The following is a 144,179-nucleotide window of genomic DNA, read 5'->3' as shown; positions in this document are numbered from 1 at the left end:
GAGAATAATTCTTCATCAGCATATATAGCTGTGTTGTGTAAAGGAGGATGAAAGCCTTCCTAAGGTTCTTCATCTTTCTCATTTTCATCTAGACTGCCAATGCTTGAGATATCAGAATTATCAGGAAAATTGAACATATCAATAGACATGTACTTTTGAGCAGCTTTACTTTTCATGGAATGTGTTCTTTCTAAAGTGTTCTTTGAATATCTTGTACCCACAGGCCCGGGAGGCTGCACCCACCCACCAGTGGTTATTTTTCTTTTCACCTTCCTGGGTGAGGGCCAAATCACTTTCAGAGGGCTATTATCATGCATAAAGAAACAAGAGAGACTAATTGCTGTTGGGACTGACCCATGCAGTGCTCTGTGGCCTCCCCAGATCCCTTGGATGCAAGGCAAGGCAAGGAATCAACAGAATAGCCTTTTTATCTGTCTATCCATCCATCCATGTATCCATCCATGCATCCATCCATCCATCCATCCATCCATCCATCCATCCATCCATCCAACATCTGCAAGGTGCAGACACTGCTCCAGGTAGCAACAACAACAAAAGTATGAGAATAGTTCCAGTCCTCAAAGTTTGCGGTGCAGTTGTGGAAAGACTGAAAATAACAAACTCAATGTCCCCAGTCCTCATCAGCCTATGAATATAAACAGGAGTCCATTAATTCAAATAACCCCCTCAGAACCATTTAATTCCCAGCAATGTGTCTCTCAAATACTTCTTTTTTAAAACATTTTTTATTTCCATAGGTTATTGGGGAGCAGGTGGTGTTTGGTTACATGAGTAAGTTCTTTAGTGGTGATTTGTGAGATTTTGGTGCACCCATCACCCAAGCAGTATACACTGCCTCCTATTTGTAGTCTTTTATCCCTCACCCCCTTCCTACCCTTTCCCCCTGAGTCCCCAAAGTCTATTGTGTCATTTTTATGCCTTTGCATCCTCATAGCTTAGCTCCCACTTATGAGTGAGAACATACAATGTTTGGTTTTCCATTCCTGATTTACTTCACTTAGAATAATAGTCTCCAATCTGATCCAGGTCTCTGCAAATGCCATTAATTCATTCCTTTTTATGGCTAAGTAGTATTCCATGGTGTATATATATATACCACAGTTTCTTTATCTGCTTGTTGATTGATGGGCTGGTTCCACGTTTTTTCAGTTGTGAATTGTGTTGCTATAAACATGCATGTGCAAGTATCTTTTTCGTAAAATGACTTCTTTTCCTCTGAGTAAATAACCAGTAGTGGGATTGCTGGACAAATGGTAGTTCTACTTCTAGTTCTTTAAGGAATCTCCACACTGTTTTCCATAGTGGCTGTACTAGTTTACATTCCCACCAGCAGTGTAGAAGTGTTTCCTGTTCACTGCATCCATGCCAATATCTACCGTTTTTTTAAATTTTTTTTTTATTATGGCCATTCTTGCAGGAGTAAGGTGGTATCACATTGTGGTTTTGATTTGCATTCCCCTGATCATTAGTGATGTTGAGCACTTCTTCATGTTTGTTGGCCATTTGTATATCTTCTTTTGAGAATTGTCTATTCATGTCCTTAGCCCACTTTTTGATGGAATTGTTTTTTTCTTACTGATTTGAGTTCGTTGTAGATTCTGGATATTAGTCCTTTGTCGGATGTATAGATTGTGAAGATTTTCTCCCACTCTTTGGGTCATCTGTTTACTCTGCTGACTGTTCCTTTTGCTGTGAAAAAGCTCTTTAGTTTAATTAAGTCCCAGCAATTTATCTTTGTTTTTATTACATTTGCTTTTGGGTTCTTGGTCATGAAATCCTTGCCTAAGTCAATGTCTAGAAGGGCTTTTCCAATGTTATTTTCTAGAATTTTTACAGTTTCAGGTCTTAGATTTAAGTCTTTAATCCATCTTGAATTGATTTTTGTATAAGGTGAGAGATGAGGATCCCGTTTCATTCTCCTACATGTGGCTAACCAATTATCCCAGCGCCGTTTGTTGAAAAGGGTGTTCTTCCCCAACTTTATGTTTTTGTTTGCTTTGTCTAAGATCAGTTGGCTGTAAGTATTTGGGTTTATTTCTGGGTTTCTCTATTCTGTTCCATTGGTCTATGTGCTTATTTTTATACCAGTACCATGTTGTTTTGGTGACTATGGCCTTATAGTATAGTTTGAAATCAGTAATGTGATGCCTCCGGATTTGTGCTTTTTGCTTAGTCTTGCTTTGGCTATGCAGGCTTTTCTTTGGTTCCATATGAATTTTAGGATTTTTTTTTCTAATTCTGTGAAGAATGATGGTGGTATTTTGATGGGAATTATGTTGAATTTGTAGATTGCTTTTGACAGTCTGGTCATTTTCACAATATTGATTCTACCCATTCATGAGCATGGGATGTGTTTCTATTTGTTTGTGTCATCTATGATTTCTTTCAGCAGTGTTTTGTAGTTTTCCTTGTAGAGGTCTTTCACCTCATTGGTTAGGTATATTCCTAAGTATTTTATTTTTTTGCAGCGATTGTAAAGGGGTTGAGTTCTTGATTTGATTCTCAGCTTGGTCACTGTTGGTCTATAGAAGAGCTACTGGTTTGCGTACATTAGTTTGTACACCATTTGTATTATTAATTTGTATTTTTCCAGATAATATATTATTGGGAAACTTTGCTGAATTATTTTATCAGTTCTAGGAACTTTCTGGAGGAGTCTTTAGGGTTTTCTCGGTAAACGACCATATCATCAGCAAACAGCAACAGTTTGACTTCCTCTTTACCGATTTGGATGCCCTGTATTTCTTTCTTTTATCTGATTGCTCTGGCTAGAATTTCCAGTACTATGTTGAGGAGTGGTGACAGTGGGCATCCTTGTCTTGGTCCAAGTCTCAGAGGGAATGCTTTCAACTTTTCCCCATTCAGTATTATGTTGGCCGTGGGTTTGTCATAGATGGCTTTTATTATATTGAGATATGTCCCTTGTATGCCAATTTTGCTGATAGTTTTAATCACAAAGTGATGCTGTATTTTGTGGAATGCTTTTTCTGTATCTATTGAGATGTCATGTGATTTTTGTTTTTAATTCTGTTTATGTGGTATATCACATTTATTGCCTTATGTATGTTAAACCATCCCACCATCCCTGGTATGAAACCTACTTGATCATGGTGAATTATCTTTTTGGTATGTTGTTGGATTCAGTTAGCTAGTATTTTATTAAGGATTTTAGCATCTATGTTCACCAAGGATATTGGTCTGTAGTTTTCTTTTGTGGTTATGTCCTTTCCTGGTTTTGGTATTAGGGTGATATTGGCTTCATAGAATGATTTAGGGAGGGTTCATTCTTTCTCTATCTTGTGAAATAGTGTCAATAGGATTGGTACCAATTCTTCTTTGAATGTCTGGTAGAATTCTGCTGTGAATCTGTATGGTCCTGGGCTTTTTTTGTTGATAATTTTTTAATTACCATTTCAATATCACTGCTTGTTGTTGGTCAGTTCAGAGTATCTAATTCTTCCTGGTTTAAGCTAGGAGGAGGAGAGTCCTGGAAATATCTTTCCAAGAATTTATCCATGTCTTCTAGGTTTTCTGGTTTATGAGTGTAAAGGTGTTCATGGTAGCCTTGAATAATCTTTTGTATTTCGGTGGTATCAGTTGTAATATCACCTTTTACTTTTCTTATTGAGCTTATTTGGATTTTCTCTCTTCTTTTCTTGGTTAATCTTGCTAATGGTTTATCAATTTTACTTATCTTTTCAAAGAACCAGCTTTTTGTCTCATTTATCTTTTGTATGTGTTTTGTTTCAATTTCATTTAGTTCTGCTCTGATCTTGGTTATTTCCTTTCTTCTGCTGGGTTTGGGTTTGGTTTGTTCTTGTTTCTCTAGTTCTTTGAGGTGTGATCTTAGATTGTCTATTTGTGCTCTTTCAGACTTTTTTTTTTTTTTTTTTTTTTGATACAGGGTCTCACTCAATTGCCCAGGCTGGAGTGCAGTGGCTCGATCTCCACTCACTACAAGCTCTGCCTCCTGGGTCCACACCATTCTCCTGCCTCAGCCTCCCAAGTAGCTGGGACTACAGGCACCCGCTACCACACCCAGCTAATTTTTTTGTTATTTTTTAGTAGAGATGGGGTTTCAGCATGTTAGCCAGGATGGTTGTGATCTCCTGACCTTGTGATCCACCCGCCTTGGCCTCCCAAAGTGCTGGGATTACAGACGTGAGCCACGGTGGTGCCTGGCCTCTTTCAGACTTTTTGATGTAGGTGTTTAGGGCTATGAACTTTTCTCTTAGCGCTGCCTTTGCTGTGTCTTGGAGGTTTTGATAGGTTGTGTCACTATTGTTGTTCAGTTCAAAGAATTGTTAAATTTTCATCTTGATTTTGTTTGTGACCCAATACTCATTCAGGAGCAGGTTATTTAATTTCCATTTATTTGCATGCTTTTGGAGGTTGCTTTTGGAGTTGACTTCCAGGTTTATTCCACTGTGGTCTGAGAGAGTGCTTGATATAATTTCGATTTTCATAAATTTATTGAGGCTCATTTTGTGGCCTACCATATGGTCTATCTTGGAGAATTTCCATGTGCTGTTAAATAGAATGTATATTCTGCAGTTGTTGGATGGGATATTCTGTATATACCTGTTAAGTTCATTTGTTCCAGCATATAGTTTAAATCCATTGTTTCTTTGTTGATATTCTGTCTTGATGACCTATCTAGTGCTGTCAGTAGAGTATTGAAGCCCCCTACTATTATTGTATTGCTGTCTATCTCATTTCTTAGGTCTATTAGTAATTGTTTGATAAATTTGGGAGCTCCAGTGTTAGGTGCATATATGTTTAGGATTGTGATATTTTCCTGTTGGACAAGGCCTTTTATCATTATATAATGTCCCTCTTTGCCTTTTAACTGCTGCTGCTTTAAAGTTTGTTTTGTCTGATATAAGAATAGCCACTCCTGCTTGCTTTTGGTGTCTATTTGCATGAAATGTCTTTTTATACCCTTTACCTTGGGTTTGCATGAGTCCTTATATGTTAGGTGAGTCTCTTGAAGGCAGCAGATAGTTGGTTGGTGAATTTTTATCCATTCCACAATTCTGTATCTTATAAGTGGAGCATTTAGGCCATTTACATTCGATGTTAGTATTGAGATGTGAGGTACCACTCCATTCATCATGCTATTTGTTGCCTATATACTTGTTTTTTTGTTTCTGTTTTTTAAATTGTATTTTTGTTTTATAGGTCCTGTGAGATTTATGCTTTAAAGAGGTTCTGTTTTGATATATTTTCCGGATTTATTTCAAGATTTAGAGCTCCTTTTACCAGTTGTAGTAGTGGCTTGATAGGGGCAAATTCTCTCAGTGTTTGTCTGAAAAAGACTGTCTCTTTCCTTCATATATGAAGCTTAGTTTCACTGGATACAAAATTCTTGGCTGATAGTTGTTTTGTTTGAGGAGGCTTAAGATAGGGCCCCAATTCCTTCTAGCCTGTAGGGTTTGTGCTGAGAAATCTGCTGTTAATCTGATAGGTTTTCCTTTATAGGTTACCTGTTGCTTTTGTCTCACAGCTCTTAAGATTTTTTCTTTCAGGCCAGGTGCGGTGGCTCATGCCTGTAATCCCAGCACTTTGGGAGGCCGAGGTAGGTGGATCAAGAGGTCAGGAGTTCGAGACCAGCCTGGCCAACATGGTGAAACCCCATCTCTACTAAAAATATAAAAATTAGCTGGGCATGGTGGTACATGCCTTTAGTCCCAGCTACTCAGGCAGGAGAATCACTTGAACCTGGGAGGCAGAGGTTGTAGTGAGCTGAGATCATGCCATTGCACTCTAGCTTAGGTGAAAGAGTGAGACTTTGTCTCAAAAAAAAAAAAAAAAGAAAAAAGATTCTTAACTTCAGATAACCTGATGACAATGTGCCTAGGCGATGCTCTTTTTGCTATGAATTTTCCAGGTGTTCTTTGTGCTTCTTGTGTTTGGATGTCTAGGTCTCTAGCAAGGCCAGGGAAGTTTTCCTCAATTATTCTCCAAAATGTTTTCCAAACTTTTAGATTTCTCTTAGGTTTGGTTGTTTAACATAATCTGATTATTCCTAGGTTTGGTTGTTTAACATAATCCCAGACTTCTTATAGGCTTTGTTCATATTTTCTTATTCCTTTTCCTTTGTCTTTGTTGGATTGGGTTAATTTGAAGACCTTGAATTCCAGCTCTGAATTTCTTTCTTCTACTTTTTCAATTATGTTGTTGCAACTTTCCAGAGGGTTTTACATTTCTTAAGTGTGTCCATTCTTTCCTGAAGTTTTGATTAATTATTTATGTTATCTATTTCCTTGAATATTTCTACCTTCACTTCTTGTATGATTTTTTGGATTTCCTTACATTGAGCTTCACCTTTCTCTGGTGCCTCCCTGATTAGCTTAATAACTAACCTCCTGAATTCTTTTTCAGGTAAATCTGGGGTTTCTTCTTGGTTTGGGTCCATTGCTGGTGAGCTAGTGTGATTTTGAGGATGTGTTAAAGAACATGGTTTTGTCATATTACCAGGGTTGGTTTTCTGGTTCCTTCTCATTTGGGTAGGCCAGATGGGAAGATCTAGGGCTGAAGGCTGTTGTTCAGATTCTTTTGTCCCATGGGATGTTCCCTTGATGTAGTATTCTCCCCCCTTTTTTTATGGATGTGGCTTCCTGGGAGCTGAGCTGTAATGATTGTTATCTCTCTTCTGGGTCTAACCCTTGATGTTATTGGGGGTTGTCTGCATGGAGTCCTGTGACATGAACCATCTGTGGGTCTCTCAGCTGTAGATACCAGTACAGTATTTGAGGTGTCTCCCAGGTCCTGCAGGAGCAACCCGCTTCCTTTAGGGGGTCTGTGGGACCTCTCAGATTTCCTGATTTATTCCTGCAGTCATTCTGGAGCAAAAATTCATGATGCAAGCCTCCTCACACTGCTCCGTCCATCCAAGTTAGAGCTGCAATCTAGTCCTGACTCCAGTTCGCCATCTCTCAAATACTTCTTGAAGTTCCCAAGGAATATTTGGCATAGAATTATGAACCAATCCATCAGTTTTAACCAACACTTGGCCCCACCCTCCAGCTTGCCCTGGTTCTCCCTTGTCAATGTCCTCTGTTGTCACATCTGCATAAGGGAGCATCCACACACCCAGAAATGGCTGTTCCCTTTCTGCTTGAGCCCAGAGTCTCACAACATCTTTAACTCACCTCTCCATCAGGACTCACAAACATTTCAAGGGGCTTGGCAGAAAATATACACCCCCCAAAAATATCCTATCTCCCTCTTCTCTCAGTCTTCCATCCCAATTAAATTATAATTGCTTATAATTTAAGCAATTATAGTACTATATATTATCCATGACAGTACATACTGTCATGCATATCAGGTCATATAAATAGAGTCCAAGAGGGTGACTGTTCCACCAGTTCTGACTCCCAGTTTGGGCTCAACTAGGACACTCTTGTGCATATGTAACTACAATGTAGCAGTGACAAAAGGTAACTAGTTGCAAGACAGGAAAAGGGCATGTAAACCAGACAAGTATATCTTGGAGGAGGGGCATCTAAATTAGCCTTAAGCAATTAATAGGAAAAGTTGAAGGGATGACATACAGATAGGGCATTCCAGACAGGAGGAACAGCATAAGCAAAGTTGTAGAGGCATCAGCTTGGTGTTGCTGGTGTGTAAAATGCAGGGCAGGGAAGGAGAGGCGAAGTTGGAGGAGTCAACAGAAGCCAAATGAAAGATGGTTTTATAGATGACATTGAGGAGATTGTACTTTCAGGCAGCAGGGAGGCCATTGAAGGTGTTTAGCAGAGGAGAGGATGATTAACTGTGCACTTTAGAAAGATTCTTCTGGTCACCTAGAATAAATTTGAACAATGTCAAAGAGGAGGAGTGGACCTACCAGGCAGGCTGTTGGAAAGATTGGGGTAAGAGGTTATAAGGAACAGGGCTGAGCAGTGGTTAAGGAGAGCAGGAGGAGGAAAAGGAAGAAGAGGAAGAGGAGAAGCAGGAGGAGGAGAAGGATGAGGATTGGGGCAGGTTGATAAGCAGAGAGGAGAAGGACAGCTCTCAGGATTATGGCTTAAATAACCACATGTATTGAAGCCAGTGACTAAGGGAGATAACATAGTAGAAGGGAGAATTAGAAGATGGGAAGTTCCTTTCTGAAGATGTCTATGATACCTTTTGGGAGTTGACAGGTAGACCTGTGGAAGTATGCATCTGAAGCTCAGGAGAGGTGTCTGAGCTGAGGATATAGATTTGGGATCATCAGAGGGGAAATTTTGTTTGTGGATGGGTTATTGCCGGAGAGCATCTAAAGGACAGAAGAGTGCTGAGGGCAGAGCTTTGTGGGACATTGATATGTAAAGAGAGGTCAAAAAATAAAAATAAAAAGTCAACAAAGTAGATTGGGATATCATTGTGATAGGTACAGTCAAAGGAAGGGAGAAATTCAAGGAAATGAATTGGTCAAAAGTACCAAATGGTGCCGAGAGGTCAGATACAATCAGGACTTAATTTTTAGCAAGTCCTGATTGCATCTGACTGCATCAGATGTGCCTAGCCAGATTGCAATGTGCTGAAGTGTGGGTGGCAAGGGAGGGAGTTGAGAGAGAAAGGATAGACAACTCTTTGAAGTTTAGAGGTGGAAGGAGAGAACAACGAGGCATTCGTGTGAGGAGGAGCCAGTACAGGGAGTGCCTGTCTCTCCACGGAGTATATCTGAGTAGGCTGCCAGGGTAAAGGGAAGGAAGTGGACAGCAAAAGGCTAGAAGGAATAATTGATAGGTAGATGTCCTGGAATGGTCAGGGGGAAAAGGGCACATTAGCACAGGTGGGAGCCTGGCTTTGAAGGAGAAGGGATGTGGCTGAGACCCAGGAGGGTGTAGGTCAGAGTCTATAAGTTAGAGGGGTTTCATGACCGATGTTCTCTGTTATTTGAGAGAAAGAATCTGGACTGATTATGAACTTGTGGAGAGTGGAGAAGGCACAAAATGGCCACCATGGGGAGTGGGCAAAGCAGCCCCACCAGGGCTGTTCAGACAAGTTGTGCTTTGGTTTTAGTTTTCTTTCCCTACTGCCTGTGTGCAAGAGAATTTGCCCCAGCAGAAAACAACCTGAGAGTTCATGCTGATCCCCTTTTTCCTTTCACTTTTCTCCAAAAGAAAAGTGTCTTGTGAAAGCGTAAGCTTTCTGAGTCTGTGGCCCTCCCACCTGTCACAGACACCCACTGCTGGTGCCCCTGACCTCATTCCACTCCTACATCTTCCCTACATCATTGTCACCCCTCATTTCTGGATTTACTGCAGCTTCCCCAGTTCCTCAAAGCTCAGCTGCATCCTGTGCCCAGACACCTCAGGCTTTGGGACCAGCAAGATTCCCATGGAGCCCAAGGCCTAGCTCTTCTGTGCCCACCCATGCCTCCTGAGACCAGGCCTAGACTCTTACTTTGGCAGTTACTGCCTGCCCAGCCCTGCCTGTGGCTTCATGACTAGTACTTTCTCCCATGGAGTGACTTCTCAATGCCTGACACTGGCTTCTGGGCTCAGAGGCTATGTGAATATCTGACTAGCTGAAGCCCTCTTGCTGAGGGTGCAGTCACCTGTCTGAGGGTTGCTGTGCTCCGGGCGATGTCACCGTCACTATGAGTTCCTTGAAGATAGAGAAGGTGTTGGAGCCACAGTTATCTCATCAGCCCCTGACCAAGAACCTGACACAGGGTCCATTTGTGGACAGACACATGGAAAGATGGACAGATGGGTAGATGTGCGGATGCATACACTGACCACTGCTGGAGCCTGCCATGTGACCCCTGCTCTGACTGCCTCTCAGTGAGGCTCCGTGATAAGTCTAGTCCTCACTGCCTCCTGGTGTTTCAAAAGATGAGTCCAGTTGGCTCCAGACTTTCTAAATAGGAGGCTCTTAGGAGTGGTAAGCAGGTTGGAAAGGTCAGCGAGAAGATCTGTCTTAAATTTGCATTTCCATTGCAACCGTTTCTTGTGTGGTAGGAATAGAGATGTACCACTGCACTCCTCTTTGAAGAAGGGCTTGCTGCCTAACTGCAGGAGATGTAGCCAGCAGACAGCCTTCAATGTCAGCTCCTTCCAGGTCTACCTCACCTGCAGATTTGCCAAGCTCAAAGTCATCAGTCTTTATCTGGCGCCTGAGAGAGGTAGGGTATCAAGGCTTAGCCATTGCAGCTTGATGCACCACACTTTAACAGGCAATACCACCACCGTGGGACTGAGAATTTATCAGGCCTGCAACACAGCTTGATTTCTTTCTTTGCCCAATCCAGCTTTCACTCCCTTCTTTTCACAGGTATTGAAGGACTGAGAATTTATCAGGCCTGCAACACAGCTTGATTTCTTTCTTTGCCCAATCCAGCTTTCACTCCCTTCTTTTCACAGGTATTGATCGCTCATACAGATCTTGAGCCCAAATTTAAACCCAACCCAGAGTCTATTCTGAAGAACCCAAACTCCACATTATTTAACTTACAGATCAATATAAGTAGCAATATTTTCTAAAATGCTTATATGCAAGCTTTTTATGATAGAAAAATTATCCCTATCAAAGAATAACAAGGGAAGGCTAGGGGATGTTAGTGGAGATTATGAAGAGGCTAAAACTCCCTCCAGTCTCCCCTTTTCTCTAATACTGACTTCTGGTGGGGCTCTCTGGTTTGAAAGTCCTAAGGGTGCAGGTGAACTTAGCAAAGGGTACATCGACAACAGGGAGCTTGTTGCCCTTGCCTAGTGAGTCAAAGAAAGCTTCAGGTTTCTTTCTAGACATTAGGCACTTCCTTATTCAGACAGCCAGAAACACTACCAAGATTAGATTGAGGGTCAAAAGATGAGGAAGGAAAAGTGTTCTCTACCTAGTGACACACTGTCAGCTTGGACCAGGCTGCTTAGAATCCAGGGGAAGTGTGAGTCAGGCTAGCCAGGAAGATGTTGGCAGGGTACAAACAGCAAAGCAGAGCCTCACACGGCAGGGTGGTTTCCTAGTTGCCTTTGGACCATTCTCTGTCCAGCAGGGAGCCAACAGTAAGTTCTCTGGGCCCAGCCAGTGAGGCCAAGCTGGGAGCTGAGTGACTCCCCAGATCCCTTAAAATGAAAGCTAAATGGATCTGACTATATACGTAGGCAGAAAAGTGGAGACTAACGGAGAGCAATGGTCCACCTGCATGGAGGAAACAGATCAGAGGCTGGAGCTGCTGAAATGGCTGGAAATTGAGGGTTAGGATACCAGACGGAGGGAGTTACACAGGGAAGGAGCTCCTGAAATCTGCATATGGGCCCCCTTGAGTCTTTGCCCAAGTGCTAAGCAGAAGATGCACAGAGCAATAGACCACAGGCCTGTCAAGAAACAGCAAATGGGGTCCCTATCAGCTAAATTATAATTCTGAAGCTTGCACACTGCTGGAGATACTGGTCTTCCATCTAGCCAGAATAAAGAGACTTCACTGAGTACCCCAGGCATTCAGTTGAAAGCTTGGAATGACCATACCTTTGGAGTAGGTCTGCTCTAGTCTTAGAATAAGGGGAGGCCAAGGCAGAAGGATCACTTGAGGCCGGGAGTTCAAGAACCACAATATTCATCAAGCAATAATAATTACTAGATATGAGAAGGAGCAGGAAAACGGGACCTATAATTAGGAACAGCAATAGCAACAGCAGCAACAACAACAAACAAAAAAGTCCAAAGAAACAGACCCAGACAGGATATTTATGTTTTGTTTTGTTTTGAAAACAGGGTCTCACTCTGTCACCCAGGCAAAATTATAGTTCACTGCGACCTCAAACTCCTAGGCTCAAGCGATCCTCCCACTTCAGTCTCTTGGATAGCTAGGACTACAGGTGCATACCATCACACTTGGCAAATTTTTAAAAATTTTTTGTAGAGTTGGGGTCTCACTATGTTGCCCAGGGTGATCTTGAACTCCTGGCCTAAAGTGATCTTCCTGCCTTGGCCTCCCAAAGTGCTAGGATTATAGATAGGTATGAGCTACCAAACCCAGCCCCAACATATATGTTAAAATCAGCAGTCAAGGACTTTAAAACAGCTATTATAAATATATTCAAGATTCAAAGGAATAGATGGGCATAGGGACTCTCAATAGAAAAATTGAAAGTAAAAAAAGATAATTACATGAAAATTCTAGAACTAAAATTTATAATATTTGAAATGAGATTTTACTGGATGGACTTAATAGTAAATAGGACACTACAAAAAAAAATCAGTAAACTTGAAGACAGGTCATTAAAAACTATCCAAACCAAAGCACAAAGAGAAAAAGAAATGAAAAATTAAACATAGACTGAGTAACCCATGAGGTAACACTAAAGGGTCTAATATATGTATACACGAAGTCTCAGCATACAAGGGGGTGAGATTGGTACAGAAAAAAAATTTTTTTATGGCCAAATTTTTCTAAATGAAATAAAAACTATAAACCCCTAGACCCCAGAAGAAGCTCAATAAAACCTAAGCAGCATAAACATTAAAAAAAAAAAACAAAAAAAAAAACCTTAACACATCCATTATAGTTAAATTGCTGGAAGTAAAATAAAGCAGCCAGAGAAAAAGGGTGTAGTACATATAGGAGACCAATCCTAAGAATAATCACTGATTTTTTATGGGAAGCAACAGAGATAAAAAGAAAATAGAATGATGCATTAATATTTAAAGTAATAAGGAAAAAATTGTCAACCTAGAATTTTTTCCAGAGATAAATAAAAATATAGAAAAATAAAGACATTTCCAAATAAAGAAAAAAAGCTGATGAAATTCATCACCAGCAAAGCTATATACTACAAGAAATGTTAATGTTTTCAGGCTGAAGGGAAATGTCAGCAGTTGGAAATATGAATTGACCATGGAGTTTTGGAACAAAAAACTTCAGAAATGTTTTTATTATTGTTTAAGTTCATTACAAGAAAAACAGTTGATTATTTAAACAAAATATTAACTATGTATTGCACCTCTGTGTACCATTTGGAAAAGTAAAAAAAAAAAAAAAAAAAAAAAAAAAGGTTGACCACAGTGGAGCACAAAATAGGGAGGAGATAAATGGAAATATACTATTGTAAGGCTCTTATATGTTAGGTGGTGTAACATTAATTGAAAGTATACTATGATAAGTCAAAATATTAGCCAAATAAATTTAGTGGTCTATATGAAAGCTAGTATAACATGACTAATTGAGTTTAATCCTAGAAATGTGAGGTTTTATCATTTAAAGTGGAATAATTCACCAGCTCCACAGATTAAAGGCAAATAATCACAATGTTTTTCCTGTTCTAGAACTGTCCTTTTCCATCCTGACAAGGTAAATGGAAAACTGTATTAACACCAGGCCACTTACAGATACATAAGTTTGACAAAAAATGGCAGATACATAGCACACATTGTCATGTTTTTGTTTTCTGCACCCGTGACAGACATGACTAAACGATCATGCATGGCATTCTCTTTTGCTGAGCCCCTCTTGGGCCTTAACAGTTTTCTTAACACAGATATCAGCTATTAACTAGCTGATTTGCAAAAACGTCAGATAAAACCTGGTTCTTTGTGATCCCTGGTTTGGACCAGGAGAATGAGAATGTGGAATAGAGTTTTATCAGAACCATAGGAGCAATAATTTAAAAGACTAATCTTACTGTTATAAATAAATAATAATTTCTATTAAAAGTAATAGTGATAAAAATAAAAATACAGTGAGTCAATGCTAGCCACTGCCACTTTCCAGACTTCTCACATAAAAAACAATTAACTGCAGCCTGGGCTTCTAGATATTTGCAGTTGAAAGCATTCCTGATACAGGCATGATGCCCACATTGAAACTTGAAAGACAGGTGAAAGTAGACAGAACTTTGCAGGCAGAAGAACATAATGATGAAGGCAAGAAAGAGACTAGAATTTTGGTGGAATGAAAAGTGCTTGGGGCGTGAGAAGTAAGAAAAATGTGAGACATGAGAAGCTATTGTCCAGACCATAATGAGCTTAGAAATTGTTTATGAAGTATGGACTTGATCCTGGGGCTGGTATACAAAAGGGATGATCAGATTTGTGATTCAGAAAGATTATTCTGGCTGCTGAAAACAGCATGCTTTGGAAAGGAACCCCGCTAGAGGCACAAAGACCAGTTACAAAGATGTTATACTCCATGTAAGAGAAGTGTTGGTTTTCTGAATCACAGTAGTAGTGGTGAAGATGTAAGAAAGTTAAGGGACTAGGGTGGAAAACATGTGGTGACTTATGCACTATTTAGTATAAGGAGAGAGAAGATTTAAGAATGATTCCCGGCTGGGCACGGTGGCTCACGCCTGTAATCCCAGCACTTTGGGAGGCCGAGGCAGGCAGATTATTTGAGGTCAGTAGTTCGAGACCAGACTGACCAACATGGTGAAACCCCGTCTCTACTAAAAATACAAAAATTAGCCATGTGTGGTGGCGGGTGCCCGTAGTCCCAGCTACTTGGGAGGCTGAGGCAGCAGAATCGCTTGAACCCGGGAGGCAGAGGTTTCAGTGAGCCGAGATCGTGCCACTGCACTCCAGCCTGGGCGACAGAGTGAGACTCCTTCTCAAAAAAAAAAAAAGCTAATTCCACCTTGGGGAACTTGAGCAGTCTCTTCCTCTTCCAGAGCAGAGTGGATCTCAGGGAATGGATGAAGGGCACTCTACTGAAGTGCTATGACTTTCAGACTGGGTAGAAAAGAAGTTTGTGAAGGCAAAGAATTTGGTTTCTGGATGTTGGTGGACTGACCAAATCTGTGGTCTCGGCACTCTTCCATACAGTGACACGTGAAACAGCATACATGATTCCCATGTAATGATGGTGTCCTCATGGTACATCAGGTATTGACAGGGAAAGTACTTGCCAATTTGAAAAACAGAAAAAGGCAGTGACAATTTTTGTCAAGACTGGTCAACAGGCTTTATTCCGTCATATTTGGTGTCTTGAACCAGCACTACCAAGATGTATATGAGGAGCTGTACCCGAGTCCAGCAGGAAGCAGCATCCTCAGAAAAGTAACAGAGTTTAAGGAAACGACTGTTTACAAACGTGTGAGTAGGGTCATGGCACCCAACAAGAGATGGTGAAACACAATGAGGAGAATGTCAGGGCAAAGGGAGGTGGCAGTTATTGAAACTCTGAGAAATGTGTAGCCTTAAGAGTAGGGCCACCTTATGGAAGCACTGGCATTTGGTAGAGGAAGGCAACCACTGCTAAGCCAGAGCCCATAGGGAGTGACAGGAATAACCCTTCAGTCCTCTCTCCGGTCCTCTGCTCCTGCCAATACCCCTCATTGGCTGAACCTCACCGGAAGCCAGAAGGCAAGGGAACCCAAATGTGTCATCCACAAAGGTCAGCTTGCCGTGGCAAAGAGCAGTGTGGAAAAGAGAGAAGAGGGTTCTGCAGGGGTGAAGGGGGAACACTGAGCATAGGAACCCTCCTTTTAGGGGAAGGAGGTTAGGGTGGGGATTGAATCAGAATTAGAAACTCACCTCAGTTGAAATAACTAGGAAGTTCTAGCCAAGGAAAAAAGATAAAAGATAACCAAGTTTATTTTGTGAATGTATTCATTTGAACTGTAATGGAAAAAAAGAGTAAATTAGCCTAGGAAAAAACCCTGGCAACTGACTGTGGAAACATCATACACACTCCTTTGAAAATGAGAATGGCTGAGAAAGCTGATGGAATGCCTGGAGCAACAAGACCCAGATCGTAACTATGCCAGGCATGGTGGCTCACGCCTGTAATCCCAGCACTTTGGGAGGCCAAGGCAGGCGGATCACTTCAGGTCAGGAGTTAAAGACCAGCCTGGGCAACATGGCGAAACCCCATCTCTACTAAAAATACAAAAATTAGCTGGGCATGGTGGCAGGCACCTATAGTCCCAGCTACTCAGGAGACTGAGGCACGAGAATTGCTTGAACCCGGGAGGCCGAGGTTGCAGTGAGCCAAGATCATGCCATTGCACTCTAGCCTGGGCAACAAAGCGAGACTCTGTTTTTCAAAGAAAAAAAAGACCCAAAACTAGAGCTAAGAACCTGTGATTTAACAATTTCTAAACACATGTTTTGCAATTTCTAGTTGTAAGTGAAATTATTCTGGCATAGATTTTTGTCCTGAGGAAGGAACCTAGATCAATTTCAAGATTTTAGATGCATACGCAGCTAAGTGGATGATTTCCTTCCTGTTTCAGTTAGCTGGGAGCTTGTTTCCCGGACAGCTTAAAGTTTTTATGAATTATAAGCCACTGCTCCTCCTGTGCCTATAATTTTTCAGCCTGGAGGACTATAAGGCTAGTGGAATGTGAAATGTTCTTGGGAGCCAAGTTACACAATTAGAAAAATCAAATTATTTTGTGTTTCAGGTTTATCTCTTTTAAATACATGCAAAAGGAGGGAAACTCCCAAAATGTTCTTGGGAAACAAATAGGGCCCAAGTTACATTCTGTAAATTTCTCAACCCCAGAAGGGAAGACAAACCCTTGTTTGCTTGAAAACTGGCTGCCTACAGACCACTGGAGGTGGGAAAGAGGGTGAGTTGTCTCGAGGTCTGGCTAACAAAAAAAAAACCATGGGATGGATAATTTGGAAGCTGCAAACTGAGGAATTCTTCTGCCTGTGGGAGAAGTAAGTAGGAATTGTGTCGTTGGGTGGGAAAGATTGGAAGGATCTTCTCTATCTGTGAGGCCAAGAACTGCTGGCTGCAGAAAAGCCACAGTAGGGGAGGTGCTCAAGGAAAGAGATATTATTATTAACACCACAAACAGAAAAGGGAACTAATGTTTTCTATTTTTTCTCAAAATTTCAGAATCCGTAATCCTTAAAAATAGTTTTAAAAAAGAAAATGTGATAGAAATAAAATGTTAGAAATTGGAAAACCATAGTGTAAAAGTGGAAAATATAAATTAGGTTGCATTTGTATAATTCTAATATAATTCCTTTTATAGTTTGGGACTTTTTTTGGTGATTCTGAGGGAAGAGTTACTGAATACTTACTATGTACCACACACTTTCTATTCATTGTACCATTTAAATGCTTACAACCACCTTCCCAGGTAGGTATTTTACAGATGTGGAAACTGAAGCTGAGAGGCTAAATGACTTATCCATGACCACACAGCTGGTAACTGGCAGTGAATTTATACCTAGTCAGTCTCTCTCTTTCCACAATACAGTTCTGCTTCTCTATCCTTATGGAAGAGTTTTGTTATCACAGTTTTTTGTTCTTTTAGACAGGGTTTCTCTCTGTCGCCCAGGCCAGAGTGCAGTGGTGTGATCATGCCTTGATTTCCTGTGTTCAGCTCCCCAGCCCTACCCACCCCCACCTCTAGTAACTGGGACAACAGGCACATACCACCATGCCAGGCTAATTCTTTATTTTTTTGTAGAGACAGAGTCTCACTATATTTCCCAGGCTGGTATTATATTATTATATTATTTTTTAAATTTTAGAAGTGACCAGGTACTTCTGCTCTGGAGTTACTATGGAATAGTATGTTAGAGATGCAGATAAGGTATATTTATTTACAAAAACAGCAGAATGTTTATACTAAAATGGCAGTGGAATTTGCTGAAAAAATGCTAAAGAACTGAAATTGTGTATACTGTTGTCATCTACTTTTGTCTTATTTGGAAAAAATGCTGAAATTTTTTTCCCAAGAGTGGCAAAACATTTCTTGAAAAGGTTTGGGTGGCTCTTAAATACCCTAAGTATGTCAAATCACCCACAAGGATTATTATAAATGTCTAGTCTGCGTCCCAGTTGTCTGGGATACATGGCTCCTAGACACCTCTATGTATATGGAGCTCTTCAGATGATCCTGCTGCATACCACTGGCTTAGGGCAGAGACAATCAAATCTGGATCATCAGAGTCACTGGGAGAGAATTTTAAAATTCAGATCCCTGGGCTTTTCTCTAATCACAAACTCTAGGGGTCAGGCCGGGCATGGTGGCTCACACCTGTAATCCCAGCACTTTGGGAGGCCAAGGTGGGTGGATCACTTGAGGTCAGGCATTGGAGACCATCATGGTCAAAGTGGTGAAACCCCATCTCTAGAAAAAATACAATTAGCTAGGTGCAGGGGTGCTAGCCTGCAGTCTCAGCTACTTGGGAGGCGGAGGCAGGAGAATTGCTTGAACCCAGGAGGCAGAGGTTGCAGTGAGCTGAGATCGTGCCACTGCCCTCCAGTCTGGGCGATAGAGTGAGACTCTGTTTCAAAAAAAAGAAAAAGAAAGAAAGAAAGGAAAGAAAGGAAAGAAAGAAAGAAAGAAGAAAGAAAGAAAGAAACTAACTCCAGGGGTCAGTCCAGGGAAACTCTATGTTTAAAAAGTTAGCCAGTAATTTTGACCTGGCCAGATCCTGGTTTGGGGGTTAGCTAGAATGAACTCTGAGCTTGTGGATTGCAAAGTGATTGGTATCATCCAATGAGATGGCATTTTCAGTTTGGGGCTTTATAAACTTACGATCTGATTCTTCAAGAACCCTAGCAATAATGTGAAGAGTGTGAGCTCAGAGAAATCATCTGAATTAAAGAAGAATTAAATAAGCATAATGTTTGACAAACCTTTTCTGCTTTTTAAAAACTATTAGGTTTCAGAAAAGGTCTCCCCCCACAAACCAATATTCTCTGACAGCACTTTTTTTTGCTGAGTTATGTGACATAAAAGGAATAGGATATATATATTAACATTATATATAATATATATATACTGACTCCAATTTTACCACTGACTCTTCAAGGGTAAAGCAAGTTAGCAATATTCAATGCTTTTTAAGAATCCCTTTCAACACTAATCTTTAACTGCTTGGTTATTTCCAAAAGTGTCATTCTTCTTGTATGTGGACCTTATAGGAGCCCAGTCCCCTGGAAGAAGAATGCCAGCTGATCCTGGGAGGCTCATTACAGCTGGCAAGGGAGCTTTCAAATGGGAGATGGGGAAGGCACGAGCAGACAGGATCAGTCAAGGAACTATGTGACAAAAAGAAGAATAGCAAATGAGACCAGGGTAGGCAAACAAGTATAAGTGGTTTTCAAAGAGATGAAGCTAGGTTTATACAATATACTCAGGCTTTGTAAAAAAGCCTGTGAACTGGAGTTTTAGAATGCCTAAAAGTCAACATTTTCCCCTTGCATTTTTCTCCACTAAGTGAAAAAAAGATTTCCTTTCTGCTCTAACGGGCTCTTCCATTTTCCTCCTACAGGATGGTTTTTGTGTGTTTTTGATACTACTGTCTACCTAGTGCCAAGGAGGATTTCTGAGTAGTCGAGGACCCAAGTACTGACATTTACTTAAGAACTATCCATTTACTCTGTGATAACCCAGAATCTAGTGGTCTAGTAAAACTAACAGAGTATGGATATATACAATGTACTTGCAGGTGAAGTATATCTGACAATTCATGAGAGGCAGAAGGGTGTTTATAATGCGGTATGAGTTAGAACAATATTGAATACTGAGGGAACTAAGGCTTGAAGTCTGGTGAATCTCAGAGCAAGGTAGGCAGTTCTTACAGTGCACTGCATACTGTCTCTTGTACCAGATGGGGGAAAAATAAAAAAATCAATGCAGGTCTATAAGATGCATTCTGGCATATTGCAGAAGGCAGATGATATAGGCAGGGCAGTGTTCCATCTACTGTGTTCTGTCAGGTGTCACATGCACAGCCCACCCTCCTAACCACTTCAGCACTACTGAGCTCAGCGGAGTCATCAAACCTACCCATAAACCAGAAATTAAGTTGCCCCTCAATCTAGACAACTAGATCTCTTTGGAAAAATGTCTTCAAAGAAAAATCCTGGAGGTATAAAGGCATCTGTTAGTACTTTGATTATGATGTTAACAATTTAGAAAAGAGCACTTAGCATGATTTTACATTAATGGACCACAAACAGCTAATCAATGCTTATTGAATAAAAGACAGTAAAGTTTGTCAACTGTGGAGTTTCTAACATGGGGTATTTGCATTACATGTTGCGTTAACATCTCTAGGTGACCAACAACAAAAGAGTTAGTGGTGTTAACTTTTATACCCTTCTTGGCAAAGTGTTGATTGCAAAATCTTATATATAAGCAGGAAGCTTAAGAATCCTGTGACTGATGGAAGGAAGGACAAACTTCATTCTACAGTTAAGACGAAATATTCATTGAGTAACTTCTGTGTGCCAGGTACCTTAAAAAATAGGCCCTGCCCTGTAAGAATGCTCATACATCAAATAGAGGAAAAAAATGTAAATTGGTGTTTTTAATGTAATGGGGTAGGTTAGGCCGTTTTCATAGAGGTTAAGGCAAAAGAATCTTGATTATTTCAGATTTCTTCTAATAAGACATTTGAAAATTAGCAATACTTTCAACTGTTGGTACCATGCTATGGTAGTTAGACGTTCCCATAGCACAGGCTCTAGAACTCAGCTTTAAGGGCCAGAAATACCTTCTCAGTCTACTATGAGTTGAGCAGTCTCTGTGAGAGCTGATTCTCTATAAACTCAGTTACTTGATTTATAAATGAGAATGCCAACATAGCATTATAATGGGAATCACAAAGGAAAACTAAGCTAGCTGGAGGAGTGATTACTTATTATATGGACAGGATGTATATTCGGGGGTTGGCAAGGTCATCAGAGAAAGACCAAGTTAGAAACTGGTAAGGGTGGAAGTATTTACCAAGTCCACCAAACACACAACAAAAAAAACCTGGACAATTTCAAGGGACATAGCAGCCTAGTAAATTGTTGTTCCCGACTCACAAGAAAAATTGTCTCAAGCTAAAAATTCAGAATGAATGAACCCTCACCTTTTATTGGAGATAAGACATTTTTTACACTTTTGTTATTTTTCTAGATCCAAGCATACTCATCCTTACATTACTTTAAAATAAAAACTTTGCTTTGGTTAAAAAATCATTCAGGGTCACTGCAGAAAACTAAAAGAACAAGGGGCTCATAACCACCATATAGCGCTAACTTCTTTAATATTTTGGCCTTATTCTTGCCAGTTGACCTTTTTCTATGTACACACGTTTTGTATTTTTTTTTTTTTTTTTGAGATGGAGTCTCGCTCTGTCACCCAGGCTAAAGTGCAGTTGTGCTGTCTCAGCTCACTGCAACCTCTGCCTCCTGGATTCAAGCAATTCTCCTGCCTCAGCCTCCTAAGTAGCTGGGATTACAGGTGTGCGCCGCTATACCTGGTTATTTTTGTATTTTTAGTAGAGATGGGGTTTCAACATGTTGGCCAGGCTGGTCTCAAACTCCTGACCTCATGATCCGCCCACCTCGGCCTCCCAAAGTGATGGGATTACAGGCTTGAGCCACCTCGCCTGGCATTAAACGTTGATTTTTAAATGGTGCTTACTTGACCCTGTCCCAAAACCCCAGAAAAGCATTCCACTTAGATCGTGTTGGTATGGCATGAAGACTGACTCTTAGACCAGTGGTTCTCCAATCTTAGTGTGCATCAGAAATACCTGGAGGACTTGTTAAAATAGATTGCTGAGCTCCACCCCAGTTTCTGACTCAATAGATCTGGGGTGGGGTCCGAAATTTGCATTTCCAATGAATTCCCATGTGATGCCCATGCTGACTCCTCTGGTCTGGGGATTGCACTTTGAGAATCATAGAAAACTGAAAAACAGAGACTGGTTGTTTAAACACTGATATGGTCTGTATTCTCAAAAAACGAGTGACACTATACCAGTATTTTTTTTCTCTTAAATTTTCATTTAGAAAATATATTTAAAAGTCTGTTCATTTAAAGTACAAAATCTACTCATATTTAAGAGAAATTGGATATGTCAGAGATATCTGAACCAGAGCAACTCCATCTTGAATAGGGACTGGGTAAAATAAGGCTGAGACCTGCTGGGCTGCATTCCCAAATTAGGCATTCTAACTCACAGGATGAGATAGGAGGTCAGAACAAGATACAGGACATAAAGACCTTGCTGATAAAACTGGTTGCAGTAAAGAAGTCAGCTAAAACCTACCAAAACGAAGATGGTGATGCGAGTGACCTCTGGTCATCCTCACTGCTACAATCCCACCAGGGCCATGACAGTTTACGAATGCCATGGCAAAATCAGGAAGTTAACCTATATGGTCTAAAAAGGGGAGGCATGGATAATCCATTCTTTGTTTAGCATATAATCAAGAAATAACCATAAAAATGGGCAATCAGCAGCCCTTGGGGCTGCTCTACCTATGGAGTAGCCATTCTTCATTCCTAATAAACTTGCTTTCACTTTATGGATTCACCAAGAATTCTTTCTTGTACGAGATTCAAGAACCCTCTCTTGGGGTCTGGATTGGGACCCCTTTTCCAGTAACAGATGTGCTTTGGCTAGGAAAACCTTCTTAGTGTTTTTGCAATAGCCATTCCACAGCCTATAGTGCATTCTGAGCGTCTGAAGGCCCTCAGATGGCCCAGCAATCTCTACAGCCTCATCTTTCTTTAGCCATCCTCTCCTTTAGCACCAAAACATTTCCTCTCGGTTCCTTATACCTCCCAGCCTTTGCAAATGCTCTTCCTGAAACCTGGATGCTTCCCTACCCGAGCATCCCACCAATCTGACATAAAACCATAATTCAAAAGTAGTTTGTATGAGCTTTCTCGAAATAAGCAAGAAATCGCTCTGTGCCCTTAGTATTTTGTTCTTACCTGTCATTACATATTAAAATTATCTGCTTATTTATCTATATCAAATCACAAAATCCTAAGGGAAGGCAGTGTGTCATATTCAGGACTGGGCCACTGAGCAGGTTAGTTTGGTATGTGATAGATAATTGCAATAATTGCAATATAAGACACAGTGCCTAAATCATAACAGGCACTCAAAATTTGTTGAATGGATGAATGCTGGGTTTTTGAAATGAAGTCAGCAAAGACATTTAGTACAAGTCAGGTAACCTCTGAATAGTCCAGAAATATCTGTATTCCTATGGTGAAAGACAGTACAGTATAATGGACTGGAGAGTGGGCTTTGGAACTAGTCTGAGTTCAAGTCTCGGCTCTGCTACTAGCAGTGTAACCTGGGGTACTTTATTAACATCATACACCTTAGTTATCACACTTACAAACACAGAGGGCATAAGTGGGTTATTACATGTAAAATGCTTATAGTAGTGCTTGGCACATTGTAAGAACTTAACAAATGTTATTAGTGTTGTTTTTATAACATAAAATGTGCAATGCTGGTTTCACTCTCAAGAAACCAACAACCAACTTGGCAGAAGTTAGGGGAAATGACAAGAACCTGTTAAAGATGTGACATAAAGCAGAAAGTTAGGTATTAAATGTCAAACAACTAAATACTGATAAACAATCTGGATGACTACTTTAATAAAACTACACCCATCTGTTTAGGTTCAGGTGTGTTTGTTAGAAACAAAAGAAAAAAAGGCAGCTATAATACTAGACTGAGCCATATGAAATTTCTTACAGGTCAAAGACATATTAGCATTTTTATACGGCTCAACCTAACACTTTCTAGTTACACCTTGCTCAAAACAAGTGAAAGGAAGCTCTCTAGATTTATATGAGAGAGAAAGAATTTACTGTACAACAGCAGAAAATAAAGGAATTCTGCCTCCAAAGCATCTTTGGAAGACACCTAATTCAACTTCATGGAACTTTAAAAATGAAAATTAAATGTCTAGAGGAGAAAAGTATTTTGAAGACAATAACTAGGAATGTTAACTTTGTTTTAAACAAATGAATTCAGAAAAATCTTGATTGTCTCCCTTCCCCCTTGTATAAAATTACAGGTATCATAGCTATCATCTGTGATCTCAGGCCAAAAAACAATTATATCCTTATTTCTCTGAGTTCAGGCCCACGGTAAAGACATTAAACTTATACTTACCACTTCATGTTTTTCTAAATAAATGAATTTTAGAGACATCAACTTGCAAAGGAGCACATCAAACTTAATGTTACTCAAATTTTTCTTTAATAAAGACAAAGGATTTAACAATTTTTGCGCAACTATACTTAACTGACAAAGATGATTTGTTTAGGATCTTAAGGATAGCAAAGATATATGCTAAGAGGGTACCACCAGGAAAAAAGACAAATACATTCTATCACTAGAAAATGCTTCAAGACAAAAATATTAATTCAATAAGAAAATATTTCATTTTTTTTTTTTATCACAGAGACAATTAACTCATTTCTGTAATCCAGTTACGTGGCATACATTCCTTTTTCTAGTTTCTCATGCAAAAGTTTGGAAAGTTTTTCTCAAAACAGAGCAAGTTAGCGCTAATGGTTTCAAGTCAGGGCTGGGAGTCAGCCTAGAAGAGCATGCTCAGAAGGCCATTTACACTTACCTGACCCCAGCCTGATGCTCTCCCCCATCCAAAAGGGGTCAGTTAATTCCTATTACTAATGAATTATCTCTTATACTTACTCTATAGACATATAAATTACCACAAATGTGCCTATAAATTAACAAGATATCATTCAATGTGGAGGAGAGCAGCTGGAACCCAATGACACCCTGGAGGTATCTTGGTTACTCTTTTTAGAAAACAGAAAAAAACCTGCCTCATTCCAGGTAATACATAAAAATAACACTTTAACACAAAGTGTCATCCTGCCTGTATTCTTTCCCTAAAATGCTGTGTAAGGAACTCAGAATTAAATAAAATTAGGACATAAGAATTAACAAGTACACCTAAAACAGACAAGAAGTGTAAGTAAGGACTGCTTCCTGTAATCCTAAGCATATTGTTCCATGGGTAATTTTCAGAACATAAAAATACAATAAATACTATAATGGAAATATAGGGATTCATTTATTACTTTTTGGTTTACAAACAAAGGCACCCAATAATGCTTTTATTTCTTATAAAAGATTCTCAATTTACATTTAAAACAAACAAAAACCCACAAAACAATCCCAAGTTAATTCCTATAGACAACACAAAAAAGGGGGAAAAGGAAATTCTTTTCCCTGCTTTCAAGCTTTATTACACAGGTTCAAAAATGATTATTTTATGCCATCCTTAAGTCAAAGAACGTACTGCCAAGCTTCTCTGCACTAAGTCTTAGGACATGTTAATGTTGCCAAGTCAAATATAAATATAGTCTCAATGACATCACAATTTACAAATGCATATTCCAAGATTAAAACTGAATAGGGGGAAAAACCCCAAATGTTTTAGAATACAGTTTAATCAAATGAGTTAAGTGAAATAAGAAACATTTAATTTAGTAGGCTATCCTGTTAAATAAGAAGTTTGTGTAGGAAATATAATCAAACAGAACTAAAAATCACGTCTAGTAAATGACACAAATAATTTCTCAAATCTTTAAGTCTGACTTAAGTTCAAAGTCTAGCTGGTGGGGATTAACAATCTATATACTCTTTATACTAATCTTAGAACTTTAAATTCTAGAATGACAAACTAATTTATTCATTAGTTTTCTTTTGACAACAGAACTCTAAACACACAAAATTAATGCAGTGAGTGGCCTCAGCACCCTCCCAGTTAACATTTCTTTAAGCTAGATTACAAGAACAATAAAACCATTCAGAAGACATACACTCCCTATGCACTTCATAGGCCTGCCCAAGTTGTCCCCAACTCTTTTGCAAGACACACAGACAATTCATCTGATTCTAAGTCTATTCGGCAGAAGTATAAAAATCATACAAATGTTAGCATGTTTTCAACACATTATGGAAATACATTTGGAGAGATGGAGTACTCAATGTATATTATGTGGGCCACTTTAAATAAAAGGCATCATTATCTATTCCATTTTCAGACATTGTCATGGTCTCTTATACCTTTATATAAGGTATGGTCCTAGACCAGAGACTTTAGTATCATTCCAAAGAATATAGAGATATTTATATACATATTTCTTTTAAAATAATATTTAAAAGTTTTACTACAGAAAATCTGGCTTCAACATGGAAGCATTTTTCCTTTTCAAGATTATACACCTGCATGAAAGTAGGTGATTTCCTTTACATTTAGTTTTTCACAATAGCAAAATAAACTTTTTATACATTGCATTTAAATTGACAAAGAAAGTTAAGATGTAAAGCTCCATGTAACTTTTTGTATTGCGAACTGTTCTCTTTAAACATACTCCAGATACACTGCTGATTATCTAATACAGTACAACTTGATAAACTTAATTAGAAGTGTTATGCTGAACAATTTGTTAAATCAAATGTATGTTAAAACAGTAAGTAGAGTTAACTATTATGATTAAAAGGGAATTTTAATGTATCATTAAAATATACATCAATTTTCTTGCTATTACTTGTTTCTATAACGCATTTCTTTCTAAAGCTAAAATCACATGCATAAAAAATAAGTGATACCTTCAAACTCATTCAACAGTTTGCTACCTTATGTAGTATGTAAATAAAGTCCTTTATTTAATTTCGTACACATTATCTTAAGCATTATTTTATTTTTCTTGAAGGAATTCATCTTTCAAGGTCAAAATTAGTATGTGTTTACACACGAGTATATTTTTTAATGCTATTACTACCTGCAAATACATTCTTCCATAATAATGCACTTTCAGTTTTCACTGGAAAGATAGCACAAGCCTTTTAAAAGTCCTATGAATAAAATTTATAAAGGGAGGAGAACACAAGTATGGTGAATCCTTCCCAACTCCCACTTCCATCAAATCTCAAGAAATCCTCCTGCTTCAAAACATAAACAATCTCACAAGATTTTTATTTGATCATAATGTGGAAAAGAAAACTGTATTCCTATTCTTTTTGATACTAACAGTTTTACGGAATTTGTTTTCACTTTCTGTCAAAAAACACGTATGTTGCTGATATGGATTCTCAAACCCATTTAGATCGAATAGGGTCATTAGAATAATATAGCCTTCTGATTTTAAAAGCAACTGATTACTTATAGAAAAATGATATGCATCAGACGTTTAATCAGAAAAAGAAAAATGAGAACATCTCTTTCATGTTTGATATCATTTAACTTACAGAATGATGTGAAAATACGCTGGTTATAATTTTAAACAAAACTAAAACCCACTTCAACTAATGAAAAAAACAAAAAATGAAGAATCAAATATCTACCAACTTTGCTAGTATTACTGTCCAAATAAATGTCTTCCATTGCACTGAACATTAGAATTAGAAATTCACTATATGTTAAGGCATATTATTTTAATTAATATGTTCCAGAATTGCACAGTTATACTGGTCAGTGTTCCTATTTCCCCACTCTTGTCCTCAGCACACCCCTTTCTTCTAGGGCTCAAAATATTAAGTCATGGTTTTGGTGGCTACTGTAGATTTGAGCTGGCATAACACAGTGTGTTCACTAAGTTTTATGAGCATAAACATTAAAATGTTACATAAAATATACCATAATTTACTTCACACTCCGATCTAAGATGGTTTAATGTCTTGACAAAAAGTGAGATGACTTATACATTTTACATTTTGTACATTTAGATCACCATATGTATAGATGTTCTAATGCTGAATCCTTGGTCTTCAGTATCTCATAGTGCTGGATGCTCGGAAGTATGACAAAAACTTGTAACACAGACTAACCACAAAGTACCAGATATTTCTTGCCATTTGTGATCTTGCAATAAAAATGCGCCAGATGAGGATCACAAGGATAGTATTAAAACCATAACGTATATTCCGCAACCTGGAAAGCAAATCAAGAGATATGTTAGACAGTATTTTCTAGAAAAAAATATTGTTAGATGGCAGCTAATTAATACTGAGTTTTTAATCAAAGCTCAAATCCATATTAATTTGAAACTTATGATAGGCATTAAGTATACTGTAGGTAAAACAGATATGTACCTTGAATTTCTAGAGCTTCCCATCTAATCTAAAAAGGTTCATTCATTACATACATCACAGTACAGACAAAATAGAGCAAACTTTTTTTTTGACATCTTTAGTTGCTTACAAGTTGTCAGACAAGTAACTTACTCTTTCAGTTACAGGTGACAGTCACAAGATCAAAGGCCAAGTGGATAAGCCCTTATCCAAGCATAAAACATGGCATTAACTTGATAAAGGAGGATCCTCCCTTTTCTCAAAGAGTAACAATATGTTACTCTCATGTTTCAGCTCATGTTTCAAAAAATTTTGATGTTTCTGATGGTGTTTGAAAGAAATACAAACCTTTAGAGATGTAATAATGTTACATAAATTATACTGACCTCAGCAGGCAGTGCAAGATAGGACGGCAATGTAAGAAAAATGATGTAGAGAAAAGAGGTTCGAATATGGAGTCAAAGATCAATATTCTAGTTTGCTTTGCCACTCAATACAATATGGCTTAGGCAAATATAACTTTCCTAAGCCTCAATTTCCTCATCTATAGAACTGGCTGCCCTGCAAAGTCGCACAGAGTTATGAGGCATGAGAGGGATAATAATGTGAAAGTCTTAAAAAGTGTCATAAAAATCACATTAAAAAGCACTACAAATATAAGAGATTACCATTAAAAATTATCTGCATCTTTGAATGACAGATATAGCAAATATACCAGTTTACCAAAAAAATTGTGGAATATTTCATAAGGAAGACAAGAAGCAATCAAATCCATGCATCAAACTCACTTGTTCAGATGTTTTCTGGCTGCAGGGAGGCCAGACATTTCTTCATTCAATACGTACTTCTTAGTTCCCAAGCAGTAGTTCTCTATATATTCTGCCCAATGTAACTGCCGTACATCAATATTGAAGGTCTACGTTAACAAAAAAATTACTGATTATTTTCTTGACTAATTTTTCTCACAACCAGTCAGAAATTCACACTTTTTCTAAAGGCCAGTTCCAAGTGACATAATTACAAAATTCTTAAATACAGAATTAACTTCTGAAATCTTACCGCTAGTCACTGAAAAGTTTGTATTCCTAGTTCATACCATCCATTAAACATGGAAACATTTGAGAAGATAATCTGGAAACTAATGTCAGCATTTAAAGAGAAGTAGGTTAAATATAAGAAGAAAAAAGCCTGTACCATTTTGCTAAACAAAGAAAAAAAAAGACAAAATTATATTGTCCACATAGATCTATGTATTCCTCACTACTTTATGCACGTACTGATACATTTCCAGTTCATGCCTACTGAACAGACTAATTTTCCTGGAGAATACTTCTGACATCAAGATGCGTTATGAAAACAACATCTCTGACATCAAGATATGTTATGAAAGCTGGCTAAGGAGTTTGGATAACAGTAATTAGATTATTTGATGAGAAGGATAGGTAAATCCAGAAAAGAAAGCCTTCAGAAATGTTATGGCAAAGTAAGAGGGCTATGCATTGCTCAGTGCTCCTTAGCATATAATAAGATAATTTTTTGGAGTTACAAAGATATTATTCAGTATATACCATCACTTATCTAAAAATAGCCAATTCTAGGAAGGGAAAGCTACTATAAAAAATTCAGTAAAATATAAAAATGCAGTAACTCTGCATTAAAATGAAGACTTAGGAAACATTTTGAGAAGGTATATGTGTATGTTATTGGGAATCCCATAAGAACAGTTATTTAAAAAAAAAAAAAAGGAAGAGAAGCAGTATCTGAGAAGACAATGCCTGGAAATTTTCCAAAAATAAGAAACCAAGTCACCAATTCAAAACACAAATACAACTCCCACTGCCCCCATCCCTGCCCCCACACACATCTAGGCATATGAGAGTCAGAAAAAGGTCCTATAGATTACCTCCAAAAGAACAACTATTAGACTGTAAGTTGACTTCTCAACAGAAGCAATGAAAGCCAAAAGACAGAGATGTTTTCTAAGTACGCAATGAAAATAAGTCCTAAATAAAACTCTATGCCAGTGTAAATATCCTTGAAAAATAAAGGTGAAATAAAGATATTTCCAGAGAATAAAACCTGAGACAATCTGACATCAGCAGAAAACCCATGTTAGAGAAAGTAAACTTAAGGATATTCTTTAGGCAGGAGAATGATTCTAGATTTATGTCTGGGGATGGAGGAAGAAATAAAGAGCAATAAAAGGACAGTTACGCTGGTAAATCTGTATGAATATTTATTGCATAAGCTGCAATAAAAATACTGGCTTGTGTGGCTTAATATATATATAGAATTAAAACATGCATTATGGCCAAAACCACAATTACTTTTGCACCAACCTAATAACAACAATAACAGATACATGCTGATCCTTCACTATCAGAGAAGGATAAAAGTATCAATTTATATTAGACCTTGCTAAATTAAAGGACATTGTAATCTCTAGAGTAACCTACTAAACCAAAAAGGAACATAATTCTATGTAACACATATAGATGGGAAAATATTAAATTATTCAAAACATAATCTAAAGGGCGGCCAAAAAAAAAAGAAAAAAGAACTTAAAACCAGAGTGACAAATACAAAGCACTACTAGTCAGACTAAATCTAAAATGATAGGAATTACATAGGGGTTAAGTTCTCCAATTAAAGGTCAAAAATTGTCAGACTGAAAATAAAAACTAACAGCTATATGCTGCTTACAACTAACTATATGCTGCTTACAAAAGACATATCTAAAAGATAAGATACAAAATGACTGAAAATAAAAGAATGGAGAAACATACACCATATAGTTCTACCAGCAATGTGTAAGGATGCTGATTTGTCCAGGAACTCACTAGAGTACATTGTCCAAGTCTGCATTTTTGTAAATTTGATAAATAGTAAATAATATCCCAGTCTAACTTTAGTCTGCATTTCCACTGAGTAAAGCTGAGTATCTTTTCAAATACTTGGGAATCATTTTCTGTAAACTGTTCATCTCTCTAATCTATTTTCCAATAGGATTACTTTTTTTTTTTTTTTTACTATTTTTAAATAAACATTTTATGTACTAGGTAATGTATACTAAAATCATTTTGTTATACCACTATATATCACCTAAGTGGCTAAAATTGAAAATCAAAATTAAAAGGCCAAGTGTTATGGAGGATGTGGATTAACAGGAACTCTCATACACTGCCCTCTGGAATGTAAACTGATACAACCACTTTGGAAAACTGCCATTACCTGCTAAACTGAACATATGAATGCCCTATGCTATCCTATTTCTAGGTATATACCCTACACAAATGTGTACATATAGACATAAAGAATGTTCATAGGATAATTATTCCTAATAGCCAGAAACTGGAAATAACTCAAATGTCTATCAACAGAAGAATGAAAAAATACTGTATAATACCATTTATATAAAGTCAAAAATAGGTAAAACTAATATTGAGTGCTAGAATTCAAGAGTTGTTCCCTCTGGGAAGACAGAGGAGGTAGTGATTAGGTGCATTAGTCCATTCTCGCAACCCTACAAAGAACTACCTGAGAATGGGTAATTTGTAAAGATAAAAAGGTTTAACTGGCTCATGGTTCTGCAGGCAGTACAGGCTTCTGTTTCTGTACCCACCTGTGCCTCTTGGGCACTTTTAATATGGCTAGTCCAAACTGAGACATGCAGTGGAGTATAAAATGCACTCTGGGTTTTGAAGGCTCAGTATGAAAAAACAGAAAGTAATATCCTTTAAATAATTTTTAGGTTTTTGATATGTTCAAACAATATTTTTGATTATATGTTAGGTTAAATAAAACATTATGAAAATAAAAAAAGTAAGTGGGAAGAGAAAGGAAGCTGGCACTGGATGAAAAAAGAAACTCTTGAGAAACTGTAATGACCCAAATCTACAGTCTTTTTTTTTTTTTTTTTTTTGAGGCGGAGTCTCGTTCTGTCACCCAGGCTGGAGTGCAGTGACACAATCTCGGCTCCCTGCAACCTCTGCCTCCTAGGCTCAATCCATCCTCCCACCTCAGCCTCCCAAGTAGTTGGGACTACAGGCATGCGCCACCACGCCTGGCTAATTTTTCTTTTTTTTTTCTGTAGAGAGAGGGTCTCACTTTGTTGCCCAGGCTGGTCTCGAACTCCTGAGCTCAAGTTATCCCAGCACTGGCCTCCCAAAGTGCTGGGATTACAGGTGTGAGCCACCACGCCCGGCCCCTACTGTCTATTTAAGGCCTACATTAATCTGAGTTGTGCTAAAAACCTAATCAGATATTTTAAAGGGGCCCTGGCTTATAAATGCCAGCTAGCTAATTAACTAGGCTACTGGTAGAAGCAAAGGCAAATCCTTATCAGAAAACTGCAATTTCAATCCCGGCTTCAAAAAAATTCTCACAGAAATCCTCAAAGAATATAAATTTATAGTCAAACAAATATTTTTTAAAAAAATTAGGTGCCATGGGTGAGACCTAGCTCAAGTAATAGATGGCAGAATCAGATGCTGCAAATCATCTGCAAGTTTAAATTATCAGAAGCAGAATGAAAAACAATTATATTTAATATGTTTCAAGAAAAAATTCTAGAGACTGTTTAAGAAACATTTATAAGATCTGAAAAATTATACTTTCTAAAACTGAAAATAAAACAATAAAACTCTAAATTCAATTGGATAGTTTAGACACAGCTGGCAGACTGTCACAGAATCTTAAATTATCTAGAGTTTAGCCCAGAAACACTGAGATACAAAATATGAAATTAACGTTAAAAGATTTGGAGAACAGAATAATCTAACATACACTAGGAATTTTGGAAGACGATATAAGAATAGTGAAGAGGCAATATTTGAAGAAACACTGGCTAAGTATTTCTCTGAATTGCTTAAAGACACCAAACCTCAGATTCAGAAAGCCCAATGCAATCTAGGTAAATTTTTCAAAATTACACCCACTATCATAGTGATACTGCCAAGCGGCAAACATAAAGAGAAAATGGAAGACGAGCCAGGAATAACATATCACCTATAAAGGAAGAGCCAACTACCGACTTTTCAACAGCAAAAATGTAAGACAGAATATAAATAAAAAAGTTTTTTTTTGGGGTTTTTTTTTTTTTTTTTTTTTGAGAGACTCTCACTCTATTGTTCAAGCTGGAGTGCAATGACGTGATCACATCTCACTGCAGCCTTGACCTCCCGGGCTCAACTGATCCTCCCACCTCAGCCTCCTGAGTAGCTAGGACTACAGGCACATGTCACCATGCCTGTCTGATTTTTTCTTATTTTTGTGGAGATGGGTCTCGCTACATTGCCCAGGCTGGTCTTGAACTCCTGGCCTCGAGCCATTCTTCCACCTCAGCCTCCAAAGTATTGGGATACAGGCATGAGCTACTATGACCAGCAAAAAAGTTCTTTAACGTGCTGAAATCATGTTCCAAAACCAAGGGTGAAACAACACACATATCAGACAATCAAAAACTCAGAATTCACTACAAAACAGATTCCCAAGTAAAACATATTCTAGGTATGCTGAATATATTTCAGGCAGAAAGAAGATCATAAGGAGAAAATCTGAAAGCACAGATATTGGTATACATATATACATATTTTATATATATATATATATATAGAGAGAGAGAGAGAGGGAGAAATCTAAATAAAAACTAAATGAACAAAAGAGTATCTCAACATGGGGTTTAAATAGAGAACTGTGCCGGGTGTGATGGCTCACGCCTGTAATCCCAGCACTTGGGGAGGCTGAGGTGGGCAGATCACCTGAGGTCAGGAGTTCCAGACCAGCAGCTTGGCTAACATGGTGAAACCCCGTCTCTACTAAAAATACAAAAATTAGCTGGGTGTGGTGGTATGTGCCTGTAATCCCAGCTACTTGGGAGGCTGAGGCAGGAGAATCGCTTGAACCCGGGAGGCAGAGGTTGCAGTGAGCCAAGATTGTGCCATTGCACTCCAGCCTGGGCACAGAACGAAACTCTATCTCAAAAAAAAAGAAAAAGAAAAAAAAAATTAGAGAACTGAAGTAATGTATTAATACAACCATTTTAAGTGAGTGGGAGTGGTAATCACAACTAAAACATTTTAAGGTTCTAAATATTATTATTATTAAGAAGGAGGCTATAAATATTGCTTAACTTAGTCTGTGTTAGATATACATGTTAAAACATCTAGAGTAAGCTCAAAAAGAACATACACAAAGAATTTAAGTTCCAAAGTAACAAAGGGCAAAATGTGGAATAACAAAAAGTAAAAGAGTTTATAAAAAACAATTTCTTAGAGAAGCTTTTTCTCAAAACTCAAGAGAAAACAAAGTGTTTGAAAGAAAAACACATAAAGATAAAATTCTCTCTGAAACCAACATTAAGGGAAAAAAAGAATCAACATTTCAATCATGCTTTGAAAATACCTTTGCCACTCTAAAATACTTACACTAGAAATGTTAAGATACAGCAATTTTATTTCACCACTAACAATTATGACTAAAGCTTTATGAGAGACTATAAATAATGGCTTACTTGTTGCATAATAGCTGTGGAAAATATTTCTCAGGTTGCTAATAGTTCTGTAATTAGTATGCTACTTATTTTCTAATATAAAACAGAAAATACTTGCTTGCCTTTTTATCTTCAGGGTTTAGTTGATTCATTAACATATTGACATTCTCAGTATTCCAAACCCAAGAATTACTTGTGAAATATTCAAGAAACACCATAGCTTTGTGAAGACGAGTTATTGTTTTCATCATCCTGTATTGTAAGAAAAATGGACAGATTCATATTTTGTATAGATTAGGAAAAATCCTATCACCACCCAGGGTGCAAGTTTCCCCCTATAATATAGACATTAGTATTAAAATTATAACATTTAATCATTAAGTGTACCAAATCAGCAGGGAATAAGACTATTTCTGCATCTTGGATGAACAATTTATAAATCCAAAAGGAAAACAAATTTTTTTTGAAAGCAGCAGCAAATGCATTTAATACCACCTAAACAGAGTTCTGCTGATATACAGAATTAATTCTCAAAGGGTATACAATACTCTTAAATTTTCTACATAAAATACTAAGCAAATGAATGGATTCAATTAATATTTCCTTGCTTTCTATTCCTTAAACTACATTTTAATTCACAGCTGCATTTGCTAAGATTTCCTGTGAATTAATAACATACTGTGTTATATTTATAATTCCAACTCTTCAGCACTGCTGAAGCAAACAATACAGAAATATTCGTTTGCCACATAGTCAACTCTATTCATTTAAAAAAACAAAACAACTTTTCTTTAACAATGATTGGCACCACTCTTGATCATCTGGATGTGCTGTGAAATCAATGACTCATGCTGAAAACTATCTGAAATAGATATCCACTCACCTCTCCATACCCCACCAATACTCATCCTTACAGAAATAAAGGAGTGTGACACTCTTTTTAAAGTGTGTCTTTAAAGAAAGACTGTGATTCTTTGTTTTTAAAAGTACAAGGAGCTTTAATCTTTAAATCTGTCATTTTATATATCATGGCTCACTGTAAGTCATTGATATCATAACACTAACTTGAGCAGTAACATCTATACAATAATATTTATTATAAGTAGGGAAAGGGAAGAAAGAACTTTCTGAAACAAAACAAACACCAAAAAAATCCCCACTTCTGTGAACAGAAAAAGAATTTTTGGAGAAGTACTTTTTAAAGATTTCATTTATATTATAATAACGATTAGGATTATATGTATCATGTAGTTTAGACAGTCTCAAAATTAGGGGTTTTAGAAATGGGAGGGGCATGGAGGGAAATTACATTAGAAATAAGGAGAAAAAAATCAAAAAAGTATCATTAGCTAAGCACTTCTGATAACACAATTCAATACATTTAGAAATAAACTCTGAATCCAGAATACTGGAAGAAAATGAAGCAATATAAACTATGTAAAAAAAAACTATATTTCATCCAATAAAGTAACTTCAAAATAAAATCTCAAACACAAAACGAATTATCAAGCATCTAAGGCAATTTCTGGACAGGGATAGTTCTGTAGATAAAAAGCATCTGGGGGAAAAACACATGCTGCTCTTAGAAAAGATTAGGTGATTATTTTTTTCTAAACAAAAAGATACAACAAGTTTGTCACTACATCAATATATACTATCACGCCAGTTTAGCATACTTAAATCTCACACACACACACAGCTAACACGGTTTTCCTATATATACCTTATTAAAAAGTTTTTCTTAACTCTTGTTCACTGATAATTCTCTCACCTAATCTTATCTTCAGATTCATTCAAGTGACACAATCACCCTAACATCAATCAGTAATTCAGCCATTCAAAAAATAATTGCAATAAAAAATCGGGGAGGGGGAAGAAATTTGAAAGGCCATATATTTGTGTGTGAAATTTATAGAATATTTATCATGCAACAAAAATACTGGATTGAAAACTATTGGGGAATAAGAAATGTAAAACTTTGCACCATCACTCCTTGGTTAAACATACCTTAGAACAGATGTTTATGACTACATTGCCAGGTATGTTCTGAATATGTATTTATTCTTTATTATGGCAACTTAAAAAAATAATCACAATCCTTTAGAGTAAGGCAAGATCTTAATGATTATCTAGTCCAGGGTTTCTCAACCTTGGCACTATAAATATTGTGGGTCTGATCATTCTTTCGTGTGGAGGGCTATCTTGCATGCTATAAGATGCTTGTCACCATCCCTGGCCTCTAGGTGCTGGTAGCAGCCCTCCCCCTGTTGTGATAACTAAAAATACCTGCAAATGTTGTCAAATGTCTCCAGCTGAGAAGTACACAGATTAAAAATAGATACCTGGTTTAGAGAAGTTAAGCTAGATAAAGTTATGCTAGTTAACCAAAACATAAGATCATGGAGCCATTTTTTAAAAAATGTCAGGTCAGATGCTTATCTAGCTCACATTCAGAATTATTATGTAAACAAGTAAACTGGATGAAATGAATGACATGACTGACATCAGTTTAATGTAGAATTAGGCATCATAGTAAGGCCCCAATATAAGGTGTAAAGTCTATTACTGTGCTCAATAAATTTCTGAACAAATGAAATATTATAAATTATAAGACTTTGTATTTAACATTTACAAAATTGTCTAAGTAAAAAAACCTTTATATTCCTTGTTGCATTCAGATTATAAGCTCCCGGAGGTCAAGGATCTGTCCTGCTTTGATACTTAGAAAGCCTCACACAGCACAAACCTCAGTTAAGAAGACTGTTTCCTTAACGTTTCCTATTTAGGAAAGATATTAATTTCCAAAGGTGCCTATGATATTATCTCCATCCTACATGCCCACCTACAATACAATGTCACCTTGACTGTCTTCTCAATGAGAGTTGAAAATAACTTAGAACCAACAGAATGAGGTGGAAGTGACATGATGTGACTTCCGAGGCTAGGTCAGAAAGGTGTAGAGCTTTCTGTCTTGCTCACTGAATACTCACCCTTGAAGCCTTCAGTCACTGTGTATGCTGTCCAACTCCCCCTGAGGCTGCCATACTGCGAGGAAGCTCAAACTAGTCCATATGGAGAGGCCACATGGAGAGGGTATGACACTACTGGAGAGAGAGAGATGCCCAGCCACCCCAGCTACTCTGTCCCCTTCCCCCCTTTACCACTCCCTCCACAGCAAAGTTCCTCCAGTCCCTGTCTGACTACAATCATTTGAAAGATCCTGAGCCATTACCATCAAGCTAACCCTTCTAGAATTCCTGACCCACAGATATTGTGACACACAAATAAAATGATTGCTTTAAGACACTAAGTTTGAGGTGACTTGTTATGTAAAACAGATTAACAAATCTCAACACAGATCTCAACACTGGGAGGGGCTGCTATAATAAAAACCTAAAACATGTGGTATTGGCTTCAGGGTCAAGTGGTAAACAAAATCTCTAAGGCCTGTGAGGTGATCAGTAGTGAAATGTGAAAGGACCAGGAAAACATTATTAATGGAAGCCTTAAAGGGTTTTAAGAAAGCTGTTGGTGAGGGCTTGAAGTGAGGACAACAAACTGTCACCTCTGGTTATATGGAATATAGAAAGTGTACTAATAAACTCAATGATCTAGCAGAAATTTGCTGAAAGAGGGCAAAAGAGGACAAAGATGATCTTAAAAAAATGAACTATTTGAGTGGAATTTGGAGGAAATGTAAAATGTCAGCCAGGAATTCTTTAAGAAACAGTTTCTGAGCATAGCAGGGTAGGGGAAGATGAATCCTTTGCTAAGACTTTAGAAAGACCTAGGCAGTGCCTTCCAGAACTTTCAGACAGACAAAAGGCACTCTCCAGATCTTAAAGAAATGTGTAACAGAAACTCTTATTGTTCAAAAGGCAGGATCTAAGAGGCAAGGATTTAAGATCTAAAAGTGCTGTCCCATAGGAACCTCACAGGGGACCCAAGATAGAGAAGGGTTTGTGTCAAAGAAACTTATGGGTATGGCTTTCGTCTAATAGGCTGGATTCCTTGAAAACAGATACACCGGAAACTCACACAATTTTTAAGCAATCATGTCAGATTACATGTAAAGGGATAGACAAGAAAAAAAAAATGAAGAGACTGCTATATCAAGGGTCAGCAAACCAGAGCCTATATACCAAATCCAGCCCACCACCTGTTTTTGTAAATAAAGTTTTACTGGGACACAGTCATATTCATTCATTTGCCTATTGTCTATGGCTGCTTTCATTTTTAACAGCAAAGATGAGTAGCTTCAACAAAAACCGCATGTCCTGCTAAACCTAAAATATTTACTATATGGCCTTAATTTACAAGAAAAGCTTTCCAGTTCCTGCCCTGATCCCCTAACCTTTCATGGGCACGAAGCAGGATAAGAAGGCTACTTGGCTGCACACAGAGCCCACAGGCCAGTTTTTATGCAAAAGGAAGGATGACTCAGAGGGCAGAGGCAAGAACCTCAGAGAACTCCCAGAGAATAAGACTGAGCTCCTTATCAAGAAATCATCAACACATATCTGACTGGAATTCAGAAATGTTATAGACCAGTGTTTGCTGGGTGCCTCCCAATTTCTCTCTTTTTGAATAAAACTGTCTAAAGCCATTATCCTATGCTTACCATCATTTATGATGGGCGTATGGGCAGTCAGTAACTCGTTGCTTTAGTTCACATATCAATTATTGAGGAACTATACTTGAGGAGCTATGCTGACAAAATCACTCCTAAAGAGCGTCATCCGCCAATTGACCAGATTTAGATGACAAAACCCTGGCTTCCAGCTGATGCCACAGGGATCTGGGGCGGTGGTGGGGATGGGGAGGCGCGAGGGGGAAGGCAGGATGAGTGGGGAAGAAGCAACTGTCCTTTCCATGTAGAAGAAATATGAATTGTTTTGGCCAGAAGGTTGACTATAGCAGATTGTACTTTCCAAAAATGATGGCAACAATACCCTTCATCTTGACCACTTTCTAAATCCCCTTACTTGGACACAGGGTGGGGAATATCACACACTGGGGGCCTGTCGTGGGGTGGGGGGAGGGGGGAGGGATACCATTAGGAGAAATACCTAATGTAAATGACAAGTTAATGGGTGCAGCACACCAACATGGCACAAGTATACATATGTAACAAATCTGCACGTTGTGCACACGTACCCTAGAACTTGAAGTATTTTTAAAAAATGTGCTATGTCAGGCACCAAAATAAAATTATGAACATATGAAAAAAAATTTAAGAAGATTTGTGACTCACTTGTAACTAGAAGAATGAGGCAAAAGTGATGCTGCATGACTTCCATGGGTAGCTCAGAAAAGGCAACGCAGCCTCCACCTTACTTGCTAAAAGACTTCCCCCTTGAAGCCATCAGCTGCTATATAAGAAGTCTAATTCCCCTAAGGCTATCATTAATCCTTGCAAAGAGCTATATGGAGAGATCCTTATGACACGACAAAGAGTAACATCAGTCCCCTTGCTGTTCCATTGCCTCTCTGCCCACCGGCCTCTTTCATCTGATCACAAACACATGAAAGACTCCAAGCCAAAACTGCCCAGTGGATTCTTTCTCAAATTCTTGATCCTGACAGAAATAATTGAAAGAAATAATAAAATAACTGTTGCTGTTTTTAGCTTCTAAGTTTGAGATGATTTGTTATGCAGCAACATCTCCTCTGAAGCATTTAGTAAACCAGCTATTCACTTATTTTTTTAAAATTTTACTAAGCCCTCTTTCTTCGTGTAAGGCAATGTGATGTATTTAACCTGTTTTTTTTTTGACCCAGTTTTTACTTTTCTGTCCTAAATTATAACAACCTTATTAATATAAAGAAAGCATGCACTGCCACCATTCATGAATTTACATCTGCATTTTAGCCATGAAGAATGCTTCCAATGGCAAGTATTGCATTTTGCAGATCATTCTAGAAAAGTCTGAAAATATTTCTTTACCTGCTCTAAAGTTGTTCAACACCTCTCACATATTTCAATTAGCTAACATATAGGGTTAGAAACATCATGGAAAAGTGAATCCACAGACAATACCTACGAGGAACTCAGATCCTGATACACTGTAACTGGCAGTTACCTCACTTTTATTTTTTGAGTAGTTGATGGAAGTTCTGGGATCAGCATCTTCTTTATACAAAAATACTCAAATCCTGAACTCTCCAATCAACGACTCCACTGTAATGCCAATGTAGTTAAAAAAAATTAAGTATTTTAATAGTATATTCCACTGTAATTGTGTGGTAAAGACAGTAGGAGATCTTTAAGTTTGCGGGATTTCAACAAAAAAAAGAAAGAAAAGCTATAACAACGATAAGAAAACAAAGTTTTCTGTTTATTATTAACTTTTTTTTCATAACTATGCCATTCCCAACCTGGATAATTAGTCAAAAACTGAAATAACCATATTATAAGCTGAATGGGCAGCTGAGATATTTCAAGTAATTTTCTAGAAGCATCCTATATTTTTCACATAAAACTGCACCATCCATTTGAAGCAAAACTTTTGCCCTTAATCCCCTATACAAACTCATCCCTAGGTTTTTAAGAGGGAGAGAAGGGCTTAATTTCAGCTTATAATAACAATGACAACCATGATGTAGGACATTTCCTATATTATGGAATTTTGGAGGATGAACGACCCAATACGATGTGATCCATAGTTAGTGTCCCCAAAGATCTCCAAATTCTAAGAAATGTCCTAGCATTCTGATTGTGATTAATCAGGTGAGTAAATCTAAAGGTAAAGCTCATGCTAGTGATTTTTTTCATCTCTCCAGCAAGCTGCCACCACCTTACCAATACATAGTGTATTTACTGCTATTCTTCTTACCGCGGTTTCTGACCTGTCAACATGAGTGCAATCGAGCAATAATGCAGATACTCTATGGCTGACACCCTTCCGATAATGATGCGATAGGCTGTTGGAATTAAACTTAAAACTGGGGCACCTGAATACTTGGTTTAAAGGATTCATCTTGAAGGAATGACTTACATAATATCCTGTAGGAAAAATAAGCGTCAAAGCAATTTAAATATTGTTATTCAGAAAGAAGCCTAAAGTAAGACTTAGAATTCAATACATGACAATAACTTATCCAAACTTTAAACAAATTAGAGTGACTTACAACACTACCTTTGCTTTTCTGACAAAGTCTTAAATTCAAGAGGCTTCTCATTCACAAAAGGCTATTAAGCCTTATCATAAGCATAAACAAATACAGAGTTAATATGCATTTTAGTGTAAGCATGGGTTGTTTAACAGAGGAACAGATAAGACAGAGCTAGTCACCATTACCTTGGGCTTCTTCCAGTCATCCTGAGGTAGATATCATACAGGAATGCTGGGGCCTTATGGCTTACAGCAATCCAGTAATGATATAAAAGATGATTGGAGGTTAGATTTACATTGGGCCGTCTGAAGGCCTGTTCGAGAGGATTCCTCTTGAAAGTGGAAATTACATGGTACTCTGAAGAAGAAAAGTTGTGTAACAGCTTTGATAATAACCATGTAATGAAGTTTTGAAAAAAAAAAATCATGTTTTTATAATGCAAAATATTTTACCAAAGATGTCAGAGTTCGTACATTTAAAAAACAAACTTTTCTACTCTCTAGTAGCTAAGAGAATATGGTTATTAGACTGCTAAACTCAAGTGGTTTTGTAACTGCCGCTATTTATGAATTTTAGATGAATGAATTTTTGCTAAAATTCACTCTTAAAATCCTTTTAATGTTTTACCTATGTCAGTTTACAGTGTCACTTTCTATATTTCACCTCTCACGATAGCTTCTTCCTTTCTGTTCCTCTTTCCAGACTCTTATTACTGTACTTACTTAAAAAAGAAAAGGAAAATAATCATCCTTTGCTTAAGATGCTCAAATTAACATACATTAACAGGCTTAAAACAACCCAAAATTAACTTCTGTTGTAATTTATATAGGCTATGTAATGTCAACATAATCAAACCTAGTATCATCTATATTAATACTTTACTAGAAATGTATATTGAGATAGTCACTAAAATATAACGCTCAATTTCAGCTTTTACTAAACTTTATAACACAATAAAAGATTACAAAAAAACCTAACTCATTAAAAATGTTTAAATATTCTTAAAAGAATACTGAAAATAATTATCATAAAGTTAAAATCACCTTAGATTTTATCTTTTTCTTATATGCTCTAATGGTCAATTTTACACTGAAATAAAAATGCCACAGAAAAATCCTAGGACAAATGTCATAAAAAATCTACATTGAAATCAAAATTGTTCTGCAGGGGTAATTAATCAATTAGAGGTTAAATAAGACCTATCACTAAATCAATGCCAAAAAAATTTTACTTTAAATTTGAACTCATCAACCAACAATTTAAAATTGACTCAATTTCAATGGGTTTTAACTATTCCTATTTAAGTTATGCTATTCCTATAGAACTAGGAACATGTATATCTGCTGTGAATCTGTGAATTTAAATAGATTAATACAGGTTAATAGAAAATATTCTGGCAAACTGTATCCTACTTCCTAACTCCTTCATTTATTACTCTGGGTACCACTTGATATACCACCTCTTGTAAGAAGTGATACTGCCTATGGATAGGCAACATCAAGACTGAGGGTGCTCACAAGGGAGAAAAAAAGCACTGTTCCCATGCCATAGGTATCTACGAGGGCTACTGCAGATGGCAGGAGAAAAACAGCAAGGCTTAGACAAGGGTAGGGTGGGTGGGTAAGAATAGACAGCAGTATATTTTTAAATTTGTGAAACATTATTAAGGACCACAAGGTAGTATTGGTAGATAATACTTCTAAGACGACAATTAAGAACAAATTGGTAACTCAGTGGCCTTAATGCCTCATAGGTATTCTAACATTAAAACTTCAGGGAACTTGGTTCTTTAAGATTTATTCTAACATTCAAAAACACAGGTAAAATCATACCAACTTCACCCCAGTGGAAAGGATTAGTGCTGCCTGTTGTACAATTATACACCATGATGTTTCTTGGTCTGCAAAGACAAAGATGAAACCAATTAATCATAATAAGAGGCCAAACATATCCAATCTAAGTCCTACATAGTATTCAAGAAGACATGAGGATGATGGGCACCTTTTCTATACTATTTTTTTTTAATTATCCTTAAAGGATTAGTTTTTACTTTAATGACTATTTACAACTACCCTTTCTTCTTCCCCTACCAAAAATAATAACTTATTTTAAAAAATACAGACTTTTTTCTTTCACATTTTTCCTCCTTATATTAGCAGGAATGTCTATTTTTAAACACGAGGAAAACAACAAATGACCTCAGCTCTTCTTGTCTCATTTTCAGAGGATCTAGCTGAAAAAAAATTATGGACTAAGTTTCCTTTTGCCAGAAACAACATATTCATATAATCCTATCTCTCTTTTTTTAGGACAGAAAATACTGATTATCAAAAATAAGGGTAGTTTACTACCTAGAAAAAAAAAGTTATTGGGAAGTTTAAAGTTTAAGTGTTACCTGTAAATGCTACTATTATTTTTTAAAGGAAAGATGTTCATGGGCTGATTAAAGCTGCTCTGGTGTACCATGTTTAATATATGTAAACCATATTCTGTGAATTTCAGCTCTTTATATATTCAACAAGTTTTAGTTTGGATTAAAAAATCATGCTTAGGGGAGGGTATTTTTTTTTTTTTCATTTTTAAGTGAACTTGTCTATCCTGTAAGTAATACATGAGCATTAACATTAATTCTTCATTACTACTGATGGGAGCACTTGCTATTGTCTGTGATAATACCAACTCTTGGAGTTGGCAGTGATACAGCCTAAATATTGGTATGGCAATATCTGGATAGAGGGATTAATTAACATTACTCAAAAGCTATGTCTTCCCTTTTCAGTTACTATATATTTAATAAGCGACATTGTCACCTCATATACCTATTAACTCCGGAATACCAGGCTGCCGCAAGACTCATGTTGACAACTACATCTACAGGAACAAGATCTGCAAGGGCATTGTTGGAGGCACGTATTGTTCGAAGAATTCCTTTCCCTGCCTTTGTTGAAATTAAAAACAACACCTTAAGATATATAAGCCATAGTGTATATATATTTAAAGATATACAAAAAGCAGAAAAATGTATAGAATATTAAATAAATCAAAAGGTTTACTTACCGCAATAAAGAGACCACTTGGTCCATTAAAGTTATCAATCCATCCCTAATACCAAAAATTTTAAAAGGGAGAGAAGCTTAGAAACATTATGAAGCTAGAGATTTATTATTTGAACTCTACAACCCCAAATATATACTTGGTAGCTGTCTTCTAAAAACTAAAAAACAGACTAGATTCAGGCCAGACTATTTCTACCAGTCCCAAACAGAAGCAGTCTTCCTCTGGGATCAAAAATAATTGAGTAAAATCATTTTCAAAGGGCTACCTACTACTCTTCCATTAACTCTCTGCAAAGAGAAATTTATAAAAGAGGGTTTATATTGTTGAATATTTTTACAAAATTAAGCTTGTTCAAGTTTGATTTTATGCTATTTACTAATTCAATAGCCTGAGATTAGGGAAAATGGTAAATCCTCCTCAAAATTATGAATAAAACAGAGAAAAATAGAATAATTGTCAAAGCAACAACAGATGCTATCACTTACTACCATTACACAGACCTAGGTTTTGCCTAAATCAATTGACCCAACTGGTTTATATTTCTGCTTTCTCTCATTCCAGGAATTCACAAATACCCTAACACCCTGTACCTTTTTTACTTTGTGATCTACAGAGGAAGGGGTCTACCTCCTGGAAGGTCTGCCTCTTTTTGCTACTAAGAAACAAACCAAATCTCCTCTGACTTAAGAAAATGTCACAGCTTTTAATTTTCACTTAGGATTTTTTAAATGTTGATCTACATTTCTATATACCCAGCGTCACATTATAGAAATGAAAGTACCAATAAAATTAACTCTATGAACACAAAACAGCTTTGCCATGGTAATTCACCTTTAGTAAATAATACCTGTTCTTAAAGAACTGCCAGCTCTTTTTATACAGAGTTACAACTTAAAATTCTCAACTCCAGTTATTTATAAAGGTTTCTAACAACTTACTGGAAAAGGTTCTTTCCAACTGGCACCAACAATCGATGGCCTTACAATTGCCACATTTAGTTTTGCTCCTTCTTGTTGTACAACATATTCTGCCAATGCTTTTGTGTATATGTATGTATTAGGTCTGTCTCCTATCAATTTTGGCGTGATATCATTTACTAGGCCATCATCCATCCACCTGGTAAAGAAATTGCATACAAATATATTTCCAGATATTTTACTATAAAATAAAAAGCTACTTAATTGAACTTCGCACATTCAAACATATCTGCTGTTCTGACTCAAATCATTTGACAACTTTTACTGAAAAATGGAACTTAGTCTTATTTTTCTTAAACATCAACTACAGGTCCACAATCCCTTATCTGCAATTTCTGTATCCAAAAAGATCTGAAAACTAAGAGTTCTTTCATAAATCATACAGTGGATAGCAAAATCTGATCTACACTGACTTATGGTCTTTTTTTTGATACAACTTAAACATTCATATATTTTACATGTATTTGATCAGGGATACTAACCCAGATCAAGTTAAAGTTTTTTCTTATTACACAGTACATAAATTATATACCCTCTCTAAAGTCCAAATAAATTCCAAAATATATCTGAAACCTTCTGGAAGTTTGCAGGTTAGGAAATACAGATCTGTATATAACCACCTAATGAAGTAACATGTTAATTATATACAGTTATAATTAACATACATTTATAATGAACACAAAAGGCATAAAAGGCCTAGTATTTAAGGTGCAGCACTGCAAATCATATGCTCTAATGAGATTAACAAATGCTATGATGAACAATAAAAATAAATTGAAGCATGCTATAAAAATTCAATTAGCAACCTACTATGAAGTCAAAAAAATTCCTCCAGTTCTCTTTGAAGAAATGGTCTACTCTGTTCATCTGTAAAAGGAGGGCGATATACTAGGTGGTGTCCATGGTTTTTCCTAAACTTCTGATTCTAATACATTATGTACTTGTTTTTACTTCTTGTCAATAATGCTGTGTATGCAAGTAGACTCAGTATATTGTCATACTCTAATGATACCCATACTAATTGATAAGAAAGCATAAAACAGAGATTATCAAGATAAAATTTTCTTCTGTATATGGAAGTACTTTTTGTATATGAAAGGAAAAGAACATCAATTAAATTGAAGGGAAATTGCTACCCAACTTAGGAAAAATTCCACCATGGAGATGAGATTTGAAAAATGAAAGGGATAGTTGATACATGAGGAAAAAAAAACCTGCCTAAACTCAGGAGAAACTTTAGCTAGTAAGCCTTATTACTAGAACGAGTTTACAGAACAAACCCATGAGTTATCTTAAAATTATGTTAGCTAGATTTCTTTGCAGCAAGGAAAGGAGATACAGCATTAGCTTACAAGTTCTTTTTCAGTTTCTCAAATGTTTGTATATATTGTTAGTAAGAGAAAAAGTAAAATGCTCCATTAACTTTCACACTCAACTTTTCCCGCAGATATTAAATATTTCTGTTTATTGATCTATGAAGAAAATGAAGTAGATATTTGGGACCATCTAAGAAAATGAGTGAGAAAATAGAAATTAGGGAATTACAATGAAAATGTCTTGGTAATTTCTCATTTTTTTTACAATCTATCTGTTTCCTCATATTAGCAGGAAAGCCTTAAAGAAAAGACTGTGCTTATTTTAGGAGAAAGCAGCAGATGTTAACTAAGCAGTCAAAGTGGATAGAATCTCTGGAAAGAAAGAAGACTAAAAGAGGGAAGAATAAAGGAGGAAAAAATTCAAAGATATTATATAAGGATTAACAAACATGAAAATATGGTGGATACTGGAATGTTTATATAATTGTAAAAGTAAAAAAGATCTCTCTTTTTCTTGTCTGAACCTTGTCTGTTTGATGAGAAAGCCTGAGCTGCAGCAAATGAGAATAAGGTCATGGTATATACTCCCTCATTTAATCCCTATCTATCAATACTCACAAATAATTTTCATGTAACAATTGCTGACAGGATCTCAGTCCTCAGAAAGATAAAAAGTAAGGTTATGAATTAAAAGACTATGATTCCTCTGATTCTCTAATAATTAAAGGCCCCTCTATATATATACTCCATGGCTGGGGGGTGGTGAGGGGAATCCTTTGATAAATTAGAGCCTTGCTATTAAACAGGCAGTCATGGGTCTCCATTGGTACTTCTTGGTTGCTAAGATTGATTCCCTGAAAAAGAGAGCCCCTAATATCACTAATAAGATGTTCAGGAGCCTTCCTCCAAATATTACCATTATACTTGGTCAAAAGTGAAAACTACACATTGACTTCATTAACATTTATTTAGATATTAATCTATACAATAAGAATGCAGGGGATATGCAAAAATTTTTGAAGAAAAGAGATAAATGTATGTGTGTGTGTGTGTGTGTGTGTGTGTGTGCGCGCGCGCGCGCACATGTATATGGGGTGGGGTGAGGAGAAGAGGGAGGGACTTGAATCCAAAGGTTTTTTTTTTGTTTTTTGTTTTTTTGAGACAGAGTTTCACTGTGTTGCCCAGGTTGGAGTGCAGTGGCGCCATCTCGGCTCACTGCAACCTCTGGGATTCAAGCAACTCTCCTGCTTCAGCCTCCTAAGTAGCTGGGACTACAGGCGCCTGCCACCATGCCTGGCTAATTTTTTTCGTATTTTTAGTGAGATGGGGTTTCACTATGTTGGCCTGGCTGCTCTTGAACTCCTGACCTCATGATCCGCCCGCCTTGGCCTCTTTTGGGATCAAAGTAAATGTATATAAATTTCAAACAAACATACTCTAAAGAATCAATCAGCTTCTTGGGATCCACAGGTGGTGGATAGACTACTTCATCAATATGCTTGCGATTACAGTAGGCATATGCTGTTGATACATGCATGAACACTTCCAGATTCTTCATTTGTTGTGCAAGGAGAATAAGCTGTCGCGTTGCAATCACATTTAACTGAACAGCATCTCTGTTTAAAAAGAAAAAGTGACAATAGAAAATTGGGAAGCTATGTTATTTTACCTGTTAAAAATATCATTTTCATTAGAGAAGTAGAGAGACAGAGAAATTTTTGTTTCTTTACAACTTATCCTTTAGCTGTGATTTTGTGTATTTTATTTCCATATTAAATGTTTATCAGCTGTGTTAAAAAAATTTGATTATAAAATAACCTGCCTTGTAGCCCTTAAAAATTAAAGTAGAAATTTAAAAATTATATAATTGTCCAGGAACAAACAGATAATTTCAGTCTTTAGCTTTTATGCATACATTTTTAAGTCATGCTAGACTTATTTTGCATCTTGATTTTTAAAAGTATAATCTTGCATAATATGGATGTGCCACAGGGAGAAAAAAATAGAATGGTTAAGTAATTTTAAAATGTTAACGTAGAGTCACTAATAAGGGTGATACAGCCAGAGAAAACTCAGAAACATTAAATTATATTAACATATAATCAAGAAAGAAGATGTTTATTTTCCTCTTTGTAGCAATCAATCCAAACACTTTTCTAAGGCTACCCTACAAAATTCAAAGGGATATTATAATAAAACTGGTACATCTGTTACAAGGCATATGCAAGACCCCAAAATAATCTATATATTCCCTTCTTGGAATTTACTTGAAGTAAATAATTCCACAAAAGCAAAAGTATATATGCAGAAAAGTTATCAATGAAGCATCATGTAATTAATAAAAACCTAGAGAGCCCAAATATTCACTATGGAATATGGAATGACTCAATAAAGTAAGTATTTTATCACAATGAAAGAATATAGCTACTAAAATAATTATTTGAAGTCTATAAAAATATGAAACATTTGTATGAATAATACCAAAAGAATACATACGATTTTTTTGAAGCAGGATTAAAAACAAGGCTCTGGAATCAGACCTGTGTTCAAATCCTGACTTGGCCTACTTATCAGGACATAAACTGAAGCACTCAGGCCTCAGTTTTCTTACCTGGAAATGGGAACAATAATGAAACCTACCTACTAAGACTGGTATAAAATTAAACAAATAGCTTGCAAACATTTAGCAGTATTTCTAACATAGTCACCAAACAGGCAGTCAACAAATATTCCTTAAGGTAATGAGATGGTGGATAGATTTGCTTTCTATTAAACTTCTGTTTACAGCTTTTAAAAAACTGACCAAGAGATCTATTGTACAACATAGACTATAGTTAATATCAATATATTGTTATTTTTAAAAATTACAAAAAGAGTGGATTTTAGGTATTCTCACCACAAAAAGTATGTGAGATAATGAATATGCTAATTAGCTCATTTGACCATTACAATATATACATATTTCAAAACATGTTGTAAATGAAAAATATATATACCTTTGTCAATTAAAAAAATAAAAACAAACAAACGAAAAGATTTAAATACTCAATATTAGTGACAAAAATGGCAAAGTAATACACTGTTGTTGATACTACAAACTGACACAAATGATTTGAAGGAAACTAGGACAAAGTACCAGGAATTACAGAAATGGTATATTTATTAATCTAGTTAACCTGTTGAAATTAACTCAGAGGAAAAACTTGTTCTAATCCTCATTTTCCAAATAAAAAGAAACTAAAATTCCTTAAAGTTTATTCTAAGTGAATAATACATAAACTGTGGTATGTCAACATGATGGAATATCATCAAATCACTAAAATTATAACTATGGAAAAAATTAGAAATACAGAAATTTTCTATATTGTTTTAAAAGTAAAATTAGAAAGTCTATGTTTATAATAATGAAAAATAATGTTCAAAGGAAATTTTTTAAAAAAAGTTTTCAGTACTTTCTAAAATTCTTATATTTTCAGTATTTAAGAAAAAAATCCAACTATTGTTTTAAAAGACCAGGAGATGTCATAGATAGAATCCAGTCTACTTCACTGTAAAGTGAAGCAGTGCTTTGATGTCTATCACATTTGCAAAACAATGGGGATAGGGAGGGTACTGTTTGGGAGAGGAATACAGAGAATATTCTGTTACAGGTTCCTGAGGACAGGACAAGTTTTGGGTCACCAGGAACAAGGAGTAACTCCAGGAGAGAAAAAAAGTCCTGTGCCATAGTTTCTCTTTTAATTTAATAGTATCCAAGACCCTATGAAAACACACTAGAAATAATTTTTTTAATGAAATAATTGGGTTGAGTTCTTAAAATCATGGATGCATTTTTTTTTCTTCCTTAATTGAGGGAGAAAATCTGTTCAAGTGAAAATCCAACAAGAAAGACATTTCACATAGAGGATACTGTCCACTAGACTATAAGGGAATGCACTATTTTCTTTTGCATTTGCAAAACAATGGGGGCAGGAAGAGCCATGTTTTGGGAAAAGTACACAAAGGATATTCTGTTACATGTCCCTGAGGATGGTGACAGAGTTTCTAGGTCACCGAAAATAAGGGATAATTTGAGAGGAACACTTCTATGCCTTGCCTTTTTCCCTTTGCATCTGTACCTGAGAGCCCAAACCTGAAGCCATTCTGCACCCAAGTGAGTAACATCTAGTATCTCTCTGCCAGGCTAGTTAACCTAACTGTGTTTTACCTCAATCCAATTTCTACTCCATTGACCTTCAGACTGAGACTCTGACATGTTATATCAGAAGTCATTTAGTACTAAACAAAAATAATGTTCTCATTGTTTTGGTTATATGGAGTCATAAATGTATCTTCGGTAAGACAGGCTTTTGGGAGGGGGGTACAAAATGAGAAAGTCTTTGTAATTAGAATCCTTCACTAAATGAAGACATGGAAATCACTTCAAAGAAAAATTTAAAAAGAAAAAAAAGCTCAACGACCTGAAGTGCCAATACATTTTCTTGTTCGTCTTTCTTCTACAGGCATCTTAGGTTTTTCAAAGAAATCTATGTTGATAATACTTCTAAAGACCTTAAACCAGGGTTCTCATACTTGGCATAACATATAACTAGCAGTTTATTAAAAATGCAGACTCCTGGACCTCATCATCAGATACTTTTAACACATGAAATGAGGTCTGAAAGACTATATTTTAAATAAGTTCTCCAGGCCATTTTGACACAAGTCTCTTTTCCACCCTACTGCCCCTGAGAAAATACTGTCTAGATGAGATCTTATCACTACTACTGCCATTTTTTTTAATCTTAATGAAAATATAGACACAGATATTTAGGGAACAATGACGCAATCTTAGGGTAGGGGGCTCAGTCATCTGTAATTTAAAAAATGTCTCCAAAGCTGATTCTGACAGCAATGGTTCTAAAGGGGCAAAACAAGGTGCAACAGTGACTAACACCTAAGGCTCTTGCTAAAAAGAACTCTGGAGTATGATTCCAAAATTAAAAAGTCAAAATTTGGCAAGTGCAGTCTAGGAATATGCATTTTTAACACACTTTCCAGTAATTCTTAAGATTCTTAATACATTCTAAAGTTTGATAATCAATGCCCAACAAACTCAATAGTTTCTTGATCTTTTCTAAGCATCAATCTTAACTTCCATTCCTTTCTGAAAATCTTTCATATTCATACCTTGGGTTTTATCACTCAGAATTGCTCTATTTCTAAAATTTTGTACTATGAATTTTCCGCAAACCACACCATCTGTCCATCCATCTCTCCCTTCAGCCTGGTTTTTGTCCTCACATTCTCCAGTTTCTTGCCTCTCCATTACTCTCAACTCTAGTGACCCTGTCTTACTTGCACTTCCTTTACTAGTACCTTCCCTTATACCAGCTAGTACCTTCCCTTATGCCAGATCCCATGATGAACTACTTAAGTTACTCCATTTATTATCTTCACTTCTCCTCTCACTTTTTTTTTTTTTTTTTTTTGAGACGGAGTTTCGCTCTTGTCGCCCAGGCTGGAGTGCAATGGCATGATCTTGGCTCACTGCAACCTCCACGTCCCAGGTTCAAGTGATTCTTCTGCCTCAACCTCCCAAGCAGCTGAGATTACAGGCGTGTGCCACCATGCCCGGCTCATTTTTGTATTATTAGCAGAGATGAGGTTTCACCATGTTGGCCAGGCTGGTCTTGAACTCCTGACCTCAGGTGATCCACCTGCCTCAGCCTCCCAAAGTGCTAGGATTACAGGCGTGAGCCCCCACGCCCAGCCCTCCCCACACTTTTTGTCAGTATTTCCTTATGAATCCTAAGCCTATCTATTTTTCTCCTGTCTCAAGATTTAGGAACCACCACATCTGAAAACAAGTGAGCTCTATCTACCTTCTCTTAACTCTAATAGGATTTCATGTGTGCTCCTTAATACATCCTTATTTTCTATCCTACATTATGGTTATTTTGCATATCCTATCGCCTCTAGACCATATGCACTTTGCAAATAAGATCTGTGTGCAATTTATGTTGGTTTCTCTCCCAAGGTATTGGGCTTAATGTTGTAGTAACATCTGAAAACTTCCCCCCAACAGTAAAAGCTTCATGCCATTTTTTATTTGTAGGTTAACTTAACAAGTAGTTATAAAGAGTAACTGTTAGTGAAACCCTGTCTCTACAAAAAACACAAAAATTAGACAGGTGTGTTGGCATATGCCTCTAGTACCAGCTACTAGGGAGGCTGAGGTGGGACGATCACTTGAACCCAGGAGGTCGAGGCTGCAGTGAGCCATGATTGTGTCACTGCACTCTCAGCCTGGGCGATAAAGGTGAGACCCTATCTCAAACAAAAACAAAAACAAAAACAAAAACAAACAGTAATTCTTTCATACGAAGTTGTTATATGCCTGCCTGGAGTATTATAGAGTGTCTGACCCAAACCTAATGTCCTATCACCACTTGGAAGTCAACATCCATTAAAATTGCTTCCCAGAAATAATTTCAATGTAATGACAAGGGCTAGGTCAGTGAACATAGATGCTTTGACAAAGGAAAAGAAAAACAATGTAATACATAAGATGCCTTCTGCTATGGCATCTCTAGTAAAAGAAGAAAATAATAACGAGAAGATGTCCTTTTCATTAATGGTAGCCTTGCTTACCCTAGGGGGACAGAAAGAAAGTTCCCTGAAAGTGCTGTACTTTGGTCCTCCTTGTAAAGCTTCCCTTTATGAGTTTTACCCTAATCAATGTTTCCTGTCCACCTTTCAAAGCATATAACTTTCCTCGTTAAGTCAATGAAGACTATACTACCATTAGCCAATATCTACGTATGTTTTTCATGAAAACATGCTAAGCTTCATAAAGCTATGTGAACTCTTTCTTTTGTCTATGAAGGAAATAATAAAAGCCAGAACTATGGGGGAAAAAATCGACTTTACTGACCATTTCACACTAATGAATTTTAGGAAAAGATAAATCACTAAAAATTAGAGACCACATTCACAATCTTGGAAATGCTAGTTAAAAACAAATAGTTAGACCTATATACAAAAATATACACACACAACAAAATTTTAAATGTAAAAAATAAGGATATTTGTTAGTTGATGAGGGTATCAGTCCCTTTAAGATTTCTTATAGGTGTTACTTTTAAAAATAATTTTTAAAAGTCATTTGTATACACCTTTATTTGAAGATTAACACATGTTCATAGTAGAAAAAATAATATACAGGTAAGACTAAAAACCTACCTGTAACTGCAACATTCAAAGATAAATGTATTATCAGCAAATATAGAAAGACATGTACATAAATACATCTACACATATATGTTATGAAAATAAGATCATATTATAGTCCTAATAACATACTTTTGTCACCTTTGAATCATTAACACATAATGGCTGCACAATATTTTACCTGTCAGCTGCATAGAAAGAGCTAAAAAATAAATAAAGCAACTGCTACAGATTCAGATTTCCTGCCATGGACAGTCAAACTGAGACATCACTTAAATTTCCTGAAGGAAAAAAAAATAATCTTTTGAGAAATGTTACTTCAATTTTATAAATCAGGAAGCTGAGGCTTAAGGCGGTTAATAACTTATACAAACTCACCAGTAAATGAATGATATGGTCAAGATTAGAACTAATGTATGTAATTCCAAAGCTCATAGCCCTTCCATTACAATGCTGCCTCAGCTTCCTCAAGCGTACAATGGATTTCCCTATAATATTACAGTAGGTAAGGTGACTATGGAATAAAATAATTAATGAGAAAATACACTGAAAACCCATAAAGGACTACTGCAGAGATCTAAGGAACTATTACAGTGCCCTCACCTGGAATACAGGCAAAACACACTGTAATGCTTTGGCACTGAACTGTCACCTTATATAATGTTGACTGACGTTTATACTTCCATATTAGATAAAGACAATAGGGGGAATAATATCAAACCTTTTGTAATCAGAACTTAATTTTTAATTTTTTTAATTCTTAATTAAAATATTTTGCTTATAGAGACAGGGTCTCATTATGTTGCTGAGGCTGGCTTCAAGTGATCCTCCCACCTCAGCCTCAGAACTCAATTTTTTAAACTTTTAAAAATGTATTTTATTTTTTAAATTGACATATCATAACTGTACATATTTATGAGATACATAGCGGTGTTTTGATGCGTACAATGTATAGTAATTAAATCAGGGTGACTGGCACATCTATCATCTTAAACACTTATCATTTCTTTGTTAGAGCATTCAATATCCTCCTTTTAGTTATTTATCTTTAAAACATTTTAAAGACAACATTTTACATTTCAAGTAGCTTTGAAACCTATACCAAGTCTACACCATTTTAATTGGCATGAGACTATACAATTAGATTAACATTATAAAAACTGTATTTTTTGACACACTGTCAAAAAGAATGCTCTGAATTCAGAACCATTATTTGAAATGCATACTCATTAGATTTTTTTAAGAATAGTGGACATTTAGAGTCTTAACTTTTTCTTGCAACAGGAATCTTGAAAGAAGTCTAAATTATTTTTTAAATTAAATTTATGTCCAACATACCTTGCCCCTAGCACTACTGCAAAAGTTTGAAAATAAAAAGGTGTGATTTAAATTTATAACCAATTTTTCCTTATCCTGTAAAACCTGAGCCTAATTTTGTTTATTTTCACATGGATATGATGTAGATTAGAAGAATAAAGCTGCTGGGGTATAGGCTTCTGAAGAAAGAGAAGACAAACACTATTAGTTGTTAAGACTAAGTTTTCTTCTACTCCACTTTTTGCCTCTTCCCTGTTGCATGTTTAAATTCATGGCAACTTCTTCCAATAAACATGTATTAGTTATCCAAGATTTTTAAACTGAGAAGAAGAAGAGAATTCTTTTAACACTCTGTAGGACACTGAAAGCCACAGTTAACATAGGCAAATAGTATCAAATCACATTCAAAACAAATTGACTAAAAAGTAGAATTAAAATGAGATTTTTTAATAACTATACTGAAGTTCAAATATTATATAATTACTTGTACTTACCTTAAATTTTCATTAAACCTTACTGTAGCTGCACAGTGGAATATAATATTGGTAGAATCTATGATCACCTCTTTATCTTCTTCACTGAGAGCCAGTTTAGGTTGGGTGAGTTCGCTGTTGATTGCTATAATTTTCTCTCTAAAATCTGGATTTTCATCTCTCAATCTGTCAAAAAGCTATCAAGAGGGAAAAATATTTATTTTACAGCAGTATTTTTCCACTTTCTAAAACTCATTATCACCATTTTTTTCCCACCAAGGATGACTATTTTTTTAGAAACTTAAACTATACAATTCCTAAAGTTGCTATTCTTAATTGCCATTATTCTGTATAGAAAACACCCTATGAGGCCCACGCTATTATCCTCATTTTGCAGATAAGGAATCTGAGACTCAGAGCAGTTAAGGAGTTTGCTAAGTACACAAAGCTGGTAGTTCACAAAGTTGAATTTGAACTGTCCATGCCTTGGCTGATTAGATTGTATCACCCCTCAGAATAGACTTCAGCAATATAGACATTAGGACAATGTTTAAAATGATCATTCAGATTTCTAAAATCTAGATCTTAATTTTTCACTTCACTTCATTTTTATTTTATTCCCTTTTAGTAGATTAGAAAAAAACACGATTTACATTCTACCTAAAATCTTAGAACAAATTTTTAAAAAGGAAAACAAAGTCAATATGTTCAAGGAAAAAGTTGGTAAGCAAACGCAAACCAGAAACTGAACAAACTTCAGAAGTATTACATATATAGGATTTAAGCTGAACATTAAACATTCTTTAAGTGTACCCAAAGGAATAAATTTTGCTAGACAATCAGATCACAAAATGATTACAGTTTAAAGGCATATTCAATTGTGAGTCAAGTTTAACTTTTTATCCCAGATTTGACAGAGAAACACTGATGCCACCTCTAGGTCACTGCTCTATCACACTTTGACTCTCCATTTGAAGTTCAAACTTGCAGTTTAAGCAGGATTCTTAACCTAAGAAGAAAGTCTATATAACATATCAGTGCTCACTTCCACATTCCTGGATGACTTTAGTATAAACAGTCTTCCCGCTCCTACTGATAGCTCCTACTGCTACTTCCACTGCTAGCACATGACTTGAATATTAATGTTTTCTTATATTAATTTAAAAAATAAAAACTTACTGAGTATTTCATATGAGCCAGGCAGGCACCTTCTAGATTCTAAAGACACAAGGAAATGGCCTTTGGTCCAAGTAAATGTACAATTAAAATATAGTGTTAAGCAATAACAGGTAAGTGTTACGGGCCTGCATAGGAGAAACAACTAACCCAGCTTTAAAAGACCACACACAAGCTGGCTTCTCAGAGAAAATGACATTTAACAGAATGTGTGTGTGTGTTAGGGACAAAAGTGAGGGAGGAAGGCCCTGAAATTACAAAGTAGAATAATAGTGTTTCCAGGCAGAGGAAGTAGCAGTATAACCCCTTAGAAATCAGAAGGCATTAATATGCTTGGGAAATTAAAAATAATTCAGTCAGCCTGGAACATAGAGTATGCAGGAAAAGCAGCTAGAGTTGTATGGAGATAAGAAAGGCCAGATAACTGTGCCTTTTAAGCCACATTAAAAAGATGAATTTTATCTGGGAGTCATGGTGAACTACTGATAAAGATTTTTTTTTTTTTTTGAGACGGAGTCTTGCTCTGTTGCCCAGGCTGGAGTGCAGTGGTGCGATCTCGGCTCACTGCAAGCTCCACCTCACGGGTTCACACCATTCTCCTGCCTCAGCCTCCAGAGTAGCTGGGACTACAGGTGCCCGCCACCACGCCCAGCTAATTTTTCTGTATTTTTAGTAGAGACGGGGTTTCACCATGTTAGCCAGGATGGTGTCGATCTCCTGACCTCATGATCCCCCCACCTTGACCTCCCAAAGCGCTGGGATTATAGGCGTGAGCCACCAGCCCGGTCGCTATTGACAGATTTTAAGCAGAGAGGTGATACAAGCATGTTCATAATTTTTAAAAAATCCTTTGGCAGTAATGAGTTTTAGGACACTCTTGTCGTTGCCCATATCAAGATATTTACTTGTCTGAATCAAAATAACGGCAATGAGATTCAGGATGTAACATTCAGGATGTAGTCATTTTGGCTTATGACTGAATTTGAGAGATAAGGAATGCAAACTTCATTAGGGTAGGGTCCATATCTATTTTGCTCAGCATACAAGTCCAAGAGAGCAGATCTTGCCTGGCAAGATAAAGACTTTAAACATTTGTTAAGTGAATAAATTCAGTAGACTAATGAACTCAGGGAGAGAAAGAAGTACTGTTTTGGAGATACAAATTCAGTCTTCTGAATGTCAAGTGTAAAGTGCCTGCATGACACCCCAGAAGACAGGTCTAGTAAAGGTGACTGGCTTTGTGGGTCTAAGTTCAGGGAGAGAGCTGGACTATCAACATAGATTTTACTAACCACATACAGGTAGTAACTGAAGCCCTGGGAGTAGAAAAGAGTTTATCCAGGTAACAGCAATAATAAGGACACAAGATCCTAACTATATGAAACTAAATCCAAATCTAATTTAAAGGACATCCATTCATCTCACATAAAACAGAGGAAGGCTGAGTAACCATCTCACTGGACCTAGTGAGAAAACAAGGCCTAAGCCTGAAACTTGAAGAATATCAATCCTTATGGGGCAAGCAGAGGAAAAGGAACCTAAGGAATGACTAAAAAAGTACTTTTTAACACCCTGATTCGTACTTCTTCATTCTCCTAATTGCTGATGACCTTTAATTTCCTTTAATATCAGTTATCTATACCACTACCACCAGGACATGATCATGCTGCTCTTAAACTTGCTAGATCTTAAATGTGATACTCTTCCCTTCTCTGGCCAACATCTCTTTACTCAATACCATCTTTTCTGGTGCTTTCAACCCACTAGTACCCAATTAGTTCCTACTTTACTACGTTTACTAATGCCTTTTTAATATCCTTGATTCTTTCCTGAATTTACTTCATGATCAACTACTTCATTTTATTTTTTATTTTTTTGAGATAGGGTCTTACTCATCACCCATGCTGGAGTGCAGTGGCGCAATCTCAACTCACTGCAACCTCTGCCTCCCAGGTTCCAGCAATCCTCCCACCTCAGCCTCCCGAGTAGCTGGGACCACAGGCATGCACCACCACGCCCGGCTAATTTTTGTATTTTTTAGTAGAGATGGGGTTTCTCCATTATTGGCCAGGCTGGTCTTGAACTCCTGGCCTCAAGTGACCCACCAGCCGTGGCCTCCCAAAGTGCTGGGATTATAGGCATGAACCACCGTGACAGGCCATGATCAATTATTTTAATTCAATCTTCATCACCCAATGGAGTTTCTGTTACCTGAGACATTCCCATAAGTCATGGTACTTGACCAGGGGTGATTTTGGTCCCCAACAGACATTTGGTGATGTCTAAAAACATTTTTGGTTGTCACAAGAGTGAGTGAGGCCAGGAATGCTGCTGATAACCCTACCATGCATAGAACAAGCCTCCAGAACAAAGAACTAGCCAGCCCAAAATGTCAATGGTGCTGAAGCTGAGAAACCCTGCTATAAGTCAATGTCCCATATGGTGGTATGTGCTTTTGGCCTTATGTTCTTTATACCTATTTCAAAATCAGAGTAGACCATACCTAAAATTTCTTACTAACTTTAAGTGTACACTCACTGCTATTTGACATAAAAAGGACTCATTTTTATGGACTCACCAGCAATGCTATACATAATGGAGAATACATGGCTTTAGGATTAAGTGGTAGGATATGCCAGGAGGTAACTGAAGGCATAAGATAAAATTACATAATTTTATGGAGTATCAAGTTAAGTCAAATATTTGGGGAAAAAACTTTTTTTTATTGAAAATAATAGCTGTATGTTCAGGCTAAACCACTGAAGTTCAATGAAACCTCAGGCTCTAAGTAGAAAATACTCCTTCTCTTAGGCTTAGTGTGGAAGAAATTTTAGAAGCACTGCTCTGAAGACCCCGAAGAAGATGCCCAAGTCTTCTTCATGTTTTACTCAGACCCTCAATTCTGGCCAGCACATCAGCTTAAATATCTGTTCCTATCTACTCCTGACACGTCTATCACTCCCTCTTCCTTCCCTCTTAAAAACTGTCTAAAAAGCCAGGAACGTATCTTACTTATCCCTGAATTCCACCCCCTACAACAAGTCAAGTGCCCAGGACTAAGCAGGCACAATAAATATTATCTAAAAAATAAAAAGTGAGTAAGAACAAATAACCCCTCACTGGGGGGAGAGGAGTATCAGGAGAAAAATTAAAACATACCAATTACAAGTGGTTCATAATAAAAATGCCAAGATGAGTAAACAAAGGGCAGAGACAGCAATAAAACATACATGTAGACATTTTACTTAGAACAAGCCTTGTGGTTTTACAGCCCCATTGATGACTCTTTCCTTGTAGGTTTTAAGGGAAGCAAAGGATTCCAGAAGGGTTCAGCAAAGAATCAGAGAGAAAAAATGATTAAGGGAGACTAATGTAGACTAATTTGAATAATTTAAAAGTATAATAATAATTTTTAAACTTCTAAGAAAGAATCTTACATCCCATCATTAAAAAATAAAACCAACATAATGAGGAATATCTGTTGCATGGTGTCAAACAAATGCTGATGTGATATGACAATTAATTCCAAAGAACTATCTATAAAGGTATATGAAGTTCATTCAAAGTCAAAAGTCTGGTTGGTTGCTATGAAGAGGCTTGCTACAGTTTCAGGATTTTTTAAGAGGCCTATACGAATGTAGATATTCAAATGAGTGTTATTCTAATTGTAAAATAAATGCTCTACTTGAAATTCCTTTTTGAGATATGCCTGCAGTCAGATTCCTTATGTGTACCAAAATTGAGCTTATAGCCTTCCGATTCAACTTACTATTTATTAGTAAATGTCAGATAAATTCATTCATTTTGAGAGAATTCACAAACTTATGATCGTGAAATAATTTTATTCTAGCTCATTTCCATTTTTTCTTAGTAATATTTTTCCAAAGGCTCAAAATATATGACATATTATATTCTATACGGCCCCTCTGTCATCTGTTAAATGGGAATATGTGACTTCTCTACCTCCTAATACTGTTGTGGGGGAGTAAGTGGTGTTTATAAATTTTATCAAAGCATAGTGTCTTACAGAATAGTAGGTAGTCTCACTACCTAATTACTATTATTATCAAGGCTATTTAAATTATTTAGTAGTTACAAACAACCTGCCTCAAATGTTCTAAAAACATACTTTAAATACCTACCATAAAGGTAATTTAGAGCTTGTTATACAATTTTGCCAGTCACAGAGGAAAACTTTTTCTCCTTGTGATTCACAAGTCATATCCAGTTTCTTGCCATCCTGTAGGAACTTACTAAGTTTTTTTGTTTTACTAATTTTTTCAGAATACTGAAGAAATATACCAAGCTATTGACGACTACAATAATTATATACACAAGCACACGCTTTTTTCTTTGTTCTGAGTGCTCATTTTCCATACTTACCTTGCCACTAAGGACTTCTTCCACTCGCTCTTGTGGTGTCTGTCCAGCTTTCTGCCTCACCAAAACATATACTGAATTCACCTTAGGACAAGACCTCAGCAACTTTTCCAGAAGCACCTTCCCTAGAAAACCGGTAGCTCCTGTGAGGAGGACGTTCTTGCCTTCATAGTATTCTGGGATTGAAACCATTTTGATCCTAAGAAAAACATGGCAAATAAGCATTAGTTTAAGGATTCACCATCATTCTTTCATACTAAAAATCTCTTGGTATTCAAATAAGTATTTTAAAAAGCAGACAAAAGTCAAAATAGAACATTAACAAGAGAGGACTCTAACCTCAAGTTCATTATAGTAAAGTGGAAAGAAGAATGAGAACTATAGCTTATTTTTAACCCTGTGTTTTTCCCTTGGATCACCTCAGACAAGTCACTCACGTTCTCTGGACTTGAGTTTCTTTGGTACAATTTGTACTAAAGGATGTCTAAAAATTCCTTCCAGCAATAAGAACTCAAATCTTCATTCAACCTCAGTTATACCCTAAACACAAATGAATGGTTTCTCTGACTCCAAAGGGATTTATAACACCAAATACAGGTCAGCAGCAAGACTCAATTACCTAGCTTGTGTAACACTGGAGGTGTCATATTCGCGTATCAACACCAATTGAAACAAGAAGAGGTGACACCGAGCCCTTTCTACTACGTGTCTCTTAGTGACAGTATATCCAAAAGGTGCTTAAATCTCCCCTTTTAAAAAGTTAGAGTAAGAAATACATGAGCTGACTTATCTTCTCTACCCAAATTCCTCTAAAACAGCAGAAAAGACATATTAAGAAAACAACCATAATGAAAGAAAAAATAAAAACAAGGTGCAGAAGAATTCATGTATTATGTCACTACAAAAAGCTCTAACACATTCAAAACAATGCTCTGTATTGTTTAGCAATGCATACAGATGGAAAAATATTAATAGATGCATGAGAGGGAGTGCAATACAACCAGAGAGAGAATAAGGAGCTTGAATTGTATTTATGTTTTATTTAAGCTGGGGAGTAGATACATGTGATTTATGTCCAAATTTTTCATAATTAAAAAATATATGTTCATAACAACCTGGAAAAAATAGCTCCATTAAACCAAGTCAAACAAAAAGGAAGAAAGAAAAGAAACAGAAGAATTTCTAGAAGAAACAGATAAGACTGAATTGGTAGAATAGCCATACCAGAAGAAACAGCAACCCAAGCAAAACAAGGACAGGAAAGGACTATAATGAGGCAAGAGCTCTTTTTACCAATCTCCTAAATGGAACCTGGGAGAAAACATCAAGGTCAGGATCCAAAAGCTGGACTAAATCATAAGGAAATCAAGATAATTAAAAGATTGCTCACAGAACAGCAGAGCTACTCATGACAGTCTTACTTTCTGCATAAACTTTGGCTCCCAGGCTTAGTATCTAGATCTGATTGAGAAGAGCATCCAGCATGGGTACTAGGGACAAAAGAGAACTGGAATTGAGCCTGATGGTTGCTCCAAACATCCACAAACGAAGGTGGAGGAGGCAGTGGATCAGGAGAGAGCAAACAAAAACAAACAAAAGAAAAAAGCATTTATAGCGCTCAGAATACATTTTAAGTCCTCAGCCTCTGCTGCCGGCCTTAATGCAAGCTTGTCCAACCCATGGCCCAGGATGGCTTTGAATGCAGCCCAACACAAATTCATAAACTTTCTTAAAACATCATTAGCTTTTTTGTGATTTTTTTTAAGCTCATTAGCTGTTGTTAGTGTCAGTGTATTTTATGTGTGGCCCAAGATAATTCTTCTTCCAATGTGGCCCAGGGAAGCCAAAAGCTTGGATATCCCCACCTTAAAGGAAACTCACGCAGAGTTCTCAATCATACCATCTGTGGAAAAGCTCTTTTGAGAAAACAGACCTCAAAAAACTAGAGGAAGCCACTATCAGCTACCAAAACCAACCACCCTATTCCATTATAAATACAAACAGATAACCACGGATCACCAGATATTTGAAAAATACCTACAAAATAAAGAAAGACCAAAATGAAAAGCAATAGAACTACAAAGGAAACTAAGGAAAAATTTTAAGAAAACTTAAATTCCTATATTCTCTAAGTTGTTCACAAGACTGCTGCATCCATAATATAATTACTAAAAAAGGAAACAAATAATATGAAAGCATTTAGAAAATGGAAATTCAGGTGTAAGTACAAAATCCAGTAAATAAATAGACTATTAAAATTAATAGCCCCCAAGCGAATTTAATGTCACCTGATTACAAGGTTTATATGGAGAAAAAATGTATTTCTGTATACCAATAAGAAATAGTGAAAAATTTTAAACTCAAAATTATACCACTTAAAACAGTATAGAACACCAAAATTACAGAAAAAAATAAGTGTTGGTGAAGACGTACAAAAATCAGAACAATCATACACTGTTGGTGAGACTGTAAAATAGCTCAGCTGCTGTGGAAAAACGTTTGGCAGTTCCTTAAAAAGTTAAACAGAATTATCATATGACCCAGCAATTCCACTCCTAGGTAAACATACCAAAAAACTGAAAACAGGTTCTCAAACAAGTTGACACAGGTTTGTAAGGTTAAGTATCCCCTATCCGAAATGCTTTGGACCAGAAGCATTTCATTGTTCAGATTTTTTTCAAATTTGGAATATTTGCATTATGCTTACTGGTTGAACATCCCCAATCTGAACATATGAAATCTGGAAGCATTTCCTTTGAGCATCATGTTGGTGCTTAAAAGTTTTTCCTTCTGGAGAAAGTCTCACTCTGTCACCCAGGCTGAAGTGCAGTGACACAATCTCGGCTCACTGCATCCTTTACCTCCTGGGTTCAAGTGAGTCTCCTGCCTCAGCCTTCGAGTAGCTGGGACTACAGGTGCCCGCCACCACGCCCAGCTAATTTTTGTATTTTTAGTAGAGATGGGGTTTCTCCATGTTGGCCAGGCTGGTCTTGAACTCCTGACCTCAAGTGATCCACCCACTTTGGCCTCCCAAAGTGCTAGGATTACTGGCATGAGCCACCACACCCGGTCAAAAGTTTTGAATTTTGGAGCATTCTGAATTTCAGATTTTTTGGATTAGGGATACTCAATCTATAGCAGCACTGCTCACGATAGCCAAGTGGCACAAATAGCCCACATGTCAATCAGCAAATGAATAAACAAATTGTGGTTTATACATACAATGGAATACTACTGAGCCATAAAAAAGAACAAAGTTCTGATACTTACTACAACATGGATGAACCTCAAAAATATATCAAATGAAAGAAGTCAGACACAAAAGGTCACATACTATATGATTCCTTTCATATGAAATATCCATAACAGATACATATACAGAGACAGAATGCAAACTGGTAGTTGCCTGTGCCTGTGGCATAGGGGAATAGTTGAGTATAGAGAAACTGCTTAAGGAGTTTTACTTTCGAATGATGAAATGTTTTGGAACTAGATAGAGGTGGCAGTTGCACAACACTGAATGTACTAAATGCCACTGAATTGCTCACTTAAATGGTGCTATGATTTGAATGTGTCCCCTCCAAAATTCAGATTTTGCCAATGTGATACTATTAAGAGAAGGGTTCTTTAAGAGGAGATAAGGGCAGGAGGGCTCCTTCCTCATCAATGGGATTAAGGGCCTCATAAAAGTGGCTTCACTCAACATTGTGCTAGTTTGCTCTCTTGCTTTTCTTTCTGCCTTCTGCCAGGTGAGGACACAACATTCCTTTCCCATAGAGGGTTCAACAACGTGCCATCTTAGAAGCAGGGAGCAGCTCTCATCAGACAACCAAAACAATTGGTACATTTTGATCTTGAACTTCCCAGCCTCCAGAATGGTGAGAAATAAATTTCTGTTCTTTATAGATTACCCAGTCTAAGATATTTTGTTATAGCAGCACAAAACAGACACAAATGGTTATTTTATATTATGTGAATCTCATCTCAATAAATTATTTTTTAAAAAACCATCAAGAATTGGAAAAGGATAGAAAAGATATATAAGACCTCTATTCTAAAACCTACTAAATACTGACAGAAATTAAACAACACCTAAATAAGTGGAGACATATACTATATTCCTAGATTGGAAGACTGAAGATGTCAATTTACCATCCTTAAAGTCAATATAATCCCAATCAAAATCTACGCTGTTTTTTTAATATGGAAACTGAGACTTTAAAATGTTTATGGAAATACAAAGGGCCAAGATTAGCCAAGACAAACATAAATAACAAAGATGGAGAACTTACATTACCATATATTGAGATGTATTATAAAGCTACAGGAATGTGGTATTGGGACAAGAAGAGAATGGTGCAGAGTCAATTATCCATATAGAAAAAATGAAATTTTGAACTCTATCTCACACTATACACAGAAATTCAGATAAACTGGAGATCTAAATGTGAAAGGTAAAACAATTATGCTTCTACAAGATTACAGAGGAGGACCATTTCCATGACTTTCATGCAGTCATTTCTTAAACAGAACATAAAAAGGAAAATATTGCTAAACTGGACAAAACTAAAATGAAGTTTATCCCAAGACATTAACAATAAAGAGAAAAGGCAAACCAGAGTAAAAGATATTTGTAATATATATATAATGAAAACATTAATATCTAGAATACATAAATATGTAAATTCCAAATCAATGAGAGATAAACCAATAGAAAAATGGGAAAGGCTTGAACAAACAAGAAAAGAAAGTATACAAATGGGCATTACAAAAAAGGATTGGGCCAGGCGCGGTGGTTCACACCTGTAATCCCAGCACTTTGGGAGGCTGAGGCGGGCAGATTACCTGAGGTCAGGAGTTCAGAGACCAGCCTGGCCAACATGGTGAAACCCCGTCTCTACTAAAAATACAAAAATTAGTCGGGCGTGGTGGCACACGCCTTTAATCCCAGCGACTTGGGAGGCTGAGGCAGGAGAATTGCTTGAGCCCGGGATACGGAGGTTGCAGTGAGCCAAGACCGTGCCACTGCACTCCAGCCTGGCCGACAGAGCAAGACTCTAACTCAAAAAAAAAAAAAAAAAAAAGATCGAAATGACAGCACATGAAAAGGGGCTCAACTTCATTAGTTATCAAGTTAAAACCCCTATGTGATCCCACTACACTGACCCTCAGAATAAGGGTGCACAATAACTGGAACTCTCATCTTACTGCTGGAGGAAGTACAGGTTGATATGATACTTAGGAGATGGTACTACCCACTAAAGCTGAACATTCACATATCATAGGACCTAGCAATTCCACTCTTGATTATATACCCAATAGAAATAAGTACATATGTTCATCAAAAGAACAAGCAAGTATGGTTATAACAGCACCATTTTTGTTGGCCCAAAATAAAACCCAAGTGTTCATCAACAATATAACATATACAGTGTGGTATATGCATATGATGAAATATTTAAAAACAATAAAAATGAAGGAACGATCGCTAAAACACATGTGGAGGGATCTCACAAAGGGAGCGTTGAGCTAGTAAGGCCAGGTAAAAAAGTGTGTACTACTATATGATGCCATTTATATAAAGTTCAAACTAGGCAAAACATCTACGGCCAAAAGTCTTGCAGGGAAGAAGAGGGAGTGACCAGAAGGTAACATGAAGGAGACTTCTGGGATTCTGGTGATGTTCTATTTCTATTTCTTGATCTGGGAGGCTCATTTTTTAAAAATTCATCAAGCTGTCCACTTCGAATATATGGACTTTCTGAATTTATTATATTTCGATAAAACATTTACTTTGAAAAATAAAAACAAACAGGGATCATATGTCCTAGTTTGCCTAGAACAAGCCTGGTTTATACATGCTGCTCCAACTTAATTTTGATTGATTTCTCAGAAGTGTCTCAGTTTGCACAATAAATTATATGGTTACTTTCATTATAATCTACTTCAGGTTTGAGACTATTTCAAGATTTCAGTGACAAAAAGCCTAATTAAAACTACAGAGCATTGAAGTTCAAATGAATGGTCCCAGCTACTCTTGAAGGCTGAGACAGAGGGATCACTTGAGCCCAGGAGTTCAAGGTCAGCCTGGGCAACACAGAAGACCCCATCTCTTAAAAAAAATAAATAAATAAAACGGTTTGATGTCAATAACCTCATATGGGAGATATGAAGAATAATTCTGCATCAATATACTTCCTAACAAGTAGGTATTAATGACAATTACATACTCAATATATATTAAATAGTATACTGAGAACATACCTAGATCAGCTAATTCTTTGAGCTTTATTTTTTTCTTATGTAAAAATTTATTCAACAAATATTTATTAAGGGCCTACTAGGTACCAGGCACCAGAAAGTTTTCCATAGGTGTACATATGCATGTAAGACAGGGAAAGATATTAAGCAGTTTTCCCTCTAACAATTGAGAAATTAGAGCCTGGGATGAGTTCAACCCTAAAAAAAACCCAGAATGATGTACTTCCTTCAGTTATCAAGACATCTGCCCTACCAAAGCCTAAACAGCTAATCTGTCACCACCAAATAGCAGAAAATAAATATTCTGTTAGGCTTAATTCTCCTCAAGCCTAACAGAATAAAGATTGCTTGCTAAGAGAGTTGTAGAATGAAGCGGCTTCTTTCAAAGCTATTAACAAGTGATTTTATACTACTATAATGACTTACACAATTTTCCTCCTAGGGGAAAAAAAAACAATTCCCACAACTTAGCATAATGCCACCAAAAACTTCACAAGCACTAAATATATATTTTTTTTTGCTGCCAACAAGAGACTCATTTTATTTTCTTATTGTGCATTTTGATATTTATTTTCAAATTTTTTTAATTTTATTATTATTATACTTTAAGTTTTAGGGTATATGTGCACAATGTGCAGGTTTGTTACATATGTATACATGTGCCATGTTGGTGTGCTGCACCCATTAACTCGTCATTTAGGATTAGGTATATCTCCTAATGCTATCCCTCCCCCCTCCCCCCACCCCACAACAGTCCCCGGTGTGTGATGTTCCCCTTCCTGTGTCCATGTGTTCTCATTGTTCAATTCCCACCTATGAGAGCATGCGGTGTTTGGTTTTTTGTCCTTGCGATAGTTTGCTGAGAATGATGGTTTCCAGCTTCATCCATGTCCCTACAAAGGACATGAACTCATCATTTTTTATGGCTGCATAGTATTCCATGGTGTATATGACAAGCACTAAATATTTTTAAACTCTGCCTCTGGCTCAAAGGAAAGCCGCACTAATTTGAAAAGAAATGTATTCTTGGCTTCCCCATTCAACCAATACACTTCACCCTACAAACTTATTGGCAAAGCCAATAAAAATGAGAGTTCTTTTAAGGGAAGTTCAGACTTGTCCTATCTTCCACAGTCCTGCCAGAGTGGCCAGAAGCAACTAGAAAAGCAAAAGCCATGAAAGGAATGCTGACAATCCTTCCAGAGCATGCTGTTCAGATTCCTGCTACACAGCAAGATATCTACAAGCGCCTGTCATCTGTTGAAAAGTAGCTGCACCACTGCAATATGAGAAAAGCTGCAGCATTAGCATTCCCACACACTTGGGGAAGGGGACGACAGGACTGTGAAAGGTAATTTACATTTATTTTCACTGTTCTTGAGCTGCTTTAGGAAATAGCACCTAGCAGTCGTAGCTAGCTATTTTGTTCAAAACACACCTTATCTTTTGACTCAAGTTAAAGAAGCAATCTTTCTGAAGATCAGCAAAATGCTGAGTACCATGTATCACCATTATTTTCAAGGAATTCACTTAGGCTTACTTACAAAGTGGGTTTTCCTAGTGGCTGTAAAAAAAATTATCACATATTTGCATTTATAAATGCACTAAGAGAAACATAATACAAAGCTACTTAAGATATATTTACTTGCTAGGAGTTCAAGTCCAAACTCTGCAATTTAGCAGCTATGAGATCCTAAGATAAAGCTACTACTCTGAACCTGTTTCCTCATTTGCAAAAGAACACGCAGGTCTCATGGGCCAAAAGAGCCTGAAATGACCACAAATGGAGAATCACAGAGAACTTCTAAGGTAACACCCCACTCAATATAAACCTGCACTTTTGTAACATGATTGTATTCTCTTAATAAATGCCCTAATATTAATGGAAGGCTAATCATGTTGTTTCATTAATTTTAGAAACTTCTGGATAATTAAAGACAAGATCCTCTCATCTTCAACTTTTTAAAAGAGTTTTTTTTAAACAGATAAAACAATTAAAAGGAGAGATTGGAGTATTCCAATAATCAGAAAAGTGTAAAGCTGGTCCGAAGATAGTGAATTATCACAACTGATTGTTCACAGTTATAGACTGAACTCTTTGCTCTACTTGTTCCCTTCTTCTCACTATTGCACTTGACTAGTCATTTTTTAAAAAGCACAAAAAATTACCACTTTTTTTTAAACGGCAGCTTTTTGGTGCCGAGAAATGAGAATTCCTTTTTCTGTATTAGAATTTAAAACAACTCAAATTAATTAAAACTTTTAACATAATGTTAGCTGATTATTTCAGATACTTGCTAAGCAGTAAGACAAATTATGAACAAATATATAAGAAGTGGGGTATGCGGAAAGGAAATGAGAGGAAATTCCATGGGTCAGCCAGGTAGAATAAGAATGAAGTTTTAAAGAAGACTCACCAGTGAGGAGAAAAATACATAGTTAAGGGAAGAAAGGGAAAGAAAAATTTATTTAGCACAAACTGTCTCTCTCTCATGCCTTCAGATACTATTTTCCAAAAGTCTCCTTAATAACTTTTCTTGCCTGAGGTCCCTCAGCACGTCTATACGGGTAGGGTGAAATTGGAACCAAATCTTCTAACTAAATCCCACTTTTAGAGAAGGCACATAAAGTTTCTACTTGTCCTTCAGCGAGGTCAAGGCATCACATCATGAATGAGAATTGAGTGCACAGCGCTAGAAGAGAAGTTCAGAGAAAGTGAAGGGGTTAAAATAGATGATCTGAAAGGTCCTACCCAGTTCTAAAGTTGTATGACTCACGACAGGAGGAAACAACAGCAGTCTCCACTACAAGGCCTCAGCTTTTACTAACTGCATACAATGGACAAAAATCTGCTCCACAGAAAATTTTAACATATGAAATAAGACAACCTCTTGCTGAGAATCCTTAAAAATTCCACATCATTGCATTAAAAGTTGATGGGCCAAACTAGCAACTCAGTATAGAAATTTTACTGTTAAAAAATTCAGGCTCTCTCTTCCTTTCTCCACCATCATTGTGTGTGCTCGACTTGGCTTCTCACCATGTCTTCTCACAAGAGTTTCCGGATTAAGTGTTTCCTGGCCAAGAAACAAAAGCAAAAAATTGTCCCACTCCCAGTGGATTTAGATGAAAACTGGTAATAAAATCAGGTACAACTCCAAAAGGAAACACTGGAGAAGAACCAGACTGGGTCTATAAAGAATTGCACATGAGATGGCACACATACTTATGCTATGTCAAGATCACAACCATGTTACCATATCAAGCTGAAAATGTCACCACTATCTGGACAGTTGGACACGTCTTATTGGGAATATATTTTTTCTCTCTGTATGTGCTATGAAGGTGCCAGTTGGCTGGGTTCAATAATAAATATGTGAGATCTTGCATTTCAAAAAACAAAAAAAAAAAAATCAGGTAGTTAAAATCTAAAGGCAATTAGACTTTACCAGGATTTCCCTGAGGGCCATTTCCAGAGGCAGCCAAAACAAGAGGGAGAAAAGTCTACTGTCAACCTTAGAACACTACTCAGAAGACCATCTTCTAGGTGGATTTAATTATTGTCACTATCAATTTGAATAAAAAGACATCATTTTCAGGTAAGACGCACATATCAAAGATCAGTGGCTTTATTTCCAACTCCACCCTACCTGATCCACAGAGAGATCTTACCTAGATAGAATCTTTTATTGAAATATTAGAAACAAAAAACCCCCAAGGCAGTAGAGTTAATAAGGTAAGGTAGAAAACAAGAAGATTTGCGGTCTTGCTTAAGACTAATAATACATTCAAACATGTTTCTACAAATTCCTATACCAAGGTAATCCTATGGATCACTTCAGTTTGAAAATATATACTGTAACTTAAATGCCTTAAACTTGAATGGTCACCATGTTCACAAAGCAATAAAGTACACAGACTAGTGAGCTATTAGGAAACTAAATGTTTAGTGAAAACATTTTCAATACTGAATGAAATGAGGCCCAGCTTATAAACTGCTCCTTCCTAAATAAGGTAGGCCCTTTATAGAAACAAGCCTTTCAGATAATCCAGCACCAAGACACAATAGAAATCCCTGGGACTCCAAGTCTAGCAGGTTTAGGTTAGAATCTAAACTCACCTGTTTACCTTGCTGTTGAGCTTGCTTACCTGTTTGGGTCTGCAGTTTCTTTATCTTTAAAATACAGATAAAACATCCAACCCACCCAACTCCACCTTATAGCATTTTTGTGAAAATAAACACAAAAGACTGGGCACACAATTACATTTCCTTATGCATCTTCCCTTTACTTCTATGGTAATGATTCTCAGTATGGTCCTTCAGCTGTCAGTCTGATCTGTAATATTTCAGAAATAGTCTAAAAATTTTTAATGTGATGCTCAACCTATGTTTTCCTTCTTTTACTAATCTTTATTACTTAAATTCATTCCATTTCTTTATTAGATGGAAAATGTATTAAAAACATTAGATGGTTACTTATGTATGAAACAAATAATTAACGGGACTCTAACAGGATGGATTTCCTGAATGGAATGTGAAAAATTACTTTCCCTCTCGAGATAATGTTGATCTTGGAAATGGATGTACCTTCTTCTATCTCCTGTGAGATTCACCTCATTCACAATGTTCACCATGTTCACAAAGCAATAAAGTACATAGAATATACAAATATAGTACAATACACAATATAGTACTGCAGTCAAGTCTAGACTGGCTCTACTTGTATGCATCTTTCTGTATCATCATTTATTGTACAAACCCAGTAACTCACAACAGGTATATTTGTAAGGACTTTTAGTTCCATGTTTTAGCTGCTACACATTTATTTAGGGAAACTAAGTACTGCAATGGAAAGTCTCAAATTGAATATCTAACCATTAAATCCAGCTACCTAAAAATTTCTACCACCTATAGCTATACCTGGAAGTCCAGCCCATTTACGTGTTTTTTCTATTAAAATTGGCTCTTCTGTGCCTTCTGCAAGTAAACAAATTCAAAGTCAAAACCTACCAATGAAGCTAAGCACAGTTGTTCACACCTGTGATCCCAGCACTTTGGGAGCCCAGGCAGGAGGATCACTTGAGGCCAGGAGTTCGAGACCAGCCTGGGCAACATCGCTAGACCCCATCTCTATGAAAAATTGTTAAAAAAAAACAAAAAACTTACCAATGAAGAGACAGTTTTGAGCAAATGGACAAATAACAAAATATTAGTATTTCATCTATGTTTTTTTTACTCCCAATCAGGTGCAATTTCTGTGTTTAACACACCCATATCCAATGCTGCTTTGTCTTTTTTTTTTTGAGATGGAGTCTTGTTCTGTCAGCCAGGCTGGAGTGCAGTGGTGTGATCTCGGCTCACTGCAACCTCCACCTCCCAGGTTCAAGCAATTCTCCTACCTCAACCACCCAAGTAGCTGGGATTACAGGCACCCACCACCACGTCCAGCTAATTTTTGTATTTTTAGTAGAGATGAGGTTTCACCATGTTGGCCAGGCTGGTCTCCAACTCCTGACCTCAAAAAATCCACCTGCCTCAGCCTCCCAAAGTGCTGGGATTACAGGCGTGAGCCACCACTCCCAGCTGTCATTATTTAATTAATTCTGCTTATCTCATTATCTTATCCCTTTCAGCTGGAAGATCATATGGTAGGAGTACTGAAAGAAATTCAAGCAGCAGATAGAAAGTTACGTTAAATAATCTTTTAATATTCATTAGATTGCATGTCTTTAAAAGTAGAAGAAAAAATAACTTCAAATAAATGTCCCTTTAAAAGGGGGAACTGGCTGAGTGCAGTGGCTCATGCCTGTAATCCCGGCACTGTGAGAGGCCAAGGTGGGCAGATTGCTTGAGCCCGTGAGTTTGAGACCAGCCTTGGCAACAAGGCAAAACCCCACCTTGAAAAAAAAAAATACAAAAATAAGCCAGTTGTAGTGGTGCACACCTGTGATTCTAGCTACTTGAGAGGCTGAGGTGGAAGGATCACTTGAGCCCAGGAGGTTGAGACTACAGTTAGCCATAATTGTGCCACTGCACTCCAGCCTGGGTGACAGAGTGAGACCCTGCCTCAAAAGTAAAAAACTAAAAAAGTAAAAAGGATAATCAACTTCTAAGAAACAGTCTAAACCAGGAGCTGGCAAAGGTTTCTGTAAAGGGCCAAGTAACAAGTATTTTCCACTTTGTGAACCATACAATCTCAGCAACAACTTCTCAGCTCTGCCACTGTACCAGAAAAGCAGCCATGGATAATAAATAAATGAATGGGTGTGGCTGTGTTCCAATAAAACTTTAAAAAAACAGGAAGACAGTTTGCAGGCCATAGTTTGCCAACCTCTGTTTTAAACAATGATTTCCAATATTCCACAAACATTCAGAAAAATGAAGTATAAATGAGAAAGACATCAATGGGAAAGCAGTACAGTCTAAATATTCGTTGTCTATGATTTCACTACTACTATTGTTACTGACACACTGTAAAATGGCCAACAAATGCTTGTTTGATACAATAATATCTTCATGAACAAAACAACACATTAATGCCAGGCTTCAGAAATACAGATATGCCAGAGGCTGAATGCAAAAGGATGACATGACCTATAGCCTTTTTCAAGATATATATTTTTAAAAATCTGTATTTCTAAAAGGAAAGCCCATTAAGATATGCAGGGATGAGGCTTGGGTTGTATTATTTTGCAGAAAAGACTACAAGTGAAGAAGAGCACATAACATAATCCTGTCACAAACTCAGAGAAACTCTTGCCCACTACTTTGTTCAAAAACTTGATATAATAATAATAATAAAAAAGCACAGAATTTAAAAGTATGGATGGGAAAGTAGTATGGAATGGAGTATTCTGGCTACCTATCACTACATAACAAAATCACTCTAAAACTTAGTGTTTTAAAACAACCACCATTTTATTTTCTTCCACAATTTTTATGAGTTAGGAATTTGTAAAGGGCTCAGCTAAGCAATTCTGGCTGAGCAGTTCTAGCTCCGGACTTTAGCCTCTTCGATTTTCCCCATGAGATAGTTTGGGCTTCCTTATAGCATGGGGACCTCAGAATAGTCAGATACTTACAAAGCTGCTAATGGCTTAAAGACCAGTATTCTTGTGAGCTAGGCAAAAGCTCTCTCACCTTTTCTGACCTAGCCTTGGAAGTCATACAGTGTAATTTTCTGCCACATTCTATTGGCTACAAGTGATTTACAAGACTGCCCAAATTCAAGGGACTTAAATCCCACCTCAGAATGAGAGAACAGTTAGGGTCTGTACAAGCTCACACATGTGCGATGGAAAATACTGTTGCAACCATCCTTAGAAAATACAGTCTGTCACAAACAGCATCAAGTAACTGCCTGTTACTCTTGAGACTGTCAACCACCAACCCATGTTGGACCTATTTCACAGGACTACGGTACAACGAAGAGTTGTTTCTTACTGTTTTTTTTAGCCACTCAAAACCCATTTTAAAAATATGGACTCATGGATCTCACACTTTGAAATATTCTGTCTACCCAATAACCTCATCTACTGAACGAGAATTTCACATTCCCATGTTCAATTAACTTTCCCATGTTCAATTAACTATGAACTCCTGAACCTGGTTTTAGCTGAACTAAGGAGCAAAGTTCTGCAGCATTACCATCTGGAGTTGACACACCTCTAGTCAAAAGCAAGACAACTTGTTTTACAGAAGTTAGATTATGAAGAAGCCTCGAGCTAAGTATATCCATTAAGATTTTCTGATAGATTCCCATCTGAAGCATTGAAAACCAATCCTCCAGTGTTTTTCCTACTATATTTTGGTAACTGCAATCATCACTTAATGTTTTGATTAAGACTGCTATGGTTTACATATGGTTTGTTTGGTCCCACCAAGTCTCATGTTGAAATCTGATTCCCAATGTTGGAGGTGGGGCCTGGTGGGAGGTGTTTGGGTCATGTGGGCAGATTCCTCATTAATGGCTTGGTGCCACTAAGCGTTCTCACTCATAGTGAGAACTGGCTCAGTTCTCAGCCACAAGAACTGGCTGTTGAAAAGAGACTGGCAGCTCTTCCTCTTTCTCTCTTGCTTCCTCTCTCACTGTGTGATGCCTGCTCCCCTTCACCTTACACCAGGAGTGGAAGCCTCCTGAGGCCCTCATCAGAAGCAGATACTGATGCCGTGCTTCTTGTACAGCCTGCAAAACTGTGAGCCACATAAACCTCTTTTCTTTACAAATTACCCAGCTTCAGGTATTCCTTTATATCAATACAAATGGACTAAGACAGACTCAACATCAAAGAAAACATCCTCTGAGCCAGGCACAGTGGCACACAACTGTGTGCCCAACTACTTGGGAGGCTGAAGCAGAAGAAGTGCATGAGGCGAAGAGTTTGAGTCCAGCCTATGCAACAGGGTGAGAACCTATCTCAAAAAAGAAAACCTCACCTGAAAGAAATCTATAAGCAACAAAAAAAGAGCCAAAATGCAAACCCAAAGTGTACAAATTATTTAGTGTAGTCAAGCTCCTAATAACAGTGGGTTCCTTTTTCCTTTTTCAAAAATTAAGGCTTATTGAGCATTTTCCACAAATAAAGATCAGCTGTAGCATCCTGGTTAACATTTCTTTTTTCAATAAAAGATGCTAGTGTCCAACCCTGTGGTAAGTACCCATTGAAGTAGATATAATGGCCACTTTGTTTGCCTACACAAGCACTGATTTACCAATATTTAACTGTCTATATCCTATTTTCCCCAATACTTCCCCCCAAGGCACTTCTCGGTAGTAAGGAATCTAAAGACGTTCATTAGTTCTTAGGCCACTATACAACTGTTTCATATAATGATGCTGTTCCATAAGCATGGCACTTTGACAAGAGTTAAAATGCTTCTAGGATCTTACTATCCTGGGAAATGTTACACACTGAGAAAAATAAGATTCAGAATTCCTCTGAGTGATGTAAAAATCAAACATAAAGACACCTTTAAAAAGTCAAATTCTACTCTATGAGAGAGGAAATGTCAGTTTTGTAGCACTAAAATTATCTGCTGATCAGAAAACAAATTTTTCAATAATATACATTTTCCTTTGTTTCTGTTTCTGTCCTTAAGGCCAGAACCAGTAGGGTAACTTCTCTACTATAAAGCCTACAGAAGGTGGGCTGTGTTCTTGTTAACACACAGCTTGATAACACTGAATAATAAACAGGAAGAAGCACCCAAAATAACAAAAAAGTAAATAGTTCTAACAATTAGTTAAGTTAGAGAAATTGGAGGGGGAAAAAACAGTCTGCTGCTTGCAAAAACATGTATTCAATTTCCTTCTAGGGGAAGAAAACAGTTTTTTTAAATAAAGTAATTCCCGTAAGTCATACATGACTCTTTTTTTAGGTAAACTATTGTGCTTGATCACTTTTTACCTTAATAATAATGTTTTCATATTAAGACATGAAATTTTAATCCTAACACTTTCAGACTCAGAGAAGTGAAACACATATTTCAATATACAAAGATATACTAATATTTTAACTGTACTACCAAAGACAGAGCTTTTCAAACTTTTATAACAGAATTGCAATATCTTTTTTGCTAAAAAAAATTTATAAAATTTGACTTCACAATATACCTGAAGATTTATATAAAATATTTCAAATTACTGAAGTAAAACCGATGTTATAGGAAAACATACCATATTTACCCTGAACACTACATATATACTACATACCGCTTCGCCCAAGATTAACAAAGGTAAATTATGTATGCTTCATATATATGCTGTATTTTCTATTTTTCTTGTGTCACTTTCTTATGGCTGCCTTCTGAATCTTGTTCTCAAGCCTGAACCTAAAAACAGGACTCAGTCCTCCAAGGCAGCATTTGTGGTAAATGGTGCTAGGAAACTATATGCTTTATCCCAACCAGATTAAAGATGTATATTAGCATATCAAAGATTACAAATGTCCTGAGGTAAAAAACAAAAAAAAGACCCACTAAATTCTATCTAAGCCCTGCTCTTCATAAATGTCCCAACACAGCTAGGGAAATAATGCTCATGAGAAGCTCAAGGATTACTAAACCAGCCTTCAAAAGTAATGATTTTCCAAGAAAGGGCCAAGCCTCCTGATGGACTATAAATGATTTAGAAAGCATGACCTTCGTGGCCATGCCTGTAACCCCAGCACTTTGGGAGGCCGAGGCGGGTGGATCACAAGGTCAGGAGATCGAGACCGTCCTGGCTAACACGGTGAAACCCCGTCTCTACTAAAAATACAAAAAATTAGCTGGGCATGGTGGCAGGCATCTGTAGTCCCAGCTACTCAGGAGGCTGAGGCAGGAGAATGGCATGAACCCAGGAGGCGGAGCTTGCAGTGAGCGGAGATCGCACCACTGCACTCCCTCCTGGGCGACACAGCGAGACTCAGTCTCAAAAAAAAAGAAAACATGACCTTCCTTTAATCCATAAAGCTACTTATGAATAAACTATTAAGCTAGTTACCAAGAGTTGCAAAAATGAAGACTTTACTAGAATGTACCAAAAACTTCAATTTGTATTCCACTAGTATATCCAGTTGCTGCAACTGGCAATGCTGCAAGCTCCTACCACATATGCATACTCAAAACGTAGAAGTCCGTAACTTTCAAGAGGGGCACTTGCCATCAGTGAAACTGTGTTGTCTTTAGTTGGTCTTCGTTTTCAATTGTCATTATTCTTGCCTTTTAATTAAATTACCATTAGGTTTGGCTCATCGTTATCAATTTAGTTTTTGGTTATTTTATTATAACTGTAGAGAATATATTGATACAATTCCATCACTAGGATTTGAGGCCTGCAGTTTTCTAATTAGTCTAGACTTTATGACAAGCATATTTTTTGTGATTCAATTAGGAACCATCCATATAGCTCTTCCCAAAAAATGCTTATACCTTGACAAGTGTTATTATTCCATTAGAAAGTAGAAATTATTGAGCTAAAGAATGACTCAGCCAAAAGGCTAGGACTAAAAAAGCTTGACAGGCACTGTTCTAAGGGTCCTCACTCTGGCTATGATGTCGCTAATGTACGGGCAAGTCTTAGCCCCAGCCAGCCTTTCCACATGAACCAAATGTGGCAAAAGAACTCAGAATCGGGATCAGTCATGTAAGCAGTAACTTCTTTGAACCTGGATGTCAATGATCCTTCCAGTGTCTAGTTTTGAGTGGGGAAAAAACAGCTTTTAGGAATGTATTTAAATGACTAAATCCCATAACAAACTCTCTTCTCAAAAATCTTTTCCTAGTTTATTTTTAAAACTTTGCCAAGTTCATAGACACAGCTTGCAACTAAATGCTGTTAGGCAAAGATCATCCTAGAAAGGTATAAAAAAGCATGAGGAAAATGTTTTAAGAACTGTGGATTCTTAATATCTGTTTCCAACTGTGGAATGGAATTAAGCTCCTAAAACACGCCTACCCTAATAAATCTTGTAACTATGGGTTATTATGTTAAAGATGGAAGGAGTATATGATGGCAAAGTAAAAACATTATGGTATAACATTTCAGGGAATTCTTAGCCAATTTACCAATAATCTAGTTACCATGCTAAAGTTAATATACTTCCTTCTCCAAATACTGAGATCCAGAATGAAAAGACAAACAAAATAAATAAGCACAATAGACTTACCAAAAATCAGGTAATGAGAAACAACGCTGTTGGGATTGCCATAACCAACAGACCTTAGGCAAGTCAACCTCTCTGATCACTCTTTAAATTTATTGAAGGAGAGGCCAGATCACTGATTGTTAAAATCTCTTCTGGCTTTCACAGTCTGTATTTTTACTACTATGTATTGGAATAAGTTGTTTCCTACTAGTAGATTAGGTACTTGAAAAATTATTAACTCCAACAGGTCACAAGGGTATCACTTTAAAGCAATTCACCTAATATTCACTGAACTTCGAACAGTCTGTGCACAGCTCTGTGGGGTCAAATGTCCCATTACCAGCTAATTCACCTGTTCCTATCTCCTGAGAATTCTGCTTATGCTCATAATCATTATCATAATTACATTTTAATTACAATCCACAAGTTTTTAAAACCACCTATTTCTAAGAAACTCATTTAGGGCCATTCCTCAAACTAAGTGAACTATGAGCACTTGTATCTCAGGGCTCCACTGAGAATCAATCCTTTGTCAGCCAAAAACAGTTTCTAAGCTCCTGCATTACTTCTGGTTGTTTCAACACAGATGTGAACCTCAAAATACTTTAGCAGATCCTTTCCTCCACAGATCTTAACTGCCTAAGGACACAGTAAGTCAAAGTTTTTACTTCTGGGGGAAAAAAAGGTATTTATGCATTTATTCATTCATATGTCATATATTCTACTTCCTGTTAATCCAGGATGGACAGGAGCCATAAATAAAGTACCACATGCTTATTCCAAAATCTTTAGTGAAATAATTCCTATTTATTAAACTGGCTACAGCTTGTTTTTCCCCAAGAATTCAATTAAGAATGTCTAATTTTTTAATTAGGCATTTGCAATAATAAGCTTTATCATTTTATCACTCTTAATAATTAAAAACACTTGTTTGTAAAAGGCAAGCAGAACACACAGAAAGATAATTGAGTTGAATTTTAGCAGTATGCTTTCTGCCTACACATTAAAGAATAAATTATTAAGACAGAATCCACAGACCCCCCAAGGATATTTGAACGTACATTTTTCTGATGAGATAGCACAACACTTTGAGGAGATGCTCAGAGAAGTTCATGACCTTTGACAAGCAATTTCTGCATTAGGGAATATACTTTAAGATTTTATTCTCAGAATACTTCAAAATAAGCTATAATGGTAACAATTCCCTAAATTCAAGGATTTCTCATGAATTATGCCAACATTTCTGGAAAAAATTTCATGTAAGACAAGAATGATCTAAACTAGATATTTCAAAATAATCTTAAAATTGTCAAATAGTTAACATTTAAGTTAAACACACACACACAACTGCACACCAAAGCTGATGGCACAAACCCACAAACATTCTAACAAGAATGGATCCATTAATACATGTGGTATTAAGATATTTAGAAGGCTTTTTAACAGAACGTGCCAAAAAATTAACCACGAACAGTGATATATTCACAAAGTAGTGTGTCCTAATTTCTGCTACAGCAACCGGCTTTGTTCAAGTTCTGATATAACATCTACAGTATGCCAATTACATGTTGTAGTAGTCTAAAAGATAAAGATAGAGAGATACAGATTTAGATATAACTTATTCTATAGCGCCAAAATTAGATTTCCTAACCGCACGCTTTATCCATGTGATTACCCTCACCTTATCCCTGAATGTTCTTTCTCTCTATCGCCACTTGTTTAAGTTCTACTTTCATTCTAAAATAATGTCAGTTCCCACTTAAGAGTCTCTACCACCAATTTTGGCACATGATCCAGTGTTGCTACATTCTGTTTCACATATGTACAGTCTCTTCAATTATATTATCCCTGCCCTACAGTAGCTTACTATATCTAATTTCTCGTGCCCAGAACAGTATAATGCTCAAGTCTCAAAATATATTTATATGAACAAATTTGCACCTCACTTGGATTAACATGTCTATTATTATACTTATCACACTGCATGGTAACAACTGGTTAAAAAAAAAAAAAAAGTCTAGGGATTTGCTTCAAAATAAAGAAGGAAGTGGATGGAGGTATGGATGAAGCAAGACTGACCACAAGTTAGTAACTCTTAAAGTTGGTGATGTGTGTATTATTGCTGTCAATTTTCCATAATACAAAGTTTAGAAGCTTGCCTCTCCTACTAGTAAGAGGGCTTCTTAAAGACAAGTTCAAGAGTGTTCTTCTTTGTACATCTATCCAATACAGAACAGACCAATTGAACTTTACTAAACACGTTTCATTCTTTAGGTAGAACTACTTTTCAATGAAACTTCAACATCTTTTTGACGGTACTTTATTTAAAAAATTTTTCATTAGCTCAAATAAAACATATATTCACTCATTCATTATTTTCTGGGTCCCTGCTTCCTAAGATATGCTGTCCTGGTAAATGTAGGATACCAAAAATAATTTATCCTCTCTACTAAATTAAGAAGGGAAAGAAGGAAGATTAAAAGAAAATATTGTAAAATGCAGTAATACAGTTTTTAAGAAAGGCATCTAGGGCATCTATGTTTTTAATTAGAAAGAAGGCATACAACCTATTCAAGGAAGACGGGCTTAAAATTTCTCCTCCCCCTCCATTTTACAGATGAGGAAACTAAAGCCCATAGAGGGGAAGTGACTTGCCTAGCAAGTTACACATCAAGTAGCTAACAAAACCAAAATTAAAGCTCAGATCTGCTGATTCACAGTTCAATTTGAATTTTCTTTTTTTCTTTTTTTTTTTTTTTTGAGACGGAGTCTTGCTCTGTTGTCCAGGCTGGAGTGCAGTGGCGCTATCTTGGCTCACTGCAACCTCTGCCTCCCGGGTTCAAGCAATTCTTTTGCCTCAGCCTCCCGAGTAGCTGGGACTACAGGTGGGCGCCACCACGCCCGGCTAATTTTTGTAGTTTTACTAGATGGGGTTTTCACCATATTGGCCAGGCTGGTATCGAACTCCTGACCTCATGATCCGCCCACCTCGGCCTCCCAAAGTGCTGGGATTACAGGCGTGAGCCACCGCACCCGGCCCAATTTGAATTTTCTACATCATAATGCTTTTCTGTACACTGTAATGTTAACTAATGAAAGAGAATGAGTTATTTTATTGGTAGTATATATTTCAATTATTTATTAAATCATATTTAAAAAAATAATAGGATAAGATGGGGAAGGCTGGGAAGAAAAAGTGCACAACAAATTGGTAAGATACTTATGTGTGAAAACTACAGGCATATGCCATGCTTCATCAATTTTGAGATACATTTAAGACATAGTAACCATTTCACAAACATTTTGAAGTAAATATAGACAATATACATCTTCAAAAAATTCTAAAATATGAAAACATACATCTCTAAAGCAAGAAAATATAAGGTATCCTATTAGACACTAAAAAATCACTGTCATTTATTTAGAGGCAGTGTCACAGAGCACAAACACTCAGAGCAAGAGTCTCATCTTCTAAGGTAACAAATACCTAAGGCTTGTGGCATTTTTTTTCAGTTGAAGGTATAAATCAGTCCTCCGTGCTATTAGTTTCACAAGCATGGAGTTTTGGAGTTAGACAAAGAAAGGTTTGAATCCCAGCTCTGTCACTTAGCTCTCCAACCTTGGAAAGTTACTAACTTCTCTGAGTCTCACTCTCCTCATCTGTAATATGGTATTCACATTTTAGAGAATTATATGAGAATCAAATGTGGTAATTTGTTGAAGGATTATGCTACAGTGCCTAGATGAAATAGGAATCACATTAATATCGTTTCCTCTCAGAATCCCTATGGGCTAAGTGAAATTAAACTAAAAGCTAGATGAATTTACGCAACTCTTTCCTCTCTGTTTAGGAGACTGTAATAAGTCTGTACTGATCCTAGGGCAAATCCTATTGGTTTGGGAATCATTCTTTGAATAAGAAAAGCTTATTTTCTTGACTTCTGTCTCCACTCTTCAAATTGGGAACCGAAAACAATGGTGAATTTATAAGTGTTTAAGTTGATCAGCTATATCTAAATCCAGCACTTCCATTTTGTCTTACTGAACTGAAACTCTAAGCCTGTTGCAAACCCATTAATGAGAGGAACTATAGAACCAATGTGTAGGAAGAAGGATATAAAGCCAAAAGAAGCAGTTAAAATGACACAATTCTATCAGTGGTTTGTTGGGTTTTTTTAAACCTTAAATTCATGTATTAAACTCTAAGAAAACAAGTGTTCAGGAAAACAAAGACTGTATCTCCACCATTCAGGGTGGGTTAGTAACTTGATCCTTCAGGTTAAGCAAATACCACCTTTCAGTACATACAGTTTCAGTTTCCATCAGTGACAATCCAGTCATTTCCAAGATAGGAACACACCTACCAAGGTGGCTCTTACCAAGTAGGGACTGAAATAAGACTATCTTCTCTCCTACCCCAAGTTCAGACTAGCCTACCCACATTTTCCTGAGTATTAGCTCATTTCAGTTGAATGCTTGTCCCCACTAATTATAAAAATAATGCTCACTTTTTTTTTTTTTTTTGAGACAGGGTCTCACTTTGTCACTTAGGCTGGAGTACAGCGGCATGATCAAGGTTCACTGCAGCCTCAACCTCCCAGGCTCCCATCTCAGCCCCCCAAGTAGCTGGGATTACAGGTGTGCACACCACCTTGCCCAACTAATTTTTTTTTTTTTTTTGGATAGAAAAGGGGTTTTGCCATGTTGCCCAGGCTGCTCTTGAACTCTTGAGCTCAGGCGGTCTGCCTGCTCATTTTTTTAAATTTGAAAAAACTAAAAAGTGCAAGCATTTTAAAGCATCCATGATCTTCCAGCCAAAGATTAAAACATTACAAGGGGTCATACCATCATCTTTCCTATGAATCTGACCATAACTGTGAAAATATTTAAATTTGTATAGAGTACCTGCCACTAAACACAATTAACTACCAGCCCAAACATTAATATCTTCATTCCAGCTTTCTTGTGACTAAATTCACATTACTTTTTTACTTACTTAACTCAATGGTTTCTTCTCAATCGTTCTGAGTCTCTCAGCTATATACTTTGTTGCTAACCACCACCTCTTTAAAACTCTATCCCAGGTTTCTCTAAACAGTGTATTCCTCAGTATCTACAGAAATCTCTCCAACTAATCTTTTTCTTTCTTCACTGGCTCTTCTTACATAAACTGACAATCTCTAGAAAATAGATGAGGTCTGACTTGAATTTTCTTGTCAATATTGAACACCCAGCACTTACTACAGTGCCTGGCATCAAGCAGATGCTCAATTAACATTTACTGACTGATTCTGCCAATCCTGACCTGTCCCCTCCTAGCTGTGTGACCTTGGGCAAGTTATATCTCTCTGAGTCTTATCTCCCTCATCTATAAAATACAGATAATCAGAAGATGAGATAATATTTGGAAGGTTCAAAACAGTGTCTGCCACAAAGTAGCACCCAATAAATTTTGCTATTATTATCAATATACTCTAGCACAGGACTCAAAAATGTTTCCAACTTATGATATATGGTTGACTGTTAAACCTACCTCTCAATAACCTTACTTTCACTTCATTCTCCTATAACTATCAAATATTTTATGCTCTTTCCTTTACTACCTATCTCCAATCCATTATCAACTGTTAATTTTCTCTCCTAACCAACATAAAAAATTATTTATCAGCTAAGCTGCAACATAGCCTTGGTTGATTTCCAAACCCCTAAATCTTCATTCGAATCTTCAATCATCCTTAAAAACCATTTTTAATTTGTCACTCTTGTCCACAGTTGCTTATACCAAGTACAAACTACTGGAATGTCATCCTCATGTCTTGTAATAACCCACATCCCAACTTCTAGTTCACATGATGGCTCAAAACTCACCTCTTTCAGGAAACCTTCCCTGATTCACTCCACGCCACTCAGATTACTTCTCTACTGCAAGTCGCCTCAGCACTTAGGTATTGTTATACTAAGGGCAAATGTGATCACAGTAAACAGCATCACTAAGAAATCGCTTTCACAAAATTGTTTCTAGATCATAAATAATGGTCCATTAGTTAAAATGCTTTGCTGATCTGGTTAACAAGCAAACATGTTACACAGCAAATGCTCTCTTTGGCTTCTGTCCTTGACTCTATAACTCTTCACAAACCTTTTGTCCTATCCTCAAACAGAAACTCTATCTCCCATTTAAATACACTGGAAATATGGTAGTGGGCCACCTTCTTTTCTACTACCTCTTCTCTGACCTCAGTCTCTGCCTCCAGCCTCTATCCACACCCCATAAATAAAAATTCCAAAAGCTTCAAATAGAATAGCAGTGATGCATACATACCATGTCTTTCCTGAGTGAAAAAAAAAAAAAAACCCTCAAGCTACTTAGCTACAAAATTCTTCACAAGGGTAATAAATTTCCCAACAAGCCTAATACATAATCAAACTCCAGAAAATTTATGTGGAATTTTTATGGATAAATTTATGGAATAATTTTGGCCGGCGCGGCAGCTAACGCCTGTAATCCCAGCACTTTGGGAGGCCGAGGCGGATGGATCTCTTGAAGTCAGGGGTTCGAGACCAGCCTGGCCAATATGGTGAAACCCCGCCTCTACTAAAAATACAAAAATTAGCCGGTGCGGTGGGGCATGTCTCTGTAGTCCCAACTACTCGAGAGGCTGAGGCAAGAGCTGATCACTTGAACCTGGGAGGTGGAGGTTGCAGCGAGCCAAGATCGCGTCACTGCACTCCAGCCTGGGCAACAAAGCGAGACACACACACACAAATTTATAAAATAAAAACAAAACAAAACAAAAATTATAAAATAATTTTATGGAAAATGTATGGAATAACAGGGCCTGGGTGGGGTGGCTCACCCCTGTAATCCCAAGCCTTTGAGAGGCCACGGTGGAAAGATCTCTTGGGCCGAGGAGTTTGAGGCTGGAACGAGCTATGATCTCGCCACTGCACTCCAGCCTGGGCGACAGCAAACCCTGTCTCTGTTTACTTTTTAAATTAATTTGAAAAAAATACATCAGGATTGTACTTATACGTTAATTCTCACTTGTATTACTGTAAGAGATCTTGCATCATTTTTATGCTATATTACACATGCCCAACATGACAGCTGAGAAACTCCCCTGGAGGGCAGATTTTCTGAGAGTATCTTCTGATGTTGTCTTTAAACCAACACTTTTTTTTTTAACATAAAGAATTAAGGGATTCCTGACTGCCATCTAGTCAAAAGCAAACAATATGTATGCCATTACTTCGGAGGGAGTGAGTTCTTGTGCTGCTGAGGCAAAACGAGATGAACTGTCACAGGGATGGCAGGAGGGGTGGAGTGTAGGAGGAGGATCAGCCCCAGTAGTGAGAATTAAAAACTCTTTTGAGTATTTGGCCCTCCACTAGCAGTAAATTAACCTTCAAACCTGACCAAGACACTACCTGAGACCCTCCACTCTCCGACACCGCAGAATCAGACAACTGTTCTTGCTCAACTACTCATAAAAGATTCACAGCCTTCACCTACCACACATAAATCTACCGCGTTTGCTGCTTGTATACTTTGTCCTAACAGACCAACTAATGCCTTCTAGTCCAATAGCCTCCCGTCCACACCTCACATAAAACCTTCTCAGCCACCTTCCGGTTTCAGTAGGTGCCTCTTACTCCAGATCCACGTGTCCCCAGTTCTCCAGAGACCTTCACCTTCAAAACCCAAGCCCGTCCCCCCTTCACTCCCAGCTGATCTCCACCCAGGCCCTATCAATCCTTACTTCTAATAGGCCAACCACACTCCCCGGCCCCGCGCCTTCTCCCTCAGCACCCTTTTCTGAGCATCACCTATTTCCCACCACTTTCTTCCTCCCCAGACCCGGAATCCTGCAATCACTAGGCCTCCCTTTGCCGCTACCCTCCCGCGAGCACGCGGAGCCCGCTGCTCGGCTAACCACCCCGCCCCACCTTCGCCACCTCTAGCGGCCTCCCACCCCAGGCGGCTCCCCGGGCTCCGCGGCTGCAAACCAGGCCCCACCGTACGTCCCCCACGCGGTCCCGGCCCTGTGAAGGGCGGCGGCGGGGCAAAGAGGGGCAGAGACCACCCGGGGTGAGGCGGGCGCCCTCACTTCTGGGCGTACCCGGGCGGGGGCGGGGGCGGGACGGCTGGTCGGCGCCCCCGCCTCGGCCAGGCCTGCAGCCCGAGCTCCCGCAACCACTTCCCGAGCCAGGCGAGGAGGAGCCCGCAGCCCGGCCGCTCCCGCTGGCGCACCCCCTTCTCACCTAGACGCAGAGGCTCAGGCCTCGCTCTCCCACTGGCCGTCCAGCAATAGCTGCGCCGCCGCCGCCGCCGCCGTCGCGCTCTCTTCACTCGCTTTTCCACCGCCCGCGACCGGCTGCTGAAGAGCGGACGGGCAGTGGCACGCCCATTGGCTGAGGCCCGCAGTCGCGTCAGCCGGCCCCGACCGCACCTCGCGACGTGACTGGCTGGAGCGGCGCCTCTTTTCGACATCCGCTTTTGATTGGCTCTCGCGCACACCCTTATCCGCAGGACCAGTCATCCTCCTCCCTGCTTTAGCCTCTCACCCCCAACCCGGTTTCCCTCCGGGCGGGAGTGGGGCGGGAGCGGACGCCCGCGGAACGCGAACGGCCAATGGGGGCGCGGAGAGAGGGCCGGGAGGTGGGCCCTGCGGCCGGGAGGCTCGCGGGGGAATGCTCAGCCAATGGGCCCGCGCCCCACATCTCGAGTCCTGGAGCGCCCCCGCCGGCTGCTGGCGTCCTGTCGGGTCGCGCCCAGGGCCACGCCCGGCTGTCCGTCGCGCGGGAGGGGCGCCAACTCCCAAGGTTGGGAGCACGCAGCGAGGCCCGCGCGGGAGACAGCGGGGCTGCCATTGTGGCGTGCTTAGCGCTATTATGGTGGGGCCCGGGGGCCCTCCGGCCATTGCTGGGCGTGAGGGATCCGTTCGGAGAACTACCAGCTTGGCGGGTGTGGCCCGGGTCGGTGAGAGCGAAGAGCTCTACGGACCCCTGGAGCCTCCACGGGTCTCGCCCAGTCCCAGGGGACTGTGGGCCCATTCATTCCACCTTCCACTTCCTCCAAAATAATTCCCTACAAAACTTACCGGTAGTGATAGGAGTTAGAATAACGTTTACTTCTGAGGGGTGGGGCACGAGGGAACCTATGGAAAGCTGGAAACATTGCGTCTTGATCCTGGTGGTCGTTCCGGGCTGTGTACACATGGAGGAATTCATCGAGCCGGACACTTAATAGTATTACCACATTCATACGGCTCATTTTTAAAAAATAATAAAAGGATCATGAGAATTCTGTAATAATATTACCACAATCTTTGGGCTCCGTGGGACTCCATTGTATAAACAGTCCGCATTAGGATTTAGCTGTCATTCAAAACATGCAAGCCATAGGAAGAAAAAAAAAGATTTGTGAGAAGCAAAAATGAGTGAACGCTCTTGGCACGGTGAATAGCATGCACAGGTTGGTATTTAGGGATGGATGGCTCAGAGTGATTTTTCTGTGGGGATTTAGAGCTTGTTTCAGTGCCTGGCCCTGTTAGTAGCTAAAAGCAGTCATAGTGCTGCATCCAGTTGGAAACTACAAAAGCTCACTGAACTGCCTACTTTGTGGCAGATGTTAAGTTCTGGCTCAGGAAACTAATTTGAATGCCATGGCTTCTGCCTCGATGAGCTCACAGTCTTGCAGCAAGTACTGTCATTTCTGGAGGAGGGCACAGAACACAAAGCTAACACACTTGCTTACCCTCAGGGATGTCGCATTCCGCTACTTTAGGCAAGACAGTGTATGCCTGGAACCCATCCAGTCCAATAGCCATAGTCATAAATAGCCAGGATCAGGTGAAACACTTCTTAGAAGTGGGTCAAAATATTCTCCCAAAACAAACGTAAGAACTATGGACCAAATTCTAATCTGTAAAAGAACACAAGCAACAAAACAAAGATTACAGTATTCATATTTATTAATTTAGTCATTAAGTTGTTTAAATCAGGTAAATGCCTTTATTTAAAGTGCTTGTCACTACACTAGGCATATAAACTTGGATATGACAGTATTCCACAGAACATAGGGTTTAATGGAGAGACAGACATAAACAATGCCAGTGTAATACAGGATGAGGGAATACCTAGAAAGAGGATGTAACCCAGCATGGGGGATTCAGGAGCATGTTAGAACATGTGTAGCTAAGTTAACCACTGCTAAGGTTTATCAGTATACTGATAGGGTAATATCACTATAGGAAATAGACACTATTTCCAGAAAATACTTCATAAACTTTTTGTTGTTTGTGCATATGTCTTAATTTTAAAAATTGATATAAGTACAAAAGCAAAGTAATGCTTAGTTCTGAGGAAAATATGATGTAATTATTAAGTAATCACTTAATAAATGATTCTCAAAAATAGCCGTACACTTGAGAGCACAAAGGGATCTCATTTGATTCAAGTCAATGTGTATGAAATGTGTGCCTCCGGCAGACCCCCACAAATGGACAGAGTGCTTTCTGGAGGAAGACTTTAAAAAACAATGGATCACTCTCCAAGATGGTACAATTTCATGGGTAAGGCATGTTGTATGACTCGAATCTTCCATAATATACTATCATTCTTAAATGAATTCAGAGAATTAATAAATCTACAAAAAGTGAGTAATAAAAGGCAGTGAAAGATTTTGCACCAGAGTTTAAACTAGAAAAATGTAATGACATCAATCATTCATTCATCTGCCTTTCCCATCTTTATTCAGCAAGATCCCTGAAAATTGGGCGCCATATATTGGTATCAACTGCATTATAATTTTATTCAAACATGAAACAACTCTACATCTTTTTGATCCATGCTATAGAAACAATATCTTTTAAATGAAGGTAAATTACACCAAGCCAAAAATGTACCATTATAGTTTCTAGCCTAAAGGGAGATACTATATATCATTGAGAAAATATATAGGAATAAAGACCAAAACGAATATGCTACCCTTAACGTGGTTGGCATATTGGCCATAACGTGGCTATTATGACTCTCAGAATTTCATAACATTTTTAGAAACAAAAAACAAGTTCAAGCATTTTTATGCAAATACTGCTCTGAGGAAACAGTTTTCTTCTGGCATGTGTCATTTTCTAACACTTTTTTTGTGGAAATGTCTTATTCAGTATAGTTCTGATGAAGTCTTCACTTTATCCTCACAGCAGCCCTATGCAAGTATTCATCTATTCATCTAAATTCTGTAGAAGACAAACTTGAGGCTCAGTGAGGCAAGTAACTTGTCTAAAGACACATAGCTGTTAGGTGGCAGAAGTAGGATTAAAATCTAGATAGATTTGATGGCAAGCCCCATTATCTTTCTACTTATGCTTCATTTGCCTCTTCCAAAACCAGACCAAGTCATTATGTCTTGTCATTATACATCTTTGTATCCCTCACAATAAGTAGTACAGAGTCTTTTTTTTGAGAAGGAGTCTCGTACTGTCGCCCAAGCTGGAGTGCAGTGGTGCAATCTCGGCTCCCTGCAAGCTCTGCCTCTCCGGTTCACGCCATTCTCCTGCCTCAGCCTCCCGAGTAGCTGGGACTACAGGTGCGCACCACCACACCCAGCTAATTTTTTTTTGTACTTTTAGTGAAGATGGGGTTTCACCATGTTGGCCAGGGTGGTCTCAATCTCTTGACCCTCTGATCTGCCCGCCTTGGCCTCCCAAAGTGCTGGGATTACAGGTGTGAGCCACCGTGCCCAGCCTTCAGCCTTTTTTTTTTTTTTTGAGACGGAGTCTTGTTCTGTCCCTCAGGCTGGAGTGCAGTGATGCAATCTCGGCTCACTGTAACCTCTGCCTTCCTGGGTTCAAGTGATTCTCCTGCCTCAGCCTCCCGAGTAGCTAGAATTAGAGGCACCTGCCACCATGCCTGGCTAATTTTTGTATTTTTAGTAGAGACAGGGTGTCACCATGTTGGCCAAGCTGGTCTCGAACTTCTGACCTCATGATCCACCCGCCTTGGCCTCCCAAAGTGCTGGGATTACAGGCGTGAGCCAGCACGCCTGGCCCAGCATCTTATATACACACCCATCATGGAATTCACCAAATTAATCCTTCTTTTCACCATGCTTTACTTTACAGATTGCATGACAATAGAAAGTATAAACTATTTAAAAGTAACTGTAGCACATTAAAAATATTTGTTTTGATAAAACTAATGAGAATACAACTTTCTTTGTAGTTGCTGTGGAAAACCCATCATAACTGTCTAGAATGCACCAGAGATGTTCACTCTCAGCATAGAAAGAGTTACAGGCAACTTTTCCCAAGTGAACTAAATTTTAATGAGAGCAGTATTCTCTGTAGTTCATTTTATGGTATCTGCCTTGCCCTGCACCCAATCATGACTTCCAGAATAGGTCTGCTTTAAAAATATTTTTAAAGCCTGTTAGTAAAAACAAAAACAAAAAAATCCTATTAAGGTTTTAACATTTCCACCAGTACATTGATTGCCTGTCTAGGCAAGTACACACAGGTTCCTGTGGCTTCATTTCCCCAGTATCTGTTCTGGGTGTTTCAGAGGTCTGTGAAATAAGTTTGGTTTTCATCTGGAGGGGAATGCTCTGACCCTCAGATATTCCACAAGTTTAATCTAAGTGGAACAAAAATGGAGCTGCTATGTCCCTCGATCTTCTAAATTATTCTTTGTGTCTTGACTATTGACTTTCTGGTTCTCGACTATCTCCTCTAGACGTTGTTGATTGATAAAAGTGCCCTGGTATTACCCAGCTCCCAGGTCTTGGAAAGAAGAGGCACAGTATTTGTAACATGTTTTAGATACCATCTGTTGTCAATTTCCCAAGCATCATTGTGAAAAGAAGGCATCTTGTTGGCCAATTTATTTCCACATCTCATTAGATGGTCATTGTTCTGTCTGTCTTTTGTGGGTAGCATTGCCATGATTTGGAGCTCATTTGGGAGCAATAGTAACTGTATAGAACTCTGGAAATTATTCTTCTTTTTCCTGTCTTCTTTTCTTTTTCTTTCTTTCTTAGGGATTTACTCCCTTTGCACATGAGTCAGAACAGAGCTGCCACAGATGCCCAGAAATGAGAATGACTAATTCGACATCTTTTATCTAAGGTCATAGCATGTCCAAGATGTAAGCCCCAGACTCTGACTTGCCCTGTTCTTTGGGTGGTGCTTCTTGAGAATAGTACCTAAAGTCCCTAAAGTCACTACCAGCACACCCTTGGGCTTCTAAGGTAAGGCCTCCTCCTGGATATATTTGCAAACAAAGGCCCTAAACTGGGAGAACTTCACACAGCCAACCACACCTATGTGTAAAAAAGCTTGTCAGTGTCTACAAAGGTATGACTCTAAGGAAATAAAACATTTGACTCATTTGCTAATCTCCAGTTATCCAAAGTAGAGAACAGTGCACAGATTACAGTTTCTCCATAAACAAAGCCATTCAATCATTCTGTTCTGGTATTTCTTAGAGCAGCCAGTTATTTATAGATATATAATTAAAATTACTTTCATCTGTTTCTTTTTTTTACTTTTTTTTTTTATGTGGCTACTAGAAAAGTTAAAATTATATGTGGCCGTTAGCCAGGAATGGTAGCGTATGCCTATAATCCTAGCTACTAGGGAGGCTGAGGCAGGAGGATCACTTGAGCCCAGGAGTTTGAGGTTAGTTACACTGAGCTATGATCACACCACTGCATTCCAACCTGGGGAACAGAGCAAGACTCTTTCTAAAAAACAATAAAAATAAATTATATGTGGCTTGTATTATCTTCCTGTTGGACAGCATTTGTCAAGATGGCAAAAAAGGCCAGGTGTGGTGGCTCACTCCTGTAATCCCAGCACTCTGGGAGACCAAGGCGGGTGGATCACTTGAGGTCAAGAGTTCAAGACCAGCCTGGCCAACATAGTGAAACCTTGTCTCTACTAAAAATACAAAAATTAGCCGGGTGTAGTGGCAGGCACCTGTAATCCCAGCTACTCTGGAGGCTAAGGCACAAGAATCACCTGAATCCGGGAGACGGAGGTTGCAGTGAGCCAAGATAGTGCTGGTGCACTCCAGCCTGGACAATAGAGCAAGATTCAGTCTCAAAAAAAAAAAGGCAAAAAAGATAAACACAATAAAATATAACTGCTATAGGAAAAGTCAATAGAAAGTATTGTGGGCACACAGAGGAACAACTGTGTAGGAGATTCTAGGAAGGCATCACAGAGGAGGTAATATATGACTTGAATCCCAATGAGTGAGTAAGGATATTGATAAGTATTTCCCAGGCAGAAGATGAGCATGTAGAATGTTACATAAACATGAAAGAGTGACTAGCAAGTTGAAATGTTAAAAATAGCTTGCTGTTTCTCAAGTTTGGCATAGAGGGCAGGGTGCTCGCTGAAAAGTAGTAAGAAATGAAGTTGGAAAAATAGATTAAAGCAAGATATGAAAAGTCATGAAAGCAACACACCATTGATATTTTTAATAAAAAGGATTGATGTTTCTTGAGCTTTAGAAAGATAACTCCAGTGGTCACATGGAAGTTGAACTAAAGAGGGGAAAAGACTTGGGGTGGGAGAATAGGAAACAAAGATAGGAAGTTTAAATGGCTATAATTTTGGGCAGTGGTAGTGAGAATGCAGAGGACAGGGCCACAAAAGGTATCTCAGAAGTAGAATTGACGAAAACTGGTAACTCATGTAGGAGAAGTAAAGGAAAGAGAGGAATTAAGAGAGATGCCCAGAAGTGTTCCTACTAGGTCACAGGCTAGGCTAGAGTGACAATTTCCTTCTGTTCATTCAACAAATATTACTGAAGGCCCATATGGGTGCCAGGTAGTAGGGTATTGGTGCTTAATGGGCTGCCAGTGACAATGTCATAACGTTGTGTGATTCAGTTTAAAACATTTACTAGACATCAGGCATGAGGCACAGTGCCTGTAATCCTAGCACTTTGGGAGGCTGAGGTGGGTGGATCACTTGAGGTCAGGAGTTCAAGACCAGCCTGGCCAATATGGTGAAACCCCATCTCTACTAAAAATACAAAAAAAAAAAAAAAAAATTAGCCGGGCCTGGTGGCACATGCCTATAATCCCAATTACTTGGGAAGCTGTGGTGGAAGAATGGCTTGAACCCAGGAGGTGGACATCACAGTGAGCTGAGATCGTGCCATTGCACTCCAGCCTGGGCAACAGAGAGAGACTCTGTCTAAAAAAAAAAAAAAAAGAAGAAGAAGATTTCTATTTTATGTACTGTTCCTTGTGTAAGAGCATGTACCTACCTTAAATCCTGTCCTTAGGTCAAAACAACCTTGACCATAAATCAGACCCTAGGTATATTCATGTAACATTTTTGGCTTTTCCTACAATTGCCCTACACATTCCCTCCCTATGGTGTATAAGCCCTGTGTCCAGGAGGTAATGTTATGGGGGGGTCCACCTTCTTGTCTTGCTGCTGCCCAAAACACAGACATAGCTTCCATTTGTAAGTCCCTATTAAATGGTTTTTTGTTTTGTTTTTGAGAAACTTAGTTTTTCAGCTTCTTTCTTCAGCCTCTCAGCTCCCTTGGACTTCTGGGGGTAGATTTGCATAGACCTGCCTACCACAGAAATGTGGCAAGGCAGGCAGGAGCTGAGAGAACAAGAAATGGGCAAAGGAAATAAAGCATCCATGGGGGAAATCCCAAGCTGGCCAGCCACTTCAATGTGGAGTGGTGTGGCTTACCTGTTAGACATTGGTGGGCCACAAAGCAAATCCAGAAACACCCTGAAAATGCTGATGGGTTTAGAGCAATCGTTAACTATGAGCCATCTGTCACACATCACACTGCTGTAAGGAAGGGTGCTGAGTAGCTGATGCAGTCAGATTGCTGCTTCTGTGGGCTGTCCATTTGACAATGGAAGCCCAGCTACCAGCAGAAGCAAAGTAAGATGGCTTGAGGAAACACTTTTAAAACGTGTTTTTTAAAGAGCTCTATGGTCAAAAGTACATATATACTGTTTTAAGACCTCTGTTTTCTCTGTAAAACTTCTCAGTTGACTGAATTCTGTTTTTCTATCTGTCTGTCCCTCCTTTCTCTTGACGCCCTTGATATCACATGAGGGACCTGAAAAAGGGAATTTCAAATAGCTTGGTGTGTTAGTCCATTCTAACACTGCTATAAAAAAAATACCTGGGACTGGGTAATTTATAAGAAAATAGGTTGAATTGGCTCAAGTTATGCAGGCTGTACAGGAAGCATATCAGCTTCTGCCTCTAGCGAGGCATCAGGCAATTTACAATCATGGCAGGAGACAAAGTGGGAGCCAGCACTTTGCATGGCTGGAGCATAAGTGGGGCAGGGAAGTGCCACACACTTTTAAACAACCAGATCTCATGAGAACTCTATCTTGAGAACAGCACTAGGGGGAAGGTGCTAAACCATTCATGAGAAACTACCCCCATGATCCAATCACCTCCCACCAGGCCCCACCTACAGCATTGGGGATTACAATTCAACATGAAATTGGGTGGGGACACAGATCCAAATTATATCATTCTGCTCCTCATCCCTCCCAAATTTCATGTCCTTCTCACATTGCAACATACAATCATGCCTTCCCAACAGTCCCCCCAAATCTTAACTCATTTCAGCATTAACTCAGATGTCCAAAGTGTCATCTGAGACAAGGCAAATTCCTTACGCCTATGATCCTGTAAAATAAAAAACAAGTTATTTACTTCTAAGATACAATGAGGGTATAGGCATTGGGTAAGTACTCCTGTTCCAAAAGGGAGACATCAGCCAAAAGAAAGGGGCTACAGCCACCATGCAAGACTGAAACACAGCAGGTCAGCCATTAAAACTTAAAGCTCCAAAATAATCTTTGACTTCATGTCTCACATCCAGGACACACTGGTGCAAGGGGTGGGCACCCAAGGCCTAGGGCAACTCTGCCCCCAAGGCTGCTCTCATGGGCTGATATTGAGTGCTTATGGCTTTCCAAGTGCATGTTGTAAGCTGTTGGTGGCTCTACCATTCTGGGGTCTGGAGTATAGTGGCCCTCCTCCCACAAATCCACTAGGCAGTGCTGCAGTGGGGACTCTGTATGGGGGCTCCAATCCCACATTTCCCTTCCATACTACCCTTATAGAAGTTCTCCATGAGGGCTCTGCCCCTGCAGCAGGCTTCTGCCTGGACATCCAGGCTTTTCCATACATTCTCTGAAATCTAGACAGAGGCTCTCAAACCCCAAATCTTGCATTCTGCACACCCATAGCCTTAACACCATGTGGAGGCCACCAAGGTTTATGGTTGCACACCCTCTGAAGCAGTGTCCCAAGCTGCACCTGGGCTCCTTTTAGCCACAGCTGGAGCTGGAGTGACTTGTATGCAGGGATCAGTGTCTTGAGGCTGCACAGTGCTGCAGGGCCCTGGGCATGGTTCACAAAACTATTGTTTTCCTAGGGCTCTGGGCCTGTGATGGGAAGGGCTGCCACGAGGGTCTCTGAAGTGCCTTCGAAGCATTTTCCCCATTTTCTTGGCTATCAGTACTTGCCTTCCTTTTAGTTATGCAAATTTCTGCAGCTGGTTTGAATTCCTCCCCAGAAAATGGGCTTTTCTTTTCTAACACATAGTCAGGCTGCAAGTTTTCCAAACTTTTATACTCTGCTTCCCTTTTAAATATAAGTTTGAGTTTTACATCATTTCTTTGCTCACACATATGAGCATAGGTTGTTAGAAGCAGCCAGGCCACATCTTGAACACTTGGCTGCTTAGAAATTTCTTCCATCAGATACCCTATAGTATCACTCTAAAGTTCTTTCACAGATCCATAGGGCCAGAGGCAATAGTGCAGCCATCTTCTTTGCCAAGAGGTAACAAAAGTGACCTATGCTCCAGTTCCCAATAAGTTCCTTATCTCCATCTGAGACCTCATCAGCCTGGACTTCACTGTCCATATCACAATCTGCGTTTTGGTCACAACTATTCAACAAGTCCCTAGGAAGCTCCAAACTTTTCCTCATCTTTCTATCTTCTTCTGAGCCCTCCAAACTCTTCCAACCTTTGCCTGTTACTTGGTTCCAAAACTACTTCCACATTTCCAGGTACTTCCACATTTCCAAAACTACTTCCACATTTCTTTGTAGCACTTCATCACCCCTCAGTACCAATTTTCTGTATTAGTTCATTCTCACACTGCTATAAAGTAATACTTGAGACTGGGTAATTTATAAGAAAAAAAGGTTGAATTGGTTCATGATTTTGCCAGCTGTACAGGAAGCCTATACAGTGGCTTCTGCTTCTAGGGAGGCCTCAGGAAACTTACAATCATGGCAGAAGGTGAAGGAGGAGCCGGCACTTCCCATGGCTGGAGTAGAAGGAGAGAGATGGAGTGAAGTGCCACACATTTTAAAATAATCAGATCTTGTGAGAACTCTATCATGAGAACAGCACTAGGTGGATGGTACTAAACCATTCATGAGAAACCACTCCCATGATCCAGTCACCTCCCACCAGGCCCCACCTCCAGCATTGGGAATTAAATTTCAACATGACATTTGGGCAGGGACACAGATCCAAACCATGTCACCTGAGATCCCTGGGAAAAACAGGGAAAGGTGACAAAGACTCCTTTTTTGGAAAGGAATCTCTGTTTTTCCTCATGGAACCCTAAAAGTTGTAAATGGATAGATTCCACTCAGGTTTAAAATTGCTCTCTTTTGTATTGTTTTGTCTGATCTCTTTGGGTATGGGGGGACACCAGAGGTTACTTTGTACTATGAGAGGACTTGACATCAGTGTGTATAATGGTTGGCAGTCATGGGCAAGAGCTACAGTGTTAGAGGTGACTGATGACAGTTGCTTACACTAAATAGTTATTTCCACAAGGAGCTACCTGTTTTTCTTTGGTTTATGTACCTAGAGGATACAGAAACTCTTGACACTGAGAGATAAAACTCCATGGGGGATGGCCTGATCACTGAATTGGCTGATTGGCATTGGGTTGCCCACCAGCCTCAGGGAAATGGTCTTGCAGGAGGTGCACTGTGGTAGCATTGCATTAACCAGTTCATGGTTTTTCTTTTTGAGGACCCAGGATTCAGTGTAAAATGGAATCCTTGATTTTGAGGGATCTAAGTCTTCTGCCTTTCAGTAAACATTAGGCCCTAAAAACTGCATGCTTTCTGTCCTCTGTTCATTGAAGGGTCATATTGTTTGGCTCTGTGTCCCCATCCAAATCTCATCTTGTAGCTCCCATAATTCCCATGTGTTGTGGGAGGGATCCAGTGAGAGATAATTGAATCAAGGGGGTGGGTCTTTCCTGTTCTGTTCTCGTGATAGTGAATAAGTCTCATAAGATCTGATGGTTTTAAAAACGGGTTTCCCTGCACAAACTCTCTCTTTGCCTCCCACCATCCTCCTTGCCTTCCCTTATGATTGTGATGCCACCTTGGCGACATGGAACTGTAAGTCCATTAAACTTTTTTCCCGTATAAATTATCCAGTCTCAGGTAGGTCTTTATTAGCAGCATGAAAACAGGTTAATACAAAGGGCTTCACCCTGAAGCTGGTAATCTAATTAAGAAGCTAAGTTAAAAAGAAGACACTTTCTATCAATCTTATCTTCAGATAATGATGTTAGGTCTAAGTTCTGCACCTTCGAAATTAAACTTTTCTTTTTCTTTTTTTTTTAATACTTTAAGTTCCAGGGTACGTGTGCATAATGTGCATGTTTGTTACATAGGTATACATGTGGCATGTTGGTTTGCTGCACCCATCAATTCGTCATTTACATTAGGTATTTCTCCTAATGCTATCCCTCCCCGAGCCCCCCCACTCCCCAACAGGTCCCAGTTTGTGATGTTCCCTTCCCTGTGTCCATGTGTTCTCATTGTTCAACTCCCACTTATGAGTGAGAATATGTGGTGTTTGGTTGTCTGTCCTTGTGATATTTTGCTGAGAATGATGGTTTCCAGCTTCATCCATGTCCCTGCAAAGGACATGAACTCATCCATTTTTATGGCTGCATAGTATTCCATGGTGTATGTGTGCCACATTTTCTTTATCCAGTCTATTATTGATGGACATTTGGGTTGGTTCCACATCTTTCCATTGTGAATAGTGCTGCAATAAACATGCATGTGCATGTGTCTTTATAGTAGCATGATTTCTAATCCTTTGGGTATATACCCAGTAATGGGATTGCTGGGTTGAAAGGTATTTCTAGTTCTAGATCCTTGAGGAATTGCCACACTGTATTCCACAATGGTTGAACCAATTTACACTCCCACCAACAGTGTAAAAGCATACCTATTTCTCCACATCCTCTTCAGCATCTGTTGTTTCCTGACTTTTTAATGATTGCCATTCTAACTGCCAATCTAACTGGTATCTCATTGTGGTTTTGATTTGCATTTCTCTGATAACCAGTGATCATGAGCATTTTGTCATATGTCTGTTGGCTGCATAAATGTCTTCCTTTGAGAAGTGTCTGTTCATATGCTTTGCCCACTTTGTGATGGGGCTGTTTTTCTCTTGTAAATTTGTTTAAGTTCTTTGTAGATGCTGGATATTAGCCCTTTGTCAGATGGATAAATTACAAAAATTTTCACCCATTTTGTAGGTTGCCTGTTCACTCTGATGATAGTTTCTTTTGCGGTGCAGAAGTTCTTTAGTTTAATTAGATCCCATTTGTTTATTTTTGGCTTTTGTTGCCATTGCTTTTGGTGTTTTAGTCATGAAGTCTTTGCCCATGCCTATGTCCTGAATGGTATTGCCTAGGTTTTCTTCCAGGGTTTTTATGGTTTTAGGTCTTACATTTAAGTCTTTAAACCATCTTGAGTTAATTTTTGTATAAGGTGTGAGGAAGTGATCTAGTTTCAGCTTTCTACATATGGCTAGCCAGTTTTCCCAGCACCATTTATTAAATAGGGAATTCTTTCCCCATTTCTTGTTTTTGTCAGGTTTGTCAAAGATTAGATAGTTGTAGGTGTGTGGTGTTACTTCTGAGGCCTCTGTTCTGTTCCATTGGTTTATATGGTTGTTTTGGCACCAGTACCATGCGTTTTGGTTACTGTAGACTTGTAGTATAGTTTGAAGTCAGGTACTGTAATGCCTCCAGCTTTGTTCTTTTTGCTTAGGATTGTCTTGGCTATGTGGGCTCTTTTTTGGTTCCATATGAACTTTAAAGTAGTTTTTTCCAATTCTGTGAAGAAAGTCAGTGGTAGCTTGATGGGGATAGCATTGAATCTATAAATTACCTTGGGCAGTATGGCCATTTTCATGATATTGATTCTTCCTATCATGAGCATGGAATGTTCTTCCATTTGTTTGTGTCCTCTTTTATTTCATTGAGTAGTGGTTTGTAGTTCTCCTTGAAGAGGTCCTTCACATCCCTTGTAAGTTGTATTCCTAGGTATTTTATTCTCTTTGTAGTAATTGTGAATGGGAGGTCAGTCATTATTTGGCTCTCTGTTTGTCTGTTCTTGGTGTATAGGAATACTTGTGATTTTTGCACATTGATTTTGTATACTGAGACTTTGCTGAAGTTGCTTATCAGTTTAAGGAGGTTTGGGGCTGAGATGATGGGGTTTGCTAAATATACAATCATGTCATCTGCAAACAGAGACAATCTGACTTCCTCTTTTCCTAATTGAATACCCTTTATTTCTTTCTCTTTCCTGATTGCCCTGGCCAGAACTTCCAACACTATATTGAATAGGAGTGGTGAAAGAGGGCATCCTTGTCTTGTGCCGGTTTTCAAAGGGAATGCTTCCAGTTTTTGCCCATTCAGTATGATATTGGCTGTGGGTTTGTCATAAATAGCTCTTACTATTTTGAGATACGTTCCAACAATACCTAGTTTATTGAGAGTTTTTAGCATAAAAGGCTGCTGAATTTTGTCAAAGGCCTTTTCTGCATCTATTGAGATAATCATGTGGTTTTTGTTGTTGGTTCTGTTTATGTTATGGATTACGTTTATTGATTTGCATATGTTGAACCAGCCTTGCATCCCAGGGATAAAGCCAACTTGATCGTGGTGGATAAGCTTTTTGATGTGCTGCTGGATTCAGTTTGCCAGTGTTTTATTGAGGATTTTTGCATTGATTTTCATCAGGGATATTGGCCTAAAATTCTCTTTTTTTGTTTTGTCTCTGCCAGGCTTTGGTATCAGGATGATGCTGCATAAAATGAGTTAGGGAGGATTCCCTCTTTTTCTATTGATTGGAATTGTTTCAGAAGGAAAGGTACCAGCTCCTCTTTGTACCTCTGGTAGAATTCGGCTGTGAATTCGTCTGGTCCTGGACTTTTTCTGGTTGGTAGGCTATTAATTATTGCCTCAATTTCAGAACCTGTTATTGGTCTATTCAGAGATTCAACTTCTTCTTGGTTTAGTCTTGGGAGGGTGCATATGTCCAGGAATTTATCCATTTCTTCTAGATTTTCTAGGTTATTTGCCTAGAGGTGTCTATAGTATTCTCTGATGGTAGTTTGTATTTCTGTGGGATCAGTGATGATATCCCCTTTATCATTTTTTATTGCATCAATTTGATTCTTCTCTCTTTTCTTTTTTATTAGTCTTGCTAGCAGTCTATTTTGGTGATCTTTTCAAAAAACCAGCTCCTGGATTCACTGATTTTTTGAAGGGATTTTGTGTCTCTATCTCCTTCAGTTCTGCTCTGATCTTAGTTATTTATTGTCTTCTGCTAGCTCTTGAATTTGCTTGCTCTTGCTTCTCTAGTTCTTTTAATTGTGATGTTAGGATGTTGATTTTAGACCACTCCTGCTTTCTCTTGTGGGCATTTAGTGCTATAAATTTACCTCTACACACTGCTTTAAATGTGTCCCAGAGATTCTGGTACATTGTGTCTTTGTTCTCATAGGTTTCAAAGAACATCTTTATCTCTGCCCTCATTTCATAAGTTATACAGTAGTCATTCAGGAGCAGGTTGTTCAGTTTCCATGTAGTTGTGTGGTTTCGAGTTAGTTTGTTAATCCTGAGTTCTAATTTGATTGCACTTTGGTCTGAGAGGCTGTTTGTTGAGATTTTTCTTCTTTTACATTTGCTGAGGAGTGTTTTACTGCCAATTATGTGGTCAATTTTAGAATAAGTGTGATGTGCTGAGAAGAATGTATATTCTCTTGATTTGGGGTAGAGAGTTCTGTAGATGTCTATTAGGTCTGCTTGGTCCAGAGCTGAGTTCAAGTCCTTGATATCCTTGTTAAGTTTCTGTCTTGTGGGTCTTTCTGTTTTGTTGATAATATTGACAGTGGGGTGTTAAATTCTCCCATTATTTTTGTGTGGGAGTCTAAGTCTCTTTGTAGTCTCTAAGAACTTGCTTTATGAATCTAGGTGCTCCTGTATTGGGTGCATATATATTTAGGATAGTTAGCTCTTCTTGTTGAATTGATCCCTTTACCATTATGTAATGGCCTTCTTTGTCTCTTTTGATCTTTGTTGGTTTAAATTCTGTTTAAAGACCAGGATTGTAACCCCTCCTCTTTTTTTGCTTTCCATTTGCTTGGTAGATCTTCCTCCATCCCTTTATTTTGAGCCTATGTGTGGCTCTGCAAGTGAGATGAGTCTCCTGAAAACCGCCCACCTATGGGTCTTGACTCTTTATCCAATTTGCCAGTCTGTGTCTTTTAATTGGGGCATTTAGCCCATTTACATTTAAGGTTAATATTGTTATGTGTGAATTTGATCCTGTCATCATTATGTTACCTGGGTATTTCGCCTGTTAATTGATGCAGTTTTTCCTAGCATCGATGGTCTTTACAATTTGGCATGTTTTTGCAGTGGCTGGTACCAGTTGTTCCTTTCCATGTTTCCTGCTTCCTTCAGGAGCTCTTGTAAGACAGGCCTAGTGGTGACAAAATCTCTGAGCATTTGCTTATCTGCAAAGTATTTTATTTCTCCTTCACTTATGAAGCTTAGTTTGGCTGGATATGAAATTCTGGGTTGAAAATTATTTTCTTTAAGAATGTTGAATATTTGTCCCCACTCTCTTCTGGCTTTTAGGGTTTCTGCTGAGAGATCCGCTGTTAGTCTGATGGGCTTCCCTTTGTGGATAACCCGACCTTTCTCTCTGGCTGCCCTTAACATTTTTTCCTTCATTTCAACCTTGGTGAATCTGACAATCATGTCTCTTGGGGTTGCTCTTCTGGAGGAGTATCTTTGTGGTGTTCTCTGTATTTCCTGAATTTGAATGTTGGTCTGCCTTGCTAGGTTGGGGAACTCCTGGATAGTATCCTGAAGAGTGTTTTCTAACTTGATTCCATTCTCCCTGTCACTTTCAAGTACACCAATCAAATGTAGATTTGGTCTTTTCACATAGTCCCATATTTCTTGGAGGCTTTGTTTGTTTCTTTTCACTCTTTTTTCTCTAATCTTGTCTTCTCGCTTTATTTCATTAATTTTATCTTCAATCACTGCTATCCTTTCTTCTGCTTGATCAAATTGGCTATTGAAGCTTGTGTATGCTTCATGAAGTTCTTGTACTGTGGTTTTCAGCTCCATCAGGTCATTTAAGCTCTTCTGTACACTGGTTATTCTAGATAGCCATTCATCTAACATTTTTTCAAGGTTTTTAGCTTCCTTGCAAATGGTTAGAACATGCTCCTTTAGCTCAGAGAAGTTTGTTATTACTGCCTTTCTGAAGCCTTCTTCTGTTATCTCGTCAAACTTATTCTCCATCCAGTTTTGTTCCCTTGCCGGCAGGGCATTCTGTTCCTTTGAAGGAGAAGAGGCATTCTGGTTTTTGGAATGTTCAGCCTTTCTGTTATGGGTTCTCCCCATCTTTCTTGTTTTATCTACCTTTGGTCTTTGATGTTGGTGACCTACGGATGGGGTTTTGGTGTGGATGTCCTTTTTGTTGATGTTGATGCTATTCCTTTCTGCTTGTTAGTTTTCCTTCTAACAGGCCCCTCAGCTGCAGGTCTGTTGAAGTTTGCTGGAGGTCCACTCCAGACCCTGTTTGCCTGGGTATCACCAGCAGAGGCTGCAGAACAGCAAATATTGCTGCCTGATCCTTCCTCTGGAAGCTTCATCCCAGAGGGGCAACTGCTTGTATGAGGTGTTTGTCAGTGCCTACTGGGAGGTGTCTCCCAGTCAGGCTACACGGGGGTCAGGGACCCACTTGAGGAGGCAGTCTGTCCGTTATCGGAGCTTGAAGGCTGTGCTGGGAGAACCACTGCTCTCTTCAGAGCTGTCAGGCAGGGACGTTTAAGTCTGCAGAAGCTGTCTGCTGCCTTTTGTTCACATATGCCCTTCCCCCAGAGGTGGAATCTAGAAAGGCAGTAGGCCTTGCTGAGCTGCGGTGGGCTCTGCCCAGTTCAAGTTTCCCTGCTGCTTTGTTTACACTGTGAGCATAGAACCACTTACTCAATCCTCAGCAATGGCAGACACCCCTCCCCCAGCCAGGCCCCACCATCCCAGGTTGATCTCAGACTGCGATGCTAGCAGCGAGCAAGCCTCCATGGGCGTAAGACTTGCCGAGCCAGGCATGGGAGGGAATCTCCTGGTCTGCCAGTTGCAAATACCATGGGAAAAACTGCAGTATTTGGGCAGAAATGTACCATTCCTTCAGGTACATTCACTCACGGCTTCCCTTGGCTAAGAAAGGGAAATCCCCTAACCCCTTGCACTTCCCATGTGAGGCGACTCCCTGCCCTGCTTCGGCTAACCCTCCATGGGCTGCACCCACTGTCCAACCAGTCCCAGTGAGATGAACCAGGTAACTCAGTTGGAAATGCAGAAAACACCCGTCTTGTGTGTCGATCTTGCTGGGAGCTATAAACTGGAGCTGTTCCTATTCAGCCATCTTGGAAGCAACCTGAAATGTAACTTTTCTACCTTGTTTTACCTAAAAGTCCTGTCTCTGGAAATGACTGATAGTCTCTAACAGGGGTAGAGAAACTATTTGAAAACTGGCAAATGAAGAATGTTATAAATCTATAAGATCAACTTCTGTCTATGTCTCTGTATGTCTTATATGTGTCATGTGTATTTGATATTTACTACCAAGTTACATGAAAGAACTCTAATTAATTGGCTTAAAGAAAAAGTAGCACTTATAGAAAAATAAAAACCAACTCAAATGCCTTTTAGTTCACATGACTTTAGTGGTCTTTGATAAATAAAACTTGTTTCAACATTTTCTTCAGTAATTTAAAATTTTAAAGTCATGTTATGTTAAATTAAGCAATCCTAGATTTTTCACTGGAAATTAGGGTTACTAGGAGTTTAAATAGTTGTTAGTATGTGTAATTAAAACTACTATATATAAAAGAAACAATTCTATATAGGGAGTATGTAAAGAAAGATGTGTTTTTGGTAAGGAAGTTTATAAAAAAGACATAAAGATGTGGTTTTTGCTAAAGAAGAAGTGATTTTTGTCTAGGTTAGATGTTAGTTAAAGGTTGTTTCAAAATGAAGGAAAAGACTGGATGTGGTGGCTCACACTTGTAATCTCAGCTTTTGGGGAGGTCAAGGCGGGAGGATTGCTTAAGGCCCGAGTTTGAGACTAGTATAGGTAACAAAGCAAGACCCCATCTCTAAAAAAAACAAATAAACAAATAAGCAAAATTAGTCAGGCATGGTGACACATGCCTGTAGTCCTTGCTACTCGGGAGCCTGAGATGGGAGCAGTGCTTGAGCCCAGGAGTTTCAGGTTACAGTGAGATATGATGGCTCCACTGCACTCCAGCCTGGGCTCAGGGCAAGACAGAAGGAGAAGGAGGAGGAGGAGGAGGAGGAGGAAGAGAAGGATGGTATAGATAAAATTAAACTGACAGAAAATAAAGGATAGGCCAGGTGTGGCAGCAAGTATCTGTAATCCCAAAACATTGGGAAGCCAAGGCAGAAGAGTCACTTGAAACCAGGAATCTGAGACCAGCCCTGTAGTCTCAGCTACTCAGGTGGCTGAGGCAGGAGGCTGAGGTGGGAGGATCACTTGATCCTAGTAGGTCAAGGCTACAGTGAGCTGTGGTCATGCCACTGCACTCCAGCTTGGGTGACAGAGTGAGACCCTGTCTTGAGTTAATGTATATATGAATATATATTATATAAATAATGAACACATTATTAATATATATGTTCATTTATGAATACATATACATTCAAATATATATTACACACATATACATATTACACATACATATATACACACGTATACATATACACACACGTGTATACATATACACACACATGTGTATACATATACACACACATGTGTATACATATATACACACGTGTATACATATATACACACGTGTGTATACATATATATACACATGTGTATACACATGTATGTGTGTATATGTGTGTGTGTGTGTTTATATAAAGAGAGAGAGAGAGAGAGAAAGGATAAAAGGGTGGAGATGAGGAACTTTTCATTCCCAGGTGGCCATGTGGTCACCATCCATGGTATAGAGCTGCAGCTGTGCTGCACTCAGTTACTGAAGGTAAAAGTTACCAGTGGAATTCAGAGATGGATTCAACTCCTGGGGGAATGTTCACTGGATGCATAAGGAAATGCAAACTAATAAGGAAAACACAAAATATTCAATCCCTTGGTTATTGTTATCTGTAATAACTAGAATGAAAGTAAAAGAGAGTGCTGGATCAGCCCTTGAGGCTGGACCAAGCTCAGATGTGGTCTGTCTGAGCTCAGGTCACTAGCCTCAAAACTACCCATGAGGGGCAAAATTATGCCAGGGCAACAGAAAGTACCTTTAAGACCTGTGGTCACCAAGAAGATAGTCAATGTGGGGGAAAGGAAAAACCAAGTTAATTATTGAAACCAGAGGACACAGTGTAAATAAAGTGCTCCATTTTGTAGACAGGTATCATCAGCTCCCTGAGTAGCCTTTAATAAAGTGGATTGTGAGAGTAACTAATTTAGGGGCAGTATCTTTGGTTTTAAATGCTGCAGACTGAGAGAGCATGTTTGGGCTGATGCAGGACCCAAAGCTCAGTATTGAACAATGTATAGCAGATGGCTATACATGATCCAGATACACAGTAGGTTATACCTGAAGGAACAGCCAGTCTGGTGGACTAGATAAAAGCCACTGTAAGATATGTTTACCCGGAGAAGGGGGCCTGCCCAACGCCCCCTATAAATGCCAAGTGAAGTACCCCAGCTGTATTAGTTTGTTCTTGCATTGCTATAAAGAGCTACTTGAGACTGGGTAATTTATAAAGAAAAGAGGTTTAATTGGCTTATGGTTCCACAGGCTGTACAGAAAGCACTGCTAAGGAGGCCTCAGGAAACATTAAATCACGGCAGAAGGTGCAGGGGAAGCAGGCACATCTTACATGGCCAGAGCAGGAGGAAGAGGGTGAAGAGAGAGGTGCTACACACTTTTAAACAACCAGATCTTCTGAGAACTCATTCACTATCACAAGAACAGCAAGGGGGAAGCCTGCCTGCATGACCCAATCACCTCACCAGGCCCCTCCTCCAACACTGGGGATTACAATTCTATATGAGATTTGGGTGGGGACACAAATTGAAACCATATCACCAGGTGAAGAAGCTGATATGTTTCATATGCAAACCATGTGGGACTGGCTTCGTGACCACAGGGCCATTCAAATGGCCATTCAAAATGTCCATTACCCAGGTCATGATAAATGCTGTGGCTTAGGAGACTCCTTCTACATGGGCATCCCATGTGATGCCATTACTTCTGCAAATCCAACAACGGTTTGGTTCCAGGAACCTTATCAAATGTGCTATCACGGCTTTCTGTCATGGGTCTTACAGATGGTAATAAAAACATTCAATTAACAAGAAAATGGTGAAGAGTAGAGGGAAGAGTCAAAAGAATTATCTCATGAAGGTGAGAATTTTTGAAAAGTAACTAAGCAATAAGGTGAATAAAGAAAACATTGGATTGGATGCAGTGGCCCACGCCTGTAATATCAGCACTTTGGGAGGCCAAGGCAGGAGGATCACTTGAGCCCAAGAGTTCAAGACCAGCTTGGCCAACATGGTGAAACCCCATCTCTACTAAAAATGTAAAAATTAGCCAGGCATGGTGGCATGTGCCTGTCCCAGCTACTTGGGAGGCTGAGGCACGAGAATTGCTTGAACCTGGGAGGCAGAGGTTGTAGTCAGCCAAGATCACACCACTGCACTCCAGTCTGAGCAACAGAGCAAGACTCTGTCTTAAAAAAAAAAAAAAAGAAAGAAAGAAAAAGAAAAAAGAAAAAAAAGGAAAGAAAACATTGATGGGGTGAAACTAAAAGAAAAAAAGTCACGGGACTCATTCCAACAGGGTGGAAATCTGTAGATGGTTATTAAGAAATGAAATGAGTAAAATAGAAATTGATGAGGTTAGAGCAAAGATTTTAATACAACACTATCAAAAGTTGAGTGAACCAAAGGGAGCCGCAAATGAGTTTTCTGTATCTACTCCAGGTTGAAAAAAAATATTGGAAGGCAAAGGTTACAATGAGAAAGCTGACCAATTGCCTGGGGCAACGTTGAGGTGAGTTACTTGGAGCAAATATGGGCCAAAAGGCTTCACCCTGTGCTGGGAACTCAAATCCTTTTTCACAAGAGAGGGTAAAATATCATGAAGGTGGAAATACGAAGTTTCTGGGACCAGAACAGAAAATGTAAAGGTTGACAGCATTATGAAAGTTGAAAAGTTTAAAAAAGCTTTATATAAAGTAGTTGTATATCTTTTACCTAAATGTTTTATGAAAATGAATCTTATGTTTAAATGGGGAATGTTTTCCCTACCTAGTACTTCAAAAGAGAAGCATGTAATTCTGCTCTTTGAGCAATATTAATCAGGCATGATAAATGGGAACTGGTAAGGTTGCCCAAGCCCACACAGTGTGGAGTAGAAGCTGGAGTGCTGGTAAGAACAAATTCTCCACTCGATGGCCCTTAGTGGAACATTTATTGGGACTCATGGGGTGATATCAGGGAACCACTTTCATGGGGATAGCAGTGCCCAAAAGAGTTCCATGATAAAGTTGAAATGGTTTATATAGTGTTTTGCTACCTAAAAGCATGCAGAGATACTCATGAGCAGGGAGCCTCTTTTTCCCCTAGGACTAACTCTGCAACTGTGTGAGCAGCTGCTGGATTCTAGGGAGACTGATAAACAGCTCTCACCTGACTGACAAAGAGCTGCTTGGTTTGTGGATGGCAGTTCTAAAGTGAAAAAACAACATCTTGTTGTTGTTTCCAAACAACATCTTGTTTGGAAGTCTGCTACTCTGATTGAAGAAGAGTCAAGAAAACCTTTTTCAGCCAGGCAAGGTGGCTTACGCTTGTAATCCCAGCACATTGGGAGGCCAAGGTGGGCAGATCACCTGAGGTCAGGAGTTTGAGACAAGCCTGGCCAACATGGTGAAACCTCATCTTTACTAAAAATACAAAAATTAGCCAAGCATGGTGGCAGGCGCCTGTAATCCCAACTACTCTGGAGGCTGAGGCAGGAGAATCACTTGAGGCAGAGGTTGCAGTGAGTGGAGATTACGCCATTACACTTCAGCCTGGGTGACAAGAGCAACACTCCATCTCAAAAACAAACAAACAAAAAAAAAAAAAAAAGAAAGAAAACCTTTTTCTTTTAAGCTATTTATAGCTTGAAATTATTTTATACCCAAATTATTTCCTGGCTGCAAGAAGTCTCTAAAGGAGAATAGGGTTTTAATTTTCTTCCTGTGGGGGCTTTCTAACAGAATAGGTTCTTTTTGTTACTGTTCTGACATACAAATTCTCTTTTGACGTAATCATTGTGTGCATCATATTTTTACTATTCCAATTATTAATGTTTTGTATCTCATTGTTTTACTTTTTCAAAGAAAACTGAAGCCATGGTATTTCAAAGACAAGAGATGATTCAACAGAGCCTGTTAATCTCCCTCATTTGGAATCCCACTGGGCCTGATCTGTTTTCCATTGCCCGTGCACTGCTGCTAAAGCTGTACCATATTAACCACTCTCTCTAAAAGCTCAGGGACCATCACAGAAGAGGGAGGTGCATGAGATTATAAAAGCCAGGTTAGCGAGGTGGAGTGTGGAGGCCAAAGCAACTCCATCTTAAATACTAATCTGCCATTTTGATTTTGGATTAACCGTAGTTCCACGAATAGCTCTAAGATTTCTATTTTATGGACTGTTCCTTGTGTAAGAACACATACTTACTTTAAATCCTGTTCTTAGGTCAGAACAACCTTGACCATACATCCTTATGCTATTCCTATAGCATTCTTGCCTTTCCCTATAGTTGTCCCACACATTCCTTCCCTGTGGTATATAAGCCCTGGGTCTGGGCAGTAATGGAGCCACCATCTTGCCTCACCACTACCTGAGATATGGACACGGTTTCTGTTCAAAAGTCCCTATTAAATGTTTCTTTCTGAGAAACTGAATATGTCAGCCTCTTTCTTCAGCTTCTCTGCTTCCTTGAATTCTTACAGATAGGTTTGCATCGGCCTGTCGGCCTGTCTACTGTGGAATGAGGAATCATCAAAATAAGTTATGTGCAATAAAATTTGAACAATAAAGAGGAAACAAATATTCAGTAACTTTGGTTTTCATTCTGGCTTACCTAAGAAGATATCCTGCATGCCTTATGCTTGACTCACTGACACATTCTAGTTGACAATACAGCATAACATTTGGTGATCTTTGAGTGGGAAAGAAAAGCTCTCAGTTACAGTAAGTACTAAAAATTATTGACAACCACGTTACAGTCACGTTGGCCAGAAGAACTTGAAGTTCAAAGCAAAGTCTTAGAAGCTATAAAAAATAAAGTGATAAACAGGCAGGACCTAATATTTGAAATACAAATGAAATGTGTATTTTTCTCTTTATCTCTAAAAAGAAAAGTGGCAATTCAGGTTACACGGGCCTTCGAACATATAATGATTAAAAGCACAAGGAAAGTACACAGAGATTAAAGAAAAATTCATTACACAAGAGGGAGTGAATCAAGTTTTTTTCTTTTAACACGGTAAAAACCTAGTTGAGACTGGATTCTAGGGCCTTTGATTATTCTGTATTTTCCACAATACAGCCAAAGCTTTTAATTAATAAAAATGTTGAGAGAGAGAGGGATGACAACTAGTGTTCTTATTATTTAAGAAAGTAAAAGAAATGCCAAAGTATCAGAAATAGGCTTGATTGTATGTAGCAGCTTTGGTGTTGCTGGGGCTATTCCTGAGAGAGCTGGCTACTAGGACAAATGGGCTAGAACAGCAACAAGGATAAAAGAGTGAAGGCGTAAGAGAGTGGGGAGGTGACTAGGGGTGTGTGTGTAGGGGAAGCCCATGATAGGGTTTGGATTTGTGTCCCCGTCCAAATCTCATGTCGAATTGTAATCCCCAATGTTGGAAGAGGGGCCTGGTGGGAGCTGATTGGATCATGAGGGCGGATGACCCCCTTGCTGTTCCCTTGATGGTGAGTTCTCATGAGATCTGGTTGTTTAAAAGTGTGTAGCACCTCCCCCTTTCCCCTCTTCCTCCTGCTCCAGCTATGAAAGACCTGCCTCCTTCCTTTTTGCCTTCTGCCATGATTGTAAGTTTCCTGAGCCCTCCACAGTCATGCTTCCTGTACAGCCTGTGAAACTGTGAGCCAATTAAACCTTTTTCCTTTTTAAATTATCCAGTCTCAGGTAGTTCTTTATAGCAATGTGAGATCAGACTAATGTAGCCCAACAGTTTGTAGGGCCTCATTTTGAGCCTTGGTGGTCCAGAAAGCAGACTTTAGATCCTAGGATGAGAGAGACTCAGTAATTAGATTTTCTGAGGTTGATGCAGTTGTCTTGAATGCTAGTTAATTGATTTACAATTTGAGGATATGTGATGGTTAATACTGAGTGTCAACTTGATTGGATTGAAGGATGCAAAGTATTGATCCTGAGTGTGTCTGTGAGGGTGTTGCCAAAGGAGATTAACATTTGAGTCAGTGGGCTGGGAAAGGCAGATCCACCCTTAATCTGGGTGGGCACAATCTAATCAGCTGCCAGTGAAGCTAGAATATAAAGCAGGCAGAAAAATGTGAAAAGAGAGACTGGCCTAGCCTCCCAGCCTACATCTTTGTCTTATTCTGGATGCTTCCTGCCCTTGAACATCAGACTCCAAGTTCTTCAGTTTTTGGACTCGGGCTGGCTCTCCTTACTCCTCAGCTTGCAGACTGCCCGTTGTGGGATCCTGTGATTATGTGAGTTAATACTTAATAAACTCCCCTTTATATGTATCTACCCTATTATTCTGTCCCTCTAGAGAACCCTGACTAATACAGCATTTATCTTCCTAGTGACAGGATGCTCATGTTTGATGCATTCCTTTTCTCAGGACCACAGTCCCATGTTTGCTGAATTCCAAAATTTGCTGGTTAAGCAAGGAATTCTAGCCAAAGGAGATAGCTAGACTTGAGGCATTTTTCAGACAACTCATGCAGAGGCCTGCGGAAATATTCCTGACCTACAAAATAATACTTTTCTTATACTAGTCACTGCCAGAATTTGCTTTTCTGAACTTGCTCAAACATTTTTATATTACTTTTGAAATAATTTTAGATTTACTAAAAAGTTGTAAAGATAGTCTATAAAGTTTCCATATACCTTTCACCCAGCTTCCCCTAATGTCCACATCTTATACAATCATGGTGCAGTTGTTAAAACTAAGAAATTAACATTGCTGCAATACAAGTAACTATGGACTTTATTCAGATTTTGTCAGTTGTTTCACTAATGTCCTTTTTCTGTTTGAGGATCCTATTCAAAATCCTACATTGCATTTAGTCGATATGTTTCCTTAATCTCTTCTAATCTTTGATGGTTTCTCAATCTCTCCTTGTTTTTCATGGCTTTGACAGTTTTGAGGAGTTCTCTGGGCAGATATTTTGTAGAATATCTTTCAGATTTGTTTTTTCTGATGTTTTTCTCATGATTATATTAGAGTTATGAGTTTTGGGGAAAATTACCACAAAGGTGAAGTGCCTTTTTCATAACATCACATCATATCAGGGAGTACATGCTATCAACATGAATTATCACTGATGATGTTAACCTTATCTACTTGTTTCGAGTAATATCTGCCAGTTTTTTTCACTGGAAAGTTACTATTTTTTTTTCTCCCATATTCTCTTCTTTAGAAGGAAGTCACTCAGTTCAATCCACACTTAAGGTGGGGGAAATTAAGCACTACCTCCTGGAGGAACAAATATCTACAAATACGTTTAAAATTCTTCTGTACAGAAAATTTTCTGCTTTTCCTGCACTTACCTATATATTTATCATTTATTTATATCAATACGGGCTCTTGTGTATATTTTTTATTCTTTGGTTTATAATAGAATACCATCATTATTTTGTTGTTCAAGTTGTTCCAGCTTTGGCCATTGAGAACTCTTTCAGGCTATCTCCTGTGTATTTTTACAGTAGAATTGCATTTAGAAACAATTCCCCAAAACTCATGAGGATTTTGGTTTATGAGGGGAGTCTTGGAACCAACCCACTGTGTATACCAAGGGACAACTACATGTACACACACACACAGTCTCCTATTGGTTCTGTTTAGAGATCTCTGGGAACTCTGGCTAATGCATACATCAAACTGTAACAAAAACACAGTGAATTCCCACAGAAATGTCTAGTTCCCATCTCACTATGAAAAATGGTGAAAACTCTTAGCGTTTATTTTAGTCCATTTGATCTGCTATAACAAAATATCTAAGAATGGGTAATTTATAAATAATAGAAACTTATTTCTCACATTTCTGGAGGCTGAGAAGTTCCAGATCAATCTGTCAGTAGATTTGGTGTCTGCTGAGGGCTCTCTGCCTCTAAGAGATGCCCTCTTAGAAGGTGCCTCGTTGCTGTGTTTTTGCAGAAGGGCAAAAAAAAAATAGTGGGGAACCTCACTGGTTCCCCCCTGCCCTTTCATAAGGCACTTATATAGGGAAGGGCATATGATCCAGTTCTGGCAAGATAAAAGAGAAAATCTGTTCAGGGGCTGGGGGAGGAAGGAAAAGAATTCTGAGGAAGATGTTCCTTTCTGAAAAAAACAAACAAACAAAAAAAAGAGCTAAAAAAAAAAGTCCTTTTAGTCTCTTCTTTTTTCTTGCTGCCGTGGAGGCTGATGGACTGAATTATTAGAGCTGTGGCTACTATCTTCTGATTCTGACGTCTGGCAGAGCAGAAAGATAAGAACAGCCCAGGTCCTTAATGACATACATAGATTGCTGAATCAACCTTGGAACTGACTACCTTTAGATATTAGGTATATGAGAGTGTCTTTATTGTTTAAACTGTTAGACAGAGATTCTGTTATTTGCAGCCCAAAGCATTGTAACAGATAGGATTAAAACATAATATGACTAGGGATCTATATTAAGAATTCTGCCACTCTCTGAAAAAATACCCAAATGGTACAAGTGTAGAGAGGTGTGAGGTATTTAAAAAGAAACAAAACTGGGTGTGGTGGTGAATGCCTATAGCTGTAGTTCTCGCTACTCAGGAGGCTGAGGTGGACAATCTCTTGAGCCCAGGAGTTAGAGGCCATCCTGGGCAAAGTATTAAAATTCTGTCTTTGAAAAAAAAGTATTAATCTGTAATGGGATTAGAGTAAACATAAAGAAAGAAAATAAAAAGAAACATACATAACTTAAAATACTGTGCATATTCAGTACTAAGGAACAGGAGAAAATGTAAATGAGTGCTTTATACTAGGAAAATTTAATAAGAATAGCAATTCAATAAAGCAAGAACTCAAATATCAGATAAAACAACAACAGAAGATGGAAAGGGGAATAGCAGATTTAAGAAAACAATTCAAGGATCAAAGTAACAACAACTCTCAGTTAATAAATTAACATGAAATGGAATGGACACAACTGAAATGAGATTTCTAACACAAAAGCAAGCCTGCTTACTCACTACAATGGTGAAGGAAAAGCAAATCAAGGTTAAATCAATTGGAGATAAGTTAGTCAATGTAAAAGACTAACATACAGCATGAGACTAATAACTGTCCCTGAAAGAGCAACATGCAGCAGAACAAAAAGGTGTTAAAAAAAAACCCCAAAATCTGAAAATTAAAGAGGCCATCTTGTTCCAGAAAAAAAAAAAAGTGATTGAGCTGAGATGACACATCAAATTAAGTTAAATTTTGAGGATTAAAGAATGTTCTTCAGGCATCCATACAGAAAAATAAGAGGGGAAAATCAGATTATCCTCTAATCCTCCTCAGCAATATTCAATGCCAGAAGATAACAGCAAAATCTGGAAGGTTAAAATGTGATATGAGAATATTTCATAGCCAAGTTGTTTGCATGTAAAAGAAGCCTATTTACATTCCTAAGCATCCAAGAACTCGGAAACTACAGTACCCAGAAGTTCTAGAACAAAACTACTTTCAATAAAATCCATATATCCATGTGATTTGAGTGTAGACAAAGTAAGAAAAAAGATTGGTGGTAAATAATGAATACATTTAAATATAGAATTAAACAGCTGTGATACAAAGCATGGTCGGAAATGGTATTTACCAAATACTTTTAATGATTATTGCTAGGTAGTAGGACTTTGACTTTTTTTATGTTCTCATTAATATGTCATTCTGTTGATTGAATGCTTATCCAAGAATATTCCATATTTCTATTTTCCTAGATATAATCATTATAAAAATACATTTATGATATAGCTTGAATAAATTATTGTATCTTGTTCATAACAGTATCTTTGTAATACTTTTGCATCCTTTTAACCCAGAAGAATAGACAAAGCAGAATCTATCATTTTCTTGGCCTTAAGTTGTGAAACTATAGATCTTCTCAGTCTCTTTGAAAAATAAAAGGAGGGAACACATTTTAACTCACTCTATGAGGCCAGTAATACTCTGATACCAAAACCAGACAAAGACGTCACAAATAAAGAAAAAAAACTACAGACCAATATTCCTTATGAAGATAGTCACAAAAATCCTCAGCAAAATATGAGAGCATAGTTTTATATATGCAAACCAAATTCAGCTGAATATATAAAGGAATATATTATGACCAAGTGAGATTTATCCCAAGAATGCAAGGTTGGTTTATATCAACCATATTGATAGAATAAAATTTGTAAAAAGCTATATGATCATCTCAATATTTCTGATAAAAACATTCAACAAACTAGGAATTGAAGGAAACTTCCTCAATCTTATACAGGGCACATATGAAAAACCACAGCTAATATCATACTTAATGATGAAAGACTTAAAGCTTTCCCCATAAGATCAGGAATAAGACAAGAATGTTTGCTTCTGCCACTCCACTTCTATTCCACATTGTACTGGACAGTATAGTCAGGGCAATTAGGCAAGAAACAGACATTTAAAAAGCATCTGTATTAGAAAAGAAGAAGTAAAACTACTTCTACTTGCAAATGCCATACTCTTGTACATAGAATATCCTAAGGAATCCATTAAAACCACTAAAATTAACAAATGAATTAATTTGCCAAGGTTTTGCAGGATACTACATCAATATACAAATACCAATGTATTCATATACAGCAGCAATAAACAGCCAGAAAATAAAACTAAGAAAATTCCATTTATAATGGCATCAAAAAAGTTGAACACTTAGAAAGAAATTTAACAAAACTTATTTAAAATTTTGAAGGAAATTAAAGATCTAAGTAAATGCAAAGACATCTTATGTTCATGGATTGGAAGACATATTATTAAGATGGTAGTACTCCCAAATTAATCCACAGATTCAGTGTAATCCTTATCAAAATCCCAGCTGCTTAGCTTTTGCAGAAATTGAACAAGCTAATCCTAAAATTCACATGGAATAGCAAGAAACTCAGAATAGCAAAAATAATCGTGAAAAAGATTCAAGGTCGAGGACACAAACTTTTTGATTTTAAAACTAGTTGCAAAGCCCAGTAATCAAGACAGCATGGTACTAGTATAAGGATAGAAATATGAGTTAATAGAATTGAATTGAGAGTCCAGAAATAAATGCTTACATTTGTAGTCATTTGATTTTAAACAAGGGTGCCAAACAATTAATTCATGGGAAAAAGAAAAATCTCTTCAACACATGATGCTGAGACAATGGAATATCTAGAAGTGAAAGGATGAATTTGGATCCCCTACCTCACACCACACACAAAAATAAACTAAAAATGGACAAAAGACCTAAATATAAGCACTAAAACTATAACACTTTCAGAAGAAAACAGGTGTGAGTTTTTGTTATCTTGGATCAGGCAATGGTTTCTTAGATATGCCACCAAAAGCACAAGTAACCAAAGAAAAAATAGATAGATTGAACTTCATTATAATTAGAAATGTTTGTACTTCAATGTCAGAAAAGTAAGATAACAAACCAGAGAATAGAAGTTCAAGTGTGGTGGCATGTGACTGTAGTCCTAGCTGCTTAGGAGGCTGAGGTGAGAAGATTGCTTCAGCCCAGGAGGTCAAGGCTGCAATGAGCCATGATTGCACCATTGCCCTCCAGGTTGGGCAACACAGAGAGACTCTGTCTCAAAAATGAAAAAAAAAATTAACAAACCACAGAATAGGAGAAAATATTTGCAAATCATTTATCAGATAAGACTAGTATTCAGAATATATAAAAGATACTTTCATCCTTTCAACTAAACCATGAAAAGACAATCCAATTAAAATATGGGTAAAGAATTTGAATAGACATTTCTACAAAGAAGTTACACACATGGCCAATAAGCATATGAGAAAAATGCTCAACATCATTAGCCATTAGGGAAATGCAAATCAAAACACAATGAGATACAATTTCACACCCCCTAGGATGGTTAACATTCAGACAAGCATCTGTAAAATCTAGACACACAAGTGTTGATGATGTGGAGTGGAACCCCCAATGTATTGCTTTCGAGAATGTAAAATGGCACAGCCACTATGGAAAACAGTTTGGCAGTTCCTCAAAATGTTCAACATAGAATTACCATAATTCCACTCCTAGGTATATACCCAAAATAATTGAAAACATGTCTACACAAAAACTTGTACATGATGTTCATAGCATCATTGTTTACAGTAGCCAAAAGTGGGAATAACCCAAATATCAATGAAAGGCTAAATATATTGTGGTATAATGATACAACAGAATATTATTTAGCCATTAAAAGAAATAAAGTGCTGACACACGCTATAATCTGGACGAGCCTTAAAAACATTATGCTAAGTAGAAGAAGACAGGCACAAAAAGCTGCATATTATGTGATTCAATTTATGTGAACTGTTCAGAATAAGAAAATACATGGAGACAGAAAGTAGATTAGTAGTTGCCAAGAGTAGGGTGAGGGGAGAATAGGGAGTAACTGATGGAAACATTCTGGAATTATACAGTGGTGATGTTTGCACAAGTTTATGAATATACTAACAACTACTGAAATGTATTCCTTAAAAGGGTAAATTTTATGGCATGTGAATTATATCTCAGTTAAAAAAAAGAATGAGGGAGTGTGAGAGTCCTGGTATTGCCCTTGTTTGGGCTGGTCTTCTGAGCCATACTAGCCTAAAGCATTAACTGGGAAAGGAAATAACTATAATATTATGACCCCTTCCTTTCCCACATGAAAAATGCCCCAAGAGAAAGCTGACAGAAAAGACAAGTTAAGAGAATCCAGCAGAACCAAATACTCCCAGAAGAAAGTTGGAGTCTTTTTTGAGAGGCCGTAATCATTGCTGTCGAAAATATACAAAGAAAAACAGAGCAGCACCCTTTTCCTCAGTGGTCTGACTCAGCTGTTTTGGTTGCAAGACATTGAGAATCATCAAGTAATGGTTATGGGATAGCTGGTGTAAGATACTCATAGGAACAAAGACAGAAATGTCAATCATGTGAGAAGGCCTATGGCAAATCAGTAAAGGACAATAAGCCATGTTGCTTGGCAGTGGACAGTTCTAGCTTTAGCTTTCCAATATTCATCTTTTTCTCTTTTTCCCCTTCTCAGCACCCCAATTTCCATTTTTTTCCATTGCCTTGTCCACTTTAATTAGTAAAACTATTGTTTGGGACTTGACTTGTTATTGTTTGGGACTTGACTTGTTATTGTTTGGGAGCAGGTCTGTGACCCAAGCTAGGGCAACTATGTAAGTTCTCCCTAGAATTTGAATCTCTGGCACAGGGATAAAGAAACTAAAGTTTCCCCTCGGTCTGCATAGCAGCACCCTGACCAAACCATTCCTGCCATGAGACGGCTATTGTCTCTAGAGCTGTCTTGGTTCTCACCAGTTCCTAAGCCTGATTCTCCTGGCTCTTGTCAATTTGGTTCTATTCCTAATTCCTTTACATAAATCCCCTTCTGCCTAAGTTAGAGCCATTTTCTGTGGTTTGCCACAAAAGGATTCACTCATGAATGGCAGGAACTCTGGTAGGGCTGGGTCCGGTGAGACTGGATGGTCATGCAGAATCCAAAGCAGCCCTCAGGTCCTCAGCAGGAGAAATTCAGAACCATTTCTCCAGTGTGACATGGTCAGCTACTCTTTGCCTAATTGCTGCTCTCCGAATCTGTGTCTCTATCACCAATCAATTTCTTCACCTTTTATCTTTTCTCTAGCTCACCGTTTCTGTACACTCAAACTTTCAGTTATTTTCTTCAACACACTCATGATGCCTTAGGGAAGGAAAACCTTTCTTCTACCCTCTTAGGTTCTGTGGCTGGACCTGAGAATTAAACTGGTATAAAATAGATTACCAGGAGAAAAATGTGCATATTTTATTTAATAAGAGCCTTCATAGGAAAAATGAAGACCTGAAGAAGCAATTAGGACTGAGAGCTTATATACTTGTTTAAAAATAAAGAACAATAAATTTGCAGAGAAGTGACAAGATAGAATAGGATTTCTACTATTAATAGGATATTTACCACTTCTAGGAGTGGCAAATTGTGAAGAAATTTCTAGAAAGTGACTAGAAAATATAGAGAAGCTAAAGGAAGATAAAGGTTATTTTGGTAGGTTTATTTGTATAGATCCATTGCAGCATTAACTTCCATTCTCTGGTGATAAAAATGTTATCTTCCTGGTCCATGGAGGGCATTGTTCTCATGGAAAAGTTTATGATCTGCTTGTAGGTAGAAAAAGGGAAGTCAGAGAGCCCTTCCTGCATCTGATGTTTCTCAAACATCTGCAGCTCAAAGTAATGAATTTGCCAAAAGAGCCTATTTTGGGTGGCATGTTCTAAATGCCATCACCCCTGAGAGCCTCTTCTTTGGATTTCTGAGCTTCTCCTGTCATCTCTAACTTACTGGAACTTTCAGTATTCTGAAATTCAGACTTTGCCAAGCTCGTTCCCCCAAAATCCAGAATACCACACCAGGCCACCGCTAGGGTAAAGCAAGCAAGGCACCAGGGCTCAACATTTCCAGAGTCACTCAGTCTGTGGTGCCCACCCTGTAACTGAACAGCCCTGAGAGAAAGCACCTCCTTGAAGGTCCCACCCTGGACACCTCACTTGCCTCATCCTGCTGGCCCTGGACTGCCTCAGCCCGGTGTTTGGGAAGCTATCCCTTATTCTATCCACATGCTAAGGGCCAGCCGAATTCTTGCTAGAGTACCCTTCCACAAATTTCTCCTCATGCTAAGGGCCAGCCGAATTCTTGTTAAAGTACCTTTCCACAAATTTCTCCTTCCTAAGGTGCATTCCTCAAATTCCAAGGCTCAATGGGAGAGAAATTACTTTTATATTTTCCTCCAGAGTCCTCACTTTAACGCTTGAAAATTTGTCTTATCCTACGATGACTGAAGGTAGGAGCCACAAATTCTCTTCATTTCCACCCTCAAGTCTGTCATTTCTTACCTTAAGCTCTCACCAGAAGGTTCCTCTGAAAATAATAAGTGGTGCATTTTCCAAAATGTGAATAATTTGATTTTTAATAATATCACATATAGGCTCCCAAATTAAGTTCATTTTGAACTATTATGATTTATCTCCAGTTCTAATATTCTGTTTTTAATTGTTTGGACAAATTCACATCCATTTCTTCAAAACAGTGATTTTGAGATATAGGCTATTCTAGTTTCAGATTAGGGGAAAATGTTTTTAACATCATTTTTCAGAAATATGGGTCTGCTAAAAGACCAGTTTATTTTTCTAAATTTTTTAAAATTTTCAACCTAAACCCACCCAATTTGGGTATTTTCATTATTTTCCCAAAGAAAAATTGCCAGATGTTTAACTTGTATCCATGTAACTAAAAAGCCATGTGAAAATGATACTTCCCAACACACAGAGAAGGTTCTTCTTGTAAAGCAAGCTGTTTTTCCATCCTGGATGGCAGAAAGTGCTTGCAACATATAAAATGAAACTTTTCCTTTATCTACCTTTTTTTTTTTTCAGGTTTAGTCTTTAGCATCCAAACTCCTACCTCAGTTAATGCAAAGCATTTCATGCCATCCTACTGTACAGACATAGACCAGGTGATGTGCTGGTTGTTCTGCAGTCAGAGCCCTATCTGGCTCCAATTAGGGTGAGGTGATCACATAATGTAAAACAAGGTTACTGGTCAGCATGAGCGTGGATAGGGCCGAGAACATGTCAAGTATTTCAATGGCTCTCTCTGGTATCTAATATTATGTCACAACCATAACATTGAGCTTAGTATTGCAGACACAGAGAAAAACACTGTATTCTAAGAGTTAGCATGGATCCCTATCCTTCAATAAACAGTGATGCAAGAAGCAAGCCAAATTCTTCCTTGGAGTTTCTGCTTCTACTGAGTATACTGTGTATTTACTGCAGAATATGCCGGAGAAAGGACCAGTGTCTGGAGATTAGAGCAGAGTAAGTGAAAGAAGGGAATTCACAAAATGGTAATGGGGCTTTACAGGCATCAAGTCGTTTGACAGGACTGAGGTGATTGGTTTTCTAGCACTAGGAATGTAGCTCTTCATTTGGTCCTTCGGGTTTTCTTTGTGCAGTCAGGAAGAAAAAAGCAAATGGGATGAATTGTTAAATGGACACCTCTGGTTTAGAACCACTTTCAACAGGACAATATTTTGCAGTTTGTTTTCTTTTACTTTGCTTTGTGTTTAAGTTTGAACAAATGACAAGTTAACAGACAAAAGCCAAAGGATGGAAAAGGTTTCACAATTCCTTTCCTTTTACCTCCCCTCTAACAAGATTTTTGCTTTTGTGGGTTGATTTGGTTTGATCTGTGTTTCTGCCCAAATCTCATGTTGAGTTGTAATCTCCGATGTTGGAGGTGGGTCTGGTGGGATGTGATTGGATCATGGGGGTGGATCCTTCATGAATGGTCCCCTTAGTGCTGTTCTCATGATAGAGTTCTCATGAGATGTGGTTGTTTAAAAGTGTGTAGCATCTCCCCACTCTTGCTCTTTCTCCTGCTCTGGCCATGTAAGACATGCCTGCTTCTCCTTCACCTTCTACCATGATTGTACATTCCTTGAGGCCTCCCCAGAAGCTATGCCACCATGCTTCCTGTACAGCCTGCAGAACCGTGAGACAATTAAACCTCTTTTCTTTATAAAGTATCCAGTCTCAGGTATTTCTTTATGGCAATGTGAAAACAGACTAACACATGGTTTTTCAAAAAATTTGTTTGTTTTGTTTTTAATCTTTGCTTAATCATAACTATATGTCTGAAGAGCCTTTCTCCATGACCTGAAATAATCCCTCCTTAGCCAACTCCAACTCTGCTTTTGAGAAAAATTTTTCACTTCTTAAAATGTTTTTGACTTTCTTCCTTAAGAGATAACACTTTCTTAGATGACTCCACTATGCCATTATTTTTTACATATTAAAAGTTTAAGTGGCATATTTAACTCAATTTCTACTGCACTATCACACATTTGGTTGAACATCTAAACACAAAGCTTTCTGTCCAGCTGTCTTCCACATTAACTCAAATAGGTTTAAGGCTGTTATCTAATTCCCTGAACTGGGAGGCTGTGAGGCTAGAGATGGAGTATCCTTTGCATGCTGTCAAAGATCCTAGAGCCAAATAGTGAATATTAAAGTTGTACCTGAAGTTGACCTAGGCTTTTCCATAGTCAAAAGTGCCAGAGGCAGGTATTAGGAAGGAATCTAGGTTCAGAACAAAAGAAGCAAGGAGAACCAGCAATGAGGAAGAGTAAGAAGGAGCAGTTTTCAAACTCATGTAGTCTTAAAGAGATTCTGATCCATAGGCCTGAGTTGAGGCAAGATATCTCCATCATTAAGACCAGAAGTGATTCTACTTTGAGAATCCCTGGGAAGGATGTCAGTGAAACCAGAGTATCTGTTGATGAGTTCACCATGAAGGAGAAGAATCAGGGGTTTGGATTTGACCTGCTCTACTCTCAGCCCAACTTGGTGTACATGGGTTTGATTCACATAAATGGGAAAAAGTTCAGCGAACAGGTTGAGTATCTTGCTTAAGACATCCAAAGAGTGTATTAGGGAGGTTGTGGAGTGATATAATATTGTGTCAACTAAATAGAAGATTCTCAGAGCCATGCCATTTAGTGCGTCCTATCTTAACAACAACAAAAAATGCTTCTTTAACTCACTTCTCCCTACAAATGCTGCTTTTTCCTCAGTCCCACTTTATTGCAACGTTTCTCAAAAGAGTCATCTATTCTATTTTATTTCCAATCCTTCAATTCCCTTAAAATCCACTCAGTCAGGCTTTTATTCCAACAACTTTGGCAAAGTTATCAATGTTCATGTTTCCAAATTCAATGGTTATTCCTCAGTTTCATTTTATTAATCTTTCAGCTGTGTTCGACACAGTTGACCACTTACTTTTCATTGAAATATTTCTTCACTTGGCTTCCATGACATTACATGCTTTTGATTTTTTCCTTCTACCTCATAGTCTGCTCCTTCAAAGGTTCCATTGTTGATTCGTCCTCAACATTTGCTGGAGTCCACCAGGGCTCAATGCCCAGCCTCCTTCTCTACATATCTTCCCTCCCTAGATCATCTCACTATAGATCTTATATAAATAAAAAGGTTTATAAGAGAACAGTATGAACAGTTATACACCAACAAATTAGATAACTTCAATGAAATGAATAAATTTCTAGATATACACAAGCTGCCAAAACTGATGGAAGAAGAAATAAAAAACCTGAATAGGATTATAACAAGTAAAGAGATCGAATCAGTTATTTTAAAACTTTCAAAAAAGAAAAGCCCAGGATCAGATGACTCACTAAGAATTTTATCAAACATTTAAAGAATTATCACCAGTTCTTCTCAAACTCTTCCAAAAAGTGGAAGAGAAAATGAGAACTTCCTAACTCATTCTATGATCTGCTATCACCCAATACCAAAGTCAGACAAAAAAAATCACAATAAGGCTGAGCAAGGTGGCTCATGTCTATTATCCCAGCATTTTCGGAGGCTGAGGCGGGTGGATCACCTGAGGTCAGGAGTTTGAGATCAGCCTGGACAACATGGCGAAACCCCATCTCTACCAAAAATACAAAAATTAGCCAGGCATGGTGGTGTGTGCCTGTAGTACCAGCTACTTGGGAGGCTGTGGCAGAAAACAATTATGTTTATATTATCATCAACAATAATAAAATAGGAATAAATTTAACTCAGGGCATGCAAAATTGGTACACTAAAGACTACAAACTGCTATTTGTAATACTGTCTTTAAAGAAGACCTTATGAATAAGTGGACCTTCCTCTAGTTATGTGGAAGACTTACTATTATTAAGATGGCAATATTCCCCAAATTTATCTACAGATTTAATGCAATCCCTATCAAAATTCCAACTTCCCATTTTGTGGAAATGGGCAAGCTGGTCCTAAAATTCATATAGAAGAGCAAGGGACCCACAATAGCCAAAACAATCTTGAAAAAAATTAAAAAGTTGGAGGATTCACAATTCCAGACTTCGAAACTTACTACCGTAAGACCCAACAATTCCACTTCTAAGTATACACACAAGAGAATTGCAAACAAATTGTTCAGACAAAAACTTGTATAGGAATATTCATAGCAGCAATATTCATAATAGCCAAGAGGTAGAAACAATTTAATGCTCATGACTGATGAATGAATTAAACAAAATGTGGTATATCCATATAATAAAATATTATTCAGCAATAAAAAGAAATGAAGTACTGATACATACTACAATATGGATGAGCCTTGAAAACATTACGCTAAGTGAAAGAAGCCAGACACAAAAAGCCACATATTGTTTGACTCCATTTGTATGACATGTCCAGTACAGGAAAAACCACAGAGACACAAGCTGGTTACTGGTTGTCAGAGGCTGAGGATGAAGGTTAGGGTGGAATGTGGAATGAAACCCTAATGGCTAGGGGCTTTCTCATTTGGGTGATGAAAATGTTCTGGAATTAGTGATGATGGTTGCACAACATTGTGAACATATTAAAATCACTGAATTGTATATTTTTTAAATGGTTCCAAAGGTAAATTTTTTAATGTAAATTTTACCTCAATTTTTAAAAATTGGCTTAGTGTGGTGGTGCATGCCTGTAATTCCAGCACTTTGGGAGGTCAAGGTGGGTGGATGGTTTGAGCCCAGGAGTTTGAGACCAGCCTGGGCAATATGGCAAAACCCTGTTACTACAAAAAATACAAAAATTAGCAAGGCATGGTGGCTCACCTGTAGTCCCAGCTTCTGGGGAGGCTGAGGCAGGAGGATTACTTGAGTCCAGGAGGTTGAGGCTGCAGTGAGCCAAGATCATGCCACTGCATTCCAGCCTGGGAGAGAGAGAAGGACCCTGTCTCAAAAAAAAAAAAAAAAATCAAAAGTCATAAATTGCTTCATCAACCTGTAAAACTTTTTTTCAGTTACAAGACAATAACAATGTGAAAAAGATCGCCTGTCTAGAAAAAGGGTAGGTGATATAAAGACAACTCAGTAGCCCAGAAAGATATGAAAAGAGACTGAATCTCACTAGAAAACAGGAAGATGCAAATTATCAATTAGATAGTAGTAGATTTGCAAAACTGAAAGAGTTTAAAAATATCAAGTGTAGCTAAGGGTGGGAAAAAGATGATCTCATACACTGCCAATAGTAAATTGCAGTCATTTTGGAAGGCAATTTGGCAGTAAACTAATAAAACTTTAAAACATATACACCCTGTGATTCAGCAATTCTACTTCTCCATATTTGCTCAAAAGAAATATCAACATAAGTGAACAAGGATGCACACGCAAAGATGTTCATTGTAGCATTGTTTGTGTATGCAAAAATAAGAAGTAGACTAAGGAGTGTGGGGAAATAAATTGTGGTAGAGCCACACCATAAAATACTATGTAATCTTAAAATAAACAATGTTAATATGGAAACATACCTAACATATAATAGTGAATGAGAAAAAGCATGTTTCAGAACATTCTTCATTTATATAAAATTTAAACTAACCTACAAAATTATTTATTCCCCATGGAAATGTATGGATGAATGTATATAAATGCAGAGAAAGAAGTCTAGGAGGTCAAAAATTTAAGTAATATCAGTAGTTACTTATGGTGAAAGGGGAAGGATCCAGATTATTGATGGTAATCGAAGACAATTTTAGCCTTATCTAAAATATATTTTACATGGAGGGATGATGATAATAAAACCAGAAAAATTAGATTCAAAAACCAAGATTTCAATGGTGAACATATGGCTGGGCCCAGTGGCTCATGCCCATAATCCCAACACGTCGGGAGGCTGAGGCAGGCAGATCACTTGAGGTCAGGAGATTGAGACCAGCCTGGCCAAAATGGTGAAACCCCATATCTACCAAAAAAAAAATACAAAAATTAGCTGGTTATGGTGGCATGCACCTGTGGTCCCAGCTACTCGGGAGGCTGAGGTGTCAGAATGACTTGAACCCAGAAGGCAGAGGTTGCAAGATGGCCAAATAGGAACAGCTCTGGTCTACAGCTCCCAACGTGAGCAACGCAGAAGACGGGTGATTTCTGCATTTCCATCTGAGGTACTGGGTTCATCTCACTAGGGAGTGCCATACAGTGGGTGCAGGACAGTGGGTGCAGCGCACCGGGCACAAGCCAAAGCAGGGCCAGGCATTGCCTCACTCGGGAAGCACAAGGGGTCAGGGAGTTCTCTTTCATAGTCAAAGAAAGGGGTGACAGACGGCAGCTGGAAAATCGGGTCACTCCCACCCTAATACTAAGCTTCTCCAACGGACTTAAAAAACGGCACACCAGGAGAGCACCTGGCTTGGAGGTTCCTACGCCCATGGAGTCCCACTGATTGCTAGCACAGCAATCTGAGATCAAACTGCAAGGCAGCAGCCAGGCTGGAGGAGGGGCACCTGCCATTGCCCGGGCTTGATTAGGTAAACAAAGCAGCCGGGAAGCTCGAACTGGGTGGAGCCCACCACAGCTCAAGGAGGCCTGCCTGCCTCTGTAGGCTCCACCTCTGGGGGTAGGGCACAGACAAACAAAAAGACAGCAGTAACCTCTGCAGACTTAAATGTCCTTGTCTGACAGCTTTGAAGAGAGTAGTGGTTCTCCCAGCATGCAGCTGGAGATCTGAGATTGGGCAGACTGCCTCCTCAAGTGGGTCCTTGACCCCCGAGCAGCCTAACTGGGAGGCACCCCCCAGTAGGGGCAGACTGACACCTCACATGGCCAGGTACTCCTCTGAGACAAAACTTCCAGAGGAACGATCAGGCAGCAGCATTTGCGGATCACCAATATCTGCTGTTCTACAGCCACCGCTGTTCTGCAGCCACCGCTGCTGATACCCAGGCAAACAGGATCTGGAGTGGACCTCTAGCAAACTCCAACAGACCTGCAGCTGAGGGTCCTGTCTGTTAGAAGGAAAACTAACAAACAGAAAGGACATCCACACCAAAAACCCATCTGTATGTCACCATCATCAAAGACCAAAAGCAGATAAAACCACAAAGATGGGGAAAAAACAGAGCAGAAAAACTGGAAACTCTAAAAAGCAGAGCGCCTCTCCTCCTCCAAAGGAATGCAGCTCCTCACCAGCAACAGAACAAAGCTGGACGGAGAATGACTTTGACAAGTTGAGAGAAGAAGGCTTCAGACGATCAAACAACTCTGAGCTACAGGAGGAAATTCAAACCAATGGCAAAGAAGTTAAAAAGTTTGAAAAAAAAATTAGACGAATGGGTAACTAGAATAACCAATGCAGAGAAGTCCTTAAAGGAGCTGATGGAGCTGAAAGCCAAGGCTCGAGAAATACATGAAGAAGTCCTTAAAGGAGCTGATGGAGCTGAAAGCCAAAGCTCGAGAACTACGTGAAGAATGCGGAAGTCTCAGGAGCCGATGCAATCAACTGGAAGAAAGGGTATCAGTGATGGAAGACGAAATGAATGAAATGAAGCGAGAAGGGAAGTTTAGAGAAAAAATAATAAAAAGAAATGAACAAAGCATCCAAGAAATATGGGACTATGTGAAAAGACCAAATCTACGTCTGATTGGTGTACCTGAAAGTGACGGGGAGAATGGAACCAAGTTGGAAAACACTCTGCAGGATATTATCCAGGAGAAATTCCCCAATCTAGCAAGGCAGGCCAACATTCAGATTCAGGAAATACAGAGAATGCCACAAAGATACTCCTCGAGAAGAGCAACTCCAAGACACATAATTGTCAGATTCACCAAAGTTGAAATGAAGGAAAAAATGTTAAGGGCAGCAAGAAAGAAAGGTCGGGTTACCCACAAAGGGAAGCCCATCAGACTAACAGCAGATCCCTCGGCAGAAACTCTACAAGCCAGAAGAGAGTGGGGGCCAATATTCAACATTCTTAAAGAAAAGAATTTTCAACCCAGAATTTCATATCCAGCCAAACTAAGCTTCATAAGTGAAGGAGAAATAAAATCCTTTACAGACAAGCAAATGCTGAGAGATTTTGTCACCACCAGGCCTGCCCTAAAAGAGCTCCTGAAGGAAGCACTAAACATGGAAAGGAAAAACCAGTACCAGCCACTGCAAAAACATGCCAAATTGTAAAGACCATCAAGGCGAGGAAGAAACTGCATCAACTAACGAGCAAAATAACCAGCTAACATCATAACGACAGGACCAAATTCACACATAAAAATATTAACTTTAAATGTAAATGGGCTAAATGCTCCAATTAAAAGGCACAGACTGGCAAATTGGATAAAGAGTCAAGACCCATCAGTGTGCTGTATTCAGGAGACCCATCTCACATGCAGAGACACATGTAGGCTCAAAATAAAGGGATGGAGGAAGATTTACCAAGCAAATGGAAAACAAAAAAAGGCAGGGGTTGCAATCCTAGTCTCTGATAAAACAGACTTTAAACCAACAAAGATCAAAAGAGACAAAGAAGGCCATCAGATAATGGTAAAGAGATCAATTCAACAAGAAGAGGTAACTATCCTAAATATATGTGCACCCAATACAGGAGCACCCAGATTCATAAAGCAAGTCCTTAGTGACCTACAAAGAGACTTAGACTCCCACACAATAATAATGGGAGACTTTAACACCCCACTGTCGACATCAGACAGATCAATGAGACAGAAAGTTAACAAGGATATCCAGGAATTGAACTCACCTCTGCACCAAGCAGACCTAATAGACATCTACAGAACTCTCCACTCCAAATCAACAGAATATACATTTTTTTCAGCACCACACCACACTTATTCCAAAATTGACCACATAGTTGGAAGTAAAGCACTCCTCAGCAAATGTAAAAGACAGAAATTATAACAAACTGTCTCTCAGACCACAGTGCAATCCAACTAGAACTCAGGATTAAGAAACTCACTCAAAACCGCTCAACTACATGGAAACTGAACAACCTGCTCCTGAATGACTACTGGGTACATAACGAAATGAAGGCAGACATAAAGATGTTCTTTGAAACCAATGAGAACAAAGACACAACATACCAGAATCTCTGGGACGCATTCAAAGCAGTGTGTAGAGGGAAATTTATAGCACTAAATGCCCACAAGAGAAAGCAGGAAAGATCCAAAATTGACACCCTAACATCACAATTAAAAGAACTAGAAAAGCAAGAGCAAACACATTCAAAAGCTAGCTGAAGGCAAGAAATAACTGAAATCAGAGCAGAACTGAAGGAAATAGAGACACAAAAAACCCTTCAAAAAATTAATGAATCCAGGAGCTAGTTTTTTGAAAAGATCAACAAAATTGATAGACCGCTAGCAAGACTAATAAAGAAGAAAAGAGAGAAGAAACAAATAGACGCAACAAAAAATGATAAAGGGTATATCACCACTGATCCCACAGAAATACAAACTACCATCAGAGAAAACTACAAACACCTCTACGCAAATTAACTAGAAAATCTAGAAGAAATGGATAAATTCCTCAACACATACACCCTCCCAAGACTAAACCAGGAAGAAGTTGAATCTCTGAATAGACCAATAACAGGATCTGAAATTGTGGCAATAATCAATAGCTTACCAACCAAAAAGAGTCCAGGACCAGATGGATTCACAGCCGAATTCTACCAGAGGTACAAGGAGGAGTTGGAACCATTCCTTCTGAAACTATTCCAATCAATAGAAAAAGAGGGAATCCTCCCTAACTCATTTTATGAGGCCAGCATCATCCTGATACCAAAGCCTGGCAGAGACACAACCAGAAAAGAGAATTTTAGACCAATATCCTTGATGAACATTGATGCAAAAATCCTCAATAAAATACTAGCAAACCTAATCCAGGAGCACATCAAAACACTTATCCACCATGATCAAGTGGGCTTCATCCCTGGGATGCAAGGCTAGTTTAACATATGCAAATCAATAAATGTAATCCATCATATAAACAGAATCAAAGACAAAAACCACATGATTATCTCAACAGATGCAGAAAAGGCCTTTGACAAAGAAAAAATTCAACAGTGCTTCATGCTAAAAACTCTCAATAAATTAGGTATTGATGGGACGTATCTCAAAATAATAACAGCTATCTATGACAAACCCACAGCCAATATCATACTGAATGGGCAAAAACTGGAAGCATTCCCTTTGAAAACTGGCACAAGACAGGGATGCCCTCTCTCACCACTCCTATTCAACATAGTGTTGGAAGTTCTGGCCAGGGCAATTAGGCAGGAGAAGGAAATAAAGGGTATTCAATTAGGAAAAGAGGAAGCCAAATTGTCCCTGTTTGCAGATGACATGATTGTATATCTAGAAAACCCCATTGTCTCAGCCCAAAATCTCCTTAAGCTGATAAGCAACTTCAGCAAAGTCTCAGGATACAAAATCAATGTGCAAAACTCACAGGCATTCTTATACACCAACAACAGACAAACAGAGAGCCAAATCATGAGTGAACGACCATTCACAATTGCTTCAACGAGAATAAAATACCTAGGAATCCAACTCACAAGGGATGTGAAGGACCTCTTCAAGGAGAACTACAATCCATTGCTCAATGATATAAAAGAGGATACAAACAAATGGAAGAACATTCCATGCTCATGGGTAGGAAGAATCAATATCGTGAAAATGGCCATACTGCTCAAGGTAATTTACAGATTCAATACCATCTCCATCAAGCTACCAATGACTTTCTTCACAGAATTGGAAAAAACTACTTTAGAGTTCATAAGGAACCAAAAAGGAGCACACATCACTAAGTCAGTCCTAAGCCAAAAGAACAAAGCTGGAGGCATCACACTACCTGACTTCAAACTATACTACAAGGCTACAGTAACCAAAACAGCATGGTACTGGTACCAAAACAGAGATATAGATCAACGGAACAGAACAGAGCTCTCAGAAATAATGCCGCATATCTAAAACCATCTGATCTTTGACAAACGTGAGAAAAACAAGCAATGGGGAAAGGATTCCCTATTTAATAAATGGTGCTGGGAAAACTGGCTAGCCATATGTAGAAAGCTTTAACTGGATCCCTTCCTTACACCTTATACAAAAATTAATTCAAGATGGATTAAAGACTTACATGTTAGACCTAAAACCATAAAAACCCTAGAAGAAAACCTAGGCAATACCATTCAGGACATAGGCATGGGCAAAGACTTCATGTCTAAAACACCAAAAGCAATGGCAACAAAAGCCAAAATTGACAAATGGGATCTAATTAAACTAAAGAGCTTCTGCACAGCCAAAGAAACTACCATCACAGTGAACAGGCAACTGACAAAATGGGAGAAAATTTTCGCAACCTACTCATCTGACAAAGGGCTAATATCCAGAATCTACAAAGAACTCAGACAAATTAACAAGAAAAAAACAAACAACCCCATCAAAAAGTGGGTGAAGGATATGAACAGACACTTCTCAAAGGAAGACATTTATGCAGCCAAAAAACACATGAAAAAATACTCATCATCACTGGCCATCAGAGAAATGCAAATCAAAACCACAATGAGATACCATCTCACACCAGTTAGAATGGCGATCATTAAAAAGTCAGGAAACAACAGGTGCTGGAGAGGATGTGGAGAAATAGGAACACTTTTACACTGTTGGTGGGACTGTAAACTAGTTCAACCATTGTGGAAGACAGTGTGGCGATTCCTCAGGGATCTAGAACTAGAAATACCATTTGACCCAGCCATCTCATTACTGGGTATATACCCAAAGGATTATAAATCATGCTGCTATAAAGACACATGCACACGTATGTTTATTACAGCACTATTCACAATAGCAAAGACTTGGAACCAACCCAAATGTCCAAAAATGATAGACTGGATTAAGAAAATGTGGCACATATATACCATGGAATACTATGCAACCATAAAAAATGATGAGTTCATGTCCTTTGTAGGGACATGGATGAAACTGGAAACCATCATTCTCAGCAAACTATTGCAAGGACAAAAAACCAAACACTGCATGTTCTCACTCATAGGTGGGAATTGAACAATGAGAACACTTGGACACAGGAAAGGGAACATCACACTCCGGGGACTGTTGTGGGGTGGGGGCAGGGGGAGGGATAGCATTAGGAGGTATACCTAATGCTAAATGATGAGTACATGGGTGCAGCACACCAACATGGCACATGTATACACATGTAACAAACCTGCACATTGTGCACATGTACCCTAAAACTTAAAGTTTAATAATAATAAAATAAAAAAAAGAGAAAAAAAAAGAAGGCAGAGGTTGCAGTGAGCTGAGGTCATGTCATTGTACTCCAGCCTGGGTGACAGTGAGACTGTCTCAAAAAAAAAAAAAAAAAAAAAAAGAAAGGATGAAAGAAAAAGAAAAAAAACACTTGAATTAATTATTTAGTTATACTGAAAATTCATTAGAAAAGTTTTTCCAAACATCTAAAACTTGAAAAATTATCAGGGAGGAATACTCTTGCAAAAATCCTTGAATTGGGCCCGGTGCAGTGGCTCATGCCTGTAATCCCAGCACCTTGGGAGGCCGAGGTGAGTGGATCACCTGAGGTCAGGAGTTTGAGACAGGCCTGGCTAACATGGTGAAACCCTGTCTCTACTAAAAATATAAAAATTAGCTGGGCATGTTAGCGGGTGCCTGTAATCCCAGCAACTAGGGAGGCTGAGACAGGACAATCACTTGAACCTGGGTAGCGGAGGCTGCAGTGAGCCGAGATCACAGCATTGCACACCAGCCTGGGCAACAAGAGCAAAACTCCATCTCAAAAAAAAAAAAAACCTTGAATTGGGTCATCAAGGTTTCTAATAATATAGACACAGATGCTATGTATGGAAGGGCTGTTGTTGCTGCATATAATTATTTAGTATAATAACCTATGGGTAGGGGGCGAGGAGAACAAATTAAAAAGCAAAAAGGGTAATTGCAAAAAAGAGAGGTGGCAGTGGTGTTTTAGAATGCTAATTATGACACAATGGGCAAAAGCACAGGATCTGGAGTCAATAACATAGGCTAAGTTTGACTCTGCCACTTTCTAGTTGTGTGACCTAGGCAAAACACTTAACTGATTTGTAAAATAAGAATAAGGATACTTGCCTTGCCTACCTCACTGGGTTGCTGAGAAAAGCATTATAAACTGAAAAGTACTAACAAGATCAAAACAATTCAAAAGAGAAAAGTGTGAAAGAGATCAACTCAATAACATAAAATCCTCAGGAGAAGAGCTGCCAAAAGACTTGGGACAGATTTGTCCCAGAGAAACTAATTTTAAACCTGTACAGCTTTATTCTTTATATTTTGCCTATTAGAGTAATCTGCCAAGGATTATGCCCATGTTTTGCAGATCATGGCAGAAAAACTGCTATGCAATCACCAGCTGAATCATTTCTATCAATACAGCCATTCCTATCTCACAGGTTCATTGACAGAACTGAAATATATCAGTCTCTCTCATATACCCAAAACGTGTTTTTGAGAATTATGTGTTCAAGTGATGCAGTAGCAGAGTGTAAATAAGATGGGGATTCTTGGGTGAGATTGCGTTGATTCAAAGGTGAGTTCCACACCTTAAAAAATATGTAGGTTTGGAAAAATTACTTAACTTCTCCTTGCCTCAGTAAAATGGCTTAAGAAAAGTGCCCAATATTTAGAACTGTTAGGCAGTGAAAGAAGGAAACAAATGTTTCTTAGAACAGCATCTAGCACATATTAAGCCCTCAATAAATGTTAGCTCTTTATTAATATATTAGTGTCTTTATTTTAATATATTAAAGCATATAATACATCAGTATATTTTCTTAAAGACATTACTATGTTATATATCTCATATAGAAACTAAATGTGAGAAATATATATATATATATATATATATAAAACATATGTATCTCGCTGCACTGTATGTTAATAAGCAAAAGACCATGAGATTGTTTTCTCCCTTTTTAAGGCCCCTTTCTTCTTCAAGGTTAAAGTATCATTACATTTAAAATTAACACCATTAAAGAAGGGTTTGCACTTTCTGATTCCAGAGGCAAGAGTGAGAAAAAGAAAAAAATTCCACTTACTTAAATCTAAGACATACATTTAATTATTTTAAAATTATGGGCAAGTTGAGCCAAGATGGCTAACTAGATGCAGCCAGGAAGTGTCTCCAGCTGACAGACCAGACCACGAAGAAGACTGGCACGATCTGAACAGATCTTCAGAAGGAAGGCTTTGAGAGTGGATGCAGACCCTAGGATGAAGGGGTAGGAAGCTGGGAACCCTGTATGGAGCTGCCGAGCACCAGGACTTGTTCCTGGCCCCTACTGGCTCCTGAAAAAGGTGTGAATTAAATAGGCAAAGAGTGGCCCACTCTTACCCCAAACCTCCAGAATCCTAACTGCAGGAGACCCCATGACCCCCCACAGACATTTGAGCTGGAAGGGAGAGCTGCTTGAAGAAGTGGCAGGGACAGGACTCCAGCCTGTGTGGGGCCTAGAGGGTTTGGTGTGGAAACAGCTGAAGTGAAGGATGGCCAGGGACACCCATTCCCCACGGTTCACCATGCTTATTTAGATGGCTTTGGCCTTTGTTGACTGTTAGACCTGGTCAGAACAGGGCTATCTTGTCCATGGGATGGGGCCAGTCTGATCTGAGCATTGTCCTGTCTACCAGTCTCTCCTGGGGTTCCTCCACAGCCATGCCTGCTTGCAGCTCAGCCTTGGAGGCCCAACCAGGGTACTTCCTTGTGGCTGCCACCACAGCTCCTTCAACAGCAAACCCTGTATAACATTGAAGAACTTCAGCAGATGGGTCCCTGCCAATGTGCACCCACCAGCAGCTTCCCCCTACCACTGTGCCTGCACGTACCTGGCCACAGCCTACCCCTATTGGTTTCCATGTGTGTTTATGTGTTATGTGTATGGACTTCACTGCCCTGCTGCTGCTGACACATGTGTGGACCTCATTGTGTTGCCACCCTGTTGCTACTGGTGCACATGGACCCTGCTGCACTGCCACCATTGGCACATGTGCATGCAGACCCTGCCATGCCACTGCCAAGCTGCTGCCAGCACATGAACATAGACCTCGTTGCCACTGTCCTGATGAAGCACTTTATCTGGCACCCACCATCAGAGTGTTGTTGCCAGCAGACTGGAAACATCTTGACCTCTCTAGCACAGCAGGTGCTTAACCTTGGGGGCCAGAGAACAAAGCTGTGGCCTGATCCCAGGCCCCTGTGGTTGGAACACATAGCCCAGGAGTGCTGAGATGAGGTTAGGCACCCTGAAATCATTCAGAAATGAAGCCAGTCAACTGAACCCAAATTACACCATAGGCAAACCCTCGAGAGCATCAAAGAATATTAAAGCAAAAACCCCTCCCCAAAGGACAGCAACTTCAAAGATTAAAAGAACATCAGCCCACACAGATGAGAAAAAGCAGTGCAAGAACTGGCAGCTCAAAAACCAAGAGTGTATTCCTACCTCCAAATCTCCAAATGATTGACCTAGCTCCCCAGCAAGGGTTTTTTTTTTTTTTTTTTTTTGAGACGGAGTCTTGCTCTGTCGCCCAGGCTGGAGTGCAATGGCATGATCTCAGCCCACTGCAACTTCCGGTTCCCAGGTTCAAGTGATTCTCCTGCCCCAGCCTCCTGAGTAGCTGGGATTACAGGTGGCGCCACCACACTTGGCTACTTTTTGTAGTTTTAGTAGAGATGGGGTTTCACCATGTTGGTCAGGCTGGTCTCGAACTCCTGACCTGGTAATCCACCTGCTTTGGGCTCCCAAAGTGCTGGGATTACAGGCGTGAGCCACTGCGCCTGGCCAGCAATGGTTCTTAATCAGGCCGAAATGTGTGAAATGACAGACTTAGAATTCAGAATCTGGATGGAAATGAAGATTATCAAGATTTAGGAGAAAATTGAAACTTTCCAATCCAAGGAATGTAAGGAATACAGTAAAATGATACAAGAGATGAAAGATGAAATAGCCATTTTAAGAAAGAACCAAACTGCCAAACTGATTTGATAGAGCTGGAAAACTCACTACAGGAATTTCATAATATAATTGAAAGTATTAATAGGAGAAAAGACCAAATTGAGGAAAGAATAGCAGAGCACAAAGACTAGTTCTTTGAATCAACTCAGTCAGACAAAAATAATTTAAAAAGAATGAAAAAGAATGGATGAAACCTCTGAGAGATATGGGATTAGATGAAAAGACCAAATTTACAACTCATTGGTGTCCCTGAAAGAGAGGGAGAGCAAGCAACTTGGAAAACATATTTGGAGATACTCTCCACAAAAATTTCTCCAACCTTGCTAGTGAGGTCATATTCAAATTCAGGAAATTCAGAGAACCCCAGTGGCATACTATACAAGATGACCATCCCCAAGAGACCTACTCACCAGATTCTCTAAAGTCAATGTGAAGGAGAGCATATTAAAGGCAACTAGAGAGAAGGGGCAGGTCACCTACAAAAGGAACCCCATCAGACTAACAGTGGACCTTTCAGCAGAAACTCTACAAGCCAGAAGAGATTGGGCGTGTACATTCAACATTCTTAAAGAAAAGAAATTCCAACTGAGAATTTCATATCTAGCCAAACAAAGTTCACAAGCAAAGGAGAAATAAAATCCATTTCAGACAAGCAAATGCTAAAGGAATTTATTACCACCAGACATGCCTTGTAAGAGGTTCTTAAGGAAGTGCTAAGTATAGAAATGAAAAACTGTTACCAGCCTCAACAAAAACACACTTAGGTACATAGACCATTGACACTATAAAGTACCTATACAATCAAGTCTACATAACAACCAGCTAACAACACAATGACAGGATGAATTTACAGATGTTGATATTAACCTTGAATGTAAATGGGCTAAACGCTCCACTTAAAAGTCCCAGAGTGGCAAGTTGGATAAAGAAGCAAGACCCAACTGTATGGTATCTTAAAGAGACCCATTTCACATGCAGTGACACCCATAGGCTGAAAGTGAAGGGATGGAGAAAGATCTACCAAGCAAAGGGAAAATAAAAAAAGGCCAAGAGTTAATATTCTAATTGCAGACAAAATAGAGTTTGTCCCATCCAAGTAGTAACAGGCCCAACCCTGCTTAGCTTCCAAGATCAGACAAGATAGGGAGTATTCAGGGTGGTATGTCTGTAGACTGGACAAAATAGGCTTTAAACCAACAAAGATCAAAAAGAACAAAGAAGGATACTACATAACAATAAAGGGTTCAATTCAACGAGAAGACTTAACTATCCTAAATATATATGCACTCAACACTAGAGCACCCCGATTCATAAAACAAGTTCTTAGAGACCTGAGAAGAGACTTAGATAAGCACACAATAAAAATGATAGACATTAACACCCCCACTGGCAGTATTAGACAGATCATTGAGGCAGAAAAAAAACAAAAATATTCAGGACCTAATTCAACACTTGATCAAATGGACCTAACAGATATCTATAGAACACTCCACCCAACAATAACAGAATATACACTCTTTTCATTTGCAAATGACAGACACTCTAAAATCCACCACATACTCAGCTGTAAAGCAATTCTCAACAAATTCAAAAAACCCCAAATCATAGCAACCACATTCTCAAATCAAGCACAATAAAAATAGAAATCAATACTAAGATCTTGCAAAACCATACAATTACATGGATATTAAACAACATGCTCCTGAATGACTTTTGGGTAAATAATGAAATTAAGGCAGAAATGAAGAAATTCCTTGAAAGTAATGAAAACAAAGATACAACATGCCAGAATCTCTGGGGCACAGCTAACACAGTGTTAAGAGGAAATTTTATAGCACTAAATACCCAAATCAAAAAGTTGGAAAGATATTAAATTAACAACCTAACATCACATCTAGAGGAACTAGAAAATCAAGAGCAAACTAACCTCAAAACTAGCATAAGAAAATAAATAACCAAAATCAGAGCTGAACTGAATGAAATTGAGACATGAAAAACCATACAAAAGACCAATGAAACAAAAATTTGGTTGTTTGAAAGAATAAATAAGATTGATAGATCCATAGCTAGACTAATAAAGAGAAAAAGATGATCTAAATAAACCCAATTGGAAATGAGAAAGGGGACATTACCACAAACCCTACAGAAACACATAAAACCTTCAGAGGCTATTTTAAACACCTCTATACACACAAACTAGAAAATCTAGAAAAGTGGACAAATTTCTGGAAGTATATAGTCTCCCAATATTGAATCAGGAAGAAACTGAAACCCTGAATAAACCAATAACAAGGTTCAAAATTGAATAAATAATGAAAAATCTACCAACCAGAAAAAGTCCTGACCAGACTGATTCACAGCCAAATTCTACCAGACATATAAAGAAGAGCTGGTACCAATCCTACTGAAACTATTCCAAAAAATTGAGGAGGAGAGACTCCTTAACTCATTCTATAACACCAGCATCACTGTGATATCAAAACCTGGCAGAGACACAATGAAAAAAGAAAACTTCAGGCTAATATCCCTGATGAACATAGATGTAAAAATGCTCAACAAAATACAAGCAAACTGATTTCAGCAGCGCATCAAAAAGCTAATCCACCATGATCAAGTAGGCTTTATCACTGGGATACGAAGTTGGTTTAGCATATGCAAATTAATAAATGTGATTCATTGTTTAAACAGAACAAAAAGCAAAAATTACATGATTATCCAATAGATGCAGAAAAGGCTTACAATAAAATTTAACATCCCTTCATGTTAAAACCCTTCAACAAACTAGGCATTGAAGGAACATATCACAAAATAATAAGAGCCATTTATGACAAACCCACAGCCAACATCATACTGAACAGGTGAAAGCTGGAAGCATTCCTCTTGAGAACTTGAGAAAGATAAGGATGTCCACTCTCACTTCTATTCAACATAATACTGGAAATCCTAGCCAGAGCAATCAGGCAAGAGAAAGAGATAAAAGGCATCCAAATAGGAAGAAAGGAAGTCAAACTATCTCTCTTCACAAACAATATGATCCCATACATAGAAAACTCCATAGTCTCTGCCCAAAGGCTCCTAGAACTGATAAACAACTTCGGCAAAATTTCAGAATACAAAATCAATTACAAATATTAATATAAAATTTCTATACACCAATAACTTCCAAGCTTAGAGCCAAATCAGGAATGCAATCCCATTCACAGTAGCCACACACAGAAAAATAAAATACCTCAGAATACAATTAACTAGGGAGGTGAAATATCTCTGCACAAAGAATTACAAAACACTGCAGAAAGAAATCACAGACTGCACAAACAAATGGAAAAACATTCCAGGCTCATGAATTAGAAGAATCAATATTGTTAAAATGGCATACCGCCAAAGGCAATGTACAAATTCAATGCTATTTCTATTAAACTGCCAGACATTTTTCATAGAATTAGGAAAAAACTATTCTAAAATTCATGTAGAACTAAAAAAAGAGCTTGAATAGCCGAAGCAATCCTGAGCAAAAAGAGCAAAGCTGGGAGCATAACACTACCTGACCAGACTTATACTACAAGGCTACAGTAACCAAAACAGGATGGTACTGGTACAAAAACACATAGAACAATGAAACAAATTAGAGAACCCAGAAATAAAGCTGCACACCTACAACCATCTGATCTCTGACAAAGTCAGTAAAAACAAGTAATAGAGAAAGGATTGTCTATTCAATAAATGGTCCTGGGATAGCTGACTAGGCATATGCAGAAGATTGAAACTGGCCTCCTTCCTTTCACCATATACAAAAATTAACTCAGGATTGATTAAAGACTTAAATGTAAAACCTAAAACTATAAAAGCTCAGGAAGAAAACCTTGAAAAGATCATTCTGGACATAAGACCTGGCAAAGATTTCATGATGAAGACTCCAAAACAATTGCAACAAAAACAAAGGTTGACAAATGGGACTTAGTTAAATAAAGAGCTTCTGCACAGCAAAAGAAACTATCAACAGAGTAAACAGACAACCTATAGAATCAGATAAAATATTTGCCAAATATGCATCTGACAAAGGTCTAATATCCAGAATCTATAAGGAACTTAAACAAATTAACAAGCAAAAAACAAGCAACCCTACTAAAAAATGGGCAAAGGACATGAACAGACACTTCTCAAAAGAAGACATATGCACATCCAGCAAGCCTATAAAACAAGCTTATAAAAAATGCTCTACATCACTAATCATAAGAGAAATGCAAATCAAAACCACAATGAGAGTCTATCTCACATTAGTCAGAATGGCTATTACTAAAAAGTCAAGGAAAAAAAGCAAAAAAAAAAAAAACAAAAAACAGATGTTGATGAGGGTACAGAGAAAAGGGAATTTTTATACACTGCTGCTGGGAATGTAAATTAGTTCAGCCATTGTGGAAAGTAGTTTGGATATTTCTCAAAGAACTAAAAATAGAACAACCACATGTCCCAGCAATCTCATTACTGGATATATACCCGAGGAAAATAAATTGTTCTACCAAAAAGACACCTTCACTCATATGTTTATTGCAATGCTATTCACAATAGCAAAACATGGAAACAACCTAGGTGCCCATCAATAGTGGATTGTATTTTTAAAATGTAGTATATATATATTATGGAATACTACACAGTCATAAAAAAGAATGAAATTATGTCCTTTTCAGGAACATAGATATAGCTGGAGGCCATTATCCTAAGCAAATTAATGCAGGAACAGAAAGTCAAACATTGCATGTTCTCACTTATAAGTGGGAGCTAAACACTGAGTACATATAGATGCAAAGAAGGAAACAATAGAAACCAGGGCCTGCTTGAGGTTGGAGGGTAGGAGGAGGGTGAAAATAAAAAAACTACCTCTCAGCTACTATGCTCATTAACTGGGTGATGAAATAATATGTATACCAAGCCCCTGTAATGTGCAATTTACCCATGTAACAAACCTGCACATATACTCCCTGAACCTAAAATAAAAGTTGGAAAGAAAAAAATTATGGGCTATAATGTCATCATTTGTTCAGTTCTCCATGTAAATGCCTTAATCACAGAGAATCAACCAAAGTACAAATTAAGTTCTCTCTGAAAATATAAAACCTAAAAATCATATAATTTATCATACAATTTACCAATGAAGACCATCCTCAAAAATTACTTGGCCCCTGTCTGTATTTCCTGCAAAGGGATCTGTTAAACGTGTTGAATAAGGATAGATACTATGAGACAGCCCAAATAGAACTTGTTATGGACTATATATTCCAGGCAACTTATCCTCATCCACTGAACATGTTTCCTGTTTGTCTTTGGCTGTGTTTGGTAAAAACCCTAAAACTGATACTGAGCTTCATGTCCTCACAGTGGGATGTGGAAGAGTCTCTTCCACTGCAATTATAGCTGTATTATTAGGACCTGAATTCCTATATACAGCGTGAAGGAAAAAACTGTATTGGTCTTGTTACAGTTTAAGTGTGTCCCCTACAAGGTTATGTGTTGGAAAGTTAATCCCTCTGCTCTCATGAATAATGAGAGTTCTCTCATGAATGGATTAATGGTACTATCACCAGAGTGGGTTCATCATCACAGGAATGGCTTTATAATAAAAGTGAGCTTCCTCTGGCTCTCTTGCTCTTGCCTTCTCACCATGTGATGCCTTCTGCCATGTTTTGAAGAAGCAAGAAGGTCCTTGTCAGATGTCAAGCAGATGCTCTTGGACTTCCCAACCTCCAGAACTGTGGGCCAAATATGTGTCTTTTCTTTATAAATTACTCAGGCTGTGGTATTGTGTTACAGCAAAATGAAATGGACGAAGACAGTCTTGACCGCTCCAATCTTCTCAGTGGCTGGCACGTAGTAGATGTTTACAAAATTTTGGTTAATGTGTAAATAAATAAAATAAAACATTCCTACTTACAGCCAGAGGTTCATTTCCTCTGGGACATTATAGACATATATGTATGTACGCATTTATTAGGTTCTTAATTACACCCACAAAGAGTACTGTCGTCTTTAGAAAAATGAAACACTGTAAGCAACAGTTCTTCTAAGACTGTTAGTCCTTAATGTGGTGATAAAATGACCCAATGCCAACTCCCACATATTTCCAATTTAGCAAACCAACTCAGAGGGGCTCATGTTTTCAGAAAGACAGGCCTTCAGGTTAGAAAAAAATTATATCCAACTGTAGGAGACCACCAATAGAAGATGACTTTCCCAATATACATATTTGGGTCCTTCAGTCCATGCAACACTAGCAGTTTGAAACAATTTATGATAATAATTTTTCAAGGTGGGGGTAAGAAGGGATGTAGAATGAATAATTATAATATAATTATTAAATGACATCTGATTTCCTCCCCAGACCTAGCCTCATAGGAACTCCTGATGCTTACATTCCTGGGCTTTCCATTGCATAGTCACCACAGAGCAGTTTATGTTTTCCAAGGTGTGGGTCATATCTTGTGCCTCTAGATAATGCACAAAATAGCTAACAAGACATTCATCATCTATGAGGGGAGAACACTATTTTGTCAATTATACTTTGGCTTCTCAGTGCTTCCATAACCCGTTTAATTAATTAGCTGGATCATGACTGACAAAGCACATTTATACTAAGCCTTCATGTGCTTTGGGAACCCAGGAAGAGTCAATCAGACTACGAGAAGAGCAGGAGCTGTAGTACAGCCAAGCTTCCCAGGAGCAGAAACTGGAGCCAAGGCAGTCCTTCAGACCTCAGCACAGGAGTTTATTGATCCTCACTTTAATACTCTGTCATCAGTAAAAGTCAGCTATTTTCTTCATATGCCCGTTTCTTTACTGATGACTTCCTCCTCTTCTACTCTCATTGTGCCCTTTGTGTGCCTCATGACTTTGGCTTATTTCTAGTTTTTTAATCTCTCTGTCTTTACTTTACACATGGCCTAGCATGGTTTTGACAGATTCTCTCTGTATCGAAAACTTTCTCCTTTAGCTCCCACTAATAATATGCTTCTGTTTCTTACTATTTGTTGATTCAAAGATGTGAGAGTGGAAATCTGATTATCCAAGCTCATATTTTCACAGCATCACAGCAAACAATGTCATAGGTTATAGTCAGTCTGTGGATTGGGATTGCCCATGACTAGGGTTCAGATTCAAAGAGAGAGAGAGAGAGAGAGAGAGGACACATCTGGTTAAAATT

At 38.3% G+C, this 144,179-nt stretch overlaps 1 protein-coding gene and 2 pseudogenes across 11 annotated transcripts, besides 4 other annotated features; 1 reads left to right on the top strand and 2 right to left on the bottom strand.

Moving 5' to 3' along the window:
• The window catches only part of CENPUP1 (centromere protein U pseudogene 1), a 1,745-nt pseudogene extending 1,501 nt beyond the window's left edge, over positions 1–244 (bottom strand).
• Positions 23,918–87,596, bottom strand: FAR1 (fatty acyl-CoA reductase 1). Of its 11 annotated transcripts, none has more exons than NM_001441242.1 (12): positions 87,458–87,596; positions 61,310–61,505; positions 55,772–55,947; positions 48,185–48,364; positions 45,394–45,571; positions 44,456–44,500; positions 44,209–44,336; positions 43,231–43,298; positions 41,584–41,755; positions 34,405–34,534; positions 28,581–28,708; positions 23,918–27,652 (listed from the first exon to the last, which is right to left on the bottom strand). In NM_001441242.1, the coding sequence occupies exons 2-12, from the start codon at positions 61,496–61,498 to the stop codon at positions 27,490–27,492; spliced, it is 1,557 nt and encodes a 518-aa protein (NP_001428171.1). In that variant the 5' UTR covers positions 61,499–61,505; positions 87,458–87,596; the 3' UTR covers positions 23,918–27,489. The 11 variants fall into 11 exon arrangements, with proteins under 11 accessions (NP_001428171.1, NP_001428174.1, NP_115604.1 ...); NM_001441245.1 differs by lacking the exon at positions 41,584–41,755 and adding an exon at positions 42,062–42,119 and having other exon boundaries at positions 44,218–44,336; NM_032228.6 differs by having other exon boundaries at positions 44,218–44,336.
• RPL39P26 (ribosomal protein L39 pseudogene 26) lies at positions 70,560–70,962 on the top strand (annotated as a pseudogene).
• Positions 75,565–75,724: an enhancer, noted in NCBI's record as "active region_4467". NCBI's record gives its function as "activates an Ori minimal core promoter by ATAC-STARR-seq in GM12878 lymphoblastoid cells {active_cell/tissue: GM12878}" and the evidence as "EXISTENCE:reporter gene assay evidence [ECO:0000049][PMID:35858748]".
• Positions 87,037–87,086: an enhancer, noted in NCBI's record as "active region_4466". NCBI's record gives its function as "activates an Ori minimal core promoter by ATAC-STARR-seq in GM12878 lymphoblastoid cells {active_cell/tissue: GM12878}" and the evidence as "EXISTENCE:reporter gene assay evidence [ECO:0000049][PMID:35858748]".
• Positions 87,167–87,446: a silencer, noted in NCBI's record as "silent region_3169". NCBI's record gives its function as "represses an Ori minimal core promoter by ATAC-STARR-seq in GM12878 lymphoblastoid cells {active_cell/tissue: GM12878}" and the evidence as "EXISTENCE:reporter gene assay evidence [ECO:0000049][PMID:35858748]".
• Positions 87,557–88,046: a silencer, noted in NCBI's record as "silent region_3168". NCBI's record gives its function as "represses an Ori minimal core promoter by ATAC-STARR-seq in GM12878 lymphoblastoid cells {active_cell/tissue: GM12878}" and the evidence as "EXISTENCE:reporter gene assay evidence [ECO:0000049][PMID:35858748]".

Source organism: Homo sapiens, chromosome 11 (assembly GCF_000001405.40).
Source record: "Homo sapiens chromosome 11, GRCh38.p14 Primary Assembly".
Taxonomy (NCBI): Eukaryota; Metazoa; Chordata; class Mammalia; order Primates; family Hominidae; genus Homo; species Homo sapiens.
Note: the sequence above shows the minus strand (reverse complement) of the source record. Positions and strands in the feature narration are given on the sequence as shown.

Bases quoted from the DNA above. Each gene is read 5' to 3' on its own strand.
- FAR1 (NM_001441242.1), bottom strand. From the start codon at position 61,498: ATGGTTTCAATCCCAGAATACTATGAAGGCAAGAACGTCCTCCTCACA. The intron at 44,501-45,393 runs GTAAGTTGTTAG...TTTTGGTATTAG, and splicing joins GTTGGAAAGAACCTTTTCCA to GGATGGATTGATAACTTTAA. The intron at 41,756-43,230 runs GTATGATTTTAC...TTTCTTCTTCAG, and splicing joins TTTCCACTGGGGTGAAGTTG to AGTACCATGTAATTTCCACT.